The sequence below is a fragment of the Ranitomeya imitator genome, chromosome 2 (assembly GCF_032444005.1).
Source record: "Ranitomeya imitator isolate aRanImi1 chromosome 2, aRanImi1.pri, whole genome shotgun sequence".
Lineage (NCBI taxonomy): Eukaryota > Metazoa > Chordata > Amphibia > Anura > Dendrobatidae > Ranitomeya > Ranitomeya imitator.
Genome location: NC_091283.1, coordinates 335,025,397 through 335,147,292, shown reverse-complemented (window position 1 = coordinate 335,147,292; position 121,896 = coordinate 335,025,397). Strand labels below are relative to the sequence as shown.

Here is a 121,896-nt window from a genome sequence, read left to right as displayed (position 1 = left end):
CCACCACCACCATGACAACTGCTGCTCCTGCTTGGACCTCCTCCACTGCCTCCACCATGCAGCAGCAGGACCCTGGCATGGCCTTCCGCACCACAACCATGCAACAGCAGCAGGACCCTGGCATGGCCTTCTACACCACCACCATGCAACAGCAGCAGGACCCTGGCATGGCCCTCCAACCGCAACCATGCAGCAACAGCGGCACACGGACCCTGACAGGTAGGCTGATCCCAAAAAGGGAAAAAGAAACAGCAGACTATCTCAATTCCTCCCCCCTCACCTCCCAATGTGTCTATAATGTCAGGTTTGTCTCACCCTCCAGTGTGTCTCGGTCTTCTTCTCATGTGTCAAGCCCCATCCTCGAACTCCCAGACCCCACTACTTTAATTGCCCCTTCTCCTGCCACCCCTGCATCGGCCACACTTAGCCAGGCCTCACAGCTACACACCCCACAGTTCCGTCACTCTACCCCGAGCAGGCGCAGTTCAATTTTTTTATTGTTAACAAAATAAATAATGTTTTTTGCCCCCAATAATGTTTGGTTATTTGTGTATTTCACCGCCGGCAACACACACCGTGCACCTAATAAAACACTGCGCTGCACACTATATTGTTTTGCCAACTCATAGCTCCAGTAGTTATTAAGTACAAGAGTTCAGCTTTGTGTGTTCGGTATAGAGTTATGAGGTGGCAAAAAATAAATATAACTTGTATTTTCTCCATAATCTCTTCAGTCAGATTAATCTGTGTCGCAGACTGAAGAGAAAATTGCAGTAATAAAAAACAGAACTATACTCAACAGGTCATGTGTCATAAATAGTGAGTTCATGATGCACAAAACTATGCGTCTTGAACTCATTACTTATGACACCTGACCAGGTGAGTAGAGAACTGCCTTGTATAACCTCCATTTTTTCTTCAGTGTACGTAATCTATTTCACACAAATCGAAGAGACGATGGAGGTCATACAAGGCATATCTATACTCACCTGAACATATGTCAGAAATAGTGAATTCATGAGGCTGTTATTTGTGCATCATGAATTTATTATTTATGACACCTGACTTGATGAGTGTAGATCTGCTTTGTATTATACCTCCATCGTCTCTTCAGTCTGCGTCCAATAGATACTGCAGAACAGAATCAGGACGTAATGACGTCAACTACCTTACCACTAACAACATAAGTGGTTTTTAGAGGAAATACATATGAGACTCGGTCAAGATATCAAAACACAAATTTTATTAACAAAAAATATTATTAGCATTTAAAACATAACTGGTACAGACCCAAACCCAACAGGACATTTTACACGCTATTGTCTTGCCATGCCACATGTCCAATATCAGAATCAAAATAGGACGCAAATTGGTCCCGCATGTTGCCAACTTCAACAGTGGACCGCAGCGGGTTCTGGTAATCTGGCAATAGGTTTGCAACCGGTTCATCCAGTTCAATGTTGGGTCGCTCCTTAGCCATTATGTAATTGTGGAGAACCACACAGGCTTTGACCACCTCATCAACTGTCTCCATTTTTAGATTAATGGCTGTCGCAAGAATGCACCATTTTGAGACTAGAATCCCAAAGGTACATTCTACTGTTCTTCGGGCCCTGGTCAGTCTGTAGTTATAAATCCTTTTAGTGTGGTTCAAGTCCCGACTGGAATATGGCTTCAGTAGGTTTTTACATATCTGAAAGGCCTCATCCCCAACCATAACAAATGGCATCAGTGGGCCTTGAGTGTTGGGGAGAGGTCATGGCAGTGTAAAATTAAAATTTTTGCCATACACACGGCGGCCCATATCCGAGTTCTTGAAAGTCTGTGAGTCATTGCCATGGCCAAAAGCTCCAAAGTCCATGGTGATGAAGCGACAGTCCGCATCTGCTATTGCTATGAGCACAACGGAAAAATATTTTGTGTAGTTGAAGTACTCCGATCTAGTTCTGGCGGATTTGATGATGCGTATGTGCTTTACATCCACTGCTCCCAAACAGTTGGGGAAATCACACACACTCCAGAATTTTTCTGAAATTGCAATCCACATGTCCTCTGTGGGTAGGGGTATAAATTCATCCCGGAGAATGTTCCACAAGCCTGGCAGGTGTCCGCAACTATTCCAGACAGGGTTGAAATTCCAAGCCGTTACTGAAAGTGGAGGGATGATAAGCTCTCTCCGGTTGCCAGAAATCTGAAATAAAATAAAAAAAGAAAATTACAATCAATTCCATTTATGGTGGTGTTTAGCTAAAGACATAAAGGAAAATACAAATAATACATGGCAGACCAACAATTATGACTGGCATTTGTTTAGAATTATTACGTACCTTAATGAAACCAGGAGACGTTCCTCTGCTGGAATCGCTCTACGGAGCTGGGTGTCCTGTTGCCAGATGGCTCCTTGGACATGGCCAAGCAATTCCCGGAGTCTTTAAACATCCTGGTATATTCTGGGAATTTGTCCGGGTTGGCATTAAGCTCACCATATAGCGTGTGATAGGCTCCACGGCTCTCCTGGAGTTCAATAATGGGGTGTCTCCAAAAACGCTTACGCCATGTCCTTCTCTGTCGTTCTCTATTTATTTGTTGCTCCCAAGCAAACGCACAGACAAGAAACAGCTTGATGCTTAAATCCAGGTTGAAATAAAAGCTCTCCATGCGAAGATCCATCATGACACAGGATACAGTAGCAAACTGTTAAGATTTCAGCAGTCCAAGGGACTATATATAGATATCCTATAATACAGGCCCATACCTCCCAACTTTTGAGGAAGGGAAAGAAGGACAAAGTTAGCAGCGCGCGCAGTGCGCCGTGGCAAATTTTAAGCCACAACTCTGACCACACCTATTTCACAACTAGTCACGCCCCAACCACACCCATTTAGCACTTCTGATCTCAATGTTTCGTAAACAATAATTATAAACAAAAAAAATGGCCACACAGTGCTCCATACTGTATAATGGCCACACATGATGCTCCATACTGTATAATAGCCCCACATGATGCTCCATACTGTATAATAGCCCCAAATGATGATGCTTACAGTGTACAGGCCCCACGTGATGTTCCATACTGTATAATGGCCACACATGACGCTCCATACTGTATAATGGCCCCAAATGATACTGCATACAGTGTAATGGCCCCACGTGATGCTCCATACTGTATAATGGCTACACATGACACTCCATACTGTATAATGGCCCCAAATGATGCTGCATACAGTGTACTGGCCCCATGTGATGCTCCATACTGTATAATTGCCACACATGACACTCCATACTGTATAATGGCTCCGCTCCATACACGTCTTACACACACAACTCTGCTCCATACACTTTTCACACGCTGCTCCACTCCGTACACCTCGTACACACACGGCTCCACTCTGTACACCTCGTACATACACGGGTCCACTCCATACACCTCGTACACACATGGCTCTTCTCCGTATACCTCTTAAACACATGGCTCCGCTCCGTACACGTCTTACACACACAACTCTGCTCCATACACCTTTCACACGCTGCTCCACTCCGTACACCTTGTACACACATGGCTCTGCTCCGTACACCTTGTGCACACATGGCTCAGCTCCGTACACCTCGTGCACACACGGCTCCTCTCCGTACATCTCGTACACACACGGCTCCACTCCGTACACCTCGTACACACACAGCTCTGCTACATACACCTCGTGCACACACGACTGCGCTCCACACACCTTGCACATGCGGCTCCGCTCCGTACACCTCATACACACTCGGCTCCACTCCGTACACCTCGTACACACACAGCTCCACTCCGTACACCTCGTACACTCGGTCCGCTTCATACACATTGCACACGCTGCTCCGCTCCGTATACCTTGTACACACATGGCTCTGCTCCGCACACTTCGTACACATATGGCTCTGCTCTCTACACCTCGTACACACGTGGCTCAGCTCTGTACACCTTGTACACACGTGGCTCCGCTCCGTACACATCATACACACACGACTCTGCTCCATACACCTTTCACATGCTGCTCCGCGCCGTACACCTCGTACACACGCGGCTGTGCTCCGTACACCTCATACACACGGCTCCGTACACCTCTTACATACATGACTTCGCTCCATACATCTTTCACACGCTGCTCCGCTCCATACACCTCGTACACACATGGCTGCACTCTGTACACCTCATGCACACGGCTCTGTACACCTCTTACACACACGACTCCGCTCCATACACCTTTCACACGCTGCTCCGATCCATACACCTCGTACACACACGGCTCTGCTACATCCACACTGTAAACACCTCCTGACCTCACACATACACTTACCCGTCTGGCGCCATGGCAACCAGCAGAGTCCTGTACACGGAGGTCCTCACGATCATGAGACCCCCTGACTCCTCCCAATCATGTGACCCTCTGACTCCTCCCATCCTGTGACCTCATCACAGGTCCTGTGCGCACAGAGCAGCCGATATGTGGTGTGCTGCTCTGCGGGTGCAGGGACTCAGGGAGCGGACCAGGTGATATCACATACCTCCCAACCAGTGCGGGACAACTAATGTCCCGCCTGGGATCGCGGGGCTGACTGTCAAAATCAGGACAGTCCCGCTGGATCCGGGACGGTTGGGAGGTATGCAGGCCCACTGTAGTCTCATTGGCGGTGTCTGTTTATCTAGATTTTTCTCCTGTTAAATTTTCCACCATGCGCACAGAAAACGCAAGCATGTAAATGCTGTGTTTTTTGAACCGCATGCATTACCTTATGCGTCTAAAAAACACTGCGTTTGTATGCGGGTTTTCGTGTGTTTGAGGTTGCGGATTAAATGCTGCGGATTGTAGCGCAAATGTGAAACTAGCCTAAGTACAGATTCCCTGACATTATGGCAAAATGGAGACTAGCCTGAAGCCCCCTTAGACACTGGATATCACATCATGCAATCTGTCCCAGAGTTGGAGACATTGGAAGGAAGAGTTTGCACTGTATGTGGATCCGACAGTGGCCCCCACTGATGACAAACGAAAAGCAAAGCTGTTTTATTACCTAATTGGGGAAAATGGCAGAGAATTATCCCACACCTTAAGGTACCGTCACACTCAGCGACGCTGCAGCGATATAGACAACGAGCCGATCGCTGGAGCGTCGCTGTTTAGGTCGCTGTAGAGACGTCAAACACGGCAACACCAGAACGATGCAGGAGCGATCCAGTGACGTAACGGCGACTCACTTATTGTTCTCGCTGGTTGTTAGCTCCATGTAAAACGTTGCTGGCATCGTTGCTTTTGCTGTCAAACATGACGATACACGCCGACCTGGCGACGAAATAAAGTTCTGGACTTCTAGCTCCGACCAGCGATGGCACAGCGGGATCCAGATCGCTGCTGCGTGTCAAACACAATGAGATCGCTATCCAGGACGCTGCAACGTCACGGATCGTTGTCGTTCTCGTTGTAAAGTTGCTGAGTGTGAAGGTACCTTTACTCCCAGACACAGACAACCTCCTCCTAGCAGACATTGTGCAGGCATTTGATAAACACTGTGACCCAAAGAAGAATGAGACAGTGGAAAGATAACAAATTTTCACAAGACATCAGGAGGATGGTGAAAATGTGGACAGATATCTGACAGAGCTGAGGAGACTTGCAGCAATATGTCTCTGGAGAGATCAGGGACAGTCTAATCAAAGACATAATGGTGGGTGGCATAAAAGACAGTCATCTCAAAGAAAGATTACTGAGAGAGAAAAACATGACTTTAGAGAAATGCATGCAAATCTGCAGGGCTGCTGAGCTGACAAAACACAGCCTGAAGATGATGGCCAGCACCAGTGAGAATGATGATGATAAGGTACATGCAGTATCTAGGAAAGGAAAGACAAGACCAAGCTGCCCTATAAGCACTGTCCACTGCAAGTATTGTGGGAAAAGACAGGAGAGAGAAAAAAAACAAGTGTCCAGCATATGGGGAAATCTGCAGGTCATGTGGCAAGAAGAATCATTTATCAGCTATCTGCAGGCTGGGAGCAGGCAAACAGTACAGACAGCTCCACACTGTGACACCAGACACTGACAGTGCAGAGGACTGATTTTCTCACGCTACAGAGTTCATATGAGTTCATGCCGCCAGGGGGCGCAGCTTTGGTGATGGCACCGCTAGTCACCGAAGCTCCATTCCCTGCATTTCATTCATTCCCCAGTCACTTAAAGCAGGGAGCGGCCGCATTAGCAGCGCTCCCGGTTGTAAATGTAAATGCCCCAGATATGGATTACTGCGTGTGACTTGCCTGTACGACAGACAGGTATGGGATATTGTTGCTTTTTTATTTTGCATTTTTTTTTACAGAAGAGGGCTTCGCTTGGATTGAGCGTACAATAAAGATATTAAAACCTGTGTATAATTGTTTCATTAAAATACTTTATTCTTAATATGTGTGTATTTTTAACCATTTCCTACTATTGGATTAACAATGGATAGGCGTCTTATTGACACCTCTCCATTATTAACCAGGCTTAATGTCACCTAACAATAGCAAGGTGACATTAACCCTTTATTACCCCATATGCCAATGTTACAGGGCAGTGGGAAGAGAGAGGCTAAGTGCCAGAATCTGTAAGATGTGTGTAAGATGCACCTTTTCTGGGGTGGCTGGGGCAGATGTTTTTAGCCGGGGGAGGACAATAACCATAGTCCCTTTCTAGGTTATTAATATCTGCACTCAGTCACTGGCTTTCCCTCTCTCACGGAGAAAATAGCATGGAAGCCCACGTCAGTTTTGTCCATGAATTAACCCTTTAATTTAACACCTACAGCTCCCAAATTTCACACACACACACACACACACAACTAACATTACTAGTGAGGGACATATAAAAATCAAACTGTTCTACAATGGTTTACTGTATATAAACCATGTCTCATGTCCCGTCGAGATCCGTAATGATTTTACAGAACCCGACAATTGAATTACCGGCTATTCAGCTATCTAGCTCCGTATGAAATATAAATATATATGTGTCTCACTGAAAATATATATTTATTATTATTATACATTTTTATAGCGCCATTTATTCCATGGTGCTTTACATGTGAATGGGGCAAATATAGACAAGTACAATAAACATGAGTAAAACAAGGCACACACAAGTACAGGAGGAGAGAGGACCCTGCCCACGAGGGCTCAAAGTGTATAGGGGATGGGTGAGGATACACTAGGAGGGGGTAGAGCTGGTCATATGGTGGTTCAGTAGACTGGGGATCACTGCAGGTTGTAGGCTTGTCGAAAGAGGTGGGTCTTCAGGTTCCTTTTGAAGGTTTCCGTGGTAGGCGAGAGCCTGATGTGTTGAGGTAGAGAGTTCCAGAGTATGGGGGAAGCACGGGAGAAGTCTTGGATTCGGTTGTAGTAGGAAGAGATAAGAGAGTAGAGAAGATCATGAGACGATGGAAGGTTGCGTGTAGGTAGGTACAGGGAGACCATGTCACAGATGTATGGAGGAGTCAGGTTGTGAATTGCTTTGTATGTCATTGTTAGTGTTTTGAACTGTAGCCTCTGGGCAATAGGAATCCAGTGAAGGGCCTGGCAGAGAGGAGAGACTGGGGAGTAACGGGGAGACAGGTGAATTAGTCGGGCAGCAGAGTTTAGGATGGATTGGAGTGGTGCCAGAGTGCTAGAGGGGAGGCCAGAGAGTAGGAGGTTGCAGTAGTCGAGGCGGGAAATGATAAGGTCATGTACTAGTGTTTTTGTGGTTTCATGGTCAAGTAATGCACGGATCCGGGAAATGTTTTTGAGTTGGAAACGGCAAGAGGAGGAAAGGGCTTGGATATGTGGCTTGAAAGAGAGGGTAGAGTCAAGGATCACCCCAAAGGCACTGAGCATGTGCGACTGGGGAAAGTGAGCAGCCATTGACATTGATGGATAGGTCGGGTGGAAGGGTAGAGTGAGGTGGGAGAAAGATGATGAATTCTGTTTTGTCCATGTTCAGTTTTAGAAAACGAGCAGAGAAGACGGATGAAATAGCAAACAGACATTGTGGGATTTTGGTCAGTAAGGAAGTGAGGTCGGGTCTAGATAGGTAGATCTGCGTGTCATCAGTGTAGAGATGATATTGTTAACCGTGGGATTCTATGAGCTGTCCCAGGCCGAAGGTGTAGATGGAGAAGAGTAGGGGTCCTAGAACTGAGCCTTGGGGAACTCCGACAGACAGGGGGGCGAGATGAGGTGCTGTGGGAGAGGGAGACACTGAATGTCCGGTCTGTTAGATATGATGAGATCCAGGATAGGGTCAAGTCTGTGATGCCAAGAGATGAGAGAATCTGCAATAGGAGGGAGTGGTCCACAGTGTAGAAGGCAGAAGACAGGTCCAGGAGGAGGAGGACAGAGTAGTGTCGCCTGCTCTTGGCGGTTAGTAGGTCATTGGTCACTTTAGTTAGGGCAGTTTCAGTTGAGTGATGTGGTCAGAAGCCAGATTGTAACCGGTCAAAGAGGGAGCAGGACGAGAGGTGGGAGGACAGTTCAAGATGGACATGCTGTTCCAGTCGTTTTGAGGCATAAGGGAGAAGGGATATTGGGCAATAGCTGAACACAAGATGGGTCGAGGGAGGGTTTATGAGGATAGGTGTTATTGATGCGTGTTTAAAGGATGAGGGGAAGACACCGTTTGTAAGTGAGAGGTTGAAGAGTTGTGTTAGGATTGGGATGAAGACTTTTGTGAGGTTAGGGATGAGGTGGGACGGAGCGGGTCAAGCATGCAAGTGGTGAGATGTGATCTTGACAGAAGGAAGGAGAGCTGATCGTCTGTTATGGTGGAGAAGCTGGCTTTGGAACAGGGCTGAGAAGTCAAGAGGAAGGGCATTGGGGGCTGCGGGCTAAAGCTTTGTCTGATGTTATCGATCTTCAGCTTAAAGAAAGAGGCATATTCTTCAGCAGAAATGAGAGGGGAGGGAGGAGATGCTGGGGGACGGAGTAGAGAATTGAAAGTGTTGAAGAGCTGTTTAGTAATACACTGTATATATGTTTTCAAGAATATTTGAGGCCATGGATCCATTATATGTCCATTTTGCAAGCCGGCAAGAAAATCTCGGTATACGGATGTCACACGGATATTTTTTTTTAAGAAAAATCGCATCCTCACACTGCACATGGATAACATACGGATCACTGTTGGGAAACATTTCTGCGATTCTCGTCCATGTAAAACGGAGCGATATTTTATATATTGTGTGTCACTCCAGCCTAAGTCAGAGAGCAGCCGCAGCCTTGGTTTCTTTTTGATTTTCAATACTTCTGAAGGCAGGAACAATAAAGCCAGTTCTGATTCGGCGCTGGGCTCATGTTATGTAACAACCTCACATGTGCCCAGGGAATGTGTCAAGACCACTTGAACAGCGCCGCCATGGAAAACAAAAGACACAAAAGAGAATAGTAAAACCAAAAACACTCAGTTTGAAAAAATGTTGCAGTAATCCGCAAGTGCTAGTAAAAGATGTAAAAAACAGGGTATTTGGTTGATACGTTTTTTGCAAAAAATGTATACTAAGCTGCTCTACCAATCTTCACGGTATACCCTTATCAGAGCAGTCCTAACTAATGTATGCAATCCCTATCTGATGTATTTAAAAACCTGATCATCTGTATATAACCTGTGTGAACAGGGTTTAGAGAGGAAAAATCCATGTGTGCATACAGGGTAGAACAGCTTTTGTGCAGATAGCCCAAGAGGAGTGGTGGAACTCCCCAGTCTTGTAGACACAAGAGAACAATTATGGAAACAGGAACACATGGGCTACTTGCACAGTGAACAAGTCTGTATGATCATGTTCACACACCACCAAGAAACCTGAAGACACAAAAGAGAATAGTAAAACCAAAAACACTCAGTTTGAAAAAATGTTGCAGTAATCCGCAAGTGCTAGTAAAAGATGTAAAAAACAGGGTATTTGGTTGATACGTTTTTTGCAAAAAATGTATACTAAGCTGCTCTACCAATCTTCACGGTATACCCTTATCAGAGCAGTCCTAACTAATGTATGCAATCCCTATCTGATGTATTTAAAAACCTGATCATCTGTATATAACCTGTGTGAACAGGGTTCAGAGAGGAAAAATCCATGTGTGCATACAGGGTAGAACAGCTTTTGTGCAGATAGCCCAAGAGGAGTGGTGGAACTCCCCAGTCTTGTAGACACAAGAGAACAATTATGGAAACAGGAACACATGGGCTACTTGCACAGTGAACAAGTCTGTATGATCATGTTCACACACCACCAAGAAACCTGAAGACACAAAAGAGAATAGAGTTTTCCATGGAAAACAAGTATGAGTGTTTTTATTTGAAATATGACAAACATGAGGAATGACAAGGTGTTGTCCTAGTAATGGACAATCCCTATTAGAAATACAATTTTTGGTTAAAACATTTCCTACATTATGAACATGAAGAAGACTTCTCCTCTGTGTGGGTTCTTTGGTGTGTAACAAGATTACATTTCTTATTAAAATATTTCTCAAATTCTGGACAGGAAAAAAGCCTCTTCCCTGAGTGGGTTCTCTGGTGCTTAACCAAAACCGATTTCTCGTTAAAACATTTCCCACATTCTGAACATGAAAAAGGTTTTACCCCTGTGTGGGTTCTTTGGTGTATAAAAAGACTACATTTCCTATTAAAACATTTCCCACATTCTGAACAGGAAAAAAGTTTCTCCCCTGTGTGAATTCTCTGGTGAATAACAAGATCTTTTTTCCCGTTAAAACATTTCCCACATTCTGAACAGGAAAAAGGTTTCTCCCCTGTGTGAGTTCTCTGGTGAATAACAAGATCTCTTTTCTCGTTAAAACATTTCCCACATTCTGAACATGAAAAAGGCTTCTCTCCTGTGTGGGTTCTTTGGTGTGTAACAAGATTACATTTCCTAATAAAACATTTCCCACATTCTGAACAGGAAAAAGGCTTCTCCCCTGTGTGCGTTCTTTGGTGTATAACAAGTTTGCACTTCTGGCTAAAACATTTCCCACATTCTGAACAGGAAAAAGGCTTCTCCCCTATGTGAGTTCTTTGGTGCCTAACAAGATGTGATTTGTTTTTAAAACATTTTCCACACTTACAACAAGAAAATCTTTTCTCCACTGTGTGAATTTTTGGATGTTTAATGACTGCAGAGACCCAAAGAAACTATACTCCCACAAAGTGACGCCACACCCGAATATTTCAAATATGACTTCTTTTATTAAACTTTATAAATAACTTGCTTAAAGTCAACTTCAATTTGTCAATTTTTCTCTTTTGGCTTAATAATTAAGGTCGCAGCTTATAACCCGGCAACATTTTGCCAACCAAGCGGGTGTAGGGAGATTTACTGCCCTCCGGACTCCCGGCGCAGGTATCTTCACCAACCTCATAACCACCTATTCCGCTGCTGCGACTGAAAGAAGAAACAAAAACATAACCACTCAAACAAAAGGGAGGGAGGGAAGGAGACAGGTCCGGGTGCAAGTGAGGGGATCCGGAAGGGCAGGAAGCAAAGCGCCGCCTCTTTTGAAAAGGGCCCCGCCCCAAACCAAGCCCGGCCCCCCGGAGCTCGGCGACGTCACCCCGTGGGAGACCCGGTGAGAGCAATGCCGAGGCCCCGCAGTCAGGGGACATCGGCGATAGCCGTAGTGTCCCGCAGACTGCAGAGACCCAAAGAAACTATACTCCCACAAAGTGACGCCACACCCGAATATTTCAAATATGACTTCTTTTATTAAACTTTATAAATAACTTGCTTAAAGTCAACTTCAATTTATCAATTTTTCTCTTTTGGCTTAATAATTAAGGTCGCAGCTTATAACCCGGCAACATTTTGCCAACCAAGCGGGTGTAGGGAGATTTACTGCCCTCCGGACTCCCGGCGCAGGTATCTTCACCAACCTCATAACCACCCATTCTGCCACGGAGTAGCCCGTGACACGAGCTACGACCCACCCAACGAATGGAGCGCCTGAACTACGCCCTCTCTAAGCCCATCCAGGAAGATGTCCAGACCCGCATCATTGAGATGCACCCCATCTGGCAAGAGAAAACCGGAGTTATCTCCTTCTAACCGGTGGTGTCTCACCACCACACCGCTCTTGAATCTGATGAAGCGAGAAATTCTCTGGTTAAGCGTGCGTCTGGATCTTTCCATGGCTCCCAGTTCCCTGGCACCTCGCCAAACCAATCTAGGGATCATCTCGGACCACACCAAACGCATTACAGGAAAGAAGCCTGGAAGTTTGTCCAGATCGGCTCTCATCAGGGTCAACAGCTCAGCGAGAGGAAAAGAGGCCAAATCATTCCCACCGGCGTGGATAACCACCACTGTAGGCGAGGATGCTACTCTTGCGATTCGCACAATCTCCGGCAGGACTTGTGACCATGTTAAACCTCTTGTTCCGCGCCAGATGACGTCCATTCCTGTAAGGCCAAGCGAACGACCTCCTGGGCATAATTCCGCACGCCGTGCTGCCCAGTATATATAACAATGGCCCACCAGCCATATGCTGGGTCTCATACCATCTGAAACCAGAGACAAACAGTTGTTAGTAAATAAAAAACTCGAAACGGAAAGGACAAGAGGGAGATCAACAATAGGGAAGACACCTACGAAAAAGAAAAGCAACCTACTAGCGCAATCTAAGCAAAACTTATTGCAACACTAATTCCGGCCTGATATATCTAGTGAAACAGCGAGATCTTCATCTACCCACTCTCTGTATATCTGATTCAAACAGACCAGCCCTGGAGGCTTCTGTTGCTGCACCGATCCTAAATGAATGAGTACCGAATTCCGTTGCGGTCAAACCGAGAAATGTCAATGCCTGTCTAAGGATCGCTAGGAACTGACACGCAAACAGAGGGGAGCCGTTCTCATGGATGAATAATTGCAACCCGCTGCCCCTAATTTGCATGTAACTTCTAACCAATGATAGCGGGCAAATCGATCCCTTGATGGCAAAAAGGGGGAACCATACACCCCTGCCTTCCTGGTCGGTTTTGGATCTGCGCACCCTTACCCTCAGCCCGTCGTCACAGATCACCAGGTCTTCCAGCTGCAGGCCGCCTGCCCTGCAGCGGGACGAGGGGAGGATCTCGCTAACCCGCATAGCCCCGAAGAAAGCCAGGCTGAAAGCCGCTGAAATCAACGTAGCCTCGTAAGTGGAGTCGCAAACCGAGCCCGATACCCTAACCAAATTGGACAGGAGAGTAAAAGAAATGGGCCTCCTTTGGTCGCTGCGCGCACTGGCCCGCCGCCAGCCTTTTAAAACCTGTGTAATTAAAAAATGTTTGGTAGAATCCGGCCAACCGCGCAGCTTAAAATGAAACGCCACCCCCGCAATGCGATTGCGAGCCGCTGTTCCCGACACCCCCGAAGCCTGCAAGCGCGCCAAAAAGGCCAATGTAACCTGGAGTCTCAAACTATCAGAGCTACCTACCGGTTTTTCAGCTGCCATCAAACACCACTCATCCCATGCCTTACCGTATGCTTTCCATGTGGCAGGAGCTATGGAAGACCTTAACAACGAAATCAGCTCTCCAGGGCATCCCAAACCGAAAGCGGGCATCCCCGCATTTGCTGCTGTTCCCACGGCTGCTGACCATACCGCATCTGTGAATCAGAACAAAGTTTAACATCCATAAAACCGACCTTTTCCACACTGTGAGCGATCGCCTTTAACCATGTGTTGCTCTCCAAACATTTTAATACTGTGAACCCGATGACCTTTATGACCGGCAACGAGGATGATGATAGGAAATTAAGGGCATGCGTGGCCTTGTCCGATTTCAGCCTGAAACACACACGTTTGTTGGCCAAAAACTGGCCCCAAAGCTCCATGGCAACCGCTAGGGGAAGCAGTTCCAGGAGCACCAAATCCTGGGTCCAGGCTCTGGTTACCCACGATTCGGGCCATGTGTCCGCGCACGTCTGTTCCCTAAAACTGACGCTGAAACCCACCGCATCCACTTTACCGAGCCTGAGCCCTAAGCTATCACTGTCACATTCATTTTCCTGAAAGCATGTTCTCCCGTTGTAGGAAAAGAGAAAACGCTGCCGTATAATCAGATCGCTGCGCAATTGCGCCGTGATCCTGATCCTGTGGTGGGGTTGTTTCGTACCTTTCGTAGCCAAAATTAACCTGCGAGAGAAGATTCTGCCCATTGGCATTACCTTACAGGCAAAATTCAGGGATCCCAGGAGGGATTGCATTTGCACTAGTGTAACCTTACCGACCGATAGACATCCCGCAATTAGTTCTTGCAGTTTTGATATCTTGTCTTGGGGCAACCTAAATTCCATAGCAACCGAGTCAATTTCGATTCCTAGGAACGTGATGACAGAGACGGGGCCGATGGTTTTCTCTGACGACAAGGGGACTCCAAAACAGGACATAACGTCCTTAAATTGGACCAGGGCATCGTGACACACCTCCGAATTAGCCGGACCTACAAATAAAAAGTCATCAAGGTAGTGTGTAATAGATGGCAAACGCGTAACCTTGCGAGCTACCCACTCTAGAAATGTACTAAACATTTCAAAGTAATGGCAAGAAATTGAGCATCCCATAGGCAGGCATGTATCGAAGTAGTACTTGTCCTCGAACATGGCTCCTAACAGGTGATAGCAGTCCGGGTGAACCGGAAGCAGCCGGAATGCAGACTCAATATCTGATTTGGCCATGAGGGCGCCTGGTCCTGCTTTTCTAACCATTTCCACAGCTCTGTCGAAAGGTATGTATGTTACCGTGGTGTCATCTTCGGGAATACCATCGTTCACCGATCTGCCTTTTGGGTATGACAGATGGTGAATAAGACGGTACTTACCCGACTCCTTCTTAGGGACAATGCCCAAAGGGGAAACCCGTAGGTTAAAAAAGGGGAGAGAATCAAACGGGCCTTGAAAGCGGCCTGCTCTAATCTCTTTATTCAACTTGTCGTGTAAAATGGCCGGGAGTTCCCTGGCCGATTTTAAGTTCTTTGACAACTGGGGTTTTCTTGAAAAAATAAAAGGAATGAAAAAACCGAACGAAAAACCAAAACTTAGCTGAGCTGCAGCCGGTTTATTGGGGTATCTGGACAACCATGGTTCCATGCTTTTTACGCTCACCGGTGTCAGATGGCTCACCCCCGCGGATGACTTGTTACTGATCGATTTTTGAGGGGTTTTTGAGCATTTTGATGCAGAGTGAGGTCCCCCACAAGCGGAACATTCGTGCTTATACTTGCACAATCCGTAAAATTTGCAGTGGCCCTCGTTGAAGAGCCAACAAGTGCCTGGCCTGCGTACGACTGCCGACCCAGCATTGCTGGCACTGCCGGCGGATGCCCCGGGAAAGGGCTGCATAGTCTTCTGGGCCATCATCAGCCACAGCCATGAATCGGTGGCGTTTACCCCCCACCCCAAATGTGGATTGACAGCTAGCCTGCGGCGGAAATCCTCATCGTATTTCCACCAGGCCGAGCCACCATGGGACTTATATGAACTGTATATGCTGTCCATATAAATGAAAAGCTCGGAGCATCGTTCTGGGTGTTTCTCTCCCATCACGCATCCTAGAACTGCGAAAGCCTGCAGCCAATTGTTGATAGTTTTGGCAACCTTCGGTTTTCTGTCATACACTCTCTCGCCTACCCGTCTCTCCTTATCCACCGAGTGTTGCTCTGTGGATACAAGGGACCAAATGTCTATGAATTCGTTCGCCCAAATTTGTTCCTTTACGGCAATATCTAGGTGTGACCCCAGGGGTGGGACCCCGCAAAAAAGGCCATCCTTGTAAATATCGGGGCGTGTGGGAGGTATTGTCTTAGGCTGCGTGGCGGGTTGCAACAGCTTGGGGTTTACGAAAATCCTGCCGCAGCCTGCGCTAAACGGGGCCGCATCTGTCATATTACCCGTAATTCCCCTATCAGCTCCCCAAGCACCAGTAAAGGCGTACTCACCGGGTTGTATACTGGGTTCTGAGCGACTCTGCTCCTGAGGTGCGTGGATAGTAGCACCTCGCTGCCCGATCCGTGAAGTGGACCTGCGTTCCGACGCATCGTGATGACGAGAATGACAAGATGAACTGCCCGAAGAGGATGGAGAGCGCCACCTTGACGCTCTAGACCGCCTGCTGCGACGGCTGGAACGGGACCTGTGGGAGCGTCTCCTGCTATCATAACGTTCCCTGCGCCTTTTTCTATGACGGCGGCCATGCCCGGATGACGACGACGATGACGCGCTGCGCGCGGAGCGGTTACTCGCGCTCTGAACGCCGACCAAAGCCGAGGTGCCAGCACCCTGTATGGGGAGTCCCACACCGGTTGCCATCGGCGATATGCCTGCCGAGGCATTCAGATGTTCCCCCACCCCCGACGCTAAGTGAGCTTGGGCTGTTTGACACCCAGCAGTAAGTTGGTGAGGTGTTGAAAAAATTACCGGGAATGACGGACCCCTGTGTGTCCAAACCCTGTCTGCTGTCCCATTATGGGCGCAGAATGCTCCTGCTGCTGGGCCACTGCACCTAGCTCCTGTCCCTTCCCAGTATTATTCCCACTCCCCGCCAAAGGCTGTAGAGTAGGAGAGAACAAATCCTGTGACTCCCCCGTCCCCTCGTTCTCCTGTGATGATGCAGACGCCGCTGAGCCCTGAACCCCCCCCATGCTAACAACTGCCCGAGACTCCTGTGCAGCTGGGGTGACTAAGTGCTGCTGCTGCTGCTGAGCGTTCCCTCCCCAGGGGGTTAGTACCGACGTATGAGCGGAGCTGATCAACCCTTGTGTTCCCCCCTCCTGCCTCTGCCCGACCGCCGCCGTCGCGCTGTGCTGTCTGCCCACGTGAGAGGATGCGCGCGCGCTTGAGCCGCGCGCGCTCCTCTTTGAAATTACTGGCGGGCTCAGACGTGCCGGAGGCCGGGAGGCTCTGCCAGATCGCCACCTGACCGACGGCACCGCCTGGCTCGCTGCAGGGAGGGAGACGCCCGCGGCCAGTAGCGCCGCTAGCCAACCGCTACCCTCCCTGCCAATCTTCTCCCTCACCGCTTCCTGGAGCGGGTCCATTTTCCGGCAGCCCCAAGACAGGTCCGGGTGCAAGTGAGGGGATCCGGAAGGGCAGGAAGCAAAGCGCCGCCTCTTTTGAAAAGGGCCCCGCCCCAAACCAAGCCCGGCCCCCCGGAACTCGGCGACATCACCCCATGGGAGACCCGGTGAGAGCCATGCCGAGGCCCCGCAGTCAGGGGACATCGGCGATAGCCGTAGTGTCCCGCAAAAAGACTTTTCAAAGGGAAAACTGTTTCCATATTCTGGACATGAAAATGGCTTCTTTGATTTAGGAGTATTTCCGTTTTTAATGCTTATTTTGTGACTCTGATTTTCTTTAGTTGTCGCCAATTAATCAGAAGACAGGACCTGTTTCAAAGGATCAGATGAGAGATCTTTGCTCTGAAGGGATGATGATATATCTGGAGTAATGGAATTAACTTCAATTGTACACAGTGGGATCCCAAAATCATCCGATTTAAAAATTGAAGATGTTAGCTGTTCCTTGGATCTCCTGGTACAGTCATCTGCCAAGATAGAAACCAATTATTAATTTTGAATAAAGTATCTTTGAATGTCATTTACCATTTCTACTTCAGCTATCTTTAAAAATGGAAAGTTATGTAAAAATACTGAATTCTTCACCAAGACAATGACAACTCAGTCTAATAGAAAATCTCATAAGATGAACCAGTGGAGAGTCGTGTTCAACTGTTTGTTCATTCTGCCTTCCAAATATGGAATAAAAAGCCACAAAGAAACCTTATGGTGACGAACCTAATACCAATAAAAACTTCTATTCATCTAACAAAAAACAAGTCCTCACTCAGGACCATCATCTGTCAGTGGAAAAACAGAGGTTTTCACATTATAGTGGTTCTCAAAAGCTCTTGAAAAGTAATATGGCTTCCATAAACCAATCCAGCAATAACCACTCTGCCAAAGTCAAACTTCCCCCTCCCTTCTGAGCCTTTCAATGTGCCCAAACCACATGTGTTTGGCATTACTATAGTGAGATAAACCCACTTAATTTACAGTGCGCGTATCTCCTGGAGCACAATCAGGGCACTATGTGTTGGTTAATAAAATGGCATATTTGCATTTTTTTTCTCCTACATCCACTGTGTTCTAATTTCCGGAAAGTGCCCGTGGATTCACAAATTGTCACTACTTCAATAGATTAGTTCTCTGAGGTTTACTGATGAGCGAATATACTCATAACTCGAGATTTCCCGAGCTCGCTCGGGTGTCTTCCGAGTATTTTTTAGTGCTCAGAGATTTAGTTTTCCTTACCTCTGCTGAATGATTTACATCTCTTAGCCAGCTTGATTATATGTGGGGATTCCCTAGCAACCAGGCAACCCCCATATGTACTTATGCTGGCTAACAGATGTAAATCATTCAGCTGCGGCGATGAAAACTAAATCTCCGATCACTAAAAATACTCGGAGGACACCCGAGCGTGCTCGAGAAATCTTGAGTAACGAGTATATTCGCTCATCACTACTGAGGTTTATAATTTCCAAAATGGAGTGATTTTATGGGGATGTCTACAACTCTAATTTTCTGAAATTTTGTCATATTAGTGCATCTGCAGATGGTGAATCACATGTCTTCAGGAATTTGCTCCTATGACGTCACCAGGTGTGTCCTTATTCATATTGCAGGCCAAGCTTGTAATGGTGTAGACATTGGTACCAGAAAGTCTGGACAAAATAGGCTTGATTGAGCCACTATTAGGGTGCCTGAGACAAGTAGAACCATTCAGTCTGGCAGTATGGGTGTTGTGCTGTCCAGCTGAAGTAATCTTCTCCCTGGTTCAGCCAATTGGATAGCAACATATTCTACGAAAGTTCGAAGCATATTGAAGGAATCTGCCAGATACAGCCTTGTTGTCCTCTGGTTCAGTCCTCTATGCTCAGCTCAAGGCTTGTGTATTTGTTCCCTGTTGTGATCCCGGCCTGTTTGCGGACTACTCTTACGTCTTCTGATTTTGTATGTTCTCTGCTTTACTGGTTCTGACCAGGCTACCTAACTATTGTTCTTCCCATTTCTCACCACTGAACAGCAGGCAACTCTGTGGCCCAAGTCAGGGAGGTCTTTATGCAAGCCCAGATCCATGTAGTGGTGTTAAAGCAGCGGTTCTCAACCTGGGGGTCGCGACCCCGAGGGGGGTCGAACGACCAAAACACAGGGGTCGCCACCTCTCTCACCTCCCCATCCACCTTCCCCCGTATGCCTGGACTGCTAGCTTTACTCCCGGTCTCCCCGGTAACCAGCGCCGCCTCCGCTACGTCCTGGCTGCGAGGAGAGTGACGTAAGTGGGGCGGGGCTCGAGGAGGAAGTTGTTTCTGCAGCAGGAGCTGCTTGTTGTGATCGGAGCCGGGATTTCCTCCCGGAGCACTGGACGCAGCGCGGCCTGATGACTGCACCCGGCCGCCGCCTCCGGCCTAGCTCTCCCCCGTGCGCACACGTCCTGCCGGCCTCTATGGAAGTGATGGAAAGTCCACTGAACCTGGTGAGTGTCCTCTCCCTGCACTGCAGCACGTCCATCATGTCCTCCCTGCTTGTCACCTCCCTGGCACGGCGGGGGTCAGGTACCACCTTGTAGGACCCCAGCACATGGGGGTCCGTCCTCCTGTAGCCACATGTGGGGCCCCTCTGCAGAGGAGGAAGGGCACAGGGTCGAGCACGGTCACCAGTAATCTGGGGTGGGATTATATGTGCCGGATTAGCAGACGTCTGGATAAAAGGATCTCCAGGTCTAATCCTCATTACTGTGCAGATCCCAGCGGTCACTCCCCTCCCCCACCAGCAGGACGTGTATACATAAGGACCCCTTTAATGAACCATTTCACCTTATTAAAGGGTCAGTCATGCATATTTTGTGATTGGAGAACCCCTTTAAATTGAGCGATGTTAATAGCTGGCACAGAATGGTGTCCCCAGTAGTGAGTTCTCTATGGGCAGCCGGGCACCAGGAAGGTGAGTGCACAATTCTGTGTTTCAGCCTCCATCTCCCGCTGTCTTCAGATAACATAGCAAAAACCTGCAGAGGTTGTGCCAAGTTCTTATGTGGGTAAAACTGAGTACAGCTTGTAAAAACTATCAACTTTGCAATGTACCAGCTATTAAAATGTCTTTGCGTTCGCTTTGAAGCTGGTTATGTCCCGTCTTCAGTCCCCTGTGCTGCAGAGGGAACGTTGTCTCTGCCAACCGCCTGGGAGAGCACATAGTTTGGGCCAACACTGGTGTGACTTGTCAATCTTCAGGAAGCCAGGTGTCAGAGGAGTGCTGTGCTTCTGAAGATTCATCTTGAGACATCCCCTTTAAGGAATTTTCTGAGCACTAGCCAAAAAAAAAACAATCTTGGTGTCTGTGTAATGAGCCCCCAACGCTCCTGTTACCTTTCCTTCTAGCTAGGCCCTAGAATTTCCTACATTCCGAATCATAACTAATAAAATTACAGTTTTAAAGTAGCCACCAAAATTATTTTTTGGGTTGGGGGTCACCGCAACATGAGGAACTGTATTGCGGGGTCACGGCATTAGAAAGTTTGAGAACCACTGTGTTAAAGGGTGATGACTGAGGGATCAGGAAAAATGGAGTAAAAAGCGCTAAGCCTGTTCGTGGTAGCCATCTTTTGAGCTGCCAGGTGGCCACAAACACTGCTCTTAATACATTGTTTCTGCAAACTATTCCAGTAAGATATGGATTAAAAAAGCTGAATGGCACGCTTTCCCTTCTCAACCCTGAAATGTGCCGAGACAGTAACGTACAACCGTATATAGGGTATTGTCGTATACAAGAGAAGTTGTAACATAATTTGTGAGGTCCATCTGTTTGCTATTACCCTTTGTGAAAGTGAAAAAATTGGGCTTATATTTTGTGAAGAATTCTAAAATTATCACTACCTGAAGTGACAAGTCTGATTTGAAAAAAGGGCCATGATTGATTAGGAACACAAAACTGGCTGCAGGAACTCTTTATCAGATATTTTGTGAGCTAACTTCTGTAGCCGAAAACTGTGAATATAGACAATAAACACATCTACTGAAATGATCAAACTCAACCATCTTCATCATTAAAAAAGGAGTAACTAGTGAAACCTCTCTGGAGTTGTTACAGTGTGGGGCTTGGTGGTTCTTGGCAATCTAAATTATCGTAATTTTCTGCCAGATAAGTTTCAAAAACATATATTAGATAGTCAAAGAAAAGAGTAGAGAAAGTATTAGTGCTCCCCATTTCAGGAGAGATTGTGCAGTAATCTAAATTCCTTAGGATTGAAAACATAATGGAATTTATGACATGGAGTGAATCCATGAAACCAAGGCTCGAGCCATGCCAATATCTTCTGCAGGCATAAATAAATGTACAGGTCCTTCTCAAAAAATTAGCATATAGTGTTAAATTTCATTATTTACCATAATGTAATGATTACAATTAAACTTTCATATATTATAGATTCATTATCCACCAACTGAAATTTGTCAGGTCTTTTATTGTTTTAATACTGATGATTTTGGCATACAACTCCTGATAACCCAAAAAACCTGTCTCAATAAATTAGCATATTTCACCCATCCAATCAAATAAAAGTGTTTTTTAATAACAAACAAAAAAACCAACAAATAATAATGTTCAGTTATGCACTCAATACTTGGTCGGGAATCATTTGGCAGAAATGACTGCTTCAATGCGGCGTGGCATGGAGGCAATCAGCCTGTGACACAGCTGAGATGTTATGGAGGCCCAGGATGCTTCAATAGCGGCCTTAAGCTCATCCAGAGTGTTGGGTCTTGCGTCTCTCAACTTTCTCTTCACAATATCCCACAGATTCTCTATGGGGTTCAGGTCAGGAGAGTTGGCAGGCCAATTGAGCACAGTAATACCATGGTCAGTAAACCATTTACCAGTGGTTTTGGCACTGTGAGCAGGTGCCAGGTCGTGCTGAAAAATGAAATCTTCATCTCCATAAAGCATTTCAGCCGATGGAAGCATGAAGTGCTCCAAAATCTCCTGATAGCTAGCTGCATTGACCCTGCCCTTGATGAAACACAGTGGACCAACACCAGCAGCTGACATGGCACCCCACACCATCACTGACTGTGGGTACTTGACACTGGACTTCAGGCATTTTGGCATTTCCTTCTCCCCAGTCTTCCTCCAGACTCTGGCACCTTGATTTCCGAATGACATGCAAAATTTGCTTTCATCAGAAAAAAGTACTTGGGACCACTTAGCAACAGTCCAGTGCTGCTTCTCTGTAGCTCAAAAGTGGCTTTACCTGGGGAATGCGGCACCTGTAGCCCATTTCCTGCACACGCCTGTGCACGGTGGCTCTGGATGTTTCCACACCAGACTCAGTCCACTGCTTCCTCAGGTTCCCCAAGGTCTGGAATCGGTCCTTCTCCACAATCTTCCTCAGGGTCCGGTCTCCTCTTCTCGTTGTACAGCGTTTTCTGCCACATTGTTTCCTTCCAACAGACTTACCATTGAGGTGCCTTGATACAGCACTCTGGGAACAGCCTATTTGTTGAGAAATTTCTTTCTGGGTCTTACCCTCTTGCTTGAGGGTGTCAATGATGGCCTTCTTGACATCTGTCAGGTCGCTAGTCTTACCCATGATGGGGGTTTTGAGTAATGAACCAGGCAGGGAGTTTATAAAAGCCTCAGGTATCTTTTGCATGTGTTTAGAGTTAATTAGTTGATTCAGAAGATTAGGGTAATAGGTCGTTTAGAGAACCTTTTCTTGATATGCTAATTTATTGAGACAGTTTTTTTGGGTTATCAGGAGTTGTATGCCAAAATCATCAGTATTAAAACAATAAAAGACCTGACAAATTTCAGTTGGTGGATAATGAATCTATAATATATGAAAGTTTAATTGTAATCATTACATTATGGTAAATAATGAAATTTAACACTATATGCTAATTTTTTGAGAAGGACCTGTATATTACATCCATCAGCCATGCACAGCTTTGAGATATATCATGGGACAAGTGTAATGTTTTGTATGTAGTTTTTCATAATCCTCCCGGAAATTGGTTGGTTTTAAAATAAATTGGAGAGTCAGGATAAAGGGAAACTCTGGTGTTATTGTACAGAAATTCACACTTGGCCTCGCTGCACATTTACTGTTGTTGCTCATAAAAGCGAAGTTTAGCCAGAAAGATTGGACCTGGTCTTGTGGGGACCATATGAGCGCATTCATCAGCACAGAATGAAGAGAAGGAAGTTTCATCCAATAAGATATTAGGGTTCTAGGAAGCCAATAGCATCATTACATTCAGAATTCTCGTACAGGCACTTCATAATATTTTTCAAGTGATTTTCTAACTTGTCAGCACATTCTACGTCATTTGGCTTTGTAGTTTACAGATCTGGGCAGGTAACAGGCAACGTCTCCTAATCCCAGGGCATAGGTGGATACTCCAGGCTGTAAGTTCTATAGTTAAAGATTTAAAAATTTCACAAAGTAATTTCAACATTTTCAAATGGAGCAGAATGTTGTGGTCTAGTGGCAAAATGGTGATCACACGATTGTGATACGACCAGAATAGACAATCGATAAAGCAGCCACAGCTGGTGACTGAAAAGAATCTGCGACTTCTCTGCATTTAGGGGTTACTGCTCACCTGGGTAGTCATATGTAGGAATTTCCTCCTTACACCACTTATCACCCCTCCCATATGTCTCTGTAGTATTAATACGGGTCAGATCTTCACCCTGAAACAAATATTGTAAAAGTCACAGACAGATAGAGAAGTCACATCTATGACCAGCTCTAATCCTGCCATCTTCACCGTTCTCATTACGTAAGTATATAACATATAATCCTGGTGGATAAAACAAGACTGATCACAAGACCTTCACAGCCGTCTACACATCATAGATGAGATCTCCTGACACCTTCTCTCCATTTACCTGATGATCCTGAGGAACATTGGGATCTTCTTGTTTACAGTCCTGTGGAAGAAGAGGATGGGGACATCTCTCTGGTGTTGTCCTCTTACTGGGTAGAACTGGAAGAAACACAAACAGGGACTTTTTTCATTTACAGACAGATAATTATAGGCCATGTGTATTTAGTCCTGTCTATTACCTGGTGATGTGAGGGGTTGAGGAACTTGCATTATGACGTAGTTGTACAGATCTTTGTGTCCTTCTAAATACTCCTACTCCTCCATGGAGAAATAGATGGAGACATCCTGACACCTTATAGGAACCTGACACATACAATGATAACATCATCCCGCGATCCCTTCATAGTGTTACTGCATAATGTCCCAGCATTCCCAGCAGTGTCACCTCTCCAGTCAGCAGCTCAATCATCTTGTAGGTAAGTTCTAGGATCTTCTGGTCCTTGTTGTCCTCATATACAAGGGGGTTACATGGAGGTCTTGGGATTGGACTCAGGGGTCTTCGCCATCCCTCAGACACAGGGTCCTGACAGCGCTCACTAGAGGTCTTCTTTACTACTGTGTAATCCTGGTTATGGAGATACATTAATCTCACTACACACATTTCCAGAGTCATCACCACTGTGAGATCTATTATTCCCATAGATAAGAAGGATATTATGTGTCATCACCAGAATCTCTCACCTCTCCAGTAAGCCGGAAGAGGATCTCTAGGGTGAGGTGTAATATCCTATCTGCCATCTTGTCTCTGTCCATATCCATCCTTGATGGGTTAATCAGGAAAATTCACTTAAATAGAAGATCTTCACTGAAAGGTACTGATATTGTAGAGAGCTGAATGAGAAGAGGAGCCGATGTAACATCATAAAAATCCTGTGTAATAATACAATTATTGGAAATAATAAAGGAAACGTGAGGAGATAGAACATGTAGCTGTTGTATTCTCTAGTCTTGCATGGACTGGAACATAAGTTGAATTGCTGACTAGGACATCTCCTCCATGCTCCCACACACTGGCTATGATACTCACTGCTTCAGCAACTGATTGGCTGTAGGAATCACAAGTTTGTTTAGAATGACGAGAAAATACAGAGATTAGCAGGGACCCAATCACTAATAGCATTTTTTATTATTTTACAACATACTGCATTCTTCCCTGACATCTACTAATAAAACCTATATATTTAGGCCACAAACAACAAGCAGTTTCTTCCTCGGAGTCGGCAGCTGAATACGTTTCTCATAGACTCATCTTCCATAACGCTAATTCTCGTCTCATTTACCGACACTGGAATCAGCATTAGCAATACTGCAGGAGATATTCATTACACGTGACAGGAGAAATAACTACTTCATGATGAGGAAAACATCTTCATCTTCTACTACGGCTCTAGAAACATATTTGGCCAGAGTCCGTCACTGACTCCATCACCACTGACCGTCTATATGAACGTTTCCCGTCTTCCCCACTCTGCAATCTTCGATCACGTTAGATCTCATGTCGGCTTCACACACAGAAGATTGAGGCTTATATAAAAACTTGTTTGTAAGAACATCAACACAGGAGTTATTTGATGCCAATGTGTCCATGTACAGTATTTAATTTTCTCTTTATATTATGTTGTTTTTTTAGCATTTTCTTGTAGGCTTCCATATATTACATGAAAAACACCCCCCCCCCCCCCAAAGATTGGAGATGGAGGTACTGTGGAAAAATTATACTGTGTGTGAGAACCAAGAAAATGGCACTGTACGGTAACAAGAATGGAGATAAGTGAAGATTTACTATCTAGTTGTTTGGCTGGCAGCATATTATGTGGGGCATCTTGTATTATCATAATATGTGGAGGATACTGTGGGAACATTATACTGTGTGGAGGCCCCGTACTATTAGAGTACTACATGTTTCTTTAGTTCTCGTCTTTCATAGTTGGGACATTTATATCGATCAGCAAAAAAGGAACAAAACCATTGTGATTCTTATAAGGATAAAACACAAAACCCCCTAAATTTTCTAACAACCCCACAATCTGTGACTCTTCAGGGTAAATCGCTATCTCACCATTGGATTAGAGCTGATACTATGAAGCTAAAGTGACTAAACAGACTTTCTGTCACCTCCATAAAGGGGCACTTTTCCGTGTTTGTCAGAACTGTCCGAGGATTATTAAGGGTAAGTTCACACAGGGCGTTTTTGCTGCTTTTTTATGCTAATTTTCAGCAGCTTTTTCCATTACCAGCAAAGCCTATGAGATTTCAGAAATCTCATACACACATTGTTTTTTTGTGTCCTCGGGATTTTGTGCTTTGCAGCGTTTTTCACCCATTGGCTTGAATGAGTGTTGGAAAAAAATGCAGAAAAACGCAGGTATCATTACTTGCTGCTCTTTTGTGCAGAAAAGTCATGGACAGCAGGAAGTGACCTCATGGCCAAGAGCTTTGGGGTGTGATACTGAGCTATTGTGAGGTAGTGTCAGGTAGCCAGGTGTCCTGATAGTGATCTATTGTGAGGGAGTGTCTGGCAGTAGTGAGGTGTTAGCCGTGTCTTGGTATAGGAGGATAAGCATTGTTTCCCAACTAATCATGGAGATAATTTTTTTTCTTAGTTGTGAGAGAGATTTGTGTGTGTGGCCTCCACGTGCCTGTATGACCTCCCTACAATGCCTGGGCATGGTCCTGATGAGGCGATGGATGGTCTCCAGAGGGATCTCCTCCCAGACCTGGACTAAAGCATCCACCAACTCCTGGACAGTGTGGTGCAATGTGACATTAGTGGATGGTGCGAGACATGATGTCCCAGATTTGTTCAATCGTATTCAGGTCTGGGGAACAGGCGGGCCAGTCCATAGCTTCAAAGCCTTCATCTTGCAGGAACTGCTGACACACTCCAGCCACATGAGGTCTGGCATTGTCCTGCATTAGGAGGAACCCAGGGCCAACCGCAACAGCATATGGTCTCACAATGGGTCTGAGGATCTCATCTTGGTACCTAATGGCAGTCAGGATACCTCTGGTGAGCACATGGAGGGCTGTGCGGCCCTCCAAAGGAATGCCACCCCACACCATTACTGACCCACTGCAAAACCGGTCATGCTGAAGGAAGTTGCAGGCAGCAGATCTCTCTCCAGGGCATCTCCGGACTCTGCCACATGTGCTCAGTATGAATCTGCTTTCATCTGTGAAGAGCACAGGGCCCCAGTGGCGAATTTGCCCATCCTGGTGTTCGGTGGCAAATGCACGATGTTGGGCTGTGAGCACAAACTCCATACAATACCACAATATACAAAGTAAAAATTAAAACACATCCCTATAGGAACCCTCCAGGGAATAGAGGTACAGCCTATGTTCAACGTACCCTCTGAAGAGATTGGTAATAGTGCCAAAAAAACACAAATAGAAAAACCGAAAAAAAATGTCTTATCTCCTCTAGTGAAATGGATTTTCTCTTGCCGAAATATCCACTGATCGCGACGTTCTACGCAAATCCTAAGATACACAAAGGATACCCTCCCTTAAAAGGGAGGCCGATAGTATCTGGCATTGATGCATTATGTCAGAAAAGCAGTGTGTATCTTGACCAAGTCCTGAGAAATTTTGTAACGGCCCTCCCATCACATATCAGGGATACCACGGATCTTCTTAACAAGCTGGATGGCATCAGTGTTGAACCAGGGACTATACTGGCGTCAATTTATGTAGAAGCATTGTATTCCAGTATACCTCATGAACAGGGCGTTATGGCGGCCAGGTATTATTTGAGCACCAGAAGCAGCCACCTTACATCACACAATGAGTTCATATTGGACTTATTGCAGTTCGTCCTTAGACACAACTTTTTCCTCTTTGGGGGGAGGTACTACCACCAGCTCAGGGGCACGGCTATGGGTAGCCCCTGTGCACCCACATACGCCAATTTGCTCCTGGGCTGGTGGGAGGATACTGTGGTATTCAGGGACGGGAATGTCATCTGGGGCCCCAATATTCAATTTTGGGGCCGTTATATAGATGACATCCTCGTCCTTTGGACGGGTAGTAAAGATGAATTTGCCACATTTGTCGGACATCTCAATGAGAATGATTTGGGCCTTAAGTTTACGTATGAGATAGGGGGCAAGAGAATTGCCTTTCTTGACGTATCTATCGCTATACAATTGGATTGTTCATTGAAAACATTGATCTTTCGCAAACCAACGGCCACTAATAGCCTTTTGAGGTGGGAGAGTCATCACCCTGTCCCCCAGAAACAAGGTATTCCTAAGGGCCAGTTCCTTCGGCTCAGAAGGAACTGTTCAGGGACGGCTGATTTTTGTGAAAAGGCGAAGGATCTCACTGACAAATTTAGAGATCGAGGCTACCCAGGGCCAGTAATTAAAAGAGCATATCATCATGCGCTCAGGACTGATAGGACATCCCTATTGACGACAAAAAAAGTGCAGGGTTCAGAGACTCTCACAAGACTAATAGGCACTTTTGATGACCAAAACCCCAAGGTTATGCATATATTTAGAAAGCATTGGAACGTGCTGAGAAGTGACCCTGATATTGCTAAATGGATTACACCTAGACCGTCGGTGACCTTCAGGAGAGGGAAATCCATAAAAGATCAGGTGGTCAATAGCCACTATGTCCCCCCTAAAAAAGAAGGGACGTGGTTGGATAATAGATCTAAAGGGACCTTCAGGTATGTGTACCTGCCCTTTAAATTACATCGGCAAAACCAAGAGACAGTTCAAAGTGCGTATTGGTGAACATCTTGGCGACATACGCAACAAGAGAGATACACCGTTGGCGCGCCACGTAAATATGCATCATGGGGGAGATCTGGGGTCCGTTGCATTTAGGACAATAGAAGTAGTGGAACCATCTGTCCGTCAAGGGGATTGGGATAGAAAAATCCTACAAAGAGAGGCGAGGTGGATATTTTGGATGGACACTGTCCAGCCGAAAGGACTTAATGAACAGTTAACCTTCTCAAGTTTTATCTAGCAAGTTATGGTTACAATATATTTCCCATGCAAGAAAACAATATAGCCGGATACCTATTATTAGGTTTTGATCATTTCCAGTTGGTAGAATGTCCCCTGGTTCACATCCGTTTGTGAAGTGGGGGTTTAGTATATTAGATTGTTTAATGGCTATTATGCTGGCACAATATGCATGTTGAAATAGTACATCTGAAAAGCTTCCACTTTGTGAGCGTTAACCTTCTACTACCTCTCTCTATTATATACCGCGTAACAACAGTTAATTATGTAGCCACATTGGTGGCAGGGCGCCGTTATTGGCTGAAGAGTGCATTCACCGGAGTATTATTTTGAATTAACACACACGGAGAGATGTGAGGGCGCGCGCGCCTGCGTAGTAGAGCAGGAGGTGGGATCAGATAGGAAGGCGTCCGACTCCGGGAGGCAGCAGGACTTCTCTGCGGCTGCGCACTAGGTGAAGCGCATATGCGTTCCACAGAATGCACGTGACATCATCAGCAATGGCAGTGTGTTTTCCAGACACAGCACAACACGTGCATGATGGAATCCGGTACGAGAGGACGCTCAGCCTAATGAAGGTGGGTGGAGACTGTAGTATCCCACCTTATAAGAGTGTGGTTAGTAAAGCGCTCGGCACAGACTCTTACCAGACATGACTACTATGTCTGTCTTCAGCTCTATGGCCTATTAAGGACTGACAATCTTTGAGGTCCCCTGATGAACCCCCGTTCATGACAGTGCGGGGGAGAAACGCGGGACAGTGTGTGAGCCGATGCATCTGCATGGCTGTCGGAAGGGAATACCTAACAACAATGAGCTAAGTGACATTGATGAGCTATAAGATTACATGCTATTGATGCAGCACATGAAGCACTTTATTTAGATATGTTCTGATTATCCGTGGAGTCATGTTAATGTAAACGGTGTATCTATTAAGGTCACTTGGATTTACTGCGGTTACATTTTTTTCATGAGTATACGTTCACATATCTTTATTATACAGCCAGCTATCCTGACATGAGTACAGTCTTTTGCATACTTACCTGTATATTTATCTGTACTATTAGTAGGACAGCATAGAGTCAGCATAGTCTATTACAGTCAGAACTTGTTTTCAAATCTCTATTGGAGACCTAGAGGCTGACGTGCTGGATTAGATGGTTATATTTAGTCAAGACTCCACGGTATAACCACATTAAGCATTTCTGGACAGAATAATGGTAGTCTAGTGTGAGGAACATATAGAGGTGTATCCATTTGGTTTATTATGGATCTAATTTGATCCATATTTGTTTGTTTTGTCTGTGTTTACTAGTTTTCTAGGGATCACCCAGGGATAGAAGGGATAGCCGCCGTGGAGCGGGGGCGCCACATCGCATTATAGGGTGCCAACCTCCGCTGTCAGGAAGGATAACAGATTCTAGGGCCTATTAGGGCTAGTAGAGGCATATTGTATCCAAGAAGTTCCTGCTTTTTTTCAATTTTTTCAATTTTTGATTGTTTCATTTTTGATAATTTTTTATTTTTTTCCACAATTTTTTTCGGTTTTTCTATTTGTGTTTTTTTGGCACTATTACCAATCTCTTCAGAGGGTACGTTGAACATAGGCTGTACCTCTATTCCCTGGAGGGTTCCTATAGGGATGTGTTTTGATTTTTACTTTGTATATTGTGGTATTGTACGGAATTTATAATAAAGATTGATGCTTTGTTTCTTTTTTGGTTGGTCTAGTCATATACTCCCCTTTAAAATAATTGGTAGGATAGTTGTATTTTTTCTTTGCGCACAAACCCCATGTGTGGATGTAGGGCACTCAGACCATCCTCATGGAGTCGGTTTCTAACAGTTTGTGCAGACAGATGCACATCTATGGCCTGCTTGAGGTCATTTTGCAGGGTTCTGGCAGTGCTCCTCCTGTTTCTCCTTGCACAAAGGCTGAGATAGCGGTCTTGCAGCTGGGTTGTTGCCCTCCTATGCCCCCTCCACGTCTCCTGGTGTACTGGCCTGTCTCCTGTTAACGCCTCCAGCCTCTGGACACTACGCTGACAGACACAGCAAACCTTGCCACAGCTCGCATTGATGTGCCACCCTGGATGGGCTGCACTACCTGAACCACCTGTGTGGGTTGTAGAGTCTGTCTCATGCTACCACAAGCGTGAAAGCACAACCAACTTTCAAAAGTGACCAAAACATCAGCCAGAAAGCATTGGTACTGAGATGTGGTCTGTGGTCCCCACCTGCAGTACCACTCCTTTATTGAGGTTATTGAGGGTGTCTTGATAATTGCCAATAATTTCTGTTTATTCCATTTGCACAACAGCATGTGAAATTGATTGTCAATCAGTGCTGCTTCCTAAGTGGACAGTTTGATTTCACAGAAGTTTGATCTACTTGGAGTTATATTCTGTGGTTTAAGTTTTCCCTTTATTTTTTTGAGATTATCTCCTCTATATACCTGTAAGTCATCTCCTCCTGTATATAGTATATACCTGTGTGTCATCTCCTCCTGTATATAGTATATACCTGTAAGTCATCTCCTCCTGTATATAGTATATACCTGTGTGTCATCTCCCCTGTATATAGTATGTACCTGTGTGTCATCTCCCCTGTATATAGTATGTACCTGTGTGTCATCTCCCCTGTATATAGTATGTACCTGTGTGTCATCTCCCCTGTATATAGTATGTACCTGTATGTCATCTCCCCTGTATACAGTATATACCTGTGTGTCATCTCCCCTGTATATAGTATATATGTGTGTGTCATCTCCTCCTGTATATAGTATATACCTGTGTGTCATCTCTTCTGAGTATAGTATATATCTGTGTGTTATCTCCCCTGTATATAGTATATATCTGTATGTCATCTCCTCCTGTATTAGACCGCGTTCACACGTTATTTGGTCAGTATTTTACGCTAAATTGGTAGCCTGATAAATCCCCAGCCAACAGGAAGCCCTCCCCCCTGGCAGTATAGATTAGCTCACACATACACATAATAGACAGGTCATGTGACTGACAGCTGCCGTATTTCCTATATGGTACATTTGTTGCTCTTGTAGTTTGTCTGCTTATTAATCAGATTTTTATTTTTGAAGGATAATACCAGACTTGTGTGTGTTTTAGGGCGAGTTTCATGTGTCAAGTTGTGTGTGTTGAGTTGCATGTGGCTACATGCATGTAGTGACTTTTGTGAGAGGAGTTTTGTGTGGCGACATGCGTGTAGCAACTTTTTGTGTGTCGAGTTGCATGTGACAGGTTAGTGTAGCAAGTTGTGTGCAGCAAGTTTTGCGCATGGCGAGTTTTGAGCATGGCGAGTTTTATGTGTGGTGCCTTTTGAGTATGTGCAAGTTTTGTGTGAGGCAACTTTTGCATGTGTTGCAACTTTTGTGCATGTGGCAATTTTTCCACGTGTGCAAGTTTTTCCATGAGGTGAGTTTTGTACATGTGGCGAGTTTTGCGTGAGCCGAGTTTTGCGCGTGGCGAGTTTTGAGCGGCGACTTTTGTGCTTTAACTTTTATGTGTCGAGGTTGGTGTATGTGTGGTGAAGTGTGTGCTGAGGGTGGTATATGTGTTCAAGCATGTGGTAGTGTGTGGTGCATTTTGTGTGTGTGTTCATATCGCCGTGTGTGGCAAGTATCCCATGTCGGGGCCCCACCTTAGCAACTGTAAGGTATATACTCTTTAGCGCCATCGCTCTCACTCTTTATGTCCCCCTTGTTCACATCTGGCAGCTGTCAATTTGCCTCCAACGCTTTTCCTTTCACTTTTTCCCGATTATGTAGATAGGGGCAAAATTGTTTGGTGAATTGGAAAGCGTGGGGTTAAAATTTCACCTCACAACATAGCCTATGACGCTCTCAGGGTCCAGACGTGTGACTGTGCAAAATTTTGTGGCTGTAGCTGTGACAGTGCAGATGCCAATCCCGGACATACACACATTCAGCTTTATATATTAGATATATCTACTATATAATTGTCTAAGGGTCACTTCCGTCTGTCCTTCTGTCTGTCACGGTTATTCATTCGCTGATTGGTCTCGCCAGCTGCCTGTCATGGCTGCCGCGACCAATCAGCGACGGGCACAGTCCGGAAGAAAATGGCCGCTCCTTACTCCCCGCAGTCAGTGCCTGTCGCCCGCATACTCCCCTCTGGTCACCGCTAACACAGGGTTAATGACGCTGATAACGGACCGCGTTATGCCGCGGGTAATGCACTCCGTTACCGCCGCTATTAACCCTGTGTGTCCCCAACTTTTTACTATTGACACTGCCTATGCGGCATCAATAGTAAAAAATGTAATGTTAAAAATAATAGTAATAAAAAAACCCTGCTATACTCACCTGCCGTAGTCGCTCGCGCCGGCCGCCATCTTCCGTTGCAGGTTCCGGTGGCAAAGATGGTATGGGAGAAGGACCTGCCATGACGTCACGGTCATGTGACCGCAACATCATCACAGGCCCTGCGTGCCTGCGCTAGAAAGACCTGCCATGACGTCACGGTCATGTGACTGCGACGTCATTACAGGTCCTGCGCTCATACCAACCCTGGGACTGGAAGCTGCCGTGGACTACAAGGGGCCCTCGGAAAGGTGAGTATATGTTTATTTTTTAACCTGTGACAAACCTGGCTGGGCAATATACCACGTAGCTGGGCAATATACTACGTGACTGGCCAATATACTATGTGGTTCTGTGCTGTATACTACTTCGCTGTGCAATATACTACGTGGCTCTGTGCTGTATACTACGTCACTGGGCAATATACTACGTCACTGGGCAATATACTACGTGGCTCTGTGCTGTATACTACGTCGCTGTGCAATATACTACGTCACTGGGCAATATACTACATCACTGGGCAATATACTACTTCATTGGGCAATATACTACGTGGCTGGGCAATATACTACGTGGCTCTATGCTGTATACTACGTCACTGGGCAATATACTACTTCACTGGGCAATATACTACGAGGGCTGTGCAATACACTACGTGGACATGCATATTCTAGAATACCCGATGCGTTAGAATCGGGCCACCATCTAGTATAAGTATATATACTGTATGTATATATATATATATATATATATATATATATATATATATATATATATATATATATATATATATATAGTTATTTTTATTTTTTTTCTTCAAAACAACAATTGTTCGCCTTGCTCTACAGGAAGCAGTTATTTTTTCTCTGGGGGCACTCAACTTTATTAGCATGCACAAAGAGACAAAAAAAAAACATGAAAAAAGCATACCAAAGGATGCACTGAAAATTGCACCTTAAACCTGCGTTTTTGACGCTGTTTCTTGCCTGGCAAGAAATCAGATTGTGTGTGAAGTTACCCTTAAGGTACCGTCCCACTAAGCGACGCTGCAACGATACCGACAACGATCCGGATCGCTGCAGCGTCGCTGTTTGGTCGCTGTCACACAGACAGCTCTCCAGCGACCAACGATGCCGGTAACCAGGGTAAACATCGGGTAACTAAGCGCAGGGCCGCGCTTAGTAACCCGATGTTTACCCTGGTTACCATCCTAAAAGTAAAAAAAAAACAAACACTACATACTTACCTACCGCTGTCTGTCCTCCAGCGCTGTGCTCTGCTCTCCTCCTGTACTGTCTGTGTGAGCACAGCGGCCGGAAAGCAGAGCGGTGACGTCACCGCTCTGCTTTCCGGCTGACCGACGCTCACATCCAGTACAGGAGGAGAGCAGAGCACAGCGCTGGAGGACAGACAGCGGTAGGTAAGTATGTAGTGTTTGGTTTTTTTTACTTTTAGGATGGTAACCAGGGTAAACATCAGGTTACTAAGCGCGGCCCTGCGCTTAGTTACCCGATGTTTACCCTGGTTACCAGTGAAGACATCGCTGAATCGGTGTCACACACGCCGATTCAGCGATGTCTGCGGGGAGTCCAGCGACCAAATAAAGTTCTGGACTTTCTTCCCCGACCAGCGACAGCACAGCAGGGGCCTGATCGCTGCTGCCTGTCACACTGGACGATATCGCTAGCGAGGACGCTGCAACGTCACGGATCGCTAGCGATATCGTCTAGTGTGACGGTACCTTTAGAGGTGATAGTATCCACCCAATTAGAAGGGACACCTGTGGATATTGGGGTCTTCACCTGCTACAGTTCTGGTGGGATTTACTTGGTAAAATACTGGAATCCCTTTCTCCCAAAGGGTTAAATGGCGTCTATAACTTCAATGTCTTTCTATGAAGCTTCTTCTCTGAACTTTCTTCCTCTGTTTTCTGCAGTATTTCTATTACTTTCCGGAATCAGGAATGTATTAAGTCCTATAGAAACTGTGGAGAAAATAATTTCTAATTCTGTGTTTCCAGGATTCTTCTTGTGGGAATTGGCTGCGATATCTCCTGTGCAATATATTCCTAGTATTAATGCGCCAGTAATGGGGAATCTCCACATCCCTCCACCTGTAGAGAATAATGGAGCCTCCAGCACCAACCTCCACTCGCAGAGCTGCACTCCACATATAGAATAAAAATCCGCAAAAATAATGAACATGATGCTTCTTTTTCCGACATGCGTTTTTTTGTGGAAAAAAACGCATCATGTGCACAAAAATTGCGGAATGCATTCTAAATGATAGGATGCATATGCATGCGTTCTTTATGCGTTTTTATCGCGAAAATCCCTGAATGTGTACACATACCCTTAGACCTACCTGTAATTCGGTTTCCAGGAGCCCATCCTGACAGCACCCTGGAGGACGTCCTCCTCTTCCTTGCAGGGACAGGAAAAACACACGAGAGGTTAAAAAGGTCCCACTCCGCCCCCTTTCCTTTAGTGTTTTGACAAGTACCGCACCATGGATAGATGCAAATTTGAATTCTTTTAATTAAACAAATCATATTACAGCATATGAAAATAGTATATACATAGGGGGGAAAGTAATGGTGCTGTCAGGATGGACTCCTGGAAACTGAATTACCGGTAGGTCTAATACCCATTTTCCAGAACGTCCCCCTGGCAGCACCCTGGAGAATACCAAAGAAAACTCCTCTAGGGTGGGACTACTGCTTGGAGAACTTTTCTCCCGAATGACGTTTGCTGGGCTGCTGATGCGTCAAGTTTATAATGTTTACAAAATGTATTCACCCTGGCCCAGGTTGCGGCCTTACATATTTGTTCTAAGGACGCCCCTGCTCGTTCAGCCCATGATGCTGAAATAGCCCTAGTAGAATGAGCTTTTATTCCCACTGGTCAGTCTACCCCTTCTGATGAATAGGCTTTAGCAATTACAGTTGTGATCCATCTAGCTATAGAAGTTTTGGAAGCTTTTTTTACCCCTATTTTTTCCCCCAAACAGGATAAATAGGTTAGGGTTCCTTCTCCAGGTACTAGTGGCCTCTAGATAGTCTAACACTGCTTGTCTGACATCCAGGGAGTGTAAAGATTGCTCTTTTGCATTGGAGACATTTTTGCAAAAGGAGGGTAAAATTATTTCTTGGGGGGCGTGGCGATGTAGTGGAGCAGGAAAGACGTGCCTGGCTGGAGCTCCGATTACCCTGAACCATAACCCGCAGCTATATTACCCAGGGAGATCTGGTACCGGTATTGCTGGGCTCCCCTGGGCACCTGGAGGCATCCGGCTTCTGAGGAGGTCGGTATCACGGCCGCAGCTGGATTTAATCCGGAGATACCCGGGTGGAGAGCAGTGTCTGCACGAGGCGGCAGCCATTTTCTAACAGTGCACCTGGAGGGAGGGGGACTCGGAGTGCTGGTGCTTGGCTCTGGACGGACGGACTAGCTGGAAATCCTGGAGGTACGAGAGAGGGAATGTGCAGTGTGTGCCCTGAGACACAGGACCCCGTGCTCCCTCATTAATTACATAAACACTGGCCGGCTCCCAGCGTCTGCATTATTGTCTGTGCTCCTCCCCTCTGCTCCCTCAGCCTGGACAGAGGATAAACCTGCTAGAGATTCAACTTATCACTCACCCTGCTGAGTTTCTGTTGTCTCCTATCGCTGGGGCTACTGTTGTCTCACATTACGCTGCAGAGAGGAAGGGAGTGCATTGAATAGAGATATACTGTATGTTGGACTCTTTTGGTTCTCAGCCTTGCTTCCCTGACCCTCCTCTCCCCTGGAGTCATAATTGCAACAATTTACTGACTTTACAGTGCACTGTTTTGCTGTGTCTGCAGGCTCCATAGCTGCATTGAGCTATACAAGTATACTCTGGCACGCTAGGCTAACTCTGTCTGCATTCCACTAAAGTGTCATATACAGTGGGATAAAGAGGGTGCCCTAGAAGACAGACGTTTAGTGACGCCTAGTGCTCAATCTAAGAACTGGTGATACATTCTATAATACACAAAAAATACTCAGCTGGTCACCAACCGTCTTCACTGATACAATAGCGACACCTAGTGTCCATGTTGAGCTCTAATTCCGTGCACATTATGAGGATTACTTAAAAAATCCTCCTCTCAGAGGCGCATGCGCGGTCTTCGGCGGTGACAGTCATGTCTTGCTGATCTCCGCTACCCGACCTACCTATTTAGGCCCTAATTAGCACCTGAACTACGCCAAACGCACCACAATTGGACTCACTACACTCTTAAGTGACCCTCTTCCTGGCGATGCCTAAGAAGGGAGGCACGGCACAACCACCGGGCCGTAACATCGCGGATCTTTTTCAGAGCGACGGCACCTTCAAGATGGCTACTACGACTTCTTCCCTCTCGGCCTCCGCAGGGAGCGCGGGAGATATTATAGACCAGGACGAGACCGGTCCCCACATGGAGACAACAATCTCCACAGCAGCTCTTACCAAGTCCTTACAAGAGACTTTCCGGTCAGAACTTACCTCAGCTATGCAGAAGATCTCCTCCCAGATACAGGACATTATGCAGCGTACGGTGGCCCTGGAGGAAAAGATGGATGCCACTGCAGACGCCTTAGAAGAAGATCGTGAAACCCTCAAACTACATGCAGAGTGTGTCGCAGAGCTAGAACTCCGATGCGAAGACTATGAAAACAGATCACGCCGAGGTAATCTGCGGATCAGGGGACTCCCCGAAAATATTGTAGCACTCAAAGACACTGCTACCGCTCTTTTCACTGCGCTACTCCCTGACACAGAACAGTCTATGCTGCATATCACCAGAATCCATAGAGCCCTGGGCAGGCCGCGCAATAATGATGTGCCCAGGGATGTGATCCTAAAACTACACTATGAGGAGGCACGAGATCTAATCCTGAATGCTGCACGAGATAATCCTGATCTGCCGGGACTGCCATCTTCAGTACATATCTATGCGGATATCGCGTCAACCACACTCGCCAGGAGGAGATCCCTCAAACCAGTAACAACAGCTTTGCAGACAGCACAGATTAAATACAGATGGAGCTTCCCCTTCGCCCTCATCTTTACATACAACTCTCAACTATACACCTGCCGTACACTAGAAGAAGGGAAACAGGCCATGATTAAAGCTGGGATCCCGATCTCCATAGAGACTTCAGCCATGCCACAGAGAAAATCAAGACCATCAAAAGAATGGCAGAACACCCCCAGAACGAGGAGCCAAAACGCACGGATCGTTTGATGTGTCTAACTTACAAGATCAAATGCCTTGTTTCCTGGGGGGCGAAGTGGGTTGTTATTGTTCACCCTGAATGCTCCTGGAGTTGGGGGGAAGGGGATGATAGTTCCTTGCCGTCTCTCCTTTCAACCCTCCAGAATTAGTAATTGTGTACTGATCGTTTACATAGATAAACTATTCTGGCTTTAACGCAAAAGGTCCATCAGATTCCTACATCTTTAATCAACCCTATTTCTTCCCTACCCTACCCCTCTCTGATTCCCCCCTGCTCTCCCTTCTCTCCCCAACAATTCCCATTCCGCAGTTCCCCCCTTCCCCCCCCTTTCCTCCTCCTTCCCCCCCTTCCCTTCTTCTCTCCTCTCCTCCCTCCTTCCCTATCCCTTCCCCCCTCTCCCTTCCTCCCCCCCTCCCCCACCTTTCCCCCCTCTCCCTTCCTCCCCCCATTCCCCCCTTCCTTCCCCCCCTTTTCCCCTCCCCCTTCCTTCCCCCTCCTCCCCCCCACTTTTTTTTTTTTTCCCCTCACTCTTTCTCTCTTTCCTCCCCTTTGCACCTATCTTTCTATCAAGGGCCTAAATGTCGGGTCTACAACATGCTGCCTAAACTTGGCGACACCTGGTACTCCACCTAATATGGTAAACCAGATCGCCATATTTTTCGGATTTGATATCCGTTTGTTAATATTAATTGCTATGTTTGCCTTTGTCTCCCCCCAGTCTGTTTCCTTCCTATTGTTTTCCCACAGAGATTATCACTGCACTTATCAGTCAACTCAACAACCGCTAATCGAGGACACAGATCTGGACCCCGCTCGGGCCTCCTCATTCTTCAGCGGTAAATATTCACTGAAAAATGTGTAATGTTATTTCTCATAATGTCCGAGGATTTAACTCGCCCATAAAACGTAAGAAAGCCTTTCTTGATTACTCGAAGCACGTACCGGACATTATCTGTCTCCAGGAGACCCATTTTTCCACCTCTTCCCACCCTAAACATTTTGATGCCAATTATTTACAACACTATATGTCGAGCTGGGATAAAAAAACGAGAGGTGTTGCCACTTTCATTAGAAATAACTTCCCATTTCAACTCATCAGCACACATTCGGACCTTGAGGGCAGATTTCTCATTACTCTTGGAACATCACGAAACCAGACAATTTGCATTGTTAATAGCTATTTACCCGCAGCTTCCCAGAGGTCGGTCTTTCAGCTAATTACATCAAAACTAGTCACTCTTACGTATGACCACCTTATCTGGTGCGGCGACTTTAACTTTACCATTAATCCTAAATTAGATAGCACTGCTCAGAAGCGCTCGGACATAACAAAGGCTGACAAAAAGAAAATCCAACATCTAATGAAAGAAAACTGCCTGGTCGATGTGTGGAGGGAATTAAATGGTCCTGTAAAGGGTTACACATACTTCTCACCTGTACATCAGTCCTATTCGCGAATAGACCTACACCTAACTACAGCAAGAACGATCCCATCGGTCCTATTCTCTCGTCATATTCCATCATCATGGTCTGATCACGATGTTGTCCTATCAACATTTAAATTCAACGTCACCACCTCTAAATTATTCAAATGGAGACTGAACGAATCCTTACTCACTGACCCCACTGCTCTCTCAAAAATTAAAGAAGAGTTGGGACTGTACTTCCAGACCAATTCCACTGATGACACTTCCCCTGGACTAGTGTGGATGGCACACAAAAAATTCATTACCGGCTCACTAATCAAAATTGCATCCAATAAAAAGAAACAAAGATCTGAATTACAAACACGCTTAGAGACCAAACTTATGAAACTTGAACTTGCTAACCAAGCCACCACTTCCCTCTTTTTGATTAAGCAAATCAGAGACACTAAGCTACAATTAGATACTATTCTTACAAATAAAACAGAGAGAGCGTTAACATGGACTAAGTCAACTTTTTATAAATACGCAAATAAACCATCTGGCATGTTGGCACGTAGGCTCAGATGCAAAGAATTCTTAAATAATGTCACCTCCATCAAAGATACCAAAGGCAGAATTTCTGCACACCCGGATATAGTATACGAAACATTCCGAGACTACTATCAGAAACTATATACCTCCCCACAGATATCCTCGCCACAATCTTTATCCTCTTTCCTAGATGAATTAAAAATACCTAAAATCCCCAACTCCACTGTAGATCAACTCCATACGCCAATATCTGAAGACGAAATCTCTGCAGTAATTAAAAACCTAAAGAAAAACAAAGCCCCCGGACCCGACGGTCTCACGGCACTATATTACAAGAAATTTACAAACATCCTCACACCACACATTAAAAATTACTGTAATGCTCTACTAAATGGCACCCAGATGCCCCCTGAATTCTATATTGCCCATGTGACGGTAATCCCAAAAACAAAGAAGGACCATCTCCTTCCCAAGAATTATAGACCTATATCGTTGTTAAATGTTGACCTCAAACTCTTTACATCCATCATTACTACTAGACTCAACAAATTATTACCTACCCTTATTCACCGTGACCAAGTGGGGTTCATACCTAATAGACAAGGCCCCGATAATATTAGGAGAAATCTAAATATTATACATTCAGCAAACTTCCACAAACAACCCCTGCTACTATTAGCTTTAGACATAGAGAAAGCTTTCGACTCGGTCTCATGGTCCTACCTATTTGAAGTCCTATCCAGATTTGGCATCCCTCGCACCCTTATTTCATGCCTCCAACTACTGTATGACAGCCCTACAGCTTATTTGAAACTCCCGTCAACTAGACCTACTCCTATCAACATACAAAGGGGGACGAGGCAGGGCTGCCCACTTTCTCCAGCCCTGTTTGCCATGGCCATGGAGCCACTAGCTGAGGCAATAAGGCTTAACCCGAACATACTTGGGCCTGTAGGACTTGGCGCACAATATAAGGCAAGCTTATTTGCGGATGATTTATTGCTGACTTTGTCCAGTCCACTTACCACTCTCCCAAATTTGTTTTCAGTCCTACGTAGATTTGAGTCAATCTCAGGGCTCAAAATTAATGTTGACAAATCCGAAGCTCTATTTCTTAACACCACTAAGGACATGCAAGCAAATATTATTTCCCAGTTTAAAATTACAAAAAATGAACATTATATAACTTACCTCGGAGTCAATCTCACCTCTCATAGGTCGACCTTATTCAAGTGGAACTATCTCCCGTTAATAAAAAAACCTCCGAACTGATTTAACTAGATGGTCTGCCATGAAGTTGACCTGGTTGGGCAGATTGCATGCAATTAAAATGGTCTCCCTGCCCAGATTTCTGTACTTATTCCGCTCTCTCCCCATTCCGTTACCCCATAAGACTTTACACGAGATTCACTCTATGATTTCAAAATTTATTTGGCAGGGAAAAAAACCCAGAATCCGTCAAAAAACAATGTTCATACACAGAAGGTTAGGGGGGCTTTCCATGCCCAACTTCACACTGTATTACAAGTCGGCTCAGTTGGCCCAATTGACTAATGCCTGCGCTGCCAACCATGCTCCGAGATGGGTTGGCCTGGAATCGTCCTTCTTACTTCCGTTTTCCTTGCCTGGCCTTATGTGGTCCACACAAAAACTACCAAGAGGCTTACACATTACAGCACCTTTCACAGCACATTCCCTGATCCTTTGGAGGAAGGAAAGGTTTAAATTTGATCTCCAATCTAAGTCCTCCCCACTGACCCCCCTCTTCTGTAACCCCATGTTCCCACCAGGACTTGACCCACGTTCTTTTGCTTGGTGGAAAGTTAATGGAATTACCACTCTAAAACACCTCTGCTCACCCTTTAATATAATTTTATCTAGACAAGAATACCTCCATAAATACAATCCATCCATTAACGAAACCTTTCGTATCTATCAGGTTTTCCATTTTGCGGAACAGTTTCTACAACATAAAATCCCTTTTCACGCGACTGGCTTTGAACAGAGGTGTATGGACGACCCACTGGGAAGGGGAACTATTTCTCTGCTATACAAATCTCTCAATGTGGCACATGGAGTCGAAAAATTACATTATATGAAACAGTGGGAGGAAGACCTGGGTATTCAATTAACTTTGGAAAATTGGAGGCGATGCTGTGACACAGTTTCCAGGGGTAGCCATCAAGCCTCCCTGGCAGAGACATCCATTAAAGTCCTACACAGAACATACCAAGTCCCAAGTAAACTCCACACTATATACCCCAACATTTCAGATAAATGCTTTAGAGGATGTGGCGCAGTGGGAGATATGAAGCATATTTGGTGGGAATGTCCGATAGCCTCGACTATGTGGCGGGAAGTAGGATTAATAATTGAAAAAATGTATGGCGGGGCAATACAACTTGATCCGGCCACATTCCTTTTGGGAGCCAAGTACCCAGGCTTTTCTAACAAATTCCACAGGTTGATAGGCCAGCTGCTTATGGCCGCTAAGCTACATATAGCTACCAACTGGAGGTCGCCATTTCTCTCTGTCCAATCAGTTAGAGATAAAATGAATACAATCCTCTTATATGAACGTATACATGCGACTAGGGAAGATTTGTGGGAGGCCTTCTACCAAATTTGGAAACCGTGGATGGATCTTAACATGAACTTGAATCTTGAACAAACCTTGACTTTATCTATTTGAGACTTCATTATCCTGTGAGAGATTCTGATGACACTGGGGTTGAGCCTACGTTGGGTGGGGTGCGGGGAGGTGGGAGGCGGAACTCATAAAACGGAGCAAAGTATAATCCTGACTTGTAAATGTACTGCAGCTTACCATAAAGTAAAGTGCAGAATCTCATTTCCTTCCCCATTTTCCCTCTTTTATGTCCCCCCATGTTCTTGTCTCGTCATATCTGTATTTTCGAATTTGAGTTAATATATGTATGGTTTTTCCTCTTTGTTTAGATTTAAACTTATTGAACTCCCTTGTAAGGGAATCTGTTGTTCAATTGCTATGTTTTTGAAAATAAAAAGTTATTGAAACTAAAATTATTTCTTGGTTCGTTTTGAACTGATGCAATTTTTGGGATGAACGATGGATCTAATTTTAAGATTATGTGATCATCTCGAATCTGAAGATAGGGATCCCTAATAGATAAAGCCTGAATCTCTCCCACTCATTTAGCTGTCGTAATTGCTACTAGAAAGGCTTTTTTCCATGTACGAATTGAGATAGGCATGTTTTCACTTAGGGCATAAGGTTCTTTACATAGAGCCCCGAGGACCAAGTTTAAGTCCCAAGAGGGGGTTAACTGCCTAAAGGTGGGACGCAATCTGTACCTTAAAGGGTACTAGGCGTAAGACCCATGTTGAACCCAGACTGAAGAAAATCCAGAACTCTGGGGACATCCGGGGTCTCTGGCAACACAGCTGACCTGTCACCCTCCATACAGTATTTCTTCCAGATCTTGTAGTAGATCGTCAAAGTTACTGGTTTCCTACTAGCTTTTCAGGATCCATGCAGACATGTAATCTTCCCGGGTTTTGGTGCAAGACCGGACCCTGATAGATTATGTCTTTCCATAGAGGAAGCTTGATTGGGTTCTCCGCAGTCATGGACCCCAGCAACGGGAACCAGCTTCTCTTTGGCCAGAATGGTACAATCAACAGCACTGTTGCCTGGTCTTCCTGGATTTTCCTGAGAACCACTGGAATGAGTGCCAATGGAGGAAACGCATAGGAGAGTGGTTTGTCCCAAGTCTGGCTTAAGACGTTGACTGCTTCTGGCATGTCTGAAGGATTGAGAAAATAGAATCTGGGTAACTTCGAATTTTTTCTTGTGGCAAATAAATCTATTCTAGGAGTTCCCTAACAGTGGCACAATATTTGGAAAATGTCTTGGTTTAGTTCCCACTCTGTTGAACAAACCTTTCTCCTGCTTAGGTAGTCATCCAGGATATTTTGCGACCCTTCTAAGTGCATTGCTGTAATTCAAAGAACTGTGTTCTCTGCCCAGAGAAATATCTTTTGAACTATATTTTGTAGTGCTTTGTGCTTGGGATCTCCTTGGTGTCAAGAATGACACTGCTGTCATGTTGTCCATTAAAATCTTCACATGCTTGTTCTTTAGCTGAGAACGGTTTCTTCTTAGGGTCTCCCAAACTGCATAAAGTTCTCTGAGGTTTGATGACTGGTGGCTGATGTCTTCGGGCCACCTGAACTGAAAAAAACCTTCCTTCTAGGTGTGCTTCCCATCCCCACTGACTGGCGTCCATGGTGATTACTACACAAGGGGTCGGGATCCATGGAACTCCTGTCCTTAGGTTGCCGGGTTGTATCCACCATCGTAATGTGAAAACACTGCTGTTGATAGATGTATTGGTCTGTCCAGAGATATCTGGCAACGATCCCATACCGAGAGAACTTGTCTTTGTAATAGTCTTGAGTGGGCTTGGCCCACCTGACACAGGTGATACAGGCTGTCATTATTCCTAAGATCTTCATGGCTGATCTTATGGTAACCCGATGTTTCAGGAATTCTGTGATCGTCTTTCTTATTGATTCCTGCTTTTCTCTTGGTAGAAAGGACTGTCTGCAGGTAGAGTCCAGAAGCACTCCAATGAATACTTTCCGAGATTCAGGCTTCAGGTGTGACTTTTTCGATTTACGACCCAGCCAAGGTGTCCCAACACCGCAATGGTTCAATCTCTGTGTAGGAGTAAAGCTCTTTCTGATCAGGCTACCAGTAGAAAATCGTCCAAATAAGGAATTATTGTAATTCCTTGGTTTCTTAGATATGCAACTACCTCTGCGATCAACTACGTAAATATTCTTGGAGCTGAGGCCAAGCCGAACGGGAGGCATTGAAATTGGAGGTGGCAGGTTTGGTCCAGCAGACTTACCGAGAACCTCAGAAGTTCCTGAGAGGTTGGATGGATTGGAACCTGATAATACACACTCTTCAGGTCGAGAGTGCACATTACTAAATTTTTGTCTATGAGGAGGATGGTTGATCTTATGGATTCCATCCTGAACCTTTTGTATTTGACCCAAAAGTTTAACGGTTTTAAATTTATGATTGTGCATGCTTCCCCTGACGGTTTTGGGATTGAGAATAGGGAAGAGTAGTGACCTCTGCCTATTTCTGATGAGGGGACCCGAACTATGACCTTGGAGCTGAAAAGTTCCTGAAGGTCTGAGAACATTGGAGAATCGGCTGCCACGGTTGTCGGTGAGATACACCTTTGGGGCGGGGTAGATATAAGCTCTATTCTGTAGCCCTCTGATATTATATTTAGTACATATTCGTTTTTTGTTATCTGACTCCAGTTGTTTAGAAAAAGACTGAGCCTGTCCCCTATACCTAAGGCGTCAATGTCTTCTAGATCTAGAGCTTGATCCGAAATGGGAATTTTTTCCCCCTCTGTTCTGAACCTTTATAAGTACCTCTGTTGGATCTCCACTGCTCTCTATAGTCAGGTTGTTTGCGAGGTGGTGGCCTTTTACGAAAGGGCTGAAATCTCTTAGTTTTATCCTCAGGAAACCCTTTTTTACTATCATACGGAAACTGTAAGATGTCATCTAACACCTGTCCAAACACCCTAGATCCTGCAAAGGGAATGGCACATAATTTATTTTTAGAGGCGTTATCACCCGACCAGGATTTAAGCCATATAGCTCTACGTTTTGCATTAGACAAGGAACTACTTCTAGCCGCAAATCTCACTGATTCGACTGAAGTATCAGCCAAGAATGCCGTGGCGGATTTTATAATGGGAAGGGAAGAAATTATTTCAGCCCGCGGGGTCTTATTAAAGGAGTTGTCCACTACTTTCAATTAACCCCCCAATGTATCCCCCGGGGACCCTTAATGAATTTTGAAAATACCTTCTGTTGCCGTTTTCGCCTGTGAGCGGCGCTATGCCAGCGGCTGAGTTCGGGTCACGTGACCCCCAGGCTGCAGCCGCTGCTAATTTCTGCCGACGTCACGTCAATTTCCAGACTCTGGAAATTGACGTGACGTCAGCAGCAGGCGTGACCCAGGCTCCACAGACAGCGGTCACTCATCAAAAGTGACTGGGCTGTGGGCGGCGCTGGGGGCGAGCGTGGCTAGGCAGGGATGTGCATGCTGTGCTGGGATGGGCGGGGCTGTGCGAGCGTGGGGGGGGGGGTCTGTGTAGCTGCGCCAGGATGTGCGGGCACCAGGATGTGCGGCTGCCCTGGGATGTGCTGGCGCCAGGCAGTGCAGCTGCGCTGGGCTGTGTGGTGGGTCCACTGGCTGTGCTGGGGTCTGCTTCAGGCAGGGGGGCGGGTCATTGGTGTGTGTGTCTCTGTGTGCAGGCATCGTCTGATGGGACTACAAGTCCCATCGGGCTCTGCCTGCTACAGTGAGTGACACATTAGCTAATGATGGGACAGTAGTAGTCTGTTGTGAATTCTGTGGCCAAGCTCCCTCCTGTGGTCGAGAGTGGTACTTCGGCTGGTTCTGTCTATGAGCTTCCTTTGGTGGATGAGAGTGGTACTGCGGCTTCTGAGTTTCCTTCCTCAGGTGATGAGGTTAAGTCGTTAGGTGCTGCTCTATTTAACTCCACCTGGTGCTTTGATCCTGGCCTCCAGTCAATGTTCTAGTATTGGTCTTGCTTCCTCCTGGATCGTTCCTGTGGCCTGTCTATCCTGCATAAGCTAAGTTTTGCTTGTGTTATTTTTGCTTGCTATTTTTTCTGTCCAGCTTGCTTTATTGGTTTTTCTTGCTTGCTGGAAGCTCTGAGACGCAGAGAGAGCACCTCCGTACCGTTAGTCGGTGCGGAGGGTCTTTTTGCCCCTCTGCGTGGTTGTTTGTAGGTTTTTGTGTTGACCGCAAAGCTATCTTTCCTATCCTCGGTCTATTCAGTAAGTCGGGCCTCACTTTGCTAAATCTATTTCATCTCTGTGTTTGTATTTTCATCTTACTCACAGTCATTATATGTGGGGGGCTGCCTTTTCCTTTGGGGAATTTCTCTGAGGCAAGGTAGGCTTATTTTTCTATCTTCAGGGCTAGTTAGTTTCTAAGGCTGTGCCGAGTTGCATAGGGAGCGTTAGGCGCAATCCACGGCTACCTCTAGTGTGGTGTGTTAGAATTAGGGATTGCGGTCAGCAGAGTTCCCACGTCTCAGAGCTCGTCCTTTGTTTTTGGTATTTGTCAGGTCACTTTGTGTGCTCTGAACTTCAATGTCCATTGTGGTTCTGAATTACCTGTTCATAACAGTACTGGAGGACCAAAGTACTAATGCTTCTCAATAGAGGGAAAAGAGAAGTTCTGAGACCATTTTTTTTTTCTTTGCACTGTGTTCTTTCTTTTCCCCTTTACATCAGGGTGATTCAGAACACAGGTGTGGACATGGACATTCAAGGTCTGTTCTCTTTGATGGATAATCTCGCTATAAATGTACAGAATATTCAAGATTTAGTGGTTCAGAATCCTATGTTAGAACCTAAGATTCCTATTCCTGAGTTATTTTCTGGAGATAGAGCAAAGTTTTTGAATTTTAAAAATAATTGTAAACTATTTCTGGCTTTGAAACCCCGCTCCTCTGGTGACCCAGTACAACAAGTTAAGATCATTATTTCTTTATTACGTGGCGACCCTCAAGACTGGGCATTTTCCCTTGCGCCAGGAGATCCTGCATTATGTAATATTGATGCGTTTTTTCTGGCGCTCGGATTGCTGTACGACGAACCTAATTCAGAGGATCAGGCAGAGAAAAATTTGCTGGCTCTGTCAGGGTCAGGATGAGATAGAGATTTATTGTCAGAAGTTTAGAAAGTGGTCCGTGCTCACTCAATGGAATGAATGTGCGCTGGCAGCTATTTTCAGAAAGGGTCTCTCTGAAGCCCATAAGGATGTCATGGTGGGATTTCCTATGCCTGCTGGTCTGAATGAGTCTATGGCCGGCGTCACACACAGCGTAAAACAATACGGTCCGTATATTACGGCCGTAATACGCTGAAAAGTCCCGAAAATAGTGGTCCGTAGCTCCTCCGTAGGCAGGGTGTGTCAGCGTTTTTTGCGCATGGCATCCTCCGTATGTAATCCGTATGGCATCCGTACTGCGTGGTTTTCTCGCAGGCTTGCAAAACCAACATACCGCTATAGAAGTGATCCATGTGTCCCAAAAAAAAAAAAAATAAATAAATAAAAAAAATTATATATATATATATATATATATATGTATATATATATATATATATCTCAGTAGACACATATATGTATATATATTAATATTTATTCCAGCGCTATACAGCTTGAAAGCTGGTAATTTAATTACCGGCTTTTTCTTTCTCCTTCCTAAACCCGACATGATTTGAGACATGGTTTACATACAGTAAACCATGTCTTCTCTCCATTTTTTTTGCAGATTCCACACTACTAATATCAGTAGTGTGTATCTGCAAAATTTGGCCGTTCTATCTACTAAATTAAAGGGTTAAATGGCGGAAAAAATTGGCGTGGGCTCCCGCGCAATTTTGTCCGCCAGAGTAGTAAAGCCAGTGACTGAGGGCAGATATTAATAGCCTGGAGAGGGTCCACGGTTATTGGCCCCCCCTGGCTAAAAACACCTGCCCCCAGCCACCCCAGAAAAGGCACATCTGGAAGATGCACCTATTCTGGCACTTGGCCACTCTCTTCCCATTCCCGTGTAGCGGTGGGATATGGGGTAATGAAGGGTTAATGCCACCTAGCTATTGTAAGGTGACATTAAGCCAAATTAATAATGGAGAGGCGTCAATTATGACACCTATCCATTATTAATCCAATTGTAGTAAAGGGTTAAATAAAACACAAACACATTATTTAAAATTATTTTAATGAAATAAAAACAATGGTTGTTGGAGTATTTTATTCTACGCCCAATCCAGTCACTGAAGACCCTCGATCTGTAACAAAAAAAACATAATAAACCAACAATATCCTTACCCTCCGCAGATCTGTAACGTCCAACGATGTAAATCCATCTGAAGGGGTTAAAATAATTTGCATCCACGAGCTTTGCTAAGCGCCAGAATAGGCGCATCTTCCAGATGTGCCTTTTCTGGGGTGGCTGGGGGCAGGTGTTTTTAGCCAGGGGGGGGGCCCAATAACCGTGGACCCTCTCCAGGCTATTAATATCTGCCCTCAGTCACTGGCTTTACTACTCTGGCGGAGAAAATTGCGCGGGAGCCCACGCCAATTTCTTCCGCCATTTAACCCTTTAATTTAGTAGATAGAACGGCCAAATTTTGCAGATACACACTACTGACATTAGTAGTGTGGAATCTGCAAAAAAAAAAATGGAGAGAAGACATGGTTTACTGTATGTAATCATGTCTCAAATCATGTCGGGTTTAGGAAGGAGAAAGAAAAAGCCGGTAATTGAATTACCGGCTTTCAAGCTGTATAGCGCTGGAATAAATATTAATATATATACGTATATGTGTCTCACTGACTAGGTATATATATATATATATATATATATATACCTATTCTATGTGTACACATTTATTCTACCTATTTTACTGTAAGCTGTCAGTGTGATTTTACTGTACACCGCACTGAATTACCGGCTTTTCTCTCTAACACCGCTGCGTATTTCTCGCAAGTCACACTGCTTGTCCGTGTGTAATCCGTATTTTTCACGCTTCCATAGACTTTCATTGGCGTATTTCTTGCGCAGTACGGTGACAAACGCAGCATGCTGCGATTTTGTACGGCCGTAGAAAGCCGTATAATACTGATCAGTTTAATACGGTAGATAGGAGCAGGGGCATAGAGAATAATTGTGCCGTATGTTTTGCGAGATTTACGGACGTAGTTTCTGCGCTCTTACGTCCGTAAAACTCGCAAGTGTGACGCCGGCCTATGTCTTTGGCCATTCAGATCGGTCGATGCTTGCGCGAGCGTAAATCTGTGCACCATTTGGCGGTATTATCTGAGCATGAACCTGAGCCTATGCAGTGCGATAGGACTTTGACCAGAGCTGAAAGGCAGGAACACAGACGTCAGAATGGGCTGTGTTTCTACTGTGGTGATTCCACTCATGCTATCTCCGATTGTCCTAAGCGCACTAAGCGGTTCGCTAGGTCTGCCACCATTGGTACGGTACAGTCGAAATTTCTTTTGTCCGTTACTTTGATCTGCTCTTTGTCTTCCTATTCTGTCATGGCATTTGTGGATTCAGGCGCTGCCCTGAATTTGATGGACTTGGAGTTTGCTAGGCGCTGTGGGTTTATCTTGGAGCCCTTGCAGTGTCCTATTCCATTGAGAGGAATTGATGCTACGCCTTTGGCCAAGAATAAGCCTCAGTATTGGACCCAGCTGACCATGTGCATGGCTCCTGCGCACCAGGAGGATATTAGCTTTCTGGTGTTGCATAATCTGCATGATGTGGTCGTGTTGGGGTTGCCATGGCTACAAGTCCATAACCCAGTATTAGATTGGAAATCAATGTCTGTGTCCAGCTGGGGTTGTCAGGGGGTACATGGTGATGTTCCATCTCTGTCTATTTCATCATCCACCCCTTCTGAGGTCCCAGAGTTCTTGTCTGATTACCGGGATGTATTCGATGAGCCCAAGTCCAATGCCCTACCTCCGCATAGGGATTGTGATTGTGCTATCGATTTGATTCCTGGTAGTAAGTTTCCTAAGGGTCGACTGTTTAATTTATCTGTACCTGAGCACGCCGCTATGCGGAGTTTCGTGAAGGAGTCTTTGGAGAAGGGTCATATTCGCCCGTCATCGTCGTCATTGGGAGCAGGGTTCTTTTTTGTGGCCAAGAAGGATGGTTCGCTGAGACCTTGTATTGATTACCGCCTTCTAAATAAAATTACGGTCAAATTTCAGTACCCCTTGCCGCTGCTGTCTGATTTGTTTGCTCGGATTAAGGGGGCTAGTTGGTTCACCAAGATAGATCTTCGTGGTGCGTATAATCTTGTGCGTATTAAACGGGGCGATGAATGGAAAACAGCATTTAATACGCCCGAAGGCCATTTTGAGTACCTGGTTATGCCATTCGGACTTTCTAATGCTCCATCAGTGTTTCAGTCCTTTATGCATGACATCTTCCGAGAGTACCTGGATAAATTCCTGATTGTATACTTGGATGATATTTTGGTCTTCTCGGATGATTGGGAGTCTCATGTGAAGCAGGTCAGAATGGTGTTCCAGGTCCTACGTGCTAATTCTTTGTTTGTGAAGGGGTCAAAGTGTCTCTTTGGTGTTCAGAAGATTTCATTTTTGGGGTTCATTTTTTCTCCTTCTACTATCGAGATGGACCCTGTTAAAGTTCAGGCCATTTATGATTGGACTCAGCCAACATCTCTGAAGAGTCTGCAGCAGTTCCTGGGCTTTGCTAATTTTTATCGTCGCTTCATCGCTAATTTTTCTAGCATTGCTAAACCGTTGACTGATTTAACCAAGAAGGGTGCTGATGTGGTCAATTGGTCTTCTGCTGCTATGGAAGCTTTTCAGGAGTTGAAGCGTCGTTTTTCTTCTGCCCCTGTGTTGTGCCAACCAGATGTTTCGCTTCCGTTCCAGGTCGAGGTTGATGCTTCCGAAATTGGAGCAGGGGCTGTTTTGTCTGAGCCGGCGGGTATTCTCGTGTTTCGAGACGGAAACTCCAGTATCTGGTTAAGTGGAAAGGTTATGGTCAGGAAGATAATTCCTGGGTCTTTGCCTCTGATGTCCATGCTGCCGATCTGGTTCGTGCCTTTCATGTGGCTCATCCTGGTCGGCCTGGGGGCTCTGGTGAGGGTTCGGTGACCCCTCCTCAAGGGGGGGTACTGTTGTGAATTCTGTGGCCAAGCTCCCTCCTGTGGTCGTGAGTGGTACTTCGGCTGGTTCTGTCTATGAGCTTCCTTTGGTGGATGAGAGTGGTACTGCGGCTTCTGAGTTTCCTTCCTCAGGTGATGAGGTTAAGTCGTTAGGTGTTGCTCTATTTAACTCCACCTGGTGCTTTGATCCTGGCCTCCAGTCAATGTTCTAGTATTGGTCTTGCTTCCTCCTGGATCGTTCCTGTGGCCTGTCTATCCTGCATAAGCTAAGTTTTACTTGTGTTATTTTTGCGTGCTATTTTTTCTGTCCAGCTTGCTTTATTGGTTTTTCTTGCTTGCTGGAAGCTCTGAGACGCATAGGGAGCACCTCCGTACCGTTAGTCGGTGCGGAGGGTCTTTTTGCCCCTCTGCGTGGTTGTTTGTAGGTTTTTGTGTTGACCGCAAAGCCATCTTTCCTATCCTCGGTCTATTCAGTAAGTCGGGCCTCACTTTGCTAAATCTATTTAATCTCTGTGTTTGTATTTTCATCTTACTCACAGTCATTATATGTGGGAGGCTGCCTTTTCCTTTGGGGAATTTCTCTGAGGCAAGGTAGGCTTATTTTTCTATCTTCAGGGCTAGTTAGTTTCTCAGGCTGTGCCGAGTTGCATAGGGAGCGTTAGGCGCAATCCATGGCTACCTCTAGTGTGGTGTGTTAGGATTAGGGATTGCGGTCAGCAGAGTTCCCACGTCTCAGAGCTCGTCCTTTGTTTTTGGTATTTGTCAGGTCACTTTGTGTGTTCTGAACTTCAATGTCCATTGTGGTTCTGAATTACCTGTTCATAACAGTAGTCCCATCATCCGGCTAATATGTTGAATGTAAAAAATAAAAAAAAGACACAAACACATATACAGACATACATTACACACATACAGTACATACAACATACATACAGACACACAACATACACCATGCGACACGCAACATGTGACATGCAGCATGCGACATGCAGTACATACAACATACATATAGACATAAAGTACATATAACAGAGTACATACTCACCATCACCTGTCACTTCGATCCCAGTGTCACCTGTAAAAAATATTAAAATAACAAACAAACACTATACTCCCTGATCCGCAGATATCCAATTAAAATGAGTGTCCCACGACGATCTCACGTGGAGAGCAGCAGCATCAGCTGATGTGACCGCTCTCCAGGGGCTCCAGGAATACAATGATGGAAGGTATCCTTCCACAATGTATTCCCCACAATGTATTCCTACTCCCCTGTGAGAAAATAGTCCCTAGTCTCACTTGTGTCACTGCAGTGTGAGAAAGTTTGCACGCAGCAATGGCACAAAGTGAGACCAGTGAACTAAGGTAACCTCTCAGTGATGCACTGCAGGAGCCATTGTTCTATAGGGGAGATCGTTGTGGGACACTCGTTATTAATTGGACTGCGGCAGAAAGTGAGTATACGGTTTATTATTTTTTATTTTTTGCAGGCGATCGAGTATGGTAAGCATGGTGAAATTAAGAATATTAAAATACTTTTTTTCTGGCTGTGTCTATTTTTTTTTTAACCGTTTCACTCCAGGATTAATAATGGATAGGCGTTTTATTGACGCCTCTCCATTAGAGTTGAGCGACCTTGACCTTTTTAGAGTCGAGCCGGGTTTCGCGAAACCCGACTATCTCAAAAGTCGGGTCGAGTGAAATCGGCCGATTATGACGTAAAGTCGGGATCGACCGAAACACGAAACCCAATGCAAGTCAATGGGGCAGCATAGTCGGCAGTGAGTGGGGGTCAGGAAAACACCTAGAGTGCCCACTTTAATGTCAAAACCATCCATTCTTCTTAATGAAGCTTGTCAAGCGTAATTTACCTTATAATAATTGGAAGGCATTTGAAATTGGGGGTCATTTGGCTAAAGTTGTGGTGGGTAGGGCTGGTTCAAGTAATTAGTGGGCCCAGGAAATCTGGACCACGTCACGGCAGTGGAGCAGGGAGAGGTAAGTATTTCAACTTTGCAAGTGCTGTGAACCTGAGCAAGCAGGGGGGGCCCACTCGTTGGCATTGGCACTGGCACAGGGCCCCTCAAAGTACAGCGGTGTGTTTGCACGGCGGGGGCGCCTCCCACCGGCAGCAACACTTTTGCGTACTATGAGAGGCCCTGTGCCAGTGACGTCGCCAACTAGTATTCCTCCCCCCACCTGATGAAGGAACCTGCACTTTCATCTGCACCTTCCTCTTTGTCCCCGTGTAAGGTGGTATGGTATGCGGGAAGAGCAACCTGACTTTCAGCAGGGTCACAATGTTGTTGTGTAGCGTGCACGGGGAATGTTGCGTTATGGGTCAATGTACCAGCAGACTCATCTATCACTGGCTGGGCAATGGGCAGGATGAGGAGGAAACACAGATATAGGCCCAAAGAATAAAGTTGGCTAAATGCAGTTCAAAATTGGTAACACAGGAATAACCAGGGGGCATTGCAGTGGAGGACAACTGGAATGAGAGGCAGACACCGATAGTAGGCCCCAACCCAACTAGTAGGCCAAATGCAGTCTAACATTAACAACTACTTAACGGGCGCCTGAAAACGGAATTTCAGGACAGGAAACCAGGAGAACAGCAAGGAGCGGCAGACACTGTTAGTAGTCCCCAAACCAACTAGTACGCCAAATGCAGTTGTTCCATTTAACCACAATTTAACGAGAGCCTGAAGATAGAAGCTCAGGAAAGGCAACCTGGAGAACACCTTGGAGTGGAACACACCATCTCTCTCCACCCCATACCCATTTTGTAGGCCTAATGCAGTGTAGTTTTCTACAACTACTAAACGAGAGTCGGAAGACCGAAGCAATGGCAAGGAAACCTGGGGAACACCTTGGAGTGTAACACACCATCTCTCTCCACCCGATACCCATTTTGTAGGCCTAATGCAGTGTAGTTTTCTACAACTACTAAACGAGAGTCGGAAGATCGAAGCAATGGCGAGGAAACCTGGAGAACACCTTGGAGTGTAACACACCATCTCTCTCCACCCCATAGCCAATTTGGAGGCCTAATGCAGCGTAGTTTCCAACAACTACTAAACGAGAGCATTAAGATCGAAGCTCTGGAAAGGCAACCTGGAGAACACCTTGGAGTATAACACACCATCTCTCTCCACCCGATACCCATTTTGTAGGCCTAATGCAGTGTAGTTTTCTACAACTACTGAGCGAGAGTCGGAAGACCGAAGCAATGGCAAGGAAACCTGGGGAACACCTTGGAGTGTAACACACCATCTCTCTCCACCCGATACCCATTTTGTAGGCCTAATGCAGTGTAGTTTTCTACAACTACTAAACGAGAGTCGGAAGACCGAAGCAATGGCAAGGAAACCTGGGGAACACCTTGGAGTGTAACACACCATCTCTCTCCACCCGATACCCAATTTGTAGGCCTAATGCAGTGTAGTTTTCTACAACTACTAAACGAGAGTCGGAAGACCGAAGCAATGGCAAGGAAACCTGGGGAACACCTTGGAGTGTAACACACCATCTCTCTCCACCCGATACCCAATTTGTAGGCCTAATGCAGTGTAGTTTTCTACAACTACTAAACGAGAGTCGGAAGACCGAAGCAATGGCAAGGAAACCTGGGGAACACCTTGGAGTGTAACACACCATCTCTCTCCACCCGATACCCATTTTGTAGGCCTAATGCAGTGTAGTTTTCTACAACTACTAAACGAGAGTCGGAAGACCGAAGCAATGGCAAGGAAACCTGGGGAACACCTTGGAGTGTAACACACCATCTCTCTCCACCCGATACCCAATTTGTAGGCCTAATGTAGTGTAGTTTTCTACAACTACTAAACGAGAGTCGGAAGACCGAAGCAATGGCAAGGAAACCTGGGGAACACCTTGGAGTGTAACACACCATCTCTCTACACCCCATACCCAATTTGTAGGCCTAATGCAGTGTAGTTTCCAACAACTACTAAACGAGAGCATTAAGATCGAAGCAATGGCGAGGTAACCTGGGGAACACCTTGGAGTGGAACACACCATCTCTCTACACCCCATACCCAATTTGTAGGCCTAATGCAGTGTAGTTTTCTACAACTACTAAACGAGAGCCGGAAGACCGAAGCAATGGCAAGGAAACCTGGGGAACACCTTGGAGTGTAACACACCATCTCTCTCCACCCCATACCCAATTTGTAGGCCTAATGCAGCCTACTTTCCGACAACTACTAAACGAGAGCATGAAGATCGAAGCTCAGGAAAGGCAACCTGGGGAACACCTTGGAGTGTAACACACCCTCTCTCTACACCACGGAAGGGCTGATTCTTAGGAAGGAAGGCTGTCGGAAAGAAGCAGGGCGCGTCCGAGGGTGATTATATTCTTATTAGGTATATACTCACCCTCGGACGCGCCCTGCTTCTTTATTTGTAATGAATGTTTATTTGCAATGCGGTTTTGACTTACTCTATTTTTTTGGTAAATAATGATTTTATTATTTTCATTGTTTTGCATCTTCTTGGCAATAATATAAAGAAGACGCGACAGGACAACACTCGGTGGATGCCATATCTGTGTTTTAAATTGAAAAAAACTTTCAGTTAACTACTAGCAGGAGAAAGTTATTGTAGCTGGTGGCCATTTTTAGTACTGTACCAGATTTTTGTTGTATGTGTTTGTTTTTAATGTTAAAATGTCTGCATTTGATATCTCTCCAGTATTTTCTTTTTTATAAGCAAAATACTTATTTTTATATTTTCTAATGTTGGTTCCAGGGGAACACGGGCAGCAGTGGCCTGGTCAGTGTAGTAGTAGTGGAAAGAACGGGCCGCAGACAGGCTTCGAAGGCCTAACATAACAAAAATTGGGATGTAGGCAATTTACAATTGGTTCCAGGGGAACACGGACAGCAGTAGACAGGTCAGTGGAGGCCTAGTGGAAGGAGGGACCGCAGACAGGCTTCGAAGCCCTAACATAATAAATTGGGCTGGCTGTAGGCAATTTAAAATTGGTTCCAGGGGAACCCGGGCAGCAGTAGACAGGTCAGTGGAGGCCTAGTGGAAGGAGGGACCGCAGACAGGCTTCGAAGCCCTAACATAATAAATTGGGCTGGCTGTAGGCAATTTAAAATTGGTTCCAGGGGAACACGGGCGGCAGTAGCCAGGTCAGTGTAGTAGTAGTGGAAAGAACGGGCCGCAGACAGGCTTTGAAGGCCTAACATAACAAAAATTGGGCTGTAGGCAATTTAAAATTGGTTCCAGGGGAACACGGGCGGCAGTAGACAGGTCAGTGGAGGCCTAGTGGAAGGAGGGACCGCAGACAGGCTTCGAAGCCCTAACATAATAAATTGGGCTGGATGTAGGCAATTTAAAATTGGTTCCAGGGGAACACGGGCAGCAGTAGACAGGTCAGTGGAGGCCTAGTGGAAGGAGGGACCGCAGACAGGCTTCGAAGCCCTAACATAATAAATTGGGCTGGCTGTAGGCAATTTAAAATTGGTTCCAGGGGAACACGGGCGGCAGTAGCCAGGTCAGTGTAGTAGTAGTGGAAAGAACGGGCCGCAGACAGGCTTCGAAGGCCTAACATAACAAAAATTGGGCTGTAGGCAATTTAAAATTGGTTCCAGGGGAACACGGGCGGCAGTAGACAGGTCAGTGGAGGCCTAGTGGAAGGAGGGACCGCAGACAGGCTTCGAAGCCCTAACATAATAAATTGGGCTGGCTGTAGGCAATTTAAAATTGGTTCCAGGGGAACACGGGCAGCAGTAGACAGGTCAGTGGAGGCCTAGTGGAAGGAGTGACCGCAGACAGGCTTCGAAGGCCTAACATAAGAAAAATGTCAATACAATGGTATTGACAGTGCCAGGCATTGAAGGATGTCAGCGCATAGACTAAACATTGGTGGAGCTGTGAGAGAAAATTTTGCAAGTGGTAGAGCACTGTTTGACCTGGGGGGGGGGGACTGTCTTGTGGCCGGCGGTACAGGCCCAGGGCCCCTCATATTACAACGGTGTGTCTGACGTTGGGTGCGCACCACCACCGCCAGACACTTTATTGTACTATGAGGGACCTAGTGGCAGTGCCGTCGACCAAAAGCGGGCACACCCACCTCTTCAGACAAACAGTACTCTCACGGGTGCTGGCGCCAAGTGGCGATACCACGGCCCCGTGTGGGGACTTTGGCCATTTAGGGAGGTGTTAACATGTCGGATGCTGGACAATCAGGTGCTGCAAATTACGAGATTGGAAAAGTCGTTCAGAATAGTCCACAGGCAAGACCTTTACATAGGAAAGCTAGGTGTCAGCCGGGCAAGGTGGGGCAAAAGATTTCGAAATCCAGTTGTGGTTCATTTTAATGAAGGTTAGATCATCTACATTTTGGGTAGCCAGACGAGTCCTTTTTTCTGTTAGTATTGAACCTGCAGCACTGAATACTCTTTCTGATAGGACACTAGCTGCCGGGCAAGCAAGCTCCTGCAATGCATATTCTGCCAATTCTGGCCAGGTGTCTAATTTGGATGCCCAGTAATCAAATGGGAATGACGGTTGAGGGAGAACATCGATAAGGGATGAAAAATAGTTAGTAACCATACTGGACAAATGTTGTCTCCTGTCACTTTGAATTGATGCTGCAGTACCTGTCCTGTCTGCGGTCATAGCAAAATCACTCCACAACCTGGTCAGAAAACCCCTCTGGCCAACGCCACTTCTGATTTCTGCCCCTCTAACTCCTCTGGTCTGCTGGCCCCTGCAGCTCGTGTTAGAACGATCACGGGCGCTGTGTGCAGGGAATGCCAGAAGCAAACGGTCAATAAGAGTTGATTGTTTGGTTGCTAATATTAGTTCCAAGTTCTCATGTGGCATTATATTTTGCAATTTGCCTTTATAGCGAGGATCAAGGAGGCAGGCCAACCAGTAATCGTCATCGTTCATCATTTTTGTTATGCGTGTGTCCCTTTTGAGGATACGTAAGGCATAATCCGCCATGTGGCCCAAAGTTCCAGTTCTCAAATCTGTGGTTGTGCTTGGTTGAGGGGCAGTTTCAGGCAAATCCACGTCACTTGTGTCCCTCCAAAAACCAGAACCCGGCCTTGCCGCGCCAACAATTTCCACTGGCCCCGGAAAAGCTTCCTCATTAAAAATATAATCATCCCCATCATCCTCCTCCTCCTGTTCGCCCGCTAACTCGTCCTGTACACTGCCCTGGCCAGACAATGGCTGACTGTCATCAAGGCTTTCCTCTTCCTCAGCTGCAGACGCCTGATCCTTTATGTGCGTCAAACTTTGCATCAGCAGACGCATTAGGGGGATGCTCATGCTTATTATGGCGTTGTCTGCACTAACCAGCCGTGTGCATTCCTCAAAACACTGAAGGACTTGACACATGTCTTGAATCTTCGACCACTGCACACCTGACAACTCCATGTCTGCCATCCTACTGCCTGCCCGTGTATGTGTATCCTCCCACAAAAACATAACAGCCCGCCTCTGTTCACACAGTCTCTGAAGCATGTGCAGTGTTGAGTTCCACCTTGTTGCAACGTCTATGATTAGGCAACAGGAACACATGAGCTTTTGTATTCTCTTTTGTGTCTATGATTAGGCGATGCTGGGGAAGGTTCAAAGAACGCTGATAGGTCTGCATACGGCTGGAGTGTACGGGCGAACGGCGGATATGTGAGCAAAGTCCACGCACTTTGAGGAGCAGGTCGGATAACCCCGGATAACTTTTCAGGAAGCACTGCACCACCAGGTTTAAGGTGTGAGCCAGGCAAGGAATGTGTTTCAGTTGGGAAAGGGAGATGGCAGCCATGAAATTCCTTCCGTTATCACTCACTACCTTGCCTGCCTCAAGATCTACAGTGCCCAGCCACGACTGCGTTTCTTTCTGCAAGAACTCGGACAGAACTTCAGCGGTGTGTCTGTTGTCGCCCAAACACTTCATAGCCAATACAGCCTGCTGACGTTTGCCAGTAGCTGCCCCATAATGGGAGACCTGGTGTGCAACAGTGGCAGCTGCGGATGGAGTGGTTGTGCGACTGCGGTCTGTGGACGAGGTCTCGCTTCTGCAGGAGGACGAGGAGGAGGAGGGGGTGCGAACGGCTACAGCCAACTGTTTCCTAGACCGTGGGCTAGGCAGAACTGTCCCAAACTTGCTGTCCCCTGTGGACCCTGCATCCACCACATTTACCCAGTGTGCCGTGATGGACACGTAACGTCCCTGGCCATGCCTACTGGTCCATGCATCTGTTGTCAGGTGCACCTTTGTGCTCACACATTGCCTGAGTGCATGGATGATGCGCTCTTTAACATGCTGGTGGAGGGCTGGGATGGCTTTTCTGGAAAAAGTGTCGACTGGGTAGCTCGTAGCGTGGTACAGCGTAGTCCATCAGGGCTTTGAAAGCTTCGCTTTCAACTAACCGGTAGGGCATCATCTCTAACGAGATTAGTCTAGCTATGTGGGCGTTCAAACCCTGTGTACGCGGATGCGAGGCTAAGTACTTCCTTTTTCTAACCATAGTCTCATGTAGGGTGAGCTGGACTGGAGAGCTGGAGATCGTGGAACTAGCGGGGGTGCCGGTGGACATGGCAGACTGAGAGATGGTGGGAGATGGTATTGTTGCCGCCGGTGCCCTAGATGCAGTGTTTCCTACTACGAAACTGGTGATTCCCTGACCCTGACTGCTTTGGCCTGGCAAAGAAACCTGCACAGATACTGCAGGTGGTGCAGAAAATGGTGGCCCTACACTGCCGGAAGGGATGTTGCGTTGATGACTAGCTTCATTGGCCGAGGGTGCTACAACCTTAAGGGACGTTTGGTAGTTAGTCCAAGCTTGCAAATGCATGGTGGTTAAATGTCTATGCATGCAACTTGTATTGAGACTTTTCAGATTCTGCCCTCTGCTTAAGGTAGTTGAACATTTTTGACAGATGACTTTGCGCTGATCAATTGGATGTTGTTTAAAAAAATGCCAGACTGCACTCTTTCTAGCATCGGATACCTTTTCAGGCATTGCAGACTGAGCTTTAACCGGATGGCCACGCTGTCCTCCAACAGGTTTTGACTTTGCCACGCGTTTTGGGCAAGATACGGGCCCGGCAGATGGAACCTGTTGCGATGTTGATGCCTGCTGCGGCCCCTCCTCCTCCGCTTCAGAACTGCTGCCGCCTGCACCCTGTTCCCCCAATGGCTGCCAATCGGGGTCAAGAACTGGGTCATCTATTACCTCTTCTTGTAGCTCGTGTGCAACTTCGTCTGTGTCACCGTGTCGGTCGGTGGTATAGCGTTCGTGATGGGGCAACATAGTCTCATCAGGGTCTGATTCTTGATCAGCACCCTGCGAGGGCAATGTTGTGGTCTGAGTCAAAGGACCAGCATAGTAGTCTGGCTGTGGCTGTGCATCAGTGCACTCCATGTCAGATTCAACTTGTAATGGGCATGGACTGTTAACTGCTTCACTTTCTAAGCCAGGGACGGTATGTGTAAAGAGCTCCATGGAGTAACCCGTTGTGTCGCCTGCTGCATTCTTCTCTGTTGTTGTTTTTGCTGAAGAGGACAAGGAAGCGACTTGTCCCTGACTGTGAACATCCACTAACGACGCGCTGCTTTTACTTTTACCAGTTTCACGAGAGGAGGCAAAAGAGCTAGAGGCTGAGTCAGCAAGATAAGCCAAAACTTGCTCTTGCTGCTCCGGCTTTAAAAGCGGTTTTCCTACTCCCAGAAAAGGGAGCGTTCGAGGCCTTGTGTAGCCAGACGACGAACCTGGCTCCACAGCTCCAGACTTAGGTGCAATATTTTTTTTCCCACGACCACCTGATGCTCCACCACTACCACTACCCTCATTACCAGCTGACAATGAACGCCCCCGGCCACGACCTCTTCCACCAGACTTCCTCATTGTTTTAAAAACGTTACCAAACGAACGGTATTTGTTGCTGTCACACAACTTACACGGTGAGCTATAACTTCAGTATGATTTAGCTACCCCTTTACAGGTGGGTGAGACCACAACGAAAATCAGGCACAATGTTACACACTCTATTGTTGGTGGCAACAAATGAGAGAGATGCCACACACGCAGGACTGTCACTGAAGCGCAAATGTAAATATTAATCTCCCACTGATTTGTTGTTTTTTTTTTTTAACAGGGAGACTTTAGAAAAAAAAAATAATAAAAAAAAATGATTTTTTAAGGAAGAATTTATAAACCAAATAAAATGAAATGATTGTTTCAGGGAGAATTTAGAAAACAAATTAAAAAAAAATAGGCTTTCTATGGCCCACTGAGTGAGAGAGGACGCACACAGGAGTCAGGAGTGGCACACAAGCCCAGAGGCCAATATTTATCCCCCACTGATTGATGTAGTGATTTTTTCAGGTAGATTTTGGAACCCAAATCAAGCAAAAAAATAAATAGGCTTTCTATGGCCCACAATTGGAGAGAGAGAGAGAGAGATGGCACACCCAGGAGTCAAGACTGGCACACAAGCAGAAAGGGCAATATTAATCTCCCACTGATTTGATTTTTATTTTTTTTTTCAGGGAGACTTTAGAACCCAAATCAACCCAAAAAATAAATAGGCTTTCTATGGCCCACTATTTGTGAGAGAGATGGCACGCTCAGGACTGGCACACAAGCCCAAAGGCCAATATTAATCTCCCACTGATTGATTTATTGATTTTTTCAGGTAGAATTTAGAACCCAAATCAAGCAAAAAAATTAATAGGCTTTCTATGGCCCACTGAGTGAGAGATGGCACACACAGGAGTCAGGAGTGGCACACAAGCCCTGAGGCCAATATTTTTCTCCCACTGATTGATGTAGTGATTTTTTCAGGTAGATTTTAGAACCCAAATCAAGCAAAAAAATAAATAGGCTTTCTATGGCCCACTGAGTGAGAGATGACACAGACAGGGATGGCACTGTAGCAGAAATGCCAATCTTAATCTCCCACAAAAAAAAAAAAAAAAAAAAAAAAAAAAAAGGAACTGTCCTTCAATTACTATCTCCCTGCAGTAATCTCAGCCAGGTATGGCAGGCAGCAATAAGGAGTGGACTGATGCACAAATTAAATAAAAAGTGTGGACAAACAAACAAGATAGCTGTGCAGAAAGGAAGGAACAAGAGGATTTGTGCTTTGAAAAAAGCAGTTGGTTTGCACAGCGGCGTACACACAGCAATGCAGCTATCAGGGAGCCTTCTAGGGCAGCCCAATGAGCTACAGCGCTGAGGGGGAAAAAAAAAATGTAGCTTCCACTATCCCTGCACACCGAAGGTGGTGTTGGGCAGTGGAAATCGCTACAGCACAAGCGGTTTGGTGGTTAATGGACCCTGCCTAACGCTATCCCTGCTTTTGACGAAGCGGCAGCAACCTCTCCCTAAGCTCAGATCAGCAGCAGTAACATGGCGGTCGGCGGGAACGCCCCTTTATAGCCCGTGACGCCGGACAGCAAGCCAATCACTGCAATGCCCTTCTCTAAGATGGTGGGGACCAGGACCTATGTCATCACGCTGCCCACACTCTGCGTTTACCTTCATTGGCTGAGAAATGGCGCTTTTCGCGTCATTGAAACGCGACTTTGGCGCGAAAGTCGCGTACCGCATGGCCGACCCCGCACAGGGGTCGGATCGGGTTTCATGAAACCCGACTTTGCCAAAAGTCGGCGACTTTTGAAAATGAACGACCCGTTTCGCTCAACCCTACTCTCCATTATTAACCCGGCTTAATGTCACCTTTAAAAACAATAGCAAGGTGACATTAACCCCTTATTACCCCATATCCCACCGCTACTAGGGAGTGGGAAGAGAGAGGCTAAGTGCTGGAATTGGCGAATCTTACAGATGGTGGCTGGTATTTGTAGCGGGGGGGGGGGGCAAAAACCATGGCCCTTCTCTGGGCTATGAATATCAGCCCGCAGCTGTCTGCGTAGCCTTTCTGGCTATAAAACATAGGGGGACTCCACATCATTTTTTTGGGGGTCCCCTTAGTTTACTAGCCAGTAAAGGCTACGCAGACAGCTGCGGGCTGATATTCATAGCCTAGAGAGGGGCCATGGGTATTAACCCCTTCCCAGGCTACATATATTGGCCCCGGCCGTCAGCTTTCCCCCTCTGGCGCAGAAAATTGCGCGAGAGCCCACGCCATTTTTTTTTATTTTTTTAACTGAAACATATTGTTCATTAACCCCTTTCTGCCAGCTGACGGAATAGTACGTCAGCTGGCAGTATCCCCCGCTTTGAGGTGGGCTCCGGCGGTGAGCCCACTTCAAAGCCGCAACATGTCAGATGTTTTCAATTAAAAAAAAAAAGATTAACCTGATCGCTAAACGGCGTAGCGAGAAAAAAAAAAAATCTAAAGCAAATATTATAGTTTTTTGTTGCCGCGGCAAAAGAACATATCTTCACAAAACTGGTATCATTAAAAAAAGTCAGCTCGGCACGCAAATAATTAGCCCTTACTTAACCCGATATCTCAGAAAATTTAGACGCTACGGGTATCAGAAAATGGCGCAATTATTTTATTATTTAGCAAAGTTTGGAATTTTTTTTCACAACTTAGATAAAAAATAACCTAGACATGTTTGGTGTCTATCAACTCGTAATCACCTGGAGAATCATAATGGCAGGTCAGTTTTAGGCTGTGTGCACACGTTGCAGATTTGGGTGCAGAATTTTCTGCACAAAATTTGCATCTCCTGGCAGAAAACGCAGCTGCATTTTTGCTCGTTTTTTGCACAGTTTTGATGCTTTTTTATGCAGTGTGTGCGATTTTGATGCGTTTGTTGGTGCTGTTTTGATGTAGTTTTTGGGGAGGTTTTGATTCAGTTTTGTGTTTTTTTATGCAGTTTTTATGCGGTTTTGATTTAGTTTTTGGTGCGGTTTTGAGGCGTTTTTGATTCAGCTTTTGGTGCAGTTTTGATTCCTTTTTGCGCAGCTTAGATTAGTTTTTTTGATAGTTTTTGGTGCGGTTTGTATGCAGTTTTTGGTGCGTTTTTTGGGCAGGTTTTGCGCGATTTTGAATCAGTTTTTGGTGCAGTTTTTTGGCGGTTTTGATGCGTTTTTGGTGCGGTTTTGATTCCATTTTTGGTGCAGTTTTTGTGCGCTTTTGATTCATTTTTTGGTGCAGTTTTTGCGAGGTTTTTATGCGTTTTGTGCGTTTTTAATGCGTTTTTGAAAGCTAAATAAAAATGTATTTTTGAACAAAAAAAAGATTTGTCATTATTGTCCAACATCCTCTTTTACATTTGTCCAACCCACACTTCATTACACACACAGATAGACAGATGGATGAGATGGATAGATAGATCTACATATAGATAGATCTATAGATGCATTCATCTATCTATTCATATATCTATCCATAGATATATCTGCATAGATATATCTATGGATAGATATACAGTGGGGCAAAAAAGTATTTAGTCAGTCAGCAATAGTGCAAGTTCCACCACTTAAAAAGATGAGAGGCGTCTGTAATTTACATCATAGGTAGACCTCAACTATGGGAGACAAACTGAGAAAAAAAAATCCAGAAAATCACATTGTCTGTTTTTTTAACATATTATGGTGGAAAATAAGTATTTGGTCAGAAACAAAATTTCATCTCAATACTTTGTAATATATCCTTTGTTGGCAATGACAGAGGTCAAACGTTTTCTGTAAGTCTTCACAAGGTTGCCACACACTGTTGTTGGTATGTTGGCCCATTCCTCCATGCAGATCTCCTCTAGAGCAGTGATGTTTTTGGCTTTTCGCTTGGCAACACGGACTTTCAACTGACTCCAAAGGTTTTCTATAGGGTTGAGATCTGGAGACTGGCTAGGCCACTCCAGGACCTTGAAATGCTTCTTACGAAGCCACTCCTTTATTGCCCTGGCGGTGTGCTTTGGATCATTGTCATGTTGAAAGACTCAGCCACGTTTCATCTTCAATGCCCTTGCTGATGGAAGGAGGTTTGCACTCAAAATCTCACGATACATGGCCCCATTCATTCTTTCATGTACCCGGATCAGTCGTCCTGGCCCCTTTGCAGAGAAACAGCCCCAAAGCATGATGTTTCTACCACCATGCTTTACAGTAGGTATGGTGTTTGATGGATGCAACTCAGTATTCTTTTTCCTCCAAACACGACAAGTTGTGTTTCTACCAAACAGTTCCAGTTTGGTTTCATCAGACCATAGGACATTCTCCCAAAACTCCTCTGGATCATCCAAATGCTCTCTAGCAAACTTCAGACGGGCCCAGACATGTACTGGCTTAAGCAGTGGGACACGTCTGGCACTGCAGGATCTGAGTCCATGGTGGGGTAGTGTGTTACTTATGGTAGGCCTTGTTACATTGGTCCCAGCTCTCTGCAGTTCATTCACTAGGTCCCCCCGCGTGGTTCTGGGATTTTTGCGCACCGTTCTTGTGATCATTCTGACCCCACGGGGTGGGATTTTGCGTGGAGCCCCAGATCGAGGGAGATTATCAGTGGTCTTGTATGTCTTCCATTTTCTAATTATTGCTCCCACTGTTGATTTCTTCACTCCAAGCTTGTTGGCTATTGCAGATTCAGTCTTCCCAGCCTGGTGCAGGGCTACAATTTTGTTTCTGGTGTCCTTTGACAGCTCTTTGGTCTTCACCATAGTGGAGTTTGGAGTCAGACTGTTTGAGGGTGTGCACAGGTGTCTTTTTATACTGATAACAAGTTTAAACAGGTGCCATTACTACAGGTAATGAGTGGAGGAAAGAGGAGACTCTTAAAGAAGAAGTTACAGGTCTGTGAGAGCCAGAAATCTTGATTGTTTGTTTCTGACCAAATACTTATTTTCCACCATAATATGCAAAAAAAATGATAAAAAAAAACAGACAATGTGATTTTTGTGGATTTTTTTTTTCTCAGTTTGTCTCCCATAGTTGAGGTCTACCTATGATGTAAATTACAGACGCCTCTCATCTTTTTAAGTGGTGGAACTTGCACTATTGCTGACTGACTAAATACTTTTTTGCCCCACTGTATCTATTGATAGATGTATGGATAGTGTAGGGTGCACGTCCACTGTCCGGATTAAAGCCGGATTAGCTGCAGATTGGATGCTGCGTAATTGTAGTCCCATCGGATGATGCCTGCACACACACACACACACCCCCACCCAAAGACCCCCCGAACAGTCCCGCACACACCCTGACAGCTCCGCATACACCTGAACAGTCCCAGACACACATACACACACAGTCACCGCACACACACTTCCCTCCTCCCGAACTGCAGCGTTTCTCGGACCCACATCTGCAGCAAAACTGCACATCTATTTTACATCTGCAGTTTTGCTGCGGATGTGTCCGACTCAATACAAGTCTCAGGCTGTGTGCACACGTTGCGTTTTTTTTGCGGTGTTTTCGCGTTTTTTCCCAATAAAAACACTATAAAACCGCAAAAAAACGCATACAATTAGCATCCCATCATTTAGAATGAATTCCGCATGTTTTGTGCACATGATGCGTTTTTTTCCGCGAAAAAAAACGCATCTCGGTAAAAAACGCAGCGTGTTCATTAATTTTGTGGGTTTTTTTTGGATTTCCCACTACAAAATGCATTGGGAAGTGTCCGGAAAAAAACGCGGCAAAAACGCGGCAAAACCGTGGCAAAACCGCGCCAAAAACGCATGCTTTTTTTGCGGATTTCTTGCAGAAAATGTCCGGTTTTTCTCAGGAATTGTCTGGGAGAAATCCTGAACGTGTGCACATAGCCTAAGGGTGCAGAAACGCTGCAGTTCTGCACAAAAGAAGTTAGTACAGAAGTCTCGCACTCAACTTAAATCTCGTTTCTTTATTTGGTGAAAGGTAGCACTGGAAACGTTTCAGCTCTTTATCGAGCTTTCATCAGTCACTACAATGTTTGAAAAAATATATACATACATCAAAAACAGTGTATAAACCAAAAAACAACCACAACCAAAAATATAATAAACAAAAGTATATACAGATTTTCGCAAAATTATATAATAGCCAGAGACATATTTCATAGATGCATTAGACGTATTTCGTGGTAGTAAGAACTCGCATATAAATTATCGCTCGATATAAATTATCGTGGATAAAAGAAACACACATACCGTGCTGTGCCTAAGAATGTGTGCCGATCATGTCATAAGTTGGGATACAGATAGTGCCTGTTGCCTAGTACAGCATGAGAGAAGGGTTAAATATCGGAATAGTGTGGACCAGGAACAGTAGAGTGCTAATACTAACGGACACATACTTACAGCCAAATGACTGCTAAGAGATAAGATGGTGGTCTTTTGAAGTATACAAAAACTACGGAGTAGAATGGCTGTGAACAAAGATGGGGGAGAAAAGAGAGGTACTTAATCCTGTATGATAAGGCTGCATGCAGTGCTAATAATCTAGTGAGTGCTTTTACCATATATATATATATATATATATATATATATATATATATATATATATATATATATATATATATATATATATATATATATATATATATATATATATATATATATATAGTATTGGTGGCAAGAGGCAATGACCTCAAGAGCGGCCAGCACAAGAGCAGGGGCTGCAGGGCATATAGTTTAAATTAGGGAAAGAGGAATAATAAGACCATATGTATACATTGAGAGGGGCTGTGTACTGTACCTTATAGATGTAGTATCGGCGATAGGAGGCAATGACCTCAAAGGCGGCCAGCAAAAGAGCAGGGGCTGCAAAGGGATGTAGTATACATTTAGGGAATGTGGAGTGGTAAACTCCTATCGGTCCACTAAGAGAGGCTGTGACTGGGAGCGAGATAACCTACCTGGAGGGAGAAGCCGCCTGTGTACGGATGACGTCTGCACAAAAGAAGTGACGTGCTGCGGAAAAAAAAGCTGCGTTTCAGTGCGGCTTTTTCCGCAGCATGTGCACAACAAGTCTGCGGCTCCCATAGACTTACATTGGTTGTGCACTACACTGCGGATTTGATGCAATTCCGTACGGCAAAAAAAGCTGCAGATCTGCAATCAAATCCGCAACGTGTGCACACAGCCTTAGCATTTAGTGAACTTAGCAAAAAGCCAAGCAAAAAACATGTGTAGGATTGCACTTTTTTGCAATTTCATCGCACTTTGAATTTTTTTCACATTTTCTGTTACACGATGTGGTAAAACCAATGATGTCGTTCCAAAGTAGAACTTGTCCCTCAAAAGATAAGCCCTCACATGGCCATATTGACGGAAACATTATGGCTCTGAAAAGAAGGGGAGCGATAAACGAAAAAAACTCCAGGAGTGAAGGGGTTTAGAAACATGGATATGGACATATCTATGTAAATAGACATAGATATATCTGTATGTACTGTATGTATCAACCTATCTATCTGTGTGTAATGGAGTGTTGGTTGGACAAATGTAAAAGAGGAGTTGGACAGAAATGACATCACAAATCATTTTGAAGATAGAGGAGGGAGATGAGGGAGGAGTTTGGGTGTGTTTTGGAGTGGGTGTGCTAGGTTCGGGCTTAAGGTACCGTCACACTAGACGATATCGCTAGCGATCCGTGATGTTGCAGCGTCCTCGCTAACGATATCGTCCAGTGTGACAGGCAGCAGCGATCAGGCCTCTGCTGTGCTGTCGCTGGTCGGGGAAGAAAGTCCAGAACTTTATTTCGTCGCTGGACTCCCCGCAGACATCGCTGAATCGGCGTGTGTGACACCGATTCAGCGATGTCTTCACTGGTAACCAGGGTAAACATCGGGTAACTAAGCGCAGGGCCGCGCTTAGTAACCTGATGTTTACCCTGGTTACCATCCTAAAAGTAAAAAAAAACAAACAGTACATACTTACCTACAGCCGTCTGTCCTCCAGCGCTGTGCTCTGCTCTCCTCCTGCACGGACTGTGAGCGTCGGTCAGCCGGAAAGCAGAGCGGTGACGTCACCGCTCTGCTTTCCGGCCGCTGTGCTCACACAGACAGTACAGGAGGAGTGCAGAGCACAGCGCTGGAGGACAGACGGCTGTAGGTAAGTATGTACTGTTTGTTTTTTTTACTTTTAGGATGGTAACCAGGGTAAGCATCGGGCTACTAAGAGCGGCCCTGCGCTTAGTTACCCGATGTTTACCCTGGTTACCGGCATCGTTGGTCGCTGGAGAGCGGTCTGTGTGACAGCTCTCCAGCGACCAAACAGCGACGCTGCAACGATCCGGATCGTTGTCGGTATCGCTGCAGCGTCGCTAAGTGTGACGGTACCTTTAGAGGCCTGTGCAAAGCATCATGGAACTTTAGTATTAGAGCACAATACATCAGGAGAAAGGAAGTTGGCAATTAACCCCATGAGAGCTGGATCCAGCACTAAAGATGTGCTGCTACAGCATGATAAAAGGTAATATTGCTAAAATAAACACAGTGGATGTTTCCAGTGGCACATAATAGCAAGATTTATGAAAAAAAAAAAAAGTTATAGTAGTGGACAACTTCTTTAACTAAATTTTCTTCTAATTGCCCCATCAATAAGAACATGGATCTGGCCACCGAAGTAGCTGCTATATTAGTCTGTATCAGGGCTGCTGACGTTTCCCAAGCTCAACGTAGGAGAATATCTGCCTTGCGATCCATTGCATCTCTGAGGCTTGAAGAGTCCTCAAAAGGAATGGATGTCTTTTTTGTAACTTTGGCCACAGGTACGTCGACTTTAGGAATTTCTTCCCATGTCTTGATATCATCTGGGTCAAATGGTAGACGACCCTTAAATTCCCGGGACATCACTAGTCTACGTTCTGCTTCTTTCCATTCTTGCAATATCATCAGCCGGATATGTTCGCTTACAGGGAACACTGTCTGTCTCTGAGATGTAAGACCTCCAAATATTAGATCCTGTCTGGACTTTGTACGTGGCTCCTCCTTTATCTGCATAGTATTTCTCACCGCCTGTACTAGATCTTCCGTATCTTCCACTGGGAAGAGATATTTCCTTCCTGGACCCTGGTCTTCTAGTGGGAGCTCTCCCTCTTCCTGGTCTGAACATTTAAGGTCTGATTCTTCATTTGAAGATATATCAGGATCTCTCTGTTCTGGGTCCCATCTGGGTCTCTTACGGCCCGGACCTGGACTGGAATGGTGCTGTTGTGATATGGTAGCCAAGGAGGCTTGCACTTCCTCCCGGATTAAACTCCTCGTCTCAGACAAGAATGTTGGTTGTTCTTCCCTTGCTCGGAGCAGAGTTGAGTGCTGTCTAGGCACTATACAGTGCTCTCCTGAGGGTATTACAGTCACAAGTCCCTTTTTCATATAAACACTTGTGGCAGAGGGATGCCAGGGTCTTCCATGTGCACATTATACCACAGGTAAATCATGCCCTATTGTAGTTACACTTAATTCCATTCATTTGCCAGTTTTAGTAGTCTCCTTACACAAAGATGGTATAGTTACTGTGTATTTCTAGGTTGTCTTCATATGATATATAGTTTTCTTAGCCATTCATTATATTGGCTCAAACCATAGTCACTGTTTATTTGTCTTTTCCAGTTCTTATACCTTATCGCAGGCAACTGACATCGATATTTGGTATTTTTCAAATCCCTTCTTTTTGTATTTGGAACTGTTAGTTATGGATTTATATAGGGCTGCTACTTTCTTAGAATAAGCTTGTGCTTTGCTGTGGTCTATGGCATTGTGCTCCCCCGTTTTATGACTCAGTATCTTTCATAATTATATATATATATATATATATATATAATTTTCTTTTGGTAACATTTTGTGAACCAAATTTAGTTTTTTTTAAGGGGTACTCTACCCAATCAAATACGAGTATAAATATTTGGACATTAATGTGTGACTTATATAAACACTTGTGTAATATTGCAGAAATGGTGTATATGGCAAGAGCAATGAAAGTATCACCTGACACCAGAATGTCTGAGGACAGGGAAAAGAGTCAGGTACCAGACACCATTTGGGCAAGGGGAAAATCTGATATGGGTCGGCTGCCCATTCCCCCTGTCAGGATAAATCAAGAGAAGTAATCACTCCTCTTTGGTTAAGGCAATACCCCTTAAGTCTAGTCAAATCAATGGCCCTGAGCAGGAATATTAACCCCTTAGTGACGGAGCCAAATTTTTGAAAACTGACCAGTGTCACTTTATGTGGTAATAACTCTGCAACGCTTCAACAAATACCAGTGATTTTGAGATTGTTTTTTCGTGACACATTATACTTTATGATAATGGTAAATTTAGGTTAATATGTTTTGTGTTTATTTATAAAAAAAATATCAAAAATTTGAGAAAAATGTTAAAAAATTAGCAGTTTTCAAAGTTTGAATGATTATCCCTTTAATCCAGATAGTCATACCACACCAAACCATTAATAAATAACATTTCCCTCGTCTGCTTTACATCAGCACCATTTGTAAAATGTTCTTTTTATTTGTTAGCATTTTAGGAGGTTTAAAAATGTAGCAGCAATTTTTCATTTTTTCAAGGAAATTTACAACATTTTTTTTTTTTAGGGAACTATCCATGTTTGAAGTGAATTTAGGGGTCTCATATTGGAAAACCCCCAAACGTGATACCATTTTAAAAACAGCACCCCCTGACATATTGAAAACTGCTGTCAGGTAGTTTATTAACCCTTCAGGTGCTTTACAGGAATTAATGCAAAGTGGTATGACAGAAATGAAAATGTGTCTTTTTACCACCTAAATGACGGTAACTTCTGAACAGTTTACAACAGCCGACAGACTTTAAGGCCGCTATTTGGTCGCGAATTGCCATCGCAAACATCAGGACCACAAAATCATGATCTGAGGGGACCAATTGGCATAAAGAGGAAGCCCCCACACTCTGTTAACCATTTATAATGATGTAGTCACTATTGACAGCAGCATCTAAGGGGTTAAACAGATATGTACGGTGCCAACACTGATCGTGGCTGATACAGCAAGTTGTCAGCTATAGTGTACAGCCGACAGCTGCTGGATTGTCACCTGTATGAGGATGCTATTCTGTTATATCTCAGGTCAGTTAAAAGACGTATTGGCGGTCACTAGGGGGTTAAAGAGTATGTTAAGGCAGGGGTTCTAGTGCAGAGATATTCCCCTTGCAACACCCCTTTGTATCCCATTAAGAAAAAAAACTAAATTTGGTTCACAAAATGTTACCAAAAGAAAATTATAATTACGAAAGATACTGAGTCATAAAACGGGGGAGCACAATGCCATAGGCCACAGCAAAGCACAAGCTTATTCTAAGAAAGTAGCAGCCCTATATAAATCCATAACTAACAGTTCCAAATACAAAAAGAAGGGATTTGAAAAATACCAAATATCGATGTCAGTTGCCTGCGATAAGGTATAAGAACTGGAAAAGACAAATAAACAGTGACTATGGTTTGAGCCAATATAATGAATGGCTAAGAAAACTATATATCATATGAAGACAACCTAGAAATACACAGTAACTATACCATCTTTGTGTAAGGAGACTACTAAAACTGGCAAATGAATGGAATTAAGTGTAACTACAATAGGGCATGATTTACCTGTGGTATAATGTGCACGTGGAAGACCCTGGAGTCCCTCTGCCCCAAGTGTTTATATGAAAGTGGACTTGTGACTGTAATACCGTCAGGAGAGTACTGTATAGTGGCCTAGACAGCACTCAACTCTGCTCCGAGCAAATTCATAGGGGTATTGTCACTAAAAAAAACACCATAAGAGGAAAAACCTCCACTATACTAAACAGCAAAAAAAACACCAGAATACAGGCAGAGATGCTTACCTGTTCAAGGCCTCCAACAATTGCACTAACCAAGGTGCACCAGGCCCAAGTAAAGATAGCAAATACACAGGTGCAAATAATACCACTAATGCAGCCAACCTACAATCAGGAATTGGCCGCTTGGAGCACCCGTGCAAAAAAATAGTCTGCATGTGGCGTATTCACACAGAAATGCAAAGTATATGGTGCAAAGCCTATTAATGACGCCATATGTATAGCGGGCTAACCATGATGCATCCTGTGTGAACAGAGGCCACAGTGTACAGAGCCATCTAGGGCCCAGCCGCACCCTGGAAAAATATACAGTGCACCAAAAACATAACAATATATGCAAGGTATTGGTTGATATTATGGCCACAATATTTAAGCTGCCAACCCACGTCAAGGGTCCTTGTATATTGGCAGTCCTAATCTAAAAAAAACACCATAAGAGGAAAAACCTCCACTATACTAAACAGCAAAAAAAACACCAGAATACAGGCAGAGATGCTTACCTGTTCAAGGCCTCCAACAATTGCACTAACCAAGGTGCACCAGGCCCAAGTAAAGATAGCAAATACACAGGTGCAAATAATACCACTAATGCAGCCAACCTACAATCAGGAATTGGCCGCTTGGAGCACCCGTGCAAAAAAATAGTCTGCATGTGGCGTATTCACACAGAAATGCAAAGTATATGGTGCAAAGCCTATTAATGACGCCATATGTATAGCGGGCTAACCATGATGCATCCTGTGTGAACAGAGGCCACAGTGTACAGAGCCATCTAGGGCCCAGCCGCACCCTGGAAAAATATACAGTGCACCAAAAACATAACAATATATGCAAGGTATTGGTTGATATTATGGCCACAATATTTAAGCTGCCAACCCACGTCAAGGGTCCTTGTATATTGGCAGTCCTAATCTAAAAAAAACACCATAAGAGGAAAAACCTCCACTATACTAAACAGCAAAAAAAACACCAGAATACAGGCAGAGATGCTTACCTGTTCAAGGCCTCCAACAATTGCACTAACCAAGGTGCACCAGGCCCAAGTAAAGATAGCAAATACACAGGTGCAAATAATACCACTAATGCAGCCAACCTACAATCAGGAATTGGCCGCTTGGAGCACCCGTGCAAAAAAATAGTCTGCATGTGGCGTATTCACACAGAAATGCAAAGTATATGGTGCAAAGCCTATTAATGACGCCATATGTATAGCGGGCTAACCATGATGCATCCTGTGTGAACAGAGGCCACAGTGTACAGAGCCATCTAGGGCCCAGCCGCACCCTGGAAAAATATACAGTGCACCAAAAACATAACAATATATGCAAGGTATTGGTTGATATTATGGCCACAATATTTAAGCTGCCAACCCACGTCAAGGGTCCTTGTATATTGGCAGTCCTAATCTAAAAAAACACCATAAGAGGAAAAACCTCCACTATACTAAACAGCAAAAAAAACACCAGAATACAGGCAGAGATGCTTACCTGTTCAAGGCCTCCAACAATTGCACTAACCAAGGTGCACCAGGCCCAAGTAAAGATAGCAAATACACAGGTGCAAATAATACCACTAATGCAGCCAACCTACAATCAGGAATTGGCCGCTTGGAGCACCCGTGCAAAAAAATAGTCTGCATGTGGCGTATTCACACAGAAATGCAAAGTATATGGTGCATTTATGTATACTTTGCATTTCTGTGTGAATACGCCACATGCAGACTATTTTTTTGCACGGGTGCTCCAAGCGGCCAATTCCTGATTGTAGGTTGGCTGCATTAGTGGTATTATTTGCACCTGTGTATTTGCTATCTTTACTTGGGCCTGGTGCACCTTGGTTAGTGCAATTGTTGGAGGCCTTGAACAGGTAAGCATCTCTGCCTGTATTCTGGTGTTTTTTTTGCTGTTTAGTATAGTGGAGGTTTTTCCTCTTATGGTGTTTTTTTTAGATTAGGACTGCCAATATACAAGGACCCTTGACGTGGGTTGGCAGCTTAAATATTGTGGCCATAATATCAACCAATACCTTGCATATATTGTTATGTTTTTGGTGCACTGTATATTTTTCCAGGGTGCGGCTGGGCCCTAGATGGCTCTGTACACTGTGGCCTCTGTTCACACAGGATGCATCATGGTTAGCCCGCTATACATATGGCGTCATTAATAGGCTTTGCACCATATACTTTGCATTTCTGTGTGAATACGCCACATGCAGACTATTTTTTTGCACGGGTGCTCCAAGCGGCCAATTCCTGATTGTAGGTTGGCTGCATTAGTGGTATTATTTGCACCTGTGTATTTGCTATCTTTACTTGGGCCTGGTGCACCTTGGTTAGTGCAATTGTTGGGGGTATTGTCACTAACAATAAGTTTGTAAGCACCTCTTGGCTGTCTCGTGACTCTAGTCTTTTCTTGTTTAGTCATAGGGGCTTCAGTCGCTTGTCCCCCTACCATTACGTATTCCACAGTCTCGTCAGTAATCATGTCTGGCAGTATCAAGTCTTTGTGTACTAGTCCCAGCTGCCCCAGTGTCGGTCAAGAATTCTGTCTATTTCCCTCCCAGCATTGGTATGGTGGTCATCAAGGCAGGACCAGGTCCGGAGGGGACAAGAACAGGGCACACATTTGTCACTGGGTTGTCAGTTTCCTAGTCTGAAGGTGAAGGAGGTGGAAGATTGGTCTGAGTGTCCATTTTCTCCACAATTCCAGCACTTCACTGTTTCTAAGTCCTTAGGTCCCTTACTACGTCTCTACTGTTTTCCTTGTGCTCCAGCATACATGACACGTCGTCTTATTGTCCTAGTTTCTTCAACTCCTTTAGCAACCTTTAGGAGGTCTTTGGATCTACATTTCTCCATTTTGGTCTGGCTGTCTGTACTGCGTCTCGTAAGCCTTTTGTCATACCGTCAATGAATGTATTTACAAATATTTTAACATCAAGTGGGTTTACTGGACTGTACCCCATGTCTGCCTTTTTCAGCTGTAACCGTCCAGAGTACATCTCTACACTCTCTCCTTTTGCCACATCTGTAAAAGTCTTAATTTGCGTCCTAGTACGTCACCTGCTTTTGTGCTCACCAACTCTCTAAGTCTGCTCAGGTGCACTTATACGTCCATCATATTGTCTTTGTCTGTAAAATGGAAAAGGTTTGTTCTCAGGGTCAGCCAATTGTTTTAGCGTAGCTAGCTAGTCAGAGGGCTTCCAGGGATAATACTCCTGTATCTGTCTTACACTACCTGATGTGGTTGGTTCTCTGGTGGTGGAGGTGACATGACATGCTGGTCTACAGCTCCTTCCCAAAAGGATTACTGTCAGCTTACTCCCAAAAGTTAATGTCCCCACTACCCATTAACCACAATCCTGTGTCAGCTTCTTATGTCACTATATGTGATCTTGTCTGGACAGGATTCAGTGTAATTCACTTAGGTTGGGTCACATCACAGATCATACAAGTATTTCTCCAGTCTGGGTTTGTCTGACCGCAATGTTTACAAGTCCATCTGTCTTGTCTTGGTCTCTGGTTATACAAAGGTATGACCGTAGCAGTAGTGTGTCGGTCATAGTCGGACTTTTGAGCATCAAAACATTCATAATACACCTTACTTCCGCCCTGCTGCACTCTCTCAGACGCCATTTATGCACATGCTATTTTCCTAATTTGTCTGTGCCTTTTTGAACATCCAAACATCCATCCACTCACTGGCATTTTTGCCTGTTTCAATATTGGTCTCACATCTTTCACTGCTTCCTTTTTCCAATCTGTACAGCGGTTTTTGGATCCCATTGGGGGCCCTGACTGCACACAGAATAAGTCGCCCATGGCTTCAACTTATCCGCTCAGACACTCACCTCTAAAAATGCCCTTTATTAGTGTGCCTTGCCTTAAACCAGGGTTGCAACACGTGACAAGTCAGAGTGAGTGTCAAGATTTAGCGGGAAAGGTTACACCACCTATTTCCCGGTAGACCTAAAGGATTCTAGCGAGCAGGTTAACCACCTACCACTCGGTAGATCAGCTGGCTAGCACAGCTCCATGGAACGGCAAGGTTACACCACCAATTTGCCGTAGGCTGACTGTAGCAGGTTACACCACCTATTACATCAGTCGTGCAGTTGGCTACCTCCTCTGTTGATCCTCAATTTGCTATATCAATCACTCAACTTGAAGCAGGTGAATCTTTTACCAATCTTTTCAATCACTTTCAAGTTTCCTCTAAAATAGGCACAATTCTTTCACTTTCAAATTCCAACTTTAACTTACGATATTTCTTTCTACTTCATTACATACAGTACTGTTGCTTTAAACACAAATCTCTCAGCGCGTACTGAACCAAGGACAGAATATGCACAGCTCCATATTCTTCAGCGCAGCTGCATGGACCCCCCTTTCTCTGGCCCGCAGCACAAGGAGGAGAAATCAAAAACAATTCGCGCAGGGGTTCGCCCCTCCCATCAGCTATAAACACAGATAAGAGCTTGTTGTCTTACACACACAGAAACAGAATGCAGCAGTTTTCAGACTTAATCTCTACAAAACATTCATTCTCTCGGAATTAAAAACAGTTTCTCTATACAGGCAGATCACTGCACAACTTGAATAAGCTGATTCTGACCGCGTCCGGCCAAAACACATATAGAAACCTATCCAATGTCAAACCACACATAACACGGGTTTCACTGAATCTCAGTTGTAAATTAAATGTACATTAAAAATATCAACAACTCATTCATCCTGGACAATTAACAACAGTTAGATAAGTAATGATACTTATGTGATCACTCATACATTCAGGGATTGTTGTTTATTCCTTATACTCATTTACTCACCTCTTATCTCATTCAGAGTTCTCATAGACATACAAGGTTACATACAGCCTGCCTATTTTGCACTTTGGAATTAACACAACTCTATATAACAAAAACTGCAGCAGTGTCCACTGACACTCTGAAAGCACTTTAAGGCCAGACAACAAAAACCACGGCCCTAATACAAAATACAGCTTCATATAATGTACTGGCAATCCAAAATGACCAAAATAACAACACTGCACAGAGTCTATCCCAGCTCTGTATTACTCACTACACAAATACACAACCAATTAGGATACTGTCAAATAATACAGATAATTATCATCTTATAACTCTATTATTCATACTCCCTACTCCCCAGCCATCTCACCTTCTCCTCAGAACTGTTCCTCCACATACAATCCTTTTTCTCCAGACACACACGGCCACATCATGTCCTATCCTGCTCCCACCTTCTAATGATCTGTCTGTTACTCCTCATTGCTGGTGACATATCCCCAAATCCCGGCCCTCCTCAATTTATCCCCACACTCGTTTCTAACCCCCTGCCACGATCCTCCGCATGTTTTCCCAACCACGACAACCTCATACCCATTCATCCAGCCCCCACTCCCCAGCTCCCCCTACTTGGAGCACTATGGAACGCACGCTCCATCTGCAACAAACTGACATTTATCCATGACCTCTTCATCACCAACAAACTCTCCTTCCTCGGCCTCACTGAAACCTGGCTCACCCCCTCTGACTCGGCCTCTCCAGCTGCGCTCTCCTATGGCGGATTCCACCTCTCTCACACCCCTCGCCCCAGCAACAAACGCGGTGGAGGAGTTGGCTTGCTCCTGTCCGACACCTGCTCCTTCACTCCAATCCCGCTACCACCCTCCGCTACTCTTCCCTCGTTTGAGGTGCACTCTGTCCGCATCTATTCCCCCTCCAACCTCCAGCTGGCTGTCATCTACCGCCCCCCAGAACTAGCCATCTCCACCTTTCTCGACCACTTCACCACCTGGCTACTTCATTTCCTCTCTGTTGACATCCCCACTATCATCATGGGTGATTTCAATGTCCCCATTGACACTTTCACCTCAGCTACCTCTAAACTTTTATCACTCACTGCCTCCTTTGGCCTCACTCAATGGTCCTCTGAGGCCACTCACAAAGATGGCCACACGCTGGACCTCATCTTCACCCGCCTCTGCTCCCTTACTAATCTCACTAACACACCCCTCCCCCTGTCCGACCACAACCTACTGACATTCTCGTCCCTCTCCTCTCCGTGTGCAACCCCCACTCCACAAACTCACTCACCCTCGCAGAAATCTCAAACATCTCAACTTACAATCACTCTCTGAGTCCCTTCTCCCTCTCACAGACATAGCTTCCCTTCATGACACAGATGCTGCTGCCACTTTTTATAACACCACAATAACAACAACACTCGATTCGGCCGCCCCACTCATGCATAGTAAAACTCGTACAATTAACAGGCAGCCCTGGCTGACCAGCCTGACCAAAGAATTGAGACGGGCTTCCAGGATTGCTGAGCGGAGATGGAAGCGATCCCACTCTGCCGACCACTTCACTGCATACAAGCAGTCCCTCGCCAGCTTCAAGTCTGCGCTCACTGCCGCAAAACAAACTTACTTCTCATCCCTCATATCCTCCCTGTCTCACAACCCTAAACAGCTTTTCAACACTTTCAATTCTCTACTCCGTCCCCCCGCACCTCCTCCCTCCCCCCTCATTTCTGCTGATGACTTCGCCTCTTTCTTTAAACAGAAGATCAATACGATCAGAGAAAGCTTTGGCTTACAGCGCCCACTGCCACTCTTAGCTGCTCAACCCTGCTCCTCCAAAACCAGCTTCTCCACCATGACAGAAGATCAGCTCTCCACCCTCCTGTCAAGATCACACCTCACCACCTGCACGCTTGACCCGCTCCCATCCCACCTCATCCCTAACCTTTCCACGGTCTTCACCCCAACCCTAACGCACCTCTTCAACCTCTCACTCACAACAGGTGTCTTTCCCTCATCCTTCAAGCATGCCAAGATCACACCCATCCTCAAAAAGCCCTCCCTCGACCCATCCTCTGTGTCTAGCTATCGCCCAATATCTCTTCTCCCTTATGCCTCCAAATTGCTGGAGCAACACGTCCATCTTGAACTGTCCTCCCACTTCTCCTCCTGCTCCCTCTTTGATCGGTTACAATCAGGCTTCCGTTCCCATCACTTAACTGAAACTGCCCTAACTAAAGTCACCAATGACCTACTAACTGCCAGGAGCAAGCAACACTACTCTGTCCTCCTTCTCCTGGACTTGTCTTCTGCCTTTGACACTGTTGACCACTCCCTTTTGCTACAAATCCTCTCATCCCTTGGCATCACAGACTTGGCCGTTTCCTGGATCTCGTCATATCTGACAGACCGAACATTCAGTGTCTCCCTCCCCCACACCACCTCCTCACTTCGCCCCTTGTCAGTCGGTGTTCCTCAAGGCTCTGTTCTAGGACCCCTACTCTTCTCCATCTACACTTTCGGCCTGGGACAGCTCATAGAATCCCACGGTATGCAGTACCATCTCTACGCCGACGACACGCAGATCTACCTCTCCGGACCTGACCTCTCCTCCTTGCTTACCAAAATCCCGCACTGTCTGTCTGCCATTTCAGCCTTCTTTTCTGCTCGCTTTCTACAACTGAACATGGACAAAACAGAATTCATCATCTTTCCCCCCATCTCACTCTACCCCTCCACCACATCTATCCATCAATGTCAATGGCTGCTCACTATCCCCAGTCCCACACGCCCGGTGCCTCGGGGTGATCCTCGACTCTGCCCTCTCTTTCAAGCCACATATCCAAGCCCTTGCCTCCTCCTGTCGTCTCAAACTCAAAAATATTTCCCGGATCCGTGCTTTCCTTGACCGCAACACTGCAAAAACGCTAGTGCATGCCCTTATCATCTCCCGCCTCGACTACTGCAACCTCCTACTCTCTGGACTCCCCTCTAGCACTCTGGCACCACTCCAATCCATCCTACACTCTGCTGCCCGACTAATCCACCTGTCCCCCCGCTATTCCCCAGCCTCTCCCCTGTGTCAAGCCCTTCACTGGCTTCCTATCGCCCAGAGACTCCAGTTCAAAACCCTCACACTGACATACAAAGCCATCCACAACCTGTCTCCTCCAAACATCTGTGACATGGTCTCCCGGTACCTACCTACACGCGACCTCCGATCCTCCCAAGACCTCCTTCTCTACTCCCCTCTCATCTCTTCTTCCCATAACCGCATCCAAGACTTCTCCCGTGCTTCCCCCATACTCTGGAACTCTCTACCCCAACACATCAGACTTGCGCCTACCATTGAAACCTTCAAAAAGAACCTGAAGACTCATCTCTTCCGACAAGCCTACAGCCTGCAGTGATCCTCAACCTACTGAACAGCCGCACAGCCAGCTCTCCCTCTCCTAGTGTATCCTCACCCACCCCCTGCAGACTGTGAGCCCTCGCGGGCAGGGTCCTCCCTCCTTATGTACTCGTGTGCCTTGTTATCTGCTCATGTTTAATGTAATTGTCTATATTTGCCCCGTATTCACATGTAAAGCGCCATGGAATAAATGGCGCTATAAAAATGTATAATAATAAATAATAATAATTATTCAACTCTCATACGGACATAAATAAACAAAACACAAAACTCACTGGTGATGTGGATTCTTTGAACCATGTTCGCAGCCTTTTACCCAGAGGTATGGAGAGATCCAGATGAGAGATTGCAAGTGCAAAACAGGTTTGTAAGAATAATATTTCTCACCTTGCTGCAGCTGGTGTTTTGCATGTCCAATTTCTCAGCAGAAACCTCCCCCATACGGATTCCGAATAGGCTGGATACACGGCCCCGGTCGGGCGCCAAAACTGTCGTAGCTGTTTTCATTCTGAGTAATGTCAGCTGACAGATCACCAGTGAGACCAAATTGTGGAGTTACGCCCGTCATTTTACAAGCGCGCTTGGAGACAAAAAGACACCTCACACATATCCTGTGAGCAAGTCACTTTTATCTGATGTAATGCAGCAAGAGGCAATATTTTATACCATTTACAACAAATGCATTTCAATGTAAGTCATGTAGCCCCCACCATCACCCAGGGTCATACTTTATTTACCATAACCCAGAACATGTTGTGACTGACTATTAAGAACATACATTGATAAGAAGTATGGTCTCCTTGAAAGGAGACCATCAGACTACTGCGTCAACAGATTCTAGTAATTTTAACAATTAAAGGCAAAAGGCACTTAAAGGCAAACTATTAACCCTTCTATATCACAACCTTGGAAATAAATGAGCTGCAGAGTGATTTTTTTGTACGCCTCTGGAAGCTTTAAGTGACATATGGAGCAACGGTTATTCTTTGCCAAGGCCTTGCCTGGCTTTTTAGCCGTTGGGAGGGGTGTCTGTGAAATATCCTTATCCTAATAATACAAGAATAGGTATAATAGGGCTGGGATTAATGTCTAAATGTGTGTGCAGGAGCCTCTGCGCTATGCGCACTTACCCCGGCATCCTCACTCCTGCATTCCATATCCTCTTTCGTCTTCGGCATTTAGACACTTGTTCCAATACACACACACTGTGCCAACCAGCGACGCTGAAAGTTAGACCGTGAGTCCTATTCACATGCGGACCCTCGGAAGCCTCAGCGCAAACATAATGAAATCTGCCGCTCGCTTTTTACCCCTTACTATGTCCGCATACCATGCTGTGGAACGCCAGACAGGATACGCCGCTGATGTCACTGGAAGTGACGCTCGGTTATTGTACGCCTACTTCCACGTTCCACGATGTGGAACGCAAGCTGGGCCCCACTGACATCACCGGAAATGACGCTCGGTCCTGGGACTGTCTGCTGACCGCCGACTCCTCCGTGTTCCTGTATGGAACACATAATTCCAGGCGCCTCTTCTCCTGCCTGGTGCCAGAGCCGAGAGCTCCCCAGCGGGAGGAAGCAGCTCTATCCAGGAGCCCGTCCGCTCGACTGGTCTCTGGGGCAGAGGGACTCCCCACCGGGAAGTTTCTGCCCTGGGCCACTTGACAGGGGGAAGGATATTGGACCAGCCACACGATCCCCTTGAACCCTCCAGTCTCCGGTAAGCCTTCGCACACTGCACAACTCTCGAGTGTCCCTCCATGCAGGGACAGGAAAAACTCTGAAGGAAAGGGGGCGGAGGGGGACCTTTTAACCTCTCGTATGTTTTTCCTGTCCCTGCAAGAAGGAGGAGGACGTCCTCCAGGGTGCTATCAGGGGGATGTCCTGGAAAATGGAGCCTCCAGCACCTACCTCCATCCACAGAGCCGCACTCCACATATAGAATAATGGAGCCTCCAGCACCGACCTCCACCCGCAGAGCTGCACTCCACATAGAGAATAATGGGGCCTCCAGCACCGACCTCCACCCGCAGAGCCACACTCCACATATAGAATAATGGAGCCTCCAGCACCGACCTCCACCCGCAGAGCCACACTCCACATAGAGAATAATGGAGCCTCCAGCACCGACCTCCACCCGCAGAGCCGCACTCCACATAGAAAATAATGGAGCCTCCAGCACCGATCTCCACCCGCAGAGCCGCACTCTACATAGAGAATAATGGAGCCTCCAGCACCGACCTCCACCCGCAGAGCCGCACTCCACATAAAGAATAATGTAGCCTTCAGCACCTACCTCCACCGCAGAGCCACACTCCACATAGAGAATAATGGAGCCTCCAGCACCGACCTTCACCCGCAGAGCCGCACTCCACATAGAGAATAATGGAGCCTTCAGCACCTACCTCCACCCGCAGAGCCGCACTCCACATAGAGAATAATGGAGCCTCCAGCACCGACCTCCACCCGCAGAGCCGCACTCCACATAGAGAATAATGGGGCCTCCAGCACCGACCTCCACCCGCAAAGCCGCACTCCCCATAGAGAATAATGGAGCCTCCAGCACCGACCTCCACCCGCAGAGCCGCACTCCCCATAGAGAATAATGGAGCCTCCAGCACCGACCTCCACCCGCAAAGCCGCACTCCCCATAGAGAATAATGGAGCCTCCAGCACCGACCTCCACCCGCAGAGCCGCACTCCCCATAGAGAATAATGGAGCCTCCAGCACCGACCTCCACCAGCAGAGCCGCACTCCACATAGAGAATGGAGCCTCCAGCACCGACCTCCACCCGCAGAGCCGCACTCCACATAGAGAATAATGGAGCTTCCAGCACCGACCTCCACCCGCAGAGCCACACTCCACATAGAGAATGGAGCCTCCAGCACCGACCTCCACCCGCAGAGCCGCACTCCACATAGAGAATAATGGAGCCTCCAGCACCGACCTCCACCCACAGAGCCGCACTCCACATAGAGAATGGAGCCTCCAGCACCGACCTCCACCCGCAGAGCCGCACTCCACATAGAGAATAATGGAGCCTCCAGCACCGACCTCCACCCACAGAGCCGCACTCCACATAGAGAATGGAGCCTCCAGCACCGACCTCCACCCGCAGGGCCGCACTCCCCATAGAGAATAATGGAGCCTCCAGCACCGACCTCCACCAGCAGAGCCACACTCCACATAGAGAATAATGGAGCCTCCAGCACCGACCTCCACCCACAGAGCCGCACTCCACATAGAGAATGGAGCCTCCAGCACCGACCTCCACCCGCAGAGCCGCACTCCACATAGAGAATAATGGAGCCTCCAGCACCGACCTCCACCCGCAGAGCCGCACTCCACATAGAGAATAATGGAGCTTCCAGCACCGACCTCCACCCGCAGAGCCGCACTCCCCATAGAGAATAATGGAGCCTCCAGCACCGACCTCCACCAGCAGAGCCACACTCCACATAGAGAATAATGGAGCCTCCAGCACCGACCTCCACCCACAGAGCCGCACTCCACATAGAGAATGGAGCCTCCAGCACCGACCTCCACCCGCAGAGCCGCACTCCACATAGAGAATAATGGAGCCTCCAGCACCGACCTCCACCCACAGAGCCGCACTCCACATAGAGAATGGAGCCTCCAGCACCGACCTCCACCCGCAGGGCCGCACTCCCCATAGAGAATAATGGAGCCTCCAGCACCGACCTCCACCAGCAGAGCCACACTCCACATAGAGAATAATGGAGCCTCCAGCACCGACCTCCACCCACAGAGCCGCACTCCACATAGAGAATGGAGCCTCCAGCACCGACCTCCACCCGCAGAGCCGCACTCCACATAGAGAATAATGGAGCCTCCAGCACCGACCTCCACCCGCAGAGCCGCACTCCACATAGAGAATAATGGAGCTTCCAGCACCGACCTCCACCCGCAGAGCCGCACTCCACATAGAGAATAATGGAGCCTCCAGCACTGACCTCCACCCGCAGAGCCACACTCCACATAGAGAATGGAGCCTCCAGCACTTACCTCCACCCGCAGAGCCGCACTCCATATAGAGAATGGAGCCTCCAGCACCGACCTCCACCTGCAGAGCCGCACTTCACATAGAGAATAATGGAGCCTCCAGCACCGACCTCCACCCACAGAGCCGCACTCCACATAGAGAATGGAGCCTCCAGCACCGACCTCCACCCGCAGAGCCGCACTCCACATAGAGAATGGAGCCTCCAGCACCGACCTCCACCCGCAGAGCCGCACTCCACATAGAGAATAATGGAGCCTCCAGCACCAACCTCCACCCGCAGAGCTGCACTCCACATAGAGAATAATGGAGCCTCCACCACCTACCTCCACCCACAGAGCCGCACTCCACATAGAGAATAATGGAGCCTCCAGCACCGACCTCCACCCGCAGAGCCGCACTCCACATAGAGAATAATGGAGCCTCCAGCACCGACCTCCACCAGCAGAGCCACACTCCACATAGAGAATAATGGAGCCTCCAGCACCGACCTCCACCCACAGAGCCGCACTCCACATAGAGAATGGAGCCTCCAGCACCGACCTCCACCCGCAGAGCCGCACTCCACATAGAGAATAATGGAGCTTCCAGCACTTACCTCCACCCGCAGAGCCGCACTCCATATAGAGAATGGAGCCTCCAGCACCGACCTCCACCTGCAGAGCCGCACTTCACATAGAGAATAATGGAGCCTCCAGCACCGACCTCCACCCACAGAGCCGCACTCCACATAGAGAATGGAGCCTCCAGCACCGACCTCCACCCGCAGAGCCGCACTCCACATAGAGAATGGAGCCTCCAGCACCGACCTCCACCCGCAGAGCCGCACTCCACATAGAGAATAATGGAGCTTCCAGCACCGACCTCCACCCGCAGAGCTGCACTCCACATAGAGAATAATGGAGCCTCCAGCACTTACCTCCACCCGCAGAGCCGCACTCCATATAGAGAATGGAGCCTCCAGCACCGACCTCCACCTGCAGAGCCGCACTCCACATAGAGAATAAGGCTTGGTTCCCATTAATGGGAACGCGCTAACGGACAGCGTTGCACGGCGAAATTAACGCCGTGCAACGCGTCCGTTAGCGCGCCCATTCACGGCAATGGGAACGCGCAGCACTAGCGCGTGCCATGTTCGGCACGCGCTAGCGACGCGCCGGTGTTTCCTGGCGCGCCGCGGACACTGCTTGCAGCGTCCGAGGTGCGCCCGCGGTCCGTTCCCCGCTCTCGCAGATCGGGGATCTGCGAGAGCGGGGACGTTACCGCGACCCCGGGACGCGGCCACATTAAAAACATTGCGTTTAGCGCTAAACGGGTTGCACTAACGCAATGTGACCCTAGCCTAATGGAGACTCCAGCACCGACCTCAACCTGCAGAGCCACACTCCAGATAGAGAATAATGGAGCCTCCAGCACCTACCTCCACCCGCAGAGCCGCACTCCACATATAGCGCTCTCGCTGCTCTGTGCGCACAGGACCTGTGATGAGGTCAGTTGAGGGGAGGAGTCAGGGGTCACATGATCAGGGGCCTCAGTGTATGCAGGACTCTGCTGTGCTGGTTGTCATGGTGCTGGATGAGGGGAAGTTTATGTGTGAGGTCAATAGGGGTTTACAGTGTAGATGTAGCAGAGCCATTTGCGTATGAGGTGTACGGAGCGGAGCCGTGTGTGTACAAGGTGAGCAGAGAGGAGCCATGTGTGTACGAGGTGAACAGAGCGGAGCCGTGTATATACCTGGTGTACAAAGTGGAGCTGTGAATATACAAGGTGTACAGAGCCGAGCTGCGTGTGTACGAGGTGTATGGAGCAGAGCCATGTGTGTATGAGTCGCCCGCCAGGGCTGTGGGGTACTCGGTACCGGGTCCAATATTTAAAGAGATGTGTCACGGCGGCGACCCGGTCCGTGGCTCTGGGCGCCCATATAAAAGGGATATTGATTAAAGGTAATGTTTGTGACGCCACCTGTGGTATTCGGTCAGTGGGGTCCTGGACCCGTGGAAGCGCACAAGCGCGAAACGGCCATAGTCCTCTTCACACTCCCCGCACCGTCGATCTCTCCCAGCCGCCTCTCCTTACTATGTCCATTGTCTTGCTACGATGAATAAAGGACTTTGATTCGCAATCTGCCTGGGTGAGTGCCGCATTTTCCTTCTCCTTTTCGGATATTAGTTTTATAGGGATGCGAGACTGCAAACACTGAGCAACTGAACAGATGCCACCTAGTGGCAAGAGAGTAGTCAGAAAAGCCAAATCAGGGCACAAGATAACATGTCAGTACAAAAAGGATATAAACAGAAAGGATAGTCAGGACGTAGCAAGGGATCAGTAAACCAGGGCGAGCAAAATACGGTACAATAGGGACAAATTAAGACCGAGTCAATAGCCAAGCCAGGAGGTCAGAATCAGAGAATCAAGCAGAACAGACAAACGCAGGGAAAGGGCAGACAGAGGAGGATAACAGACACAGGACAAGTCCAGGTTCACAGCAGGACAAACCAAGGGTTTCCAGAGTCAGGTTCACAAGCCAAAGACAGAACTATAGCTGACACTGCCAGCAAGATTCATAGGAGCTAAATAGCAAACCTGAACCCAGAATGAGGCAGAGCAAAGTTAACCCTTGACATGATCCGTCCAAAAAAGGGCAGACACTAATAAACCCTGGAACGGATCATGGCAAAGAGTAGTGAAAGTAACACCTGACACCAGACAGCTGTCTGAGGACAGGGAAAAGAGTCCAGACACTGTTTGGCCAAGGGGAAAATCTGATATGGGTCGGCTGCCCATTCCCCCTGTCATGATAAATTAAAAGAAGGAATCACTCCTCTTTGGTTAAAGCAATACCCCTTTGAGCCTAGTCAAATCAATGGCCCTGAGCAGGGATATTAACCCCTTCCCGACCTTTGACGCATACGCTGCGTCATGAAAGTCGGTGCCATTCCGACCCATGACGCAGCATATGCGTCATGGAAAGATCGCGTCCCTGCAGATCGGGTGAAAGGGTTAACTCCCATTTCACCCGATCTGCAGGGACAGGGGGAGTGGTAGTTTAGCCCAGGGGGGGTGGCTTCACCCCCTCGTGGCTACGATCGCTCTGATTGGCTGTTGAAAGTGAAACTGCCAATCAGAGCGATTTGTAATATTTCACCTAAAAAAATGGTGAAATATTACAATCCAGCCATGGCCGATGCTGCAATATCATCGGCCATGGCTGGACACACTAATGTGCACCCACCCCACCCCTCCGATCGCCCCCCCAGCCCCCCGATCTGTGGTCCGCTCCCCTCGGTCCTGTGCTCCGCTCCCCCGTCCTCCTGCTCGCTCCCCCCGTGCTCCAATCACACCCCCCGTGCTCCAATCACACCCCCTGTGTTACAATCAAACCCCCCCGCACTCCGATTCCCCCCCCCGCACAGCGATCCCCCCCCCCATGCTCCGATCCACCTGCCCGCACAGCGATCCCCCACTCTGTGCTCCAATCCACCCCCCCGTGTTCCGATCCACTCCCCCGTGCTCCGACGCCCCCCCCCCCCCCCCGTGCCCTGATCTCCCCCCTTATACGTACCTGGCCTCCCGGGGACCGTCCATCTTCTTTCCTGGGCGCCGCCATCTTCCAAAATGGCGGGCGCATGTGCAGTGCGCCCGCCGAATCTGCCGGCCGGCAGATTCATTCCAGAGTGAATTTTGATCACTGAGATAGGTTATATCTCAGTGATCAAAATAAAAAAAAGTAAATGACCCCCCCCCCTTTGTCACCCCCATAGGTAGGGACAATAAAAAATATATATATATATTTTTTTCCACTAAGGTTGGGGTAAGAACTAGGGTTAGGGTTAGGGGTAGGGTTAGGGTTAGGGGTAGGGTTAGGGGTAGGGTTAGGGTTAGGGTTTCGGTATGTGCACACGTATTCTGGTCCTCTGCGGATTTTTCCGCTGCGGATTTGATAAATCCGCAGTGCTAAACCGCTGCGGATTTATGGCGGATTTACCGCTTTTTTTCTGCGCATTTCAATGCGGTTTTACAACAGCGATTTTTTATTTGAGCAGTTGTAAAACCGCTGCGGAATCCGCAGAAAGAAGTGACATGCTACGGAATGTAAACCGCTGCGTTTCCGTGCAGTTTTTCTGCAGCATGTGTACAGCGATTTTTGTTTCCCATAGGTTTGCATTGAACTGTAAACTCATGTGAAACTGCTGCGGATCCGCAGCGTTTTCCGCAGCATGTGCACTTACCTTTAGAATTAGGCTATGTGCACACGGTGCGGATTGGCCGCTGCGGATCCGCAGCGGATTGGCCGCTGCGGATTCGCAGCAGTGTTCCATCAGGTTTACAGTACCATGTAAACATATGGAAAGCCAAATCCGCTGTGCCCATGGTGCGGAAAATACCGCGCGGGAACGCTGCGTTGTATTTTCCGCAGCATGTCAATTCTTTGTGCGGATTCCGCAGCGTTTTACACCTGTTCCTCAATAGGAATCCGCAGGTGAAATCCGGACAAAAAACACTGGAAATCCACGGTAAATCCGCAGGTAAAACGCAGTGCCTTTTACCCGTGGATTTTTCAAAAATGATGCTGAAAAATCTCATACGAATCCGGAACGTGGGCACATAGCCTTAGGGCTAGGGTTGGGTTGGAATTAGGGTTGTGGTTAGGGTTAGGGGTGTGTTGGGGTTACGGGTGTGTTGGGGTTAGGGTTGTGATTAGGGTTATGGCTACAGTTGGGATTAGAGTTAGGGGTGTGTTGGGGTTAGTGTTGGAGTTAGAATTGAGGGGTTTCCACTGTTTAGGCACATCATGGGGTCTCCAAACGCAACATGGCGCCACCATTGATTCCAGCCAATCTTGTATTCAAAAAGTCAAATGGTGCTCCCTCACTTCCGAGCCCCGACGTGTGCCCAAACAGTGGTTTACCCCCACATATGGGGTACCAGCATACTCAGGACAAACTGCGCAACAATTACTGGGGTCCAATTTCTCCTGTTACCCTTGAGAAAATAAAAAATTGCTTGCTAAAACATCATTTTTGAGGAAAGAAAAATGATTTTTTATTTTCACGGCTCTGCGTTGTAAACGTCTGTGAAGCACTTGGGGGTTCAAAGTGCTCACCACATATCTAGATAAGTTCCTTTGGGGGTCTAGTTTCCAAAATGGGGTCACTTGTGTGGGGTTTCTACTGTTTAGGCACACCAGGGGCTCTGCAAACGCAACGTGATGCCCGCAGACCATTCCATCAAAGTCTGCATTTCAAAAGTCACTACTTCCCTTCTGAGCCCCCACGTGTGCCCAAACAGTGGTTTACCCCCACACATGGGGTATCAGCGTACTCAGGAGAAACTGGACAACAACATTTGTGGTCCAATTTCTCCTGTAACCCTTGGGAAAATAAAAAATTCTGGGCTAAAAAATTATTTTTGAGGAAAGAAAACGTATTTATTATTTTCACTGCTCTGTGTTATGAACTTCTGTGAAGCACTTGGGGGTTCAAAGTGCTCACCTCACATCTAGATAAGTTCCTTTCGGGGTCTAGTTTCCAAAATGGGGTCACTTGTGGTGGGTTTCTACTGTTTAGCCACATCAGGGGCTCTGCAAACGCAACGTGACGCCCGCAGAGCATTCCATCAAAGTCTGCATTTCAAAACATCACTACTTCACTTCCGAGCCCCAGCATGTGCCTAAACAGTGGTTTACCCCCACATATTGGGTGTCAGCGTACTCAGGAGAAACTGGACAACAACTTTTGGGGTCAAATTTCTCCTGTTACCCTTGGGAAAATAAAAAATTGCGGGCTAAAAAATCATTTTTGAGTAAATAATTTTTTTTTTTATTTTCATGGCTCTGCGTCATAAACTTCTGTGAAGCACTTGAGGGTTCAAAGTGCTCACCACACATCTAGATTAGTTCCTTTGGGGGTCTAGTTTCCAAAATGGGGTCATTTGTGGGGGATCTCTAATGTTTAGGCACACAGGGGCTCTCCAAACGCGACATGGTGTCCGCTAATGATTGTAGCTAATTTTCCATTTAAAAAGCCAAATGGCGTGCCTTCCCTTCTGAGCCCTGCCGTGCGCCCAAACAGTGGTTTACCCCCACATATGGGGTATCTGCGTACTCAGGACACACTGGACAACAACATTTGTGGTCCAATTTCTCCTATTACCATTGGCAAAATAGGAAATTCCAGGCTAAAAAATCATTTTTGAGAAAAGAAAAATTATTTTTTATTTTCATGGCCATGCATTATAAACTTCTGTGAAGCACCTGGGGGTTTAAAGTGCTCAGTATGCATCTAGATAAGTTCCTTGGGGGGTCTAGTTTCCAAAATGGGGTCACTTGTGGGGGAGCTCCATTGCATAGGCACACAGGGGCTCTCCAAATGCGACATGGTGTCCGCTAACAAATGGAGCTAATTTTCCATTCAAAAAGTCAAAAGGCGCGCCTTCCCTTCTGAGCCCTGCCGTGTGCCCAAACAGTGGTTTACCCCCACATATGAGGTATCGGCGTACTCGGGAGAAATTGCTCAACAAATTTTATGATCCATTTTATCCTATTGCCCATGTGAAAATGAAAAAATTGAGGCGAAAAGAAATTTTTTGTGAAAAAAAAGTACTTTTTCATTTTTATGGATCAATTTGTGAAGCACCTGAGGGTTTAAAGTGCTCACTAGGCATCTAGATAAGTTCCTTGGGGGGTCCAGTTTCCAAAATGGGGTCACTTGTTGGGGAGCTCCAATGTTTAAGCACACAGGGTCTCTCCAAACGCGACATTGTGTCCGCTAACGATGGAGATAATTTTTCATTCAAAATGTCAAATGGCGCTCCTTCCCTTCCGAGCCTTACCATGTGCCCAAACAGTGGTTTACCCCCACATGTGAGGTATCGGTGTGCTCAGGAGAAATTGCCAAACAAATTTTAGGATCCATTTTATCCTGTTGTCCATGTGAAAATGAAAAAATTGAGGCTAAAAGAATTTTTTTTGTGAAAAAATAGTACTTTTTCATTTTTACGGATCAATTTGTGAAGCAGCTGGGGGTTTAAAGGGCTCACTATGCATCTAGATAAGGTCCTTGGGGGGTCTAGTTTCCAAAATGGGGTCACTTGTGGGGGAGCTCCAATTTTTAGGCACACGGGGGCTCTCCAAACTTGACATGGTGTCCGCTAAAGAGTGCAGCCAATTTTTCATTCAAAAAGTCAAATGGCGGGGGCGTGGCTATGTAAGCTAGGAGAGAAGACGCACCTTTTGGAGGCTCCCATAATCCTGATCTGAATCCGGCCATTAATCCCCCTGAACTGCAGCTTACACCGGCTGAGACGGTGCCCTGAGAGCTTGGGAGACCGGCGACCCCTCGGGCGGCGGCGGTGGAGCGCTAGAGAGCCGGTATCTGTGGCGGCCTGGAAGAGCGGCAAAGTCCCTGAGCTGCGGCGGCCATCTTTGAGCGCTGCTCCGGCGGGCAGGACGCAGCGCCGGCGGCGGCTGGAGCCGGGTGGATCCCCTGGGAGCGCGGCAGACATCTACATACAGCGGGGACGCTGTGGAACATCGGGGAACAAGAGACAGGTGCCGGGTCTAGAGCGGCGGGCGGGCCCTGGGGGACGGCAGCCATTACCACAGCGCACTCTCCAGCAGCAAGGAGAGAGGCGCTATATAGCAAGACTGCGGTGCATTCAGGAGGTGAGCTACCGACCTGAAATACTAAAGGGGGCAGAGCGGTGTGCGCCCTGAAAAATTGGGCCCTGCACCCCCCTTATCAAAAACCCCTGCTGGCACCATAACTTTGGAGGGATCGTCCCCCCTCCCTGCTGTTCTGCCTGGGGAGCTGTGGCTGCTCTGAGACCAGTGCCTGGGCAAATTCCTAAGTTGATACATTTGCAAATATCTGAGACTCTTTGCTTGGTTTGCTGCCTCTCTGGGGTGCATCCCGGTGTTTGGCCCTGTCCGGTCTGCTAGTGGAGAATAGACTGCCATAATAATAAATCCGGTCCTTTGGTGGCGATCTTCTGTCAATCACCATGCATCATTCTAAAGGAGTGGGGGCTGCTGACAAGTTGAGGAAATATGCCAGAGAAGATGCCCCAGATAATACACGTTCTCTCAGAAATAATCCCACGCAGAGTCAACGCAAAAATCGTCTTTCTGACAGCAATGAGGAGGGAGAACAAGACGAACTGACTCTTAAACAAGCATCTGAGCAGTTGATGCAGGCCATATCTCTCACCAGGTCCTCTCTCACTGAGAAAATAGAAGACGTGCATACTGAAGTGGGCCGTCTGCGACAAGATATACAAACTATGAGAGGGCGTATTTCAGAGGTTGAAACAAGGGTGTCTCAGATAGAGGACACCATTGCCCAATGGAGGCTAAGCTATCAAAGGCCACTGGCTCTGTGAATGCCTGGAAGCAAAAGGCAGATGACCTGGAAAACAGACTGCGTCGTAATAACATTCGAATTATTGGCCTACCAGAACGCTCGGAGGGTCAGCAACCTGAACAATTTCTAGAGGACTGGCTTAAAACCTCCCTGGGAGACGGATTCTCCTCAACATTTTCTGTGGAAAGGGCCCATAGGGTCCCAACGAGACCTCTTCCTCCCGGAACTCCGCCCCGACCCTTTCTGGCACGTCTCCTTAACTGCAGAGACAGGGATGCAATTCTTCGCTTGGCAAGGCAGAGGGCCCCTATTAAATTCAATAACGCCACCATATCAATCTTCCCGGATTTCTCTATGGAACTTCAAAAGCAGCGAGTTCGATTTATGGAAGTCAAAAAGCAGCTCAGGGATAAAAACATCATCTACTCCATGCTTTATCCAGCTCGACTCCGTATTGTTCATTAAGGCTCCTCCTTGTTCTTCACTGACCCGGCGGAGGCGGCTGAATGGTTGCGGTCATATAAGGGGCCTAGTACCCCGGACTCTTGAGTAGCTCTTTCTGTCTGATGGCAACACAATCTGGAGCTTTCTCTGTGGGTGCTGAGTTTATCAACTATACCGGACGCTGATTCCAGTGAGGGTATCCCCTTTTCTACCTGACTGTAGGAGTGTAGGATTATACTCCTCCACTGTTCAAATATTGTTTTGTTTGGTATTTTACACCAGTTCTGATTGTTTGTTATGTTTGTTAGTCGCCAGTGATAACCTTATGCTCTATATGATGTTCCTGATTCCCGCCCAGGCTGTGGTGTACATTATGCCTCTTCCCGAACGTAGATATGGGATCTGAGATTGTATGTATGACGTGGAACATACGGGGTATTAAGACTCCTCGAAAGAAAATTAAGGTATTTTCACAAATTAAAAGGTATCATCCACATATTGTAGCACTTGTGGAGACACATTTGACCAGAGACACAGCTAAGTGTACTCAAAAGCCGTGGGTGCAATGGTCCCTTCACGCATTTCACACCAGTTACTCCAGAGGGGTCTCCCTGTTGGTACATAGGAATGTCAGGTGGGAGGCTAGAGAGTCACGACGCGATCCCGAGGGCTTTGTTTTTGTTCATGCCTTTATTAATATGCGGGAATATGTGATATTATGTGTTTATAACCCACCCCCGGCTGGCATATCGGTTCTCCGCATGGCACTGGGTTTCTCCCTAAATTATCCTAATGCTAGTGTTATCTGTATGGGAGACTTTAATTTAGTCATGGATAATCTTAAAGACAGACTGAGACTAGATGGCGAGATGTCAAGGGGGCCCCTTTCTCAATCTCCCTCTCAATTGGCATCGTTTATGAACGGTAGCGGATGGTTAGACCTATGGAGAACACGTCACCCTGAGACAAAGGAATATACTTGTCATTCATCAACTAGACAGTCTCTATCCCGTATAGATTACATATTTGGATCTAGTGACCTAGCGCTATGGGTGAATAGTATCGAACATGGTAACAGGGGGATATCAGATCACAGTCCAGTTATTCTCAAACTTAAATACGGTCAGTCAAATAATAATATACCTTGGAAATTGAATCCCTTCTGGCTGAAACTGATAGATTCTAGTGATAGAACGGTTGATCAGTTAAACTGCTTTGTCTCAACTCACCCAGACCCCTCGAATCTCAATCTGTTTTGGGACACTCTAAAGGCATACTTAAGGGGATGTCTGTCCTCTACAATTTCCTATATAAAAAGGGTGACGGCGGGGGAGGATGACGAGATAGAGCGACGGCTGAAGGACTCGGAAGCCGCCTATGTGGCCAATCAAACTAACGGCAACAGAGTGGAGTGGCTCACTTCCCAAAGACTATATGCTCAAAATATAGACACTAAATCGAAACGTAAATTATTCTTTACCCGTCAATCTTATTTTGAATTGGGGAATCAGGCCAGTACACTCCTAGCTTTTCTAGTACGTCAGCATAACACCTCTAATACGGTACTACAGATTCGGACACTCGATGGTTCGTTGGTATCCTCCACTGAGGAAATTCTTCGAAGTTTTTGTAATTATTATAAGACACTGTACAAATCGGGTAGTGGTCTTGGGGTCCCTGAATGTGCAGACTATTTATCAGACATAACATTCCCCTCACTGAGCCCAACCCAACAAGCTTTTATGGAGGCTGAGTTTACTCTGGAGGAGGTGGAGCAGGCTATAATGGACATGGCCACCGGGAAGGCCCCTGGACCTGACGGGTTTCCCGTTGAGTTCTATAAAAAATATCGGGACCACCTGGCACCACTTTTATTGAAGGTGCTTCAGAACATATGGGAGGGAGAAATTATGCCTGAAACATTTTATGATGCAAATATCATTGTACTTAAAAAGGAGGGAAAGGACCCCTTGGAGTGTGGATCATACCGCCCCATATCATTGGTGAACGTAGATTATAAAATCTTCACTAAAATATTGGCTACTAGACTAAATACGATCATATTAGACCTTATACACCCAGATCAAACAGGCTTTATGCCCGGGAAAAGTACCTCCATTAATATTCGGCGGGTCCAATCAGTGATTCAATATAGCTCCCTAGAATTGGATAATAACTGGGCTCTGGCATCCCTAGACACAGCTAAAGCGTTTGACTCCCTCGAGTGGCCTTTTCTTTCCGCATGTCTACAGAAATACGGTTTTGGAGATAAATTTATTAGAGGGATAGATACACTATATAGGAATCCTAGGGCACGGGTAATTGTAAATAACTCTATCTCTGATTCCTTTACCTTACATAGGGGAACCCGTCAGGGATGTCCTTTGTCCCCGGCTCTCTTTGCCCTCGCGATAGAAGCCTTGGCAATACGCATAAGGTCCTCCACGGATATCAAAGGAATAAGTATTGCGGATTGTGTGGATACCATCGGTCTATATGCTGATGATATGATCATATTTATGGATAAAACAGAAGAAACACTACCACGAGTAATAACGACTATTGATAATTTTAGTAAATTCTCTGGTCTCTATATAAATTGGGATAAGTCTGCTCTGATGCCTCTGTCTCATGTGCCGGTGCCTTGTCTCAAAAATCTCTCGTCACTACCTGTAGTCTCCAGTTTCAAATATCTAGGAATTTATATGTCTCAATATAGTCAGCTGGACTTACAACTTAATATTTATCCACTACTGGACCTGGTCAAATCTAAATTTATAACCTGGAGCAAACTCCCTCTCTCCGTTGCAGGTCGCATTAATTTAGTTAAGATGATATTGCTCCCCAAACTTAATTATTGTCTCCAACATAGTGCTGTGCCAATACCCAAATCTTTCTTTGCAAACTTAAGCTCCCTGACCACGTCCTTTATATGGGGGAAGACCAGACCCAAACTCAAACTATCTACTCTACAGAGACCAAAAAAGGGGGGTGGGGCAGCCCTACCAGACTTTTATCTATACTATCTTGCCGGGCAGGCTAGGGCGATAAGCAAGTGGATGCCTAGCAACTCCCTACCTAATTCAGAAAGCCATTTAATCCATTCTGCCCGGATTGACTGTCCACTGGGTTTTTTGGAAATGGAGAAAGTCAGTGCTCCCCGTTTGCTGCCATTGCTTCGACAAGCGAGATTAATATGGAGACAAATTAAAAAAGTTATTAAATATACAGATATAATAGCCGAAATGCCACTGTGGTATAATAGTTATTTTCCAGAATTACTAAATCACCCATCTACTGAGTTCTGGATCTCATATGGTGTTCTCTCGGTGGGTAATTTATATAACCAGGAAGTTTTTGTATCCTTTGAACAATTACGGGATACCTACAATATCCCTAGATCTCAATTCTTCCGTTATTTACAGCTGAGGTCAGCCTTCCAGTCACATATGCGAAATATGGGTGCAAGTCGAGCAATTTCATCTCTACCCCTTATAGGCATTCTCAAATCACAGGGTCCTCAGGGACTCATTTCCTCTTTATACACATATCTATTATCCGTGGGAGATGGGCTCACTATTAACTCCTTAAAGAAGAAATGGGAGGGACTTCTTCCCGATACACTGGGAGAGGAGTGGGAAGATATTCTAGAATCTCCAACTAAAGTTTCTCCCTCAGTTAATAACAGGATGACCCAGCTATATATTATATATCAGACTTATTTGACCCCGACACGACTTTTTTAAAATGGGTCGCCTCCATACGTCAGACTGCCTACGATGTCACACACGTGATGCGGATTTTATCCACATGATATGGAGGTGCCCGGTAATTTTTCACTATTGGAAAGAGGTCACGACATTGTTAACATCTTTATTGTTAATCCCTGTCCCACTTGAACCATTGACTTGCCTATTTGGGGTGTGGGATACAGAGACCTGGGATCACCATACTGGGATCTTCCTTCGAGAAACGCTCTTCTTAGCACGAAAGGTACTGGTGTTAAGGTGGATGGGTAGCTCCTCCCCGACTCTCGGAGCTTGGATTGACCTGGTGAACTCGGTTATCCCATATGAGAGAACACTGTACCATAATAGAGGATGCCCAGGTAAATTTGAAAAAATTTGGGGTAGATTGAACTCATCTCATCATACTCTGTAGTCTGCGCTGATTAGATATATACACGAGAGGGAGGGCATGTGGTTTTGGGACATCGTTACGGAGCAAACTTAAATCCGTTTTTCTTTTGGCGACTTATTACTAATGGTTAGTTGTTTAAGTTGTATAGTAGGTATTTTATAGGCACTAATGACTCAACATGCACAGTCTATTACCTCTGTGAACTTTGGATATGATAATGTTCTGTAATCATTTGTATCTGATGATATATTTAATAATGATAAATGTAATATGTGCAATGTTTGTTTACTCTGGAATTAATAAACGAATTTAAAAAAAAAAAAAAAAAAAGTCAAATGGCGCTCCTTCCCTTCCAAGCCCTGCCGTGCGCCCAAACAGTGGTTTACCCCCACATATGAGGTATCAGCGTACTCAGGACAAATTGGACAACAACTTTCGTGGTTCAGTTTCTCCTTTTACCATTGGGAAAATACAAAAATTGTTGCTGAAAAATCATTTTTGTGACTAAAAAGTTAAATGTTCATTTTTTCCTTCCATGTTGCTTCTGCTGCTGTGAAGCACCTGAAGGGTTAATAAACTTCTGGAATGTGGTTTTGTGCACCTTGAGGACTGCAGTTTTTAGAATGGTGTCACTTTGGGGTATTTTCAGCCATATAGACCCCTCAAACTGACTTCAAATGTGAGGTGGTCCCTAAAAAAAATGGTTTTGTAAATTTCGTTGTAAAAATGAGAAATCGCTGGTCAAATTTTAACCCTTATAACTTCCTAGTAAAAAAAAATTTTGTTTCCAAAATTGTGCTGATGTAAAGTAGACGTGTGGGAAATGTTATTTATTAACTATTTTGTGTCACATACCTCTCTGGTTTAACAGAATAAAAATTCAAAATGTGAAAATTGCGAAATTTTCAAAATTTTCGCCAAATTTCCGTTTTTATCACAAATAAACACAGAATTTATTGACCTAAATTTACCACTAACATGAAGCCCAATATGTCACGAAAAAACAATCTCAGAACCGCTAGGATCCATTGAAGCGTTCCTGAGTTATTACCTCATAAAGGGACACTGGTCAGAATTGCAAAAAACGGCAAGGTCTTTAAGGTCAAAATAGGCTGGGTCATGAAGGGGTTAAAGAGTTTGTTAAGGCAGGGGTTCTAGTGCAGAGATCTTCCCCCTGCAACACCCCTTTGTATCCCATTAAGAAGGAAAAGGACCCAAGGGTTCCCCTGACACTTACAGAATAGTTCATGACTTACAGGCTATTAATGATGTTACAGTGAGTGTGACCTCAACTGTCCCTAATACACACACCGTACTGTCACAGATCCCAGCCACATCAAAATGTTTCACAATCACTGATTTGGCAAATGCATTCTTCACCTCATCCACAGATTGTACTATTACAGTACGTGGATTACCTCCTGCTCTGCTGCCCGGACCAGATGTCCTTGCTGTGGTTCTTGGCAGGAAAGGGTTGCAAAGTCTCACATGACAAACTACAGTATTGCAAACAAAAGGTGACATTTTTAGGCCACATTATTGCTAAAGGTATAAGACTCCTGATTAAAGAAAAAAAAAAACGCAGTGGTGACACAACAGCATAGAGGGAAACAGAGTCCGATAGCTTACTACTCAGCACAGTTAGACCCTGTGATTAGAGTGTCTCCTACTTGTGGCCGTGCTGTAAGAGCTGCTGTATTACTGCTAGGCATGTGAGCTCACACTGACTTTTTCCTTTGACAATTTGTTCTCCACATGACATTAATGCCATATTCACACAAGTTCAACCAAAACACCTGTCTATTGCTATCTTGTTAGATCAGACTTGAATGTGCTCTAATACTAATTCCTGAATACGTCACCCTCAAAAGATATAATGTTCTGAATCCAGCCACTCATCTGCCTGTGGATTCAGAAAAGGGGGAATGGGTGACAGTGTTGGTAGGTGAAAAAAAGTACTCTGGTATTTGACATGACGCACGAACATGACTGCATAGGAACTGATGAGTCAGGAGACTGGGTTTTACATATGTTCATGGAAAAAAACTGTTCCTAATGCATATTCTGAGGTTTTTATTTTTGTAGATGGCTCCAGATACCACCAGGATGGGCGGTTCTACACTGGATATGCAGTAGTATCCTCACATGAGGTAATCCGAGCTGAACCACTTCCTCCTCACATGTCGGTGCAGGAGGCAGAGTTGAAGGCACTCACTGAGGCGTGTAGAGCTGCTGCAGGTAAAGTTGCTAATATTTACACAGATTTGAATTATGCATGGGGAATATCCCATGATTATTGCCCTATCTGGAGAAGCAGAGCGTTTCTTACATCAGCCGGTAAGCCCATTAAAAATGCAGAGCTGGTGAAATAATGAATGGAGGCATTGATATTACCAGTCAAGGTTGGCATCGTCAAGGTAAAAGCAGGCACAAACAGTGACTCCATGGAGGTAGATGGCAAAAGAAGGGCGGACAAGGCTGCTAAAGAAGCAGCAGGGCGGCCTAGGGAGCAGTGGACGGTGGCGGGGAGTCAGCGTATTCCGGGCAGCACGGTGGCGCAGTGGTTAGCACAACAGCCTTGCAGCGCTGGAGTCCTGGGTTCAAACCCCACCAAGGACAACATCTGCAAAGAGTTTGTATGTTCTCTCCGTGTTTGCGTGGGTTTCCTCCGGGCACTCCGGTTTCCTCCCACATTCCCACGGTTTGACGGCCTGTTTTAAAGTCCAGCTGACCACATTCACCTCAGTGAAACTTGAGGGAAAGCCCACCTGGATCCATGCCAGTCACTGCAAAAAGATCTTTTCACCAGCAGAATGACTGTTCTAATCACCTTGCTGGCAGTGGTTGGATTTTTGCACCTTACAATAGACAGTGGATAAACTTTTAAATGTTGACAAGGACAACAAACTTATTCAACATCATGATTTTCTTATAAAAGAAGTGGAAGGACAAAAACTGCTGGACTGTTGGATCTGTACACACAGCCCAGTATCTGCAAGGACTATGCCGTACTTAGCCTTACCGTTGGAGCCAAGGAAGGTATTAACACCACACTGTATACACAATGAGACTTGGACTCAGATTTTCTTGGTTCCTTAAGGTTCTTAATAAGACTAATACAATATAGAGACTCCTATTTAAATCCAGCCAATTGGCTTAGCGGCCTAGCGGGATGGATTATTTTTGGTATTTTACAGACTTGCATGCAATTTTTATTGTTTTATTTTATTGCTTTATGTAGCTGAAAAAGCGCTAATATATGCATTACATAAGTTATTGAAGAGCTTATATGTTTAAGGAAGGAATTTAAGGCTGTGTCATCCATAGTTTATAATAGACCCCGGATAACCACTGCTGACTAGGAAAGTGAGTGTCCACACTGAGGGTGGATGGGCGAAGCAGGTAGAAGGCCCCCTTATGGGTACTTATGGAGACAGTATCTCTTTATGGAGACAGTATCTCCTTTGTGGACATCAGCTGACCCTGTGGCAGAGGTTATACCATTTACAAAAGGGGGAAATTGATATGGAAGGGTTAATGTTTTGCCTTTAATTGTCTTTTGCCTTTAATTGCTAGAATGTGTTTAGTCACGATGCAGTAGTCTGGTAGGCTCCTCTTCAAGGATTTTATACTTCTTATCATATATGTTCTCAATAGTCAGCCACAGCATGTTCTGGGTATGTGAGAAATAAAGGTCAGCATGACCCGGGGTAACAAGGGGAGGGCTACATGAATTACATTGAGTTACATTTGTTGTAAATGGTAAAAAATACTGCCTCTTGCTGCATTAGATCAGATAAAAGTGACTTTGCTCACAGAACATGTGCAATTTCCTTTTTTCTCCAAGCGCTTGTAAATGAAGGGAGTAACCTACTGATTTGGCCTCACTGGTGATCTGGCATATCTGACATTGGGTCAGAAAGCAAACAGCTACAACACAACCAACAACCGTTTTACACTGCTCTGGCTTCAATAGTGGTGTGCTGCGGTCCCCTAGAACATGGGAAAGGAAGGTCGAGCACGAAGATATGGGTCTTTCTTGTGGCCCACTTTCAGCTTGGCCATGGCCTCATCCTCTGCATGCACCATCAGCATCACATCCACTTCCCTGTTCCTTGCCTTGCCCATTTTAAATGGACTAATGAACTATTTGAAAAGCTCAATACAAATGGATTTATTTGGAGAAATATTATGTGATCAGTGTCACCACCTCGCAGTCCGGGGCGCCTTCTTTCTCTTCCCCGCCTGCTCTTACCTCTTCTGGTCCTGTCCTTAGCCAGCAGGGTCACGCTCCGGTCGTCCGCCTTCGCTCCAAGGTCCGTCCCTGCAGACATGATGCCCGGGTCCTTGCTCCCATGTCTGCTGCACTTCCTCCTTTCTCTCCCTCTCCTAGGGAGTGCATAGGGGGCGGGCAGGTGAGCTCTCTGGCTTCTTAAAGGGTCAGCCCCTCCCTACTCACTGCCCCGCCTCCCGGCCTATCACCTGGAGGCTGGAGGTATATAAGGATCTCAGTCACTCCTGGACGCCGCCTGGGCAACTTCTATTATCCTGAAGTTGCTGCTCCAGGTCTGATCCAGCTAGGCTTATCAGTCCATTTTGCCTGTCTTACGCTGTGTTCCTTTTTTCCCTAGGATCGAGTCTGGTCTCCACAGCATCCTGAGTCCAGTATCCTGTGTGGTTCCCTGCAGTCTTCTTCCTGCTTCCAAGTTCCACATTCAGCCCTGTTTTGTTTATTCTTTTCTTCCTACCTCCTAGGTCGGTTTAACACAGGTGTCTGCCTCATCGGACCCTCTATTGGTGGTCTATGGGAAATCCCTGTATAGGGGTCACTCCAAGCCTTGGTCTCCTTAGAGGCTTTCTGGTGTTGTGGCCCTGTGGCCTTCCTTTGGGGTGTCTCCCCTAGTGTTTTTATTACTGTACAATAAAGCGTTTGAACCTGCTTTCCTGGTCTGGTTCTCCCTTCCTGGTATCAGTAACCGCTGTATTTGCGGTCCAGTGAGTCCACCCGATAGACACGTCTGTAGGGCGTGACAGATTTTGCCCAGGCCATGGACCCCGCTGATGCCAGGTTCGATGCTCAGAGGGAGCTCGCTAGTCTCCGCCAGAGCCAGGAACAGGTAGTTGCGTTCATGTGTACCCTTGAGGCCCGTCTAGCTTCCCCTCAGGGGGTGGATGCATCTTTCTCCTCTCATCTTGCAGATCTCCATCAGGAGTTGGATCAACAAGGACGGATGCAGACCCAGATGCTGAGTTACATGACGTCTGTGGACGAGTGGCTTTCGAATCTGCAGCGATCTCCTTCTGCTCCGGTTGCCGCACCCGTGTTGGATCCCAGTGCTGTAGGAGGCGTCTACTCTTCTCCTCGCCTCTGCAAACCCACCAGGTACTCTGGGGATCCAAAGATGTGCAGGTGTTTCATCAACCAATGCCAGCTGCATTTCAGGCTTCTCCCTCATCAATACCCTATGGATGTGGCGAAAGTGGCCTTTCTGGCATCACACCTGGAGGGCGAGGCCTTGGCCTGGTTCAACCCACTACTGGAGAGAGAGGACCCCATTGTATCCGATTTGCGGGCCTTCTTGGACACCTTCCGGAAGATCTTTGATGAGCCAGGTCGGGTGGCTTCTGCCACGGAGGAGTTATTCAACTTACAGCAAGGTACTCTGTCGGTTGGCCAATACGCCATACAGTTTCGCACTTTGGCTTCTGAGCTTCGCTGGTCTGACGAGCCCCTGATTGGTGTCTTCCGGAGAGGGTTATCCAGTCGCCTGAAGGACGAGCTCGCCGTACGAGATCTTCCCGGTACCCTGGATGAATACATCTCCCTTGCCGTCCGGATACATCGCTTCCTACAAGAACGCACCAAGGAGAGAACCCAGGAGAAAAGACCACCTCGATTGGCACCCTCTTTTCAGAGGCCCCTGTTACCAGGTAACGCTTCTTCTGCTGAAGCACCCGAACCCATGGAGGTGGATCGTCTCCGGCTGAGTCCCCGGGAGCGTGATGAGAGAGTCGCCCGGAGGTTGTGTCTCTATTGTGGGGGCTCCAACCATTTCCACCAGCAATGTCCCAGAAGACCGGAAAACTCCTCCACCTAGGACAGGTAAAAGAGGCCATCCTAGGTGAGAGTGATACCTCTCTACCGTTAACTGTTTCCATACAGGTGAAAGTCGGTGACAGGCGATTCTCAGAGTTGGCGTATTTGGACTCGGGATCTGCAGGTAACTTTATTCAGCGACACATGGCTCTCCGCCTCGGCATTCCTATACACCCCCTGCAGCATCCCCGCATCATCACCAGTTCACCACCATAGACGGGAGACCCCTACAAGATTCCATTGAGGGCATTACCAGTGAGGTGGAGCTTCAGATCGGAGCTTTCCATGCTGAGAGGATTGCCTTTTACGTGCTACCCACTCTCTCTCCGCCTTTTATGCTCGGTCTGCCATGGCTGCGTACGCATGAGCCAGTCATAGACTGGCGAAGTGGGGAGGTCCTGCGTTGGGGTTCGGCCTGCCATAGCCGTTGCCTGCTGTCCATCCGGCCTATCCGTTTGCCTCCCTCACCTACGTCCTTGCCTGGACTTCCGGAGGCCTACTGGGCATTTGCGGATGTCTTCGATAAACGAGAAGCAGAGGTCTTGCCCCCGCACAGGCCTTATGATTGTCCCATCGATTTGGTTCCAGGTGCTTCTTTTCCTACACGACGAATCTACCCTCTGTCCCCTGCTGAGACTCAGGCGATGTCAGAATACGTCACAGACAGTTTAGCCCGGGGATTCATCCAGAGGTCCACATCCCCTGTGGGAGCCGGGTTCTTCTTTGTGAAAAAGGACGGGTCCTTGCGTCCTTGCATTGACTACCGCGGATTAAACGCTATCACGGTAAAGAATAAGTACCCACTGCCTCTTATCCCAGAACTCTTCGATCGGCTCCGGGGAGCCCGGATCTTCACCAAGCTGGACCTGCGAGGGGCTTACAACCTTGTCCGCATCCGGGCCGGTGACGAGTGGAAAACCGCCTTTAACACCCGTGATGGTCACTTCAAGTACCGGGTGATGCCCTTCGGACTGTGCAACGCACCAGCCGTTTTCCAGGAGTTCGTGAACGACGTCTTCCGTGACATGCTGTACGTATGTGTAGTGGTATACCTGGATGACATCTTTGTTTTCTCCCCAGACCTACCCACACACAGAAGAGACGTCCGACGAGTTCTCCTTCGATTACGGGAGAACCGCTTGTATGCCAAGTATGAGAAATGCCTCTTCGAGCGGTCTTCTCTGCCGTTCCTTGGATACATCGTCTCTGACTCTGGGCTGGAGATGAATCCTAACAAGGTGTCGGCCATCATGAACTGGCCTCGGCCGGTCGGGATCAAAGCCATCCAGCGGTTCGTAGGATTCGCCAACTACTACCGGCAGTTTATCCAGCACTTCTCGGATCTGGTCAAGCCTCTCACAGCACTCACACACAAGGGAATACCTGCTAATGGATGGACTCCAGAGGCCGAGTGTTCCTTCCAGGCACTCAAACGGGCCTTCTCCTCCGCACCAGCCCTGCACAGGCCCGTCGCTGAGAAGCAGTTCTTTCTGGAGGTGGACGCATCCTCCACAGGTGCCGGGGCCGTCCTCACGCAGAAAGCCGCCTCCGGACGCATGGTCTCTTGCGGCTTCTTTTCAAAGGCCTTCACCCCCTTTGAGCGGAATTACTCCATTGGTGACCGTGAGTTGCTTGCCATCAAGATGGCCTTGGAGGAGTGGCGTTACCTCCTAGAGGGAGCGGTGCACCCGGTGGTGATCTACACCGACCACAAGAACTTGGCCTATCTCCAGTCTGCCCAGAGTCTCAATCCTCATCAGGCCCGTTGGTCTTTATTCTTTGCTCGGTTTGACTACCGTCTTCATTTTCGTCCCGCAGATAAGAATATCAAGGCTGACGCCCTCTCCCGGTCTTTTCTTACCAACGATCAGGAGGAGGAACCTCGTCCCATCATCGATCCATCCAAGGTGATCATGGTTGCACCGCTTCGACTGTCGCAGGTACCTCCTGGTAAGACGCTGGTGCCCGAACTGAGTCGAGAACGCATCCTTCGCTGGGGACATTCCTCCTTACTAGCCGGCCACGCAGGTCTGACAAAGACTCTACAGTTGATCGGTCGGTACTACTGGTGGCCTGGGATGCGTCAAGAGGTGTCAGACTACGTCTCAGCCTGTTCTTCCTGTGCCCGCAACAAGACCCCCAAACGGCTTCCCACCGGACAACTCTTGCCCTTGCCTGTACCATCAAAACCATGGCAACACATTGCGATGGACTTCATCACGGATCTCACTGCATCCTCCGGGAATACTGTCATCTGGGTCGTGGTGGACAGATTTTCCAAGATGAGTCACTTCGTTTCTCTGCCTGGTCTTCCTTCGGCACCCAAGCTGGTCGAGTTGTTTGTTCAACATATCCTCCGGTTGCATGGGTTACCCTCCAACATTGTTTCCGATAGGGGAGTACAATTCGTGTCCCGATTCTGGCGGTCTCTCTGCAGGAAACTCGATATTGCCTTGGACTTCTCTTCGGCTTATCATCCACAGTCTAACGGACAGGTGGAACGGGTAAACCAGGTGTTGGCAGGTTTTCTACGACACTTTGTCAACGCACACCACGACAACTGGACGTCCCTACTGCCTTGGGCGGAGTTCTCGTACAATAATCATGTTGGTGAGTCCTCTCGTAACACTCCATTTTTTATTGTATATGGGCAACACCCGAGGATCCCGACTCCCTTGGACATCGCGACTCCCATTCCTGCAGCAGAGGCCGTGGCTCTCGACTTCGCCAACATCTGGAACAAGACTCGTGAGGCTCTTGTGAAAGCATCCCAGCACATGAAGGACCATGCCGACAAGAGAAGACTTGATGCCCAGATGTTTCAACCGGGAGACAAGGTATGGTTATCAGCCAAGTACGCACGGTGGCGCAGTGGTTAGCACTACAGCCTTGCAGCGCTGGGGTCCTGGGTTCTAATCCCACCCAGGACAACATCTGCAAAGAGTTTGTATGTTCTCTCCGTGTTTGCGTGGGTTTCCTCCGGGCACTCCGGTTTCCTCCCACATTCCAAAGACATACTGATAGGAATTCTAGATTGTGAGCCCAATCGGGGACAGTGATGATAATGTGTGCAAACTGTAAAGCGCTGCGGAATATGTTAGCGCTATATAAAAATAAAGATTATTATTATTATTAAGGTGCCCTCCTTCAAGCTCGGACCTCAGTACATCGGACCGTTCGAGGTGTCCCGGAGACTCAACGATGTGTGCTATCGGCTACTACTGCCTCCTTCTCTGCGAATACATAATTCTTTCCACCGTTCCCTCCTCAAACCTGTGATCCTCAACCGCTTCTCCCAGGATCCGGGAGAGCGTCCTCCTCTGATTTCGGACAATGACGAGTATGAGGTCAGTGCCATCCTGGACGTGAAGAAGAGAGGGCGTGCCACATGGTACCTGGTCAAATGGAAGGGGTTTGGTCCTGAGGAGAGGTCCTGGGAGCCGGAGGGCAACGTCCATGCTCGTCTCCTACGGCGGTTCTTTGCCAGTCGCCGCCCGGGGGGCCTGGAGGGGGGGTACTGTCACCACCTCGCAGTCCGGGGCGCCTTCTTTCTCTTCCCCGCCTGCTCTTACCTCTTCTGGTCCTGTCCTTAGCCAGCAGGGTCACGCTCCGGTCGTCCGCCGGCGCTCCGGGGTCCGTCCCTGCAGACATGCTGCCCGGGTCCTTGCTCCCATGTCTGCTGCACTTCCTCCTTTCTCTCCCTCTCCTAGGGAGTGCATAGGGGGCGGGCAGGCGAGCTCTCTGGCTTCTTAAAGGGTCAGCCCCTCCCTACTCACTGCCCCTCCTCCCGGCCTATCACCTGGAGGCATATAAGGATCTCAGTCACTCCTGGACGCCGCCTGGGCAACTTCTATTATCCTGAAGTTGCTGCTCCAGGTCTGATCTAGCTAGGCTTATCAGTCCATTTTGCCTGTCTTACGCTGTGTTCCTTTTTTCCCTAGGATCGAGTCTGGTCTCCACAGCATACTGAGTCCAGTATCCTGTGTGGTTCCCTGCAGTCTTCTTCCTGCTTCCAAGTTCCACATTCAGCCCTGTTTTGTTTATTCTTTTCTTCCTACCTCCTAGGTTTAACACAGGTGTCTGCCTCATCGGACCCTCTATTGGTGGTCTAGGGGAAATCCCTGTATAGGGGTCACTCCAAGCCTTGGTCTCCTTAGAGGCTTTCTGGTGTTGTGGCCCTGTGGCCTTCCTTTGGGGTGTCTCCCCTAGTGTTTTTATTACTGTACAATAAAGCGTTTGAACCTGCTTTCCTGGTCTGGTTCTCCCTTCCTGGTATCAGTAACCGCTGTATTTGCGGTCCAGTGAGTCCACCCGATAGACACGTCTGTAGGGCGTGACAATCAGTATACCTGAAAAGCAAGTATTTGGAGACCACAGATACACCGAGCATCTGACGGAGATAACAGACAGTTAATATATATATTTTTTTTAAACAAAAAATTATGACTAGCCCAAGGCTAGCAGACAAAAAAAATACAACGTATGCCTTCAAAACTAAGATTTTGACACCACAGATACACCAGGCGTTTGACAGAGATAAGACTGTATAAATTATTTTTAATTGGAATTTTTGAAAACACTAAATACTGAGTAGATCAAGGCTAGTAGACAGAACAATACAACGTATGCCTGTGAAGCGAAGATTTTGACACCACAGATACACCAGGCATCTGATGAAGATAACAGACTGTATACATTTTTCGTAATTTTTTTGTAATTTTTGAAAACACTACTGAGTAGACCAAGGCTAGCAGACAGAACAATGCAATGTACGCCTGCGAAGCGAAGATTTTGACACCATAGAAACACCAGGCGTCTGATGGAGATAACAGACTGTAAAAAATGTTTTATTTTTGAAAACACTAAATAGTGAGTAGACCAAGGCTAGCAGACAGAACAATGCAACGTATGCCTGCAAAGCAAGGATTTTGAAACCACAGATACACCAGGCGTCAGCCAGAGATAACAGACTGATCAAAATGTGGCCTTGATTTTTTTGGGCACACCAAAATTGTGGCAATAAGTTGGCTATGACACAAAAAAAATTTGGAGTACTAAAATTGTAAGATATTTAGTGCAATGATATGCGATGCGTGTGGCGTACAACTCACAGTGATAAATATAAGAACTAGCTAAATATTTTTGGGCCAGCTACTGATTTTTGGGGCAGCAAAGTGGTGTCCAAAAATGTTGTAAGACACTACAAAATATTAGAATATTAGCTAGTACCAAATAAAAGGACAGATATTTTGGCACACTCACATCTAATGCCTGGGACAAAAAATTTTTTTTAATTCTTAGATTTGCACGCTCTTGTATTGCAATGACCTGGCTGTTGTCTGCAGTGTGACCAAGCAAATAAATGTAGAAAAAATAGGGCTATGGATTGCTGCATAATAAAATGAGCAGGTATAAGCTGCAAAAAAAATAAAAAATTGCCATGGATAACTGCAGCTAGGTATATATAAAATAAGTAGCAGCAGACAGTAATGGAGCTTTTTGAGGTATGCAGTGAAATCTATGTACTCACATACAGTGCCTGCAGGCCTTACACTTATGTGGATATGTGCACATAGACTCCCCTGCCTATCTAGGACTGTTGGTTTATCAGGATTTGTGGACTGAACACTAGCAGACCTACAGTACAGACCAAAAGTTTGGACACACCTTCTCATTTAAAGATTTTTCTGTATTTTCATGACTATAAAAATTGTAAACTCTCATTGAAGGCATCAAAACTATGAATTAACACATGTGGAATTATATACTTAACAAAAAAGTGTGAAACAACTGAAAATGTCTTATATTCTAGGTTCTTCAAAGTAGCTACCTTTTGCTACTGTGCCCTGTCAGGTTTAAGAAGTGTGATTTCTTGCCTTATAAAAGGGGTTGGGACCATCTGTTGTGTTGTGCAGAAGTCTGGTGGATACAGCTGATAGTCCTGCTGAATAGACTGCTGGAGTTTGTATTATGGCAAGAAAAAAAAACAGCTAAGTAAAGAAAAAAAGTGGCCATCACTACTTTAAGAAATGAAGGTCAGTTAGTCCGAAAAATTGGGAAAACTTTCAAAAGTGTCCCAAAGTGCAGTTGCAAAAACCATCAAGCACTATAAAGAAACTGGCTCACATGAGGACCGCTCCAGGAAAGGAAGACCAAGAGTCACCTCTGCTTCTGAGGATAAGTTTATCTGAGTCATCAGCCTCAGAAATCACAGGTTAACAGCAGCTCAGATTAGAGACCAGGTCAATGCCACGCAGAGTTCTAGCAGCAGACACATCTTTACAACAACTGTTAAGAGGAGACTTTTTACAGCAGGCCTTCATGGTAAAATATAGCTGCTAGGAAACCACTGCTGAGGACAGGGAACAAGCAGAAGAGACTTATTTGGGCTAAATGACACAAGGAATGGACATTAGACCAGTGGAAAATCTGTGCTTTGGTCTCATGAGTCCAAATTTGAGATCTTTGGTTCCAACTACCGTGTCTTTCTGCGACGCAGAAATGGTGAACGAAAGGACTCTATATGCCTTGTTCCCACCATGAAGCATGGAGGAGGAGGTGAGACGGTGTGGGGGTGCTTTGCTAGTGACCCTGTTGGGGATTTATTAAAAATTGAAGGCATACTGAACCAGCATTGCTACCACAGCATCTTGCAGCGGCATGCTATTCCATCCGGTTTGCGTTTATTTGGACCATCATTTATTTTTGAACAGGACAATGACCCCAAACACATTTCCAGACTGTGTAAGGGCTATTTGACCAAGAAGAAGAGTGTTGGGGTGCTACGCCAGACCTGAACCCAATCGAGATGGTTTGGGGTGAGCTGGACCGCAGAGTGAAGGCAAAAGGGCCAACAAGTGCTAAGCATCTCTGGGAACTCCTTCAAGATTGTTGGAAGACCATTTCCGGTGACTACCTCTTAAAGCTCATCAAGAGAATGCCAAGAGTGTGCAAAGCAGTCATCAAAGCAAAAGGTGGCTACTTTGAAGAACCTAGAATATAAGACATATTTTCAGTTGTTTCACACTTTTTCTGTTAAGTATATAATTCCACATGTGTTAATTCATAGTTTTGATACCTTCAGTGTGAATTTACAATTTTCATAGTCATGAAAATACAGAAAAATCTTTAAATGGGAAGGTGTGTCCAAACTTTTGGTCTGTACTATATACTAACTATTAGGCCAGTTTCACACGTCAGTGGCTCCGGTACGTGTGGTGACAGTTTCCTCACATACCGGAGACACTGACACACATAGACACATTAAAATCAATGTGTCTCTGCAGATTTCAGTGCTTTTTTGCGGACCGTGAGTCCATGTGCAAAACACGGAGACATGTCAGTGTGGGGGCGCATGGATCACACGGACCCATTAAAGTCAATGGGTGCATGTCAACATGTACCGCACATGGATGCTGTCCGTGTGCGTTTTTCAAATTTTAGGGTTAACATTCGAAGCAATTGTATCAATACCAGACAGGTGTCTAGACATTGCTTGGGCCAAAGCTTACCATAAGTCTAGACATCATTTTAGGCTCTAAGGTGAAGTTGGCAAGTTATCAGAGTGCTGGCATCTCTCTGCTCTGCTGACTGGATAATATTATGTCCCCCCGTGTGGACACCGAGCGGCTAATAAGTTTGGTGGAACAACATCCTGAACTATGGGACACACGATGCGAAGGATACCATGACAGGCTGGCGATTGAACGTGGTTGGTTTGCTGTAGCTGAGCAGCTGTACCCCAGACGTGGTTGGTCCACATATTCACCAGCAAAGCAGGCAAAGTTTGGTAAGTTACCCCATAGGTGTTCCTTGTTTTATTTGACATGGAATTCATATAAACATATGACACTACTTCATATTGTGCATTATATATGTTATGGTCCATGTCTTACCATCATAAGCATTCGGCTTATGTGTTCTTAAGCTTTATATTTACATGGACCTCATCATATACACTTTACAATATTCTTAGTACTTTCCAGTATGTTCCCTGTCTTTTTTTTCATAATTACTCAAGAACCATGCTTGTTAGAAATTGCTTAAAATGCTGTGTGTGTTTGTGTCAGCATTTTATTTCTTGTGTGTATCTTTATATTTTTAATAGTGTTTTTTTCATGTTTGAAAACACTAATGAATACCTAGGTAACTCAAGGCCTTGTTGTCTGGCATGTGCCCAACCTGCATTTTTGGCCCACACTTCCCTGCCGTAACAAAACGTGTTACCGTATTTTTCGGAATAAAAGACGCACTTTTTCCCCCCCAAAAAAGGGGGGAAAATGGGGGGTGCGTCTAATAGTCGCAATGCAGTCTTACCGTGGCGGCAGAGGTGCGGTGGCAGAGGTCCGGTGGCAGAGGTGCGGTGGCGGGGGTGTTGCGGCAGAGGAGGCGCAGTAAGCGGGGTCCCTTTCCCCAGTATGGTGATGCAGCAGGCCCAGTATGCAGCAGAGCCGGATGAATCCTCTTGTTATCGGTGGTGGCGGCCATTTTCTGGAGGCCGCACGTGCGCAGATGGAGCGCTCTGCTTCCCGGGGCTTCAGGAAAATGGCCGCCGCGATCTCCATCTGCGCACGCGCAGCCTCCCGCGGCCATTTTCCTGAAGCCCCGGGAGCAGAGCGCTTCATCTGCACACGCGCGGCCTCAGGAAGATGGCCGCGCCCACCGATAACAAGAGGATTCACCCGGCTCTGCTGCATACCGGGCCTGCTGCATCACCGTACCGGGGAAAGGGACCCCGCTTACTGCGCCTCCTCTGCCGCCACACCCCCGCCACCGCACCTCTGCCACCGGACCTCTGCCACCGCACTTCTGCCACCAAGGTAAGCCTGCATGGTAAGCCAGGGACCCCTCTCACGCCATACCTCTCACTGCACCTCCTGATCCCAGCACCTCCTGATCTCAGCACCTCCTGATCCCAGCACCTCCTGATCCCAGCATCTCCTGATCCCAGCACCTCCTGATCCCAGCACCTCCTGATCCCAGCACCTCCTGATCCCAGCACCTTCTCATCCCAGCACCTCCTGATCCCAGCACCTTCTCATCCCAGCACCTCCTCATCCCAGCACCTTCTCATCCAAGCACCTCCTCATCCCAGCATCACCCCACCTCTGCCGACACCTTGCCTCCTGTGACCCTGCTCTGCCACCGCCATCCCTCAGGTAAGATACTGTAAATTCGGACAATAAGACGGACCCCCATCTTATAAAAAATCTTTTTTTCTGCAATTTTCACCCCAAATTTGGGGTGCGTCTTATGGTCCAGTGCGTCTTATAGTCCGAAAAATACGGTACCTCATATTTTGCACTGTGAACTGTATTCAATCATATCTCCATAGATGTCTAACATTATTTTCTCTTATGCGTAACAAGGTTTTTTTTTGTATATTTGTTAATTGACCGTTGTATTATATGCAAAAAGTATTGCCCTTAAAGTCTCTATTCCTTTTTTTGTAATTTAAATGTTAGAGAAAATATAATGTTAAACATGTAAGGATCAACATGTGCTGACTGCAATTTTTAAACCAACATACACACAAAATCAAACAAAGTAGCTCCTTGGAGTGTTTGATTTTAACATGTCTTGCTGGGCACACCACAGTTTGTGTGTGACTGATTGAAATCAAATGTTTATACTTAATTAATGCCATCATACACAATTATTCACACAAGGCAAGCCTTTACATATGGCTAATGGTCATTGCTAATTGTGGTAATGTTTATGTTGTTATACCCAGACACAGTCATGCAGGCTATGTTTTGGCCAACAGTTTCTAACAGTGCTCATACTAGTAAAATCTTAATAGTCAACATTACAACATGGTGCTAAACGGTCACACAATTCTTAGTCTCAATGGCAAGGTTTTTTTTTACAGTTTTTTATTTAATTTTTTTGGTGCCAGGCATGATGATCCAAAGCATAATACTTTTAAACTCTAACATAGCTGAACACATTGTGTTGTTTAATGAATATTTTGTTATTTGTGGGAATGTGACTTGTTCTGTCTCTACTTTTCCAACAGTTGATTTGGTTAAACAGTGATGGCGCTCAGCGAGGGACCAATTTAGGCGGGAATTTAATCCCCTACCCTCCACAGCAGGTGCTTCTAAAAAGCGCCAATATGTGTTCTACAGAAACTTAGCCTTTCTTCGGCCAATCCTGGAGCTAAATCAGTAAGTGTCGCTGTGTATGATTGTCCAAACATATTAAACTAACTACACTGTATTTTAATCCATTTACAAATCTTCAACATTTAAAAAAAGGCAGGAAAATCTTTTAACAATAGTTATATTTCCGAAGTACATTTGTGCTTTCAATAATCCCCATATTTATATGTTCAATTAACAAATACAAACATGTAAAAAATGTGACATTTGGTAAAACAAAAATGTGTTTTTTAATGTTATTTAGGATTAGTTTAGCATTGTGACCTAAACTGTTAATGTTATTTTATACTAGGACTGATGACAACCTTGAGGACTGATGAATCATCAACAGCAGCAAGATCACTGCCATGTACAGGTCCTTCTCAAAAAATTAGCATATAGTGTTAAATTTCATTATTTACCATAATGTAATGATTACAATTAAACTTTCATATATTATAGATTCATTATCCACCAACTGAAATTTGTCAGGTCTTTTATTGTTTTAATACTGATGATTTTGGCATACAACTCCTGATAACCCAAAAAACCTGTCTCAATAAATTAGCATATCAAGAAAAGGTTCTCTAAGCGACCTATTACCCTAATCTTCTGAATCAACTAATTAACTCTAAACACATGCAAAAGATACCTGAGGCTTTTATAAACTCCCTGCCTGGTTCATTACTCAAAACCCCCATCATGGGTAAGACTAGCGACCTGACAGATGTCAAGAAGGCCATCATTGACACCCTCAAGCAAGAGGGTAAGACCCAGAAAGAAATTTCTCAACAAATAGGCTGTTCCCAGAGTGCTGTATCAAGGCACCTCAATGGTAAGTCTGTTGGAAGGAAACAATGTGGCAGAAAACGCTGTACAACGAGAAGAGGAGACCGGACCCTGAGGAAGATTGTGGAGAAGGACCGATTCCAGACCTTGGGGAACCTGAGGAAGCAGTGGACTGAGTCTGGTGTGGAAACATCCAGAGCCACCGTGCACAGGCGTGTGCAGGAAATGGGCTACAGGTGCCGCATTCCCCAGGTAACGCCACTTTTGAGCTACAGAGAAGCAGCACTGGACTGTTGCTAAGTGGTCCCAAGTACTTTTTTCTGATGAAAGCAAATTTTGCATGTCATTCGGAAATCAAGGTGCCAGAGTCTGGAGGAAGACTGGGGAGAAGGAAATGCCAAAATGCCTGAAGTCCAGTGTCAAGTACCCACAGTCAGTGATGGTGTGGGGTGCCATGTCAGCTGCTGGTGTTGGTCCACTGTGTTTCATCAAGGGCAGGGTCAATGCAGCTAGCTATCAGGAGATTTTGGAGCACTTCATGCTTCCATCGGCTGAAATGCTTTATGGAGATGAAGATTTCATTTTTCAGCACGACCTGGCACCTGCTCACAGTGCCAAAACCACTGGTAAATGGTTTACTGACCATGGTATTACTGTGCTCAATTGGCCTGCCAACTCTCCTGACCTGAACCCCATAGAGAATCTGTGGGATATTGTGAAGAGAAAGTTGAGAGACGCAAGACCCAACACTCTGGATGAGCTTAAGGCCGCTATTGAAGCATCCTGGGCCTCCATAACATCTCAGCAGTGTCACAGGCTGATTGCCTCCATGCCACGCCGCATTGAAGCAGTCATTTCTGCCAAAGGATTCCCGACCAAGTATTGAGTGCATAACTGAACATTATTATTTGTTGTTTTTTTTGTTTGTTATTAAAAAACACTTTTATTTGATTGGATGGGTGAAATATGCTAATTTATTGAGACAGGTTTTTTGGGTTATCAGGAGTTGTATGCCAAAATCATCAGTATTAAAACAATAAAAGACCTGACAAATTTCAGTTGGTGGATAATGAATCTATAATATATGAAAGTTTAATTGTAATCATTACATTATGGTAAATAATGAAATTTAACACTATATGCTAATTTTTTGAGAAGGACCTGTACCTCGGCATCAGAGACCGAAGCCCCACCAGAACCCACACCAACAACACAGCCTGATGAGCAGGTGTCTGATGCTGCTGAAACCTCCACTGATGCTGGTCCTGGAAGCACACAAACAGCAGCCCTAAGCACTTCACAAACAGCAGCCCCAGTACCACAGGCAGCATCAACAGCCAATCTACCTCAGTATCTAACACACACTCTCCGAGATAGGCGAACCAGGCGACATGAACAGCCACGTATGCTGCCCGAGCTCATTGATGCTAGAGTTTTATCCATACTCAATTCCATGACACCAGAAAATTCTGTAGATAGGTTTTGTCGCTCCCTGTCTCCTTGCCTTGGCAAAGTTCCTGATGGACGGCAGGAACGAGTACGTGCTACAATCTTGACCCTCATTGCTGCAAGCCAAGGAGAGCAGGAACCAAACCAGGTGCTAGGACCCATGGAACAATGGCGATCTGCCCAGCATCAAATACAGATGCCGTCTGCTACCAATATACCAAATGCAGAAAATGTAGGTACACAACAATCTTAGGAAATGTCCATGCTTCCACCTCCTTCTGTAAGACATCGTTATCCCCAAATGTCTGCTCCTGTTTGGTTTCCTCCTGCCCATTGCTACACCCATGATTATGGGCAAATGTCTGATCCTACCTCTGTGCCTCATGCCCATGCCAGTAGCCAGCAATATGGGCAAATGTCTGATCCTACCTCTGTACCTCATGCCCGTGCCAGTAGCCAGCAATATGGGCAAATGTCTGATCCTACCTCTGTGCCTCATGCCCGTGCCAGTAGCCAGCAATATGGGCAAATGTCTGATACTACCTCTGTGCCTCATGCCCGTGCCAGTAGCCAGCAATATGGGCAAATGTCTGATCATACCTCTGTGCCTCATAGCCGTCCCACAACTCAGCAATATTGGCAATGGTCTGATCCAAGCCACACCTACAGCCAACATTCAGAATCAATGTCCTCCAGCATGTCTGTGGGTGATAGTAGTGGTGCTCATTTTGCTATTCCACAGCCCTACAATCTGCCATCAAGGCAACAGACACCTATGGTCACACAATTTGTTCCGCCCAACCGTATGGCAAGAGGTGAGACCTATAGTAGTTCCCAATCATATGTGAGCCAGATTGGTCATTCACAACCTACTTTACCTCACCCACAAAGTGTTTCTCAAACATTTTTGAATGAGTCTTACAAAACACAACCTTATACCCCATCTACATCAGTACCAGCATCAGTTTTGCACAATGAACCTCCTCAAACAACCACATGCCAGCTCACAGTGCCTACAGGACAAATGCCCACACCCTCAACCAGCCCCAAACGTGTCAGCGCTGAAAATACCACAGTTGAATCTTTCTCCAGTCATGGTGACTTTGTTGATTTATGAGTAACCTAACTATGTTACCTTTTTTTTTTTTTCTTCAAAGCTAGCTATATTTGTCCTACACAATTGGCTGACTAAATGTGTTGTCCGAAAAATTAAACACATTGTTAAAGTGTTAATCTGTCTTGTTTATTTGTGAATGTATATGTAATTTTACCACTACTTTATTGATATGAGCGTAATCATAATTTTTCAGACAGTTAAATACACCATACCTGTTCAGCGTTATGTCACACTAACTCATCAATATCTTGCCCATACACAATATAAAAAAAGGATGTTGGTAATCTTAATCCGTCAGGTATTCTAAATAATAGTAAAGGATGAGATGGTGGTGGTGCACGCAGCTACAGTGAGTAGCATTGAGGTTATTTAAGCTGCGCCCTCCCACAGCCTCAACTGCGTTGATCTATTGAGCATGGCCAAATAGCTGTGTAAATGTACTATTATATTTCTGTATATCTGAACAACATGATCTAACGGTCACCCACTCTTCTTCAAGAACACAGTCAATGAGTGAGGGTCTTAGGTAGTTTTGGTTAGTCTACAATTATCTTAGCAAATACATACTTTAATACATGGCATATTTAGGACACCCACAGTAAACACATTATAATGAGGTATTAGTAATTTGTTAGGGGTAGCAATGAGGGTTTGAAACACCCATGTATCAGTTAACCACATCAAATGTAAGCTCGCAACCCACGTCAAGGGTCCTCATTGCTTTGCAAGTCCCTAAACAATTTGTAATGAAATGAAAACAAAAAAGTGAACCTGGAAATTATAGGCCAGTAAGTCTAACCTCTATTGTTGGTAAAATATTTGAAGGGTTTCTGAGGGATGTTATTCTGGATTATCTCAATGAGAATAACTGTTTAACTCTATATCAGCATGGGTTTGAGAAATCGCTCCTGTGAAAACAATCTAATCAGTTTTTATGAAGAGGTAAGCTATAGGCTAGACCACGGTGAGTCATTGGACGTGGTATATCTCGATTTTTCCAAAGTGTTTGATACCGTGCCGCACAAGAGGTTGGTACACAAAATGAGAATGCTTGGTCTGGGGGAAAATGTGTGTAAATGGGTTAGTAAATGGCTTAGTGATAGAAAGCAGAGGGTGGTTATAAATGGTATAGTCTCTAACTGGGTCGCTGTGACCAGTGGGGTACCGCAGGGGTCGGTATTGGGACCTGTTCTCTTCAACATATTCATTAATGATCTGGTAGAAGGTTTACACAGTAAAATATCGATATTTGCAGATGATACAAAACTATGTAAAGCAGTTAATACAAGAGAAGATAGTATTCTGCTACAGATGGATCTGGATAAGATGGAAACTTGGGCTGAAAGGTGGCAGATGAGGTTTAACAATGATAAATGTAAGGTTATACACATGGGAAGAAGGAATCAATATCACTATTACACACTGAACGGGAAACCACTGGGTAAATCTGACAGGGAGAAGGACTTGGGGATCCTAGTTAATGATAAACTTACCTGGAGCAGCCAGTGCCAGGCAGCAACTGCCAAGGCAAACAGGATCATGGGGTGCATTAAAAGAGGTCTGGATACACATGATGAGAGCATTATACTGCTTCTGTACAAATCCCTAGTTAGACCGCACATGGAGTACTGTGTCCAGTTTTGGGCACTGGTGCTCAGGAAGGATATAATGGAACTAGAGAGAGTACAAAGGAGGGCAACAAAATTAATAAAGGGGATGGGAGAACTACAATACCCAGATAGATTAGTGAAATTAGGATTATTTAGTCTAGAAAAAAGACGACTGAGGGGCGATCTAATAACCATGTATAAGTATATAAGGGGACAATACAAATATCTCGCTGAGGATCTGTTTATACCAAGGAAGGTGACGGGCACAAGGGGGCATTCTTTGCATCTGGAGGAGAGAAGGTTTTTCCACCAACATAGAAGAGGATTCTTTACTGTTAGGGCAGTGAGAATCTGGAATTGCTTGCCTGAGGAGGTGGTGATGGCGAACTCAGTCGAGGGGTTCAAGAGAGGCCTGGATGTCTTCCTGGAGCAGAACAATATTGTAACATATAATTATTAGGTTCTGTAGAAGGACGTAGATCTGGGGATTTATTATGATGGAATATAGGCTGAACTGGATGGACAAATGTCTTTTTTCAGCCTTACTAACTATGTTACTATGTTACTAATCAAAAAACACTCTTGTACATAAGTCATTTTTAAGTGTACCATTAGTTGTGCTCCTCCATTTGCCATTGCACACTACCCTCTGGTGTTATAAAATAATCAGCAAAAATATTTCTCACTATAAGGGCAGAGTGAGATACTCAGGGAGCATGGTCTCTATCCTCTGATAATGCCACATTAACCTCTCTCCCATCATCAACATCATCCAAGGATGGTTCTTGTTGTCGGCAGAAATTATGCAAAAGAACAGTAGCCTTCATGACTGCCTGTACATTTTGGGGATGCATTTGGATTTGTGTTTCAATAATACGCCATCTTGAAGTCAAGATGCCAAAAACACACTCAACCAATCGACGGGCTTTCATCAGTTGAGTGTTAAAAATTCTTCTCCGGTTGTCCAAACCTCGACGTGGAAAGGGTCTCATAATGTGCTTTGAGAGCGCAAAACCCTCATCAACAACCATGATAAATGGTGCAGGTGGGCCTGATGCACCAGGAAGCACACATGGTTGTGGCAGATTTAAATTAGTCTCAGCAAGTCCCCGAGCTAATCTGGAAGCTCTAAAGATGTGAGCATCAGAGGCACTCCCATATGCCCCAATGTCAGACAAAACAGTAGTTGCTGTCAGCTACAGCCAGGAGCACAATGGAAAAATATTTTTTATAATTAAAATAACGAGAACCAGAGTTTGGCGGCTTTTCTACACGAATGTGTTTACCATCCAGGGCACCAACGCAGTTTGGGAAATCAGTGGCTTCCATGAAACCCTGGGCAATCTGCAACCAGTCTTGTGTGTTTGGCTGAGGCATGAGGCGGCTCTTTAGCTTGTCCCAAATCACATCACAGGTTGAGCGCACAATCCCGGATATGATTGATGTGTCCAGTAGCCAGGAATCTGTTAAC

General features: G+C 46.1%; 1 protein-coding gene and 1 long non-coding RNA gene across 5 annotated transcripts; one reads left to right on the top strand and one right to left on the bottom strand.

Annotated features, from left to right (window-relative positions):
• Window positions 1-10,858: 10,858 nt before the first annotated feature.
• LOC138663607 (uncharacterized) lies at window positions 10,859-25,195 on the bottom strand. Of its 4 annotated transcripts, XM_069749872.1 has the most exons (7): window positions 24,644-25,195; window positions 24,348-24,527; window positions 24,142-24,265; window positions 23,964-24,061; window positions 23,675-23,765; window positions 17,403-17,560; window positions 10,859-13,626 (listed from the first exon to the last, which is right to left on the bottom strand). In XM_069749872.1, the coding sequence occupies exons 3-7, from the start codon at window positions 24,170-24,172 to the stop codon at window positions 13,546-13,548; spliced, it is 459 nt and encodes a 152-aa protein (XP_069605973.1). In that variant the 5' UTR covers window positions 24,173-24,265; window positions 24,348-24,527; window positions 24,644-25,195; the 3' UTR covers window positions 10,859-13,545. The 4 variants fall into 4 exon arrangements, with proteins under 4 accessions (XP_069605973.1, XP_069605974.1, XP_069605972.1 ...); XM_069749873.1 differs by lacking the exon at window positions 24,644-25,195 and having other exon boundaries at window positions 24,348-24,633; XM_069749874.1 differs by lacking the exon at window positions 10,859-13,626 and having other exon boundaries at window positions 15,759-17,560.
• Window positions 25,196-36,438: 11,243 nt separating this feature from the next.
• On the top strand, window positions 36,439-104,161 carry LOC138663638 (uncharacterized). The gene is made up of 2 exons (XR_011318221.1): window positions 36,439-36,748; window positions 103,853-104,161. It is a non-coding gene; the product is annotated as an uncharacterized lncRNA (long non-coding RNA).
• Window positions 104,162-121,896: the final 17,735 nt, after the last annotated feature.

What these genes read in the sequence shown, in the direction of transcription:
- LOC138663607 (XM_069749871.1), bottom strand. Translation starts at nt 16,326, where the DNA reads ATGGCAACCGGTGTGGGACTCCCCATACAGGGTGCTGGCACCTCGGCT.